Here is a 106,259-nt window from a genome sequence, read left to right as displayed (position 1 = left end):
TTAATTTGGAGTGTGGCAATTATCCCCTGCTCAGCCAAGGAAACTGCACCTCATGCAGTTTGAATCTTTTCTTTCTGTGGTACATACAGGGAGGAGCAGCATGGCAGGAATGTCCACACCAGATCAAGTCTGACTTGAACTGGATGGGTTGAATGATCTGTTTGCCCACTGTGTATCAGGGAAGGGAGTCCTGAACCCACAGTTTTTATCGGTTGTTCAGTAGGTGGGTGTAGTCATGTATGGTTGTTTGGTGCAAAGTATGGTATTCTCAAAGATTTGGTGAAGGGGGTGGTTTTAGCATGCAGACTTTAGTAACTGTGTTGATAATTGTGTTCAAGTTGTTGTTTAAATTATAGAGAATGAAGTATAGCTAAGACTAAAAGTAAACACTCTTTATAGCACCTTTCTTGTCTTTTCAACCACTCAAAGCGCTTTTAGGGGCAATTCGGGGTTCAGTATCTTGCCCAAGGACACTTTGACATGGGAGAGCCAGGGATTGAACCACCGACCTTCGATTAACAGCCAACCTGCTCTATCTCTTGAGCCACAGCCGACTAGGATAAGTTCACATTTTTTTTCAAATCTATTTTAAAACAACACTCACACCCACACAAATATATAGGTTGAGAGAATTAGTGGTCAGTGCAATCATTCCAGCCCTCCAGTCCTGAAGAAATTCCAATGCAAGATTCCACTGTCCTCTATCTAGAAAAGAGGATGTAGCTGAATTATAAATTGATTTGTTTGAGTTCATTTGTTATTTGTGCATGTGTCTTGGAGAAGAAAGAGATGTGGTTGGTCTGTAAAAGTTCAGCTGTAATATATTCTGTTTGTGTTGTAGCCAGGATCCTGATGAAAGATCCAGCTCTAATGTGGATTGCGTAGCTCCGCTTCAGTTTTGCTTGGAAATTAGAAGACTGGATGATATGCTGGAAACATGTAGTCAGTTAAAAGCACAGTTCAAGCCATAATTAAAATATCATTGGAGTACTCAGTCCTATGTTTTACAGACATCCAAACAAACAGACACAGTGCCAAACCACTTTACTTAATGAAACATACTTTTACAGCTTCAAGAAACATAAAATGTCAATGAGATAGATTTCACCAAACTGCTTGGGCGGCATTAATCCAAGTTTCTGTAGCCAAACAATTTCCTCCAATATGCCACGTCTTTTATCTCAGATAATTTCCCACTATCCCTTTCTGGTTGCAGCCTTCAGTAGCAAGCAACCTCAGTGAGGGAAATATAGTAGGTTATCAGAAATCTTTTTATTTTTGGCTGTGAATTGTGCTAAGTAAGGGTAAAAAAAAATCTTGGCATGATGCTGTCCCTTTGGATAGGCAGATAACATGTCAGTGGCATGTGAGGAAGGCCTGACTGCTCACATCTGTGTGGCCTGTCAGCACTGTTACAGCATCGAGACAATTCCAACACTTCCTGCACTGTGACCTTTGACCTAAAGTGCTTATCATTCTCTGGTTGAAAACAATCCTGAGCATGAGATGTTAAATTTTTCTTTAAGAGCTTTGTTTTCCCAACACTCAGCAACAACTTGTCTTTCTTACTCAGTTATCTGAGACTCAGGCATGAGTGAGTGGAGGACACTCCTGCTCTTTGATAAACACGGCTTCTGGCAACCAAAGCTATGTTAACAGGAGATAACATGCATCTCCAGCCAGTCTGTGAGTACTGTTTTCAGGGAGTCATACGAGGTCACCACTGCGGTTTAGATTCTTACAGTTGACGTTAAGTGCATCTTAACCTTGAACCACACTTGACACATTGCCGGAGAGATGGCCAGTGGGTGAGAAATAGAGATAGAGACGGGAGCAGCTCAGACTCTCCTCAGGACAAGGATACACACATTAATGAATCTGTCTTTGCTAGATAAACTTGAAATGTCCAGTAATGTCCCCTTTCACTTAACAAAACAAGTTGTGCATTAAGCTGGAAGACTGTCCTCTGGTTTTCTTTAAAGCTATTTTGCATTTCTTTGGCAAGTTGTGCTCATTTGCTTTCTTGCCAAGAGATAAGATGAGACATCAATACCCCTCTTATGTCTTTGCAGTAAATATGGAGTTGCAGCTAGCAGCCGGTTAGCGTAGCTTAGCATAAAGACTGGAAGCGGGGAAACAGTTTGGCTGGCTCTGTCAGAAGGTAACAACATCTGCCTACCAGCACCTCTATAGGTAAATGAACATGCAATGTTTGTCCGCACTATAACATTTTGGGTTGTACACAAGCGGTCTGTGCAGACATGGGCAGATGATGAAATTCAAGCTCACTAATTAATGTCATATGGTTGCCTGGCAACTCCACGGTGACAACAAAACACCAGAATAGTTACTGCACCCGGCTAAGAAATAGTCCAGCACATAATACCCTGTATGTTTGATTTCATCCGTCGTCAACCGCTTATCCTGCATACAGGGTTGCGGGGGGGCTGGAGCCAATCCCAGCTGACATCGGGCGCAATGCGGGGTACACCCTGGACAGGTTGCCAGTCCATCGCAGGGCTGGCATACCTGGAGAGAACCCACGCAGACACGGGGAGAACATGCAACCTCCACACAGAAAGGCCGGGGCAACTAGGGTTTGAACCCATGACCTTCTTGCTGTGAGGCGACAGTGCTAACCACCGCACCACCGTGCCGCCCGTATGTTTGATTTAGCATGGATTAAATAAACAAAGATATAACATCTTAATTAATGAGCTTTAGAGGTGCTAGGTGTTAGGTGGCTTTTGTTGGGTTTGGACAGAGTCAGGCTAACTGTCTCTCCCTATTCCCAATATTTTTTAAGCTAACCAGCTGCTAACTGTGGCTACATAGGTGGACAGACACCAAGATCAGTCTTGGCAAGACCGCGAATAATAATAATTAGGGCTGACCCCAAATAATCGAAGGTTCAATGTTTTGACGGGCAGAGCCTGATTCGACTGTCAGTCTCACAGTGGAAGCTTCGCAGTGAAACGGGGATCATGCCATTTTGGCAATATGGGGGTGCTCAACGTCCGAGACTTGACAATTCTGATTCGACTATGTAAATTCTTAGTCGGGGACAGCCCTAATAATAATATTGTACTGTTCCATTAAAAATCAGGATTAAGATCTCCACGAAATGCAGACAATACATGAGCAAGCCAGATTTTTTCAGGCCTGCAATGAAATTTTTTTTTCATTATTGATTAAGCTACTGATTATTTTCTTCATTATTTTGTAAATAAAATATCAAAAAATAGTGAAATGGTAATGCCATTTTAAGGCACCTTCAAAATCATTGTTTTATCTGACCATCAGTATAAAACCCAAACATTTTCAGGTTACCATCATAGCAAAGACAATCAGCAAATTCTCATATTTGTGAAGCTGGAGTCTTCACTGAAATGATGAATCAATTATCAAAATAGCTGCTTATTAATTTCTGTCAAATGACCTACTATTGAATTGTTGCTGCTCTAGATTTATTTAATTCAAATAGTTTATAGAAAATAGCATCTGAACCTTAAACTAATCATTTGTTTATTGGCTCATGGCCTACAAGTCTGTTTTTTTTTTGTTGTTGTTGTTGTTGTTTTTTTTTACCTCTGACAGACCCAAAGGGTCAAAGTATATAAAATTCCCAATTTAGAAAGCTCACTTTAATCCAGAGATACACTCTTGTTGGAATGATGATTTTCCAACATGCACAAAAAGCAGCATAGGCAGGAAGAAATGTGAGATATATGAGGCAAGTATAGAGCCACACTTGGTTTGCAGACTTTTACAGATAATATTTAAAGTGTGTTGCAAATGCTATTTTAGTAATATGTCACCATCTTAAGTTTTTTCCTTTTTGTCACCTTTTTTTTCTAGAAATCAGTCACTGATTCTGTCTTATTAACATCTGCAGCCCGATCCGTGCACAAAGCAACTCTCTGCAGGATGCACCAGCCATGTGACTTCCTGTAGACTAACCAACAGACAGGAAGTGGTCTGAAGGCCTCTTGCACATCACTGCTCTTCATGGGGTTATTCCAGCAGTCGACTTCCCTTCAGCTCAGGTGAAGCATAGCAGATGACAGCGCTTCATTAAGCAGGCATTGGACTCATTAGTTTTATTCCCCAAAGTGAATGCTTACAGAGTCACAGCAGTGTTATAATATGATACTGTCACTCCAAATACCTGCACGAGTGTAACTAATGCAGGTGTATGTACACAGATACACAGACTTCCTTATCTCATGTATCTCACTGCTGTAATTGGAGCCCCTCTATTTCCGCACACACAAATGTAATGTGGCAAAAGACTGTGTATACAGTAAACTGCTGTGATTCCTGATTTGTAACTAATGTGTTTTTACCCATAACACTGAAGGAATGCTATGTCTCCTGCAATAAAATAAAAATGATTGTATTGTATTGCAAGTTCACTTCAAAAAGGCAATAATGTATCCAACAACATTAAATGGCTACCCCAGCAATTTAATATTTATTTTTTTATAAAAGTTGGGGGGCTTGTGAGAGACAGATAAAAAAAAAAAAAAAAAAAGAAGAATTAAAATCAAAGCAGCAGATGCTGAGATATGCTCATCCCTTGTACGGGTGAAGCACCAAAAACTTTTGATTCTATTCTACATTTTCCATAATGCATCTTGACTGTGAGTTACTGTTTGAGCCCCAACTGTATGTAGGTAGGTAGATGTATTTGGCACAATAAACAGGTTAGAGAGTGAAATTGAGTTTGTAACTCCCTTCTGCTACATAGCAGACAATTTACCGTAATATAGAAGCAATTATCCAAATGGTAAACAGAAATAAACTATATTCAGTGGAGTAGTGCTTGGGATTAATTTGAGTTTTGAAAGTCTGATAGCTTGGGGGGAAAGCTGCTCTGCAGTCTGGTGGTGTGGCAGCAGAAATTTCTATATCTCTTCCCAGAAGGCAGCAGGGTGAACAGGCTGTGGCTGGGTGGGTACTGTCCTTTAGCATCCTTTGGGCTCTGAAGGCACCTCACCTCACCGATATCACTGATGCTCGGGAGATGGGTACCAATGATCTTCTGAGCAGTTTTAATCACCCGGTGCAGAGCCCTCCGGTCCTGGGCCGTGCACATCCCATGCCAGTTAGTGATGTTTCCAGTCAGCATGCTTTCTGTTGCTCCTCTGTAAAAGCTGACAAGAACTTGGCACAGGAATTGTATCATTCTTGCAGTCAAGTGGTGCTATAGTATACAGTATACTATTAACACTATGTTGAGAGACATTCCCACTGTTGAAGTGTCCTTAGGCTAGGCACTGAATCCCACTAAATGGCCAGAAGTATGTGGACACCCATTTTATTCCAAACCCATGGCCATTAATGTGCAGATGTAATACCAGATTTTGGAACCTGACTGCAGAGATTTGCTCCCATTCAGCCACAGGAGAATTAGTGAGATCCAAGTGATGTTGATATGGTCTGACTCATAGTGAGCATTCTAGTTAATCTCAAATGTTGGATGGGGTTGAGGTCAGGGCGCTGTGCAAGCTTGTCGAGTTCTCCCACACCAAACTGGGAAAAGTTTTTCTTTATGGACCAGGCTTTGTGCATGGTGTCATTATCGTTATGTATGCACACCCAACCATGCAGCTACTCTAACAGAAACAAAGGCTGTTACAAACAAAGTAAAAAGAAACAAAACAAAGACAAGCACCATAACTAAACGAAAAATGGCACCAAAGAAAGCCAGTAATGCAGTTGGGGAAGAGTTGAAGGAGATGAGAAACTTTCCAAACATCCTGTCGAATGACAACAAACTATGTAACTAGATTTGATGGCTGAAGATCCTTGTTAAAGAAAATTGATGGGCTATAGCAAAGAATTTATGACTTGAAACAATACTCAAGAATTGAGAATATAATCAGAGATTACCACATACTGAACTTATGCTGAGACTACGGCCAAAGGTGAAGACAGCGGGGACGCCACCGACAGAGGAACTACAAATGTTGGAAAGCTGGAAAGTCATAAAGTTCTATGAAAGTATGAGCATTCAGAGTAACAACGTCGTGGCTTGTCATAGCAAAACAAAACCTGCCAAAATAGTTTGGTTTGTGTATCGAAGAAGCAGAAGTCTAAGCTACGTATGCAGACAAAGAGGCCGAAGATTTCAGGGGTGTACTTGAATGAGCATCTGACAAAAAAGAACGCTGACATTGCCAGAAAAACACGCAACCTATAAGGAAACAAGATACAAGCAACATGGATGAGAAACTGATGTGATGATAAGACTAAATGGAACACCCAATAATGCAGAAGTAGTTACGATAAGAGAACTTAAAGACTTGGGACAATACAGATAAGGAACTATAAACACTTGCTTGCTTGTGCTGATACCATTGAATATTTCCGTCTGGAGATGTTGATGGCTATGGATTTTTTGGTTATTGGTTTGGACTGTGAGGAGGAGCATTTGCATGGACTATTATAAAAATCTATGACAGATCTTGATGAGGACTAGTCGATCCCGTTCAGAGAGACACTGATGAAGGGGAGTTACACATAGGCAAGGCCTGCGTGGGTGATCATTTACACAGTATATAACAAGAAGGAACACAACACAACAACTGAGTAGAAAGCCTCTGTAGAAACTCTAAAAAAAAAGGATTATGTGTCAATTCAATAATTTTTTAATCTAATGTATCTAAGATTCGACTTGATAATGAGAAGCTTTATGATGTGGAACTGGATAGATATGAGTTGTTACGATTAATAGGATCAATAACAAAGGGGGAGGAGTTGCCCTGTATGTTGATACAGCTTTAAAGGTGCAGTAAGCGGTTCTAGAGAAACTACCGATATGACAAATACCATGATATAGAGCGAACAGCGCAGCAAGTAATGTAGTGTTGGCTAAGTTGTGGGTTAGTAAACCGTCATTACGGTTGCTGCTGCGAAGCTAACTTGCAGAGAGGACGAGACGGTCTGTGAGCCAGCACACCAGCTCCAGACAGGATACTCACAACTCTCCTCTGCTACAGCTAACATCACAACAACAGCATGTCTTGGTGAACTAGAAAATAAGCTGAATGTCTGAAGGAAAGTCATCTAACGCTACCTGACACACACATGGTGGCTGGAATGGCTGGAATAGTGTTGTGTGTAGGGATGGGTATTGAGTGGCGATACCTTTAAGGTATCGACCGAAACAGCCCAGTATCGAGTAGTATCGAAACATCTCCAGTCAAGCCAGTACTTCATTCAATACTATTTGTAAACAGATCGGGGCAAAAAAATCACTATTTGTATGGTTTTGCTTGCAGCCAAACACGCAAGCAACACACTGAAATAAAGAGAAGAGCATGGATCTTTTTTTTCCTTTTGTGCCTGCATCTGCTGGCACAAAAAGTCCATGTGTGAGTTTAACAGCCGCTCACCTTCAGCTGCGGTCTCAGGCATGTTCGTCACTGTTGAAAGTTTGTCTACAAGCTTATTGTTTCCGTTGGTTTCATCTTCTGGTATCATTTAACACTACTCTGTACATTTTTATTTGCTGTTCACATCACTTGTCACCGATTGAACAGGTTTTTGTAAAAAGAAATAAATCTCCTTGGGTAACAACAAACAAATAGCAAGGTATCGAATTAAGTACTCTACATCGGTATAACTTATAACGGGGTACTAGTTTTGGTATTTTCCGCCTTTAATATGCAGTATAAATATATGTCAAACAAAATATTTTGGAATGTTTAAAGGGATAGATGGCGGTCAGCGTGTCCCCAGTTTGGAGAAACAGAGAGTTGTACCGGCACGGAAGTTAAGCAATGTGCTGCTGTGGACAGGGTCAGCACCAAACCATATTTTATCCACCTAAAATTAGTTAAAGGGGACACTATATTTGGAAAATTTGTAGCTCTTTACCTTTCCATTAGACAGCCATTTCCTTTGGAACTACGTTGTCTTAACCGTAGAACTTCCATATTCCTACTCATATGCGCCACTTGGCTGCACACTGTATAAAGGAAATGGCTGTCTGACACACGGTAAAGCACTGAGAACACTCTCTATGTATATAGTACTTATATTAAACTTGTGGAATTGTTGTGACAAGAAATTAAGAATGTGTTGTTCACTTCGCAAATTGAAACATTTTTAAAATTAAGGAGGCAATCAAATATAAAACTGAGGTATGATCATTGTAATTTGGACTTTTTGTATGTGTATAGCTTAAACCTAGTAGTGAAAGGACTGCCTGTCAGAATGTGTTGTGTAAAAATGCTAGGCGTAATAAGCTAAAGCTATTTATTCATTTCTATGTCCATTCATTTTGGAAAATTTGGCACAAATGTGGAAGCTCGGTTTTCTTCATTAGACACAATGATTTCCAGGGAGCTCCTCTGTTATCAGTCACTTCTGTCCGTCACCATCATCTTTCCCACACTGAAATCCAATCCTCATTTGTCCCGAAAACTGGCAGGACTCTGTCCCCTCTGCTCCCTCCTCCGAGGCCTCCACCCACACACACACACACACTGGTGAGCAGCCATGTCAAACAAATAGAGGGCTCGGACAGAGACAACAAGCCGTTCAAACAAACTCGGTTGCGCACCATCTCAAACAAGCAATGTAAACAAAATTTACTGAAGCAGCCAAGAGGATGCTAAAAGCTGGACAGTGGGAAAATGTCTCCAAACTGATTCTTCTTAGGGTGACTTGTGAAACAGTTATTTTAAAATGATAGACAGCGCCCTTGTGTGTTTGTTTTTGTTATACTGATCAATTATATTGTTTTGTATTTGGGAGGTTAACTCAGGCCAGTCCTCATGGGAAGCATCATAACTGATTAACTCTCATCCGGAGCAGCTGCACAGTGTATTCTGTTGATGTAACATGATGTTCACTAGGGGGCAGCAATCATTAGACTACCATGTGGCACTTAATGGAATACACCTCACTCAGTTATTTAACTCTTAAAGGGAAATCAAAACAACATACATATTGACTCAGAAATTCTGGTCACATCAGAAAAGATGCATTTTTATGTCAGTTATCTCTGACTGTGACACTTATTTGCGCAAGTGGAAGGGTGATCCTAAGGTGTGGTCTTGCTAAAATGTTAGAAATATGAATGTAAAAGGTGTTTTTAATAGTCAGCAAGGGAGTAAGAAACAGTACAGGACAGAAAGCTCTGTTAAGATGCTGGCAATGCAACACTCTAGTATCACTAGCCATGAGACCTGAGCAAACATTCACTTTTCAGCCAGATCAAGTGCTGCGAGGAAGGAAAAATATGCAGTCAGGACGAGCTGTTGTTTAGATACATAAGCTGGTAGCTTCCTCAAAAACAGTGCTCCTCAAACCCCCAGGTGTTCTGTGTTTGTATATGAGTCCTTCAGCTCAGCCACTGAAGATCACATTAGCTCTGCTGGGATGATTAATTTGTTGTGTATCATAAACCAGCTCTATTCTGAGCCAGGACACTTCAGCATCAAGCTGAAAAACAACAAAACACAAAGCACAAATGTCCACACATGCTGAACCTGTAAAAACGAGAGGGTTGGTTCTCTGAAATTGTGAAAACAAAAATAGTGGCATCTAACCATGCGGATAGTTTTGGTTTCATCAGTCCAGTTGTTGAGATTTGTGTCTCTGAGATTTCTGTTTCCGCCCCTACACAACTGAGGTTTAATTTGTGGGGCTCATAGCAGTGACAAACACAGCAGAAATATTCAACCGCAACATCTTTTTTCTGGAAAAAGTGTGCAGATTACTCTGGATAATCCACAGAAGCTATCAACAGTTTGACCAAAAGAAAATCAAGGCATCCTTCCCAGTGTTTTTCCTTAGTGAATAGACTTGGCTTAGTTGTCAACATGAAACTGAAATTCCATATTTAGTACCAAGTTTTTTTTATTCCAACACTATCCATACGATTCCATGGAAATATTTAGAAAAGGCCGTTGAGTGAACCTTGAGTTAAGATTTTTTTCAATACTGAAGCTCTCAGCGGTTACCGTAGGAACTCAATTCTAAATTCCATACATCTCAGTCAGACATAAATCTCAGAGAAACATATTGCAAAACCTGGACGAGTTAAACCGAAACTATCTGCATGGGTAGATGCCAATTCATCCTTAGTGAGACAATTGTCTTTTTTTGTAACTTAGCCATATAAGCCCTGTTAAGCTACTAAGCAACTTCAATGGAACCATGGAAAGACCAAACAAAACAGTGAATGCACCCTATTAACATGTGTTGTGTATCCACAGCTTGATACGTCTTCTTCCTCTGTGCCAGAGAGCTCCATTCTTGTCTAAAAATTATTAAAAACACATCTGTGGGCCATGCTGTTTCACTGGGTGATATGTTCCTTCACTGTCATCAACACAACATGCACTGTACTTTACGTTGACTTAATTCCACATATGCAGCACTCACTATCAAATGTGTATTAATCCACCGCTGAAAATAGTTCCAAACAAATGCACGTTTCTTCCTGTTTGAGTTAGGTTTGTTCAAAACTACAGTGCCCAGGTGTTTTAGGAAATTACTGGGATGTTTTTTTTGTAAAATAAACAATATCTTTATGATTTGTTTTCTCAGCAGCTCTTTTGGCTTCATGGATACCTGTTATGTTATGTGAGATGCTGACTTAAGACTGACAGCTCATCATTCAAATGACAAGCTCAGAAGCGGAAACTTGACCAACAGCATGAACAGCAACATGCAACATGCTGTACTTTCCTGTGGTCAGTGGATGCCTTTATCATGCCCAATGAGGCGACACTGCTTATGTGCAACCTTTAAAGCAGGCTCATCAATCAGCATGTCCCAGTCTCCCATTCAAAGATTCACATTATCAAAGACAAGACAGAGAACACAGCACAAAGGTCCCTCTGCTCTTTGATCAGTTGACTACGTCCCCCAAACCTTTCCTTTTCGGGCGAATATCAAAGCCTCAGATGGAGGCTAGTTTAAAACTGTCCTGTGCCAGCTCTACAGAGTGCGTACTCATGTTCACTAATTGCCGCCTAAAACAAAAGTAAAACCAGTGCACGAATGAGAGATCAAACTCGCCGGCGAGGTTCAGAGCCCAGCGGGAACCGATTCACTGGCTGCCGCCACATGCCAGAGAACTCTTACATAAACTGCTGAGAATCAGCGAAGAAGTGACCTGTTTCCACAGCCAAGTCTGAGTGATAAATGAGTTACTATCAGCTGTTCTGTTTTGTGGAAATGTTTCATGAATCACAGTGTCATCACAGCCAAATCAATAGTGACCGCTTTGGGCTGTGGGTGAAGGTCAACATGCAATATTTACTATGAATGAATCAACTCTAACTTAAGGCAGAGAGTCAAAGGTCAGAACAAAACTCACACTGTGATCATCACGGTGTAAACTTAATTTTTAACAACACAAAAAGGAAGGTGATGGCTTGGTAACATAACCCAAATTGTTTTGTGAAACTGAAGCCAAACCAATGACTAGAAGGATTCTTTTGTTAAATCCAAACCTGGATTAGCATGTCACCCGCCGCTCATGCTGTAGCACTAACTCTGATGGTATTATAACGAGTGAGAAACTACACGAGACGATCAAAGAAAGGCCCAATCAGAGCCGAGCTGTAAGTTGATAGCGGGAGGTGAGAAGTTGGCAACTATCACTGACAAATCTGTCTGAGCGAATATCTCTCACGCAACAATTCACAGGCAGGGATCACGTAGCGCTAAAATCCTAGGTTGGCAATAAGTATACAGTAAAGTACACAGAACTGTGAGGAATTCATAATACTCCTAGCATCATCTCACTGTTGAACATCATGGATTTGTGATGTTTATTGCTTTAGAGTAGTTAAATGACTGACCGGCAGGTGTGGAGACTGAGCTTTGTGCCTTTGCTTTGATTGATTTCTTCTTGCTGAAGGTTATCACAAAGTTTCTGGACAGCAGGACTGACACAAAAGCTGATAGTTGGGTTGACAATTTAGTTCACTGTCCATTTACTGATTTCAAATTCCTTCTCTAGCTTCTGTATATAGAGATTACATGATGCAATTAACAATTACCTCGTTAATACATAGGAAGAAAAAAAACAAACCTTAAACAATGCACAAGCAAGAGCTCTTTTAGCAAGTTCTTTTTGAAAACCACCCAAACCTTACTGCTGTTCTGAAGATATTTCCAGGAAAATCCAAAGCCTTTCTAACCAAAGATGACAAAAAAGAAAAAAAGTTTTACCTATCTCCCAAATTGCAGATGTATTTTCTAATACAGGTAGCCAGGCATGGCATATGTCCTCACTCTCTTTATAAGACACCAACAAAATCTTAACTCACTATTTTGAATACCAGAAATGACAATGAAAGTCCTTGCTCAACTTGTACAACATTCATTTGTAAATGTTGACGTTATTTTCTAATATTTGATCATTTCATACAAAATAATAATATGTTATAAATGTGGTTGTGTTTTACAAAGACAGCTAGGACAAACAGTATGTCATTTCCATTTGCCTAGTAACTTGAGATAACAGGTTAAAAATATTTTTGCTATCATGCGACAGACAGAACATTTTTACCAGATGGTTAGAAGTGTTTTTGAGAATTCTGGAAGTGGCTTCAGAATGGTTAGAGGTGCAGCTGAATGACCTCCTGGTGCTTAGCATGAGCTACTCAAATGTAATGATAAAAGATATACATAATAATATGTAAGAGGCCCAAACTGGGGCTACATTGAAAATCACGCTTTAACATCTAGCACATGTGCAGTTTTTTTCTGTGGCAGGCCTGCTGTTTATTTAAATGTACAACTTGCACCAGCAAAAAGACGAATAACAGACATCACATCCTTACGTTCCCCATGGAGTCTCTGTTTTGCTTGTCCTACCTCTGTTTTTGTTTCTCTCATACATGGATGGATGCACAGTGTCTTTCCAGTACCGGGAAAGGCGTCCACTCAACACTCCACTCGGCATGCTTTCTTGGAAATGAATGTTGCATAACCGCATTTGAGGCAGGATCAGGTGTATGTATTAAGTGGTGGGTTGCTGCATCGGTCAGTTGAGTTAGAAAGGAAGGAGGGACCTTCTGTACAAAGATCCTCTCTAATGAGGTGAAATAAGCTGCGTGGGCTTCATCTGAGTTGAAAGATGCATGTTCAGGCCAGTGTTCAATCTGCCCATATCTGTAAGAGATTTCAAAACGCACCTGTAGCGATGGAGTCACTGGAGTAATGATTTACATTTTTTCATACTTTTACAATTTACAGCTCCCTGATAATGAGTCATTGACATGCTAGTCTGTTTCCTTCCGGGAGCTTTTAAGTAAGTGGTAATATTTGGCACAGGATGTCAGTGATGCTTGAGGTGTGACTTGATGAAAAATTCTGGGGACTCTGCGAAGATTCCTGGACTTGTTCCTATCTGTCTTACACACTTGGCTGACAGCAATGATAAGAGATACGAGGAAGGGTTTGGTCAGGAAGACAAACTGCTGAAGAAATTCATGAAAATGTGGGCTTTTTTTCCCGGAGTATGTATGTGGTGGATTAAGATAGCGTGAAATACTTTGTGTTGAGTAGTAAGTTCATACTGACGAGCATCCTTAGCATCCTGGGCTCAGCAATGTTCTTGTAGGGACTTGTTGTAATGGGACCTATGATGCTGTGCTGCTTAAAAGTGATTTTACAGTCATCTTAATGCTACATTACTTAAGTTGCAAAGATGTCACTCCAATGATTTAATAATGCTCCTTATACTTTAAACTGCTTCATACTTATTTAATAATAAACCTAACATACTTTTTATATAAGCAACTTCAGCAGCATCTTGGGGTTTGTAGATTTTCTGTGATAAAGTGTAGCTATTAATAGAATGGAAGATCCCATAGTCCTTTTTTTCATGGGTATATATGAGCCTAATTTGCCATATACACAAGCAACTGCACGTAACACCCACATCAAAGCAGAATATCCCGCATTGGAGATGATAATGTTACAGCACCTTTGCCTTCAAAATTGAGTCAGTGAACTCCGCCCACTCAGTATTTAAACCCACAATGTTACCAGGCGCTCAGCTTCACACTGGAGAACTTGATCTTGACCAACACGTTTGGTTTCATGGGAAAAAAACCCCAGCACAACTAAGTAAGCACAGATTCTGCGCCAAAAATACCAAGAAGGTAAGACTTCTCTTTACTTATGTTATGACTAGGTTTATTCATAAAATGTAACAGCTTATAAAAGTATTTGCATAATGGATTGAGGTTGCATACTTTGGCATTTTCTTTAGAAGAATGTAAAGTCTTCCTCTGGTGCATACTTTTAGTGTTATAAAGCTTATAAAGAGGTTTATAAGCAGACGTTTTGATGAAGATGATGAAGCTGGGGATATTTTAATCCATAAAGTGTGGTTGGGAAGTTTCTCATCAAGTGAAGGGTCTAAATGAATGAAATGAGAGTAAAATCATGAGACGCACTTTCACCGGCTCTCTTTTCTGTTAGTTTGATCCATTGATCATTTAGTATTACTTTTGCTTTCTCCAAAGGTTTATCTACACTCCCCACTGCCAAGCTTGGATATCTGAAGCCAACATCCAGCTTTTGGGAGCATTTTTTCAGTTTTTCCTTAATATTTATTTTTTATTTTTGCCTATTTATTTTTTTCCCACCCTTGGGATTTAAACTTTGCCCGGTCCGTGTGGTCGCGCCCTCCTTCCCAGAGAGGGCGTAAAGTGAAAGTTGACCCGGAGATGAGGTCCCTTCTCCCGCTCACTGTGTATTGCATCAGCCTGGTTTCCCTCCAGCAGCTGCTGGCTTTACCGGCTGAGGAGCGTCCCAGCAGCAGCAGCAGCAGGTAGGACACGCGAATTATTTGGTTCCTCCTTTATCAAGCAGAAATACCTCTAGGCTTCTGATTGGCTGAATCGCACTTTTAAAGCATATCACGCACCTGGAGCCGCATTACAGTTAATTAATATATTATTGCGTCTGGTTTGCGCCATGCACCTGACCAGTTTGCCCTGCTTGGTTCGGGGTGAAAGCGCAATGTTATATTCATTAGCAAATGTAAATTAGCTATAATGACGCCATTAGATGTTAAATGATGTGTTGAATGTGTTTTTTAAAAATGACAACAGCCTATTAAAACACTACAAAGCGTTTGTTAATTAAGTTAACATATCCTTTTTCATATATTTCGCATTTTCCAGTGGACGCAGAACTAACGACTGAAAACAAATGAAGCCTGACAATAGCATTCCTAAAGGTGCCACTTTCCTCTAACTTATTGTTTGAGATTATTATTTGTTCACTTTATTCAGCTGCTGGAACTGCAACTGGCAGGCTGGATCATTTGGCCCGTAGCCTGTGTAATAAACCCCACCAGGTTTACTGCGTGTAAAAGGGAAAGTGTTGTATTGTTGTGTCGCGCAGATAGTGCACACCAGAATGCAAGGTCTCTGCCGTGAACACTTTCTCTCTCCTTGAGATAAGCCCTGCGGGAGAGCAGATCAGCTGTTGAACATGTGGCAGTGTGAGGCATTTCAAATTCAAAGAAATCAGAACTTTTTAAAACATTAAAAAGTTGTGAAACAGACCAAAATCCATTTGATTTATATAACATTATAACAGCCTTTGTGTAACAGTGGCAAGTTTGGTGACTTTAATGTTTTATAGTTGTATTTCCTATGGTAGGTTATCGCTCTTGTTAGTAAAGTAGGCTGTTAGTAAATGACCATGATGTGAGTTAAAACCATAGACTGTATATAAAAACGTTAAAAGGCGTAATTTGCCCTGCATTCCACATCTAACTGTAGATCTAGGTAGGTAGGTTTATTGTCACAATATAACAAGCTATAGAGTGAAATTGAGTTTTGTATCTCTGCCCTGAACCTTTGTAGATCTACAGTTGATGTGACTGTGCAAGTCAGTTTATTGACATCACTGTTGATCAGTTAATCTGCATTCTCTGTGTTAGTTTTCTTATTCTCAGAAGGATGAGTCTGTGCTTCTTGTCTGCTTCTTCTTCTTCTTCTTCTTTCTCCACCACTTGATCCCAACAGCCCTCATGAGTAACTATTTTCAGTAGAAGCTTTGTTTGGTTTAATCTCCCTGTGATTCTGTATGGAAAACTCTTATGTCTGAGGTGTGAAACCCAGTTTCTCTCTGTGAATAGCGCGGCCAGAAATACCAGCATGGACCATTGTAAGATCTTGTTAGGCACTGCGTGGCACCTGTACTTTTCCACCTCTTAAGTGGCAGAACTTTTAATCGCAAAAGCCCCACAAAAACCATTAGGCGACAGTACAACAACAAGCAGTTTGATTACTTACAGTCCAACACACATACAGTGCAGTCTACTCATTTTGATGTGTGAGGGAGGCCTGCCAATGAGGCAATACTTGTATGGAGTTGTGTTGTTGAGGAGCAGTGACAAATGTGGAATCGGTGTGTGAATGCCCCCTCCTGGTGGATTGTGGATCCACAGCTGCTGACCCAATGTCAACACTGGGAGGGAGGAGCCTCAATGATGGGATGTGGAGGGCCTGAATAAAGGCAATGGCATGGGGTCCCTGAAGACCTATATGAATTTCAGCAATCTGCTAATGTCGACCTGTAGGAATAGAAATGGAAATTGTATCCATAATTTGCAAGTGACAGTCACAGTGAACCGGGACACTGGCACCATTTGTGATCTGCATGCAGGCAGAGCTCGCAAATTGCTTTTGTGACATGGGTCCCAGGGACATTGTGGTGGTCAGGGACGGACTGGCACATAATTCAGGCCGGGGATATGACTCCACCCCCAGGCCACCCGCAAACCACCAGACCGCTAATTTTGTGGACCAACCCTATTTGTTGACGTAACGGGTACCGAACCAGGTATAGTCTTTGCCACTATGTTCATCTGCAGACATTTGGTACCATTTGTGATTTGGGATCATTAAAGTAGCCTAGGTGAACACTAAGTTTACAAGGTAGCCTGTGATATGGCTATGGGTGCACCCTCAAAACTCCAGAGAAATAGGCCACACTAATCCTAGCACACACAAATGTACAAGGCTAGACACAAAAAAAATAAGCCTCGGCTTCACTTTTAAAGAATAGAATGAGATAAAGGCCTACAGAGTTTGTTCAAATGTTGAAACTTTATCTTTATTACAAGCATCAATCATATCAAAAGTATCAAAAAACCTCACACACAGTGTAACACAAATGCTAAAACACGTGTACAGTGAATATAGAAACATATATGACATACAATAAGGGTCCCGGGAGTCACATAACCATTATGTGGTATGCATCTTGACCATTAGGCTACTGACTGAGGCTCCCCTCTTGTTGGTGTTTCTGATGATAAAAGTGTGAAATATTTTCAGTAGCTCTGCTTGATAACACAGTAGTAAAGGAATATAATTTAATTAATTTGATGTGGCAGGAGGAGAGGTTTGTCAATAAGAAAACACATTCCAAATGAATGAAAAAAAATCTTACGGATTTCTTAATGATTCTCTTTCTCCTCAATAAAACCATCATTCACAATCATCAGGTGAAATACAAAAAAAAATTACCCACGTTCAGTGAAGTGTCAGATGCTACAGCGAGGCAGGAGTGAAGGGGGTTGAAAGAAAAGCAAGGAAGCACTTAACATCTAATACTGGTAATGTAACAGTGTAAGAAGATCTGGGAGTGACATTTTCCTTCCGCCATCTCTTGCTTGTGTGTGTGTCAAAGTGTGTGAATGGTGAACACCTGCTGTTGAAGCCGGACTGAAATAAAGGGAGGCGAGGCTCCTGTATCCTCTGTGTGTGTGTGTGTGTGTGTGTGTGTGTGGTGCTCCGGCCTCCTTCACTGCACCTGCCCAGCGCTGTAAACCCCTGTAAACCCCGCAGTAAAATGTAATCTAATGCAGAGTAATGTTCAAAATGACGAGAATTGCAATGCCTTTATCTGCCCATCTTCATTAGAGTAGGGTAATTTGATGTTGATGATCACAGGCTATACAAATATATTTCACTCTGACAAGATAGTGATGGATTTCCCTTCCCCGTCAATTTTCCTACAGCTGTGGCTTAGAGGTAGAACGGGTGGCCCGCTAATTGGAAGATCTAGCTTCCCCCCGGCTGGGAGAAGCCAGGGATCAGCCAGAGATTAGCTTCTGAAACCCAAATGGCTCTCAAAGGTTGTGCCATCGGTGTGTGAATGATTAGTTTCTTTCTGATGAGCAGTTGGCAACCTACATGGAAGCACCTGCCATCGCTTGAATGGGGTGAATGTTACATGTAGTTCCATTTACCATTTCACACTTCTCCAGTAAATGTCCTGTCTGTCTTTTACTAGGCAGTTATTTCTCCCTCTTCTCTTAACAACGTAGAGCACATCCTGTTCTGTTACCATCAAATGCTGACAGCATGATAATAACAGACTACTCCCACTTGGACGCTATAACAATGCCTGACGGGCGCTTTCTAAACAAGGAGAAATTGCATGTTCTTGAGATCACACGCAACACATACCCTGTATTGTCGTTTTACATAACGTCTTGTGTAAGGAAAAATAGCCAGCGTTCTACAGCCAAACAACAAGTTAAATATGGCCTTGGCATCGAAGCGGCTTAGCAGTACAGATTCCAGAAGTGGGAAATAGCTCAGTGCTGCGAGACGGAGGACATGCCAAGCTGATTTGCGGTTTCTTACATCAGCACATTCTGCCTCTGCTCCAGTTGGACCGGGGTACGATGACACGACAAATCGGTCTCTTATGGACGCAAGTTTGTCCAAACTTTTTCAAGGCCAAATAAAGTCATGTTTTCCCCCAAACGATTTGTAAATTCATTGTCAGCATACATTTGAGCATCGAGGGGTTCAGACGTCCAACATAGATACTCTTAACATAATATTTACCTGAGAAACGGACTGAATTCATCTCACATAGGGTGGCTTCCTGCCTTGTTGATGTTTGTTGAACTTCATGGCACATGCGGTCGGCTTTGGTTCCTTCCTCTTGATTTGCAATCTAAATTCTGACATGTTTATGCCTTATCAAGGGACAGCAAAACATTACTCTCTGTATAGCTATCTCAGAAAACTACTTTTATGCTTGTAGAATGATTGAAACCAGGATTGCCTCTGCTGTAAATCATCTCAAGAGAAGCCCCTTCTCATATGTCTTCTTTAATTCATAGCATGTTGTGAACTGGAATTTTGGCTAGAGATGTACGGTTTAAATATCAGTGTATGGCTCCATGGGGGTCAGTCTGACCAATCCCAGGCCATGAATTGAATAGAGTGAGGAGGAACTGCAACCAGGCAGGCAAGGAATTCCACTGTGGATTAATGGCTAAGACCTAAATTCCACCCTCCACATCCTTAAAGAGCAGGTTTCTACTAAACACAGAAAGCCACGCCATTGCGGAGGCATTAATGTATACTACACATACACACACACACACACATACATATGTATATATATAACAAAGGCGGCTTCTAAGCAGAGAGAAAACCTGCTGGGATGTTGTGACTGCAGATGTTTTGTCTACTCGCATCGCAATGATGTGGTTTCAGAGCAGACATATATTTTTTAACTTGGCATCCTGTCCATCTGTGTAATTTACTGGCTGTACTGCAAGCTTGATGTCCAGTTCAGTTCGGATGAAGTAAGTCACATCCCACTAAGGAGGTTATGAAAGCAGAACTGCTCCTGAACAAGTAGGACCAGTGTTTCCTGTGACATGATCACCTTTCCTTTATTTTTGTCCCGCTTCTTATTACTACAATCTCCCAGTGTTACCTAGTTGGAGATGACAAATTAATGTTCCCGCCCACTTCATGCAGTGATCATTTCTCTCACTTTCCATGTCCACAACAGAGCGCAACACTGTGAAAGCCTTCCAGGAGAGACTTCTGAAAATACGAGCCAATATGCCCGTCTTCAAACTTTTACCGCAAAAAAGACTCCAGCTTTGTTTCCTCGCCTCGTCAGCAATGCTGTGAAGTTAATACAGAAGAAAAACCAAACAAGGCAGCACAAGGAATCGGTTTGGCCTTTTGTCGAACTGTATAATCCTTAAAAAAAATCATCTTTAGTCAAAAGGAATTTTAGATTTAAAGCTCTTACGCTGAGACCATGCAAGGCATCGAAAGCACATCGGGCTGACGAATTAAAGACAAAGTAGCTCAGTCGAGCTGTGGGATTACGCTCCGAATAGCCAAATTAGCATGTCTTGTGAGATCAAATGTGACAAAGTGAAAGAGTTCTACAAGATTCTTTTGACGTCTGGAAGAAAAAGCATGGCAGTTCAAAGTCTTGAAGAGGATGCACCTTGAGCTGCTTCTTGGGCAGGCTGACTCAGGGCTTGGCCTTGGCTTTGTCCTCCATTATGCATACTTCACACAGCCATTAACATAAAATATGATATGATAGATGATGTCTTTACTCGCCATTTGGTTTCCAGTGAATTGGAGGACAAAATGTAGACCTGCAAAATCCAATACTGCACGGGGGTTGAAAGGTTTGTGTTAGAATGGTGTAAAATAGTTGTTAGGGAGAACAAGCATTGAGATGAAGCTTATTCTCAGCAGCTCTCCAGAGTGATGGTGAGCTGAACAAAACGCAGACCTCATTCCTGTGCACTTATGTGTTAGTCTTCTTCTCAAACAAAACAATTAGCTAAGTGCACCATGTTTACCAGGTACTCAGGTACTCTAACCAGTCTGTTTTCTACAGGCTTTAAAACTAATCTCATATGCTGTATAAACAAAGCTAGATTACCAAAAGTGGGCAAATGACCCAGGGTTCCAGACCCTGTGGGGCCCAAAGGCTCCAGCTTTGTTGTCTGGCAATTTGTGTGTGGTCATTTATTTCATTCCAGATTTGATTGTTAATACTGAATGCTCCTCAAAGCACCTTATAAACTGAAATGAAAGAGGCCATTCTCTTTACAGGGACACAGTACTTTAGACAGGATCACTTTTGTTCTTACTTTCAACTTTTGACCTCCAGGATCCAAAATGCAACAAAGGAGGAGTCATCAACACCACAGATTACAGTTCTGTCTTGTGTAGAAGAATAAAGTCAGAATAGGAATCACACAAAGCCACCAACTTTAAATCGTCTAAGTTTAAAAACTGTGAAAACACTATGCAAATACAATAAATATACATACAGTATACAGTTTGTTGCTTATCTTGTTACAACAACTGTAACAAAGAAGGAAGAATTTGGTGCTGAGCCACCGCTGCTGCCTTGTGACTTATGTGAATAGCTGTCCTGTGCGGTCAAATGCAGCTTTACTCTGCAGACCAGGTGGGTGTAACTTGGTGATGTGGCACCATGGCACACCGAGGCTGTCCTAGAAATAGGGCTCGCCTCCGTCTGTGGCTTGGTGTACTATTTATTCAGCCACTGCCACTGTTAGACAGCAGGTCGACTGCAGGCTAAGACTTGCCAGCAGAGAGTCAGCAGCTGAACTGGTTGAATTAACCGAAAGCTTCACTTTTCACAGGGGAATCTCAAACCCACCGCAACACAGACTGTAAGAGCAGCATTCTGCTGTGATGTCTCACATCTCAACCTCTCACCCTGAGTAAGCACCCAGTGTTCTCGGTGCAATAACACAAGTCAGCATTTCACAAGTGGAACGCACTTTTTATAATTAGATCAACCCTGGCTTCTGCCTCTCAAACATAGGAGATAGTGCCAAACCTGATTCAGTGGAAGATTTTTTCCTTTGACTCAGAAAAGCAAATGGAAGATATATTTGGTTAAACCTCATTAAAAGCTATTGCGAACACTGAACATTTTCATCCTATTTATCCACCGGCTGCCAGGTGCAACAGCACTGTCCTATTTACTTCTCCTCGACCTTCGCCGGTGGTGATGGGTTAACACACTGTGCTGTACAAACACAGTGATGACAGTTCAGTTAGGAGCTGCAGGTTCAAGTTGTGAGAAGTGACTGTCTTTGTCAAACAATGAACAGATGGCGAGTGTTTGCCGAACGGCCTGTACCCACTGGTCCACCACACTGCAGACGCTGTCCATCTTAACTTATCTTCTCATTTAGTCTGACATGCAGTCTCAGAGAGTTTTTTGTAAAACTCTAGTTAAGGGATAGTTTTGCTAGTCAGGTTTTAAGATGATTTGAGAAGTCTTTGACTTCTCTACCCCTGTGCAATAGAGGTAAATGGATTTTCAGATGTGATGTAATCTAACTAATCAGTTTTGTTTCTCAACTGAGATTTGAATGAGCCCATCAGCAGCAGTGAGACATGGCTGGCCAGGCTAAATCTCCCAAAGCTACCGCTGACACCCAGCTGGGTGTTAAAATGCAGCAAGGTTTTGATTGTATAATGTAATAAGCGAGGCAGGCTCAGAGCACATGTTGTTTTAGGCAGTGCATTAAGAGATGAGCAAGGTGTACACATGGGTGGTTGCCATGCTGTGTCCAGACAGGCAAAAAAGATTTGTTTACTAAAGCTGCTTTGTACGAATAATCAGATTTCTGCATTACCTGTGCCCTTACAACATTAGTTGTTATAGTAACAATGCTGGCGCATGCATGACTAAAGTTTTTTTTTTAACTAAATGTTTTGGGTTAGATAGGAATGGCAAAGTTGGTTGGCCAATCCACCACTTTGGTCCAGACTGAAATATCTAAACAACTACTGAATGGCCATGGAATTTTGTACCGACTCATGGTCCTCAAAGGATGAATTGTACTGACTTTGCTGATTCTCCTTCTTTTCCTCTCTGTTGTTTCTGTTGAAACATGTTACACGAAATACTGTATATATATCAATATTTCAGTCAGACATGTAGTTTTGACGTGGTTTCAGTCCCAATGAATCTATGATACTCACACACCAAGTTTTCACCTAATTTCTCTTTTCTCCTCAGGTTGGACCTCCTCAACAAACTCATCCACCAGAGAGAGGATAAAACCTCAGCGCTAGGAAGCCAGACACATGTCGTCCCCTTTTCAGCCCTAAGCCAATCCCCAAAATGGCTGAGACATCAACCAGCTTCAGGAGTGAGAATGGCCTCGCCAAGCCTGGCGTGGGCACGACCCACTGAGGCTTCGCAGATCGAGCAGAGGGTGCTGAGAACTCGGCGCCATGCCCACTCGGGGTCGCGAAATGGTCACCACTACCCCCACCATGCCCAGCTGATGAGAGTGGGTTGTGTCCTGGGAACCTGCCAAGTCCAGAATCTCAGCCACCGGCTCTATCAGCTCATTGGTCAGAGCGGCAGAGAGGACTCATCCCCCATCAACCCCAGGAGCCCCTATAGTTATGGATGAGTTATTTGAAACCCCCAAACACCTACAGCAAGTCTGTTTATATCTCCATCTATTTATCTCTTAATCTATTACTGGTAGTTTTTGCATTAGAGTTTGATGTAGTCCATAACTTTTGTTTATCTATCTCAAAATGACAATTATACTCCTCATAAATGACTGCTGTTCCTCTATTTTTTGTGCTGATTGATGGATTTGAGGTTTCAGATTAAATATCATGACTGACCGAATCGTCTTTGAAACCCCCAATTCTCCCACCATTCTTTTGCCTTTTGAAGTCCGTTCAAGTCTTGTCAAAGTCTTTTTTGCTACGCCCTCCTGAATTCTCAGAAGAAGCCAGGAGGCTTCAGTCTGACATCTTAATCCTGTTAATGTAAGAATGAATGCTTGTCCTCAACACCATCCGGTGGCCTAGTCCTGTCTGCCAAATGACCTCCCCACTGGTGGCTATCCCGGGGCTCATTGATCAAACACTTAAAGCTCCTAATGTGGATTTCAACCTGCACCCAGAGCCGGAGCCCTGTCAAAACCAATGTCTTCCCAAAGACCTTGTAAATGACCCAACAAACCCTTTTACCTTTTTTTTTATCCCCCCTTTTGTCAACTTTGGAACTCCCAGGTCATTTCACATCTGCATATGCAATTTCAATATGAAGACTAACATCTCCGGAGTATTCCATGAGCTTTCAGTTGAACTGGGAATACGTCACTCAGCAGGACTTTGTGTTACAGGACCACAGATTACTTTTGAAACCAGCCACAGAACTTGGGTTACACCAGAGTTTAAGAGCATTCCAGGTTAGGACTTAACCACATGAACTCCACGCTTAAAATGAAAAAGAAGAGGGTCAGTATCTAGTGCCTTTGAAGGAATCTGCACAGAAACTGACTTCCCGAAGGATCAGTTTCAATGTTGCATTATAGTGGCCTGTGCACAGTAGGTGGTAAAGTGAACCTTGGAGCCAGGATCAAAGCTCCGTCACACCACTGCTGGCATTTTCCCCACCAGAGGCCAAGTCTGAAATATTAGCCCTTTCACGTGATTCATAAGTTCCCCTTGCAAGTCAGGACTTTGGGTTGACAGCGGTTTAATAAACCTGACCTAATCACTTCAGTCATATGCACTGCCACAGCAGGGGAGGGGGGGCCCTGAGCCTCCCATGGTCTGCACACTCAACAATAAATATAAAGAGCATGTGGCTTCCACACATATTCACACATGCAGCCTTGAAGTTTGCAGATATTAAAGGGGACAGTTCAACACGGATGCACCCCCAACAATTTTCCTTACTTATTGCAGCATATTTTAGGCATTTTCCAGAGTAAACCAAATTGTTATTCCTGGAAAGAAATGTGGCAGTGGAATTATATTAATATATAAAAAATAAAAATTCCAATTACATCTTACACGTTGGCAAATTCATTGGCGTCTGTTGGCAGCATAGACTGTATATAAAGATGGACGACATGACAGCTCCTAAAATGAAGCCAAACCTCCTGATAGCTGGCTGCAGTACACGTCAACCCAAATACATTTTCCCCAAAGATGGTTTTTGTCATTTTAGGTAGTTCTTATCATGCTGTTGTTTGCGGTACTTTTTTTTGTTAAGTTTGGTTTGAATTAGAACTGTGATTCAATAAAAAGGGGTATTTAGGTCATGACAACTAAACCCTGTTCACGAGTCGGCCGGGTAGATGGACCTTGTTACCGCACCTCCGACCCTGATCTCTAATGCGCAGACTCTAGCTCCAAATTATGTCACCAGTGCAAGATGGCAGCGCCTGCATCCGGGGTATTTTGGCTTCATTTTTTTTTTTTTACAGTGCGAAGAAATGGAGACGTGGATCTTTATATACAATCCATGGTTGGCAGTCACTGGCAACTTGTTCACATGTAGTTTTTTGAACGGGTTTAAATTAGTCCCGAGACGATGTCTAAACGCTCTACTGTTACATTGTGGCTTTCTAATGAGAGACCATAGCAACCAAAATGTTAGGTGTATGAGTGCCCAATTTTAAATATGTACACAAAATAGAGTAGCACCATCAAAATACATGCCCTGACGGGTTTTTTCTCTCTATATATGTCCGTCTCTGAAATGGTGGGCGGATGATGGTCTGAGAATAAATGAGGTCAAGCTAAACTGGTCAAGCATGCAACAATGACAGGCCTTAGCGTTTCCAAAAAATGCAACTATACCTATAAAACCCACATTTTTGTCAGAAACACCCAACACTATGAAACACCCAACCGCTGCAGACAGTGATTTGAAAAACATGAAAGTTTGGTATTCCTAAGAGCATTAGTTTAAACTCACCAAACGCCTGGCAATACTTGACAAATCGAATGACTTTACAGTGTGTGATCTACATCATCTAATAATGTTTTCTTTTATATCTTCATCTGTGCCTTCTGATATTACTTTGTATCTTAGGGTTAATTCTTTTTCATCAACACTCTCATCCCAAATCTGGCTCCCTTTTTGTCTGTAATCATGGGAGCCTGGAGGTCACAGGGTAATAATGAGTGATTCTTTAGTCTTAAATCTAATCTGTTCAAAGGCTTGCTGAGGTCAAACATGCCATTCTCTCTGCTGTAATGGAGCTAATCAATGTCTCGTGACAGATCATTAAAAGGCTTTTGAAATGCTCTAACACCCTCGTGGATTTCTCTACTTTTTAAAATGTAGTAGTTCACACACACACACACACACACACACACACGATATGTACGTGTGCGCGCATGTTTGAGCTGCTGTACGTAGCCTTTCAGGACAACTATCTCCTATGTTTGATCTGTGCTCTGGAGCATTGTGCTCCCAGTCTGTTTTTCTGCAGTGTGTTTTTGTGACGTCAGACGTTGCATCATGTTGAGTTGTGTGAGCAAACTGTGCACGACCAGTAATACCTCCCCACGGAAACATCTAGAGCTTTCATGCCACTCTATTGCAAAGAAGAATACAGAGTTAGTGTGTAAAACATTTCTGTTGGTTTTGTTAGAAAACAGTCGATCCAGGTAGATCAGTTTGTAGGTTTGTTCCATTTGAAGATCACGTGATCTCCTTTAGGGTCACAGGAAAGCACTTTAATGCGAACACGTTTGTCGATAGTTTCTTGAATTTCACTCATTGTGATGAACTTGTGAAAGTTGGACGAGGTTCCTCTTGTAAATGTTGCATTTGAAATTGTCTGGGAATGAGTTTGAAGATGTCAATACACGCCATGTGGCGTCAGGATGAATGTGAACGTCGTGTCTGCCTGTGAATATATATATATATATATTTAGACAAACTATTTAAAAAAAGTTATGTATTTAAGTTATCTTTGTATGTTAATATATGTATGTCACCAAAGACTGTCTCATCCTTTTCACTGCTTCTTTAACATGACCTTAGGAAAGGAGAGTCTTAACTGTAGTTAAAATGTTACTATTTGACAATGTCCTTCCCTCTGTAAAATAAAGAACTATACTGTAGAGTGATGGAGTATGGAGTATGATTTAAGAGTGTGTATGTGTGCATTCCCAAAGGACATAAAGGCCTACACAATAGAATCACATGCATTGGTGTCATTTACACTGGGCTCCCCACCACCTTTTGAAATGGCTGATGTTGTACCCATGCCTTTTGGAAAGCAATTGTTAAAAATGTTCTAGAAAAAAACTTGAACCAAGAAATGTTAAATGACAAATGAAAATGCTTTGAGAAAGGTTTGTTTACTCAGTAGGAAAACCTGCAATGCAATGTAAATATAGGAGAAACATCTGTGTAACTTAAGCTAAAAAAAGCTACTGATTACTACATTATATTCTAATCTATATTTTTTTCTGAATTCTCACCTGCCACCTTAATTTCATGTTTCCCTCAATATAAATAAAGACATTTCCTCCATAAATTGGTAGAAAATGTCTCCAGAATGCAGGAAATGAAGTGTTTAATGCTTAAAATTTTGCTTTTTTCCCCCTAAACGGTATTCAAATATGTTTGTCTTGTTGTCATGATCCCAATCTTGTGCAGTGTCACATCTCGTGGACTAAGTGTTTCAACACCCCTAATCCGAGCCCTTAAATGTCCCCACCACTTTTCAGCACAAAGTGATCACATGACAGTTTGAAAACTTGGAATGCCCCTGGGAATGGTTAAAAATATTCACCAAAAAATTCCAAAATATGTTCTTCAGTATATTATGTTTAAACTCTTTCAAATCACTTCCATCCTCCTTCATGTTATTATGCCCTCGGCCAAACTGTTCTGACCCAATAATCCCCAAAGAAAAAGAAAAGTCAATGATTACAAGTAATGGCATTATAGACTCTTATGGGGGTCAGGGGACAATGTGAATGAAACATCGGAAAAAATAATCAGGACATGAGCTGACAGCAGCTACGTTAGAGATAAAGTTCATATAATTGGAGTTAATAAGTGACAGGATTTTTGGTCAACAGCAGACAAGCTACTGGTTCATTTCACATCTGGTAGAGAGGATAGAAGGAGAGATGGAGGACAAGGGGAGAAAGGAGGAGAAAGGATTTAAGAACTCATGTTTTCACTTGCTCATTTTTACAACCTAAAATAACAGCAAAGAGAATTTTGAACACATTTCTTGGAGGCAAAAACACGATGGGAGCAGAAGCTTGAGCTGCCCATTGAAATCCACATGTCACCATTAAGTTCTCCTTAAGAGGCTTCAACATTAACAGTAGCTAACTCATATTTTCCACAGTGACTGACTTCATCACATGCCAGTGCTCTGTTTGTTCCAGTACTTCACTTAAACTATACAGGTGACAAATGAAAGGAAAAACCAGCAAACATCACATTAAAAAAATCTACATGTCCTGTGTATAATTTTCCTTAAAATTCAGCCTGACGTACAGTGTTTTGGAAACTCAGGGATCGTGCCGGGTATATAAAAATAAAGTCGTGTAGGTTCGACTTTATACCGTGAGCTTGGTAAAAAACATTAAAGCTTGGTGTTTTGACCCAGACAGCCATACTTTTGGCTCAGTATGTGTGGGTACATGGTGGCATTGCGCATGCTCCTCCACTGAACATGGAGACAGGAACTGATGTCAACCATCCATCACACTCCAGGTACGACAGTCAGCAAGCCAAAAATGTCGAAGTAAGAGAGCAATGCTGGGATTAGTAACTCCAATGTACTGAATTTTTAATTGTAATGCCTTACACTACTTGTTACTGAAAATAGTAATGATATTACTCTAGCAGGCCCAACTGTAAGTTAGTTAGCTTACAAGATGTCCAAATTCAAACTTCAAAAGTATAAAGACCGGATAATAATGTTGAGGCACACAGATGTCTATTAGTGTAAAAACACCATGTGTATCTTCTGTACTGTACACATTGATTCATCTCCTTTAAATGAGACCTATTATACAGCTTTACCAGTCCTATATTATAGTTCTTTAACACCTTTTGCTCAGCTTTGCATGATTCAAAGTTCAATAAATCATTCTGTCTTATACTGACTCATGAAGGTCTTCATTTCAGCCTCTGTCTGAAACAAGCTGTAGATGCTCCTGTCTCTTTATAGTGAGGTTCAGCTCATTGTTCGGCCCACAACTTCACTGTTTTGGTAAACGCTTACCGCTCTCATGGCGTTGTTTTTGGCCGCAGCATGCAGTTGTTTTTAGTGAAAAACTGTACTGTACGTTACATTTACATTACATTTAGTCATTACGCAGACGCTTTTATCCAAAGCGACTTACAATTGCTATACATGTCAGATGTCGCATGCCTCTGGAGCAACTAGGGGTGAAGTATCTTGCTCAGGGACACATTGGTGGATGTGTCACAGTGGGGAGTTCCTCAGCACATTACCTGCTCAACACTAAACAGCAGATAGACACCAGCTCTGGCTATCTCAGGCTCCAGTGACTACATTATGAGCATAGTTTTTATTTCGTCTTTGATGTCCCCCAACTTTATGGAAGTGCATTTCTAGGGGGCAGAGAAATTTTATCTGAACCACAATACTGCCTTTTGCACCCTCAAGATGGTTTTATGTATATATATGTTCTCAAGTTTTTAAAACTTACCTGCACAAATTAGAAACACACATTTCTTGTCTGTGTTTAAATCCGTCCCGAGCCTTTCTGTTATCACTTCGCTCTCACGTTTTATCACTGAGTAAATAACAAATTCCAAAAAGTCCACCAGCATGACTTATGTCATATCATCCTGTCTACATCGAAGTTGGGAGAAGTTTGCCCTCAGGGATTTCTGCCAGGAGGGCTTTCTGCCAGGAAGTCTTTCTGCCAGGAAGCCTTTCTGCCAGGAGGCCTTTCTGCCAGGAAGTCTTTCTGCCAGGAGGCCTTTCTGCCAGGAAGCCTTTCTACCTGAAATCCATACTACTTGGTTAAGTTTAGGCACCAAAACTACTTAGTTACACTGAAAACCACTAACTACAGCATTGATCAAATCAAGTGAGGAGAGAGATGACTTAATGCAGTGAAGTGATTTCTAACTTAGTAGAAACAACATTCAGTGCAATGCAATCCTGCAGACACAGTATGTATTCAGTGTAAATAAGATATCTGACACAAACAGGGAAAGTACAAACTCTGCAACCACTTCTTCAGGTACACCTAGTGCAAGTTGGGAAATCTCTATCTTTTAGATCAGTCAGAATTCCTCTTAACATGGATTGATAAGGCTCTGGACAGTTTCCATAGAGGTCTTGACATGTGCTGTTTAAAAAGCTCCAAGGAGAGTTTCCAGTAGATGGCTGCTGCAAACAAAATTCATCCAGGGCATTGCTTGCTCTTATCCAAAAAACAAGATGTGTCCCAATTCCAATACATATTGTACAAAAATGCGACTGTTTTTTAGGGCTGTCCCCGATTTGATAGGAGGAGTCTGTCTCGACTCCCGATCTCACAGTTGATTCTTCTTAAAAAGTAATGGCGACTAACTAGTGAAGCTAGTGGAGCATTTAGTAGCTTAAGACCCAGAAATGTTTTTAGGAAGTGGTGGAGCCCAAAACAGAGTTAAAGGTAGTGGGAATATTGGACACAAACACGACTCCAAATGAAAGCTAATGTGTCGGCTGGATGTGTAAATAGGCAACTGTTTGCTGACATGTTAGCCATAGCTAATTAATAAGGTGATAATATGTCAGTGGTGTGTTTACACTACAACTCGTTTTACTGCCACAAGTGACCAAAACCACTAATACATTATCACTTAAAATGTTAGCTTGTGATAGCTTATGTTAGCACATTCACATGGACATGGAGTAACATTAGCATCAATTTCGAGTCCTGGTTTTGTACATTTGAAGACTTTCAGTTTTCAGGAGAGGGAAAATGTTAAAGTCCAATTTACATTCTCCTCCTTTAGCTCTGGTTAGGGTTCCACTAACTCCTAAGAAAGATATTTGGGTTTTCACCAGCTAGATGCCCGTGTTCTCCAGATCCACATTCTTCCACAAGATGGAAGGCAGACAATGTCCTCACCTCAGGCACCTGTCTGCAGAGGCCTCTGGATCCACACTGACCCCCTTTCACTGTCATAACATTTACATTCCAACACAAGACACGGATCAGGCCCAACTTTTATGTGACTAACACAAGCACATGGGCTGAAACACCTGTTAAGCTCAAAGGCACATGTATGTAATATGTACATTTAACATTGTTGGAATGCAGCTGATATTCATATTGAGTGTGACTTGCAAGAAGTGACTGCTTTGTCAGCTACACCATGCATGCAACAAGCATCATCATAGATACCATGTGAAAATGATCAACTGAGGAAGTGTGGAAGAAGGTAGCTAGGCTAGTAAGAAATGTATTTTCACATGACTCTCACAAAGTTGGGAGATGTGTTTTCCTTTATCTGAAATGAAAGGAATCCACCACATAACCTCATCACCTGCTGCTGATCCATACATTCAGTATGCTCCAAACTAATACTCTACTTGATGATGAGTATTCAGAACCATCACTTAAAAACATGTTTTCTTCTTGTTCCTACAGTTTAATGTTTGCCCTTCACTGTATAGAATGATGTATGCACAGAGTTTGACACTAGAAGGATGTTTTCAGAGTCAACTGCTGAACGTGAGAAAAAGAAACATAATCCCATTTTCAGGGGGCGGGCCTACAAGCATGATTTGTGGCATCAAAAATAGTTTATGAAACCGAGTTAGTCTAATATTCAACGTGCTACATGTATAGCAATTGTAAGTCGCTTTGGATAAAAGTGTCAGCTAAATGAATAAATGTAACTGTAAATGTAAATGAAGCCTCTGGCACACTGAGAATGGACTTTACAGTGAAGGACGAGACACCTTTTGTCCACCAGTTCAACTTCTATTTAGAGATTCTGGATTTTTAATGAAGGACAAGGAGTAGATGGCTTTTTAAAAAGATTTTAACAAGTTAACTGAACTTTTTTTGTGAAAAAAAAAAAAAATCAGACACAAATGATTTGTGTAATTAGAGCAATTTAAATATGTGTGAAATATTCTCTCCATGTCTGGAGAGAATATTTAAGTGACCTTGATGTTGTAGTTTATCAATGTGTGGCTAATTCTATTTGCTTTATATCCTTTTTGGTAGTTTAATCTACACCAAGGCATCATACTTTATAGACTATTTGTTTGGTATAAAAAACATTAATCTGAAAGTAACCAGTGACTATAAAACTGTAAAAAGTGCAATGTTACAAATACAAGTATTGGGATATAAGTATAATCTGAAAAATGTACTTAAAGGATCAGTGGCCCGCTGCCTCGGTGAAGTCTTTGATTTTTATTTTTGGTATGAATGCTGGATACTTGTAGTGTTTTGGTATTGTCTGTCTGTTTTGTGTTCTCTGTCTCTCTCCTGGCAGCAGAGTTATGGGTGTGCCGCTGCTCCCGGAGTTGGCACTTTGACACACCTGCTGATCATTCGAAATCACTCACCTGAGACTACCTCCCATATTGAAGACTGAGCCTGACTTCCAGTCCCAGCCGGATCACTGAGTCATCTACTGTATGTCTCTAGATACTCCAGCCTACCAGTACCAGTTTTTGAGAAACCTGATTTTGTTAACCTACTTGTTTTTACCTGTTTGCCTGCTCTGCATGTTGCCTTGCTCATTCACTCTGTTCTCTGCCTCAGGGAACAATCATTCACTCACTTGCTATCATCTCTCCGTCATCTTACCATCTCTCTGTGGAACCCCTCTGCCTGCTGAGCTCTGCCCGTGCCATTCTTCTGCCATCCCCAACCCCTGCACATTCCTTAATTGTGTTCTATAAGACTTGTATAAGACATTTTAAATACATTCTTTAAACACATATTGCCTAAATAATAAGTATGACCACCTGTAACAGATTTCAATGGTTTTGTCACATAGATTTAAAAAAGACAAAGACCTTAAGCCAGCATTGTTTGAAATTCCAATTGTTTTAGACTTCACTATTTATAGTATCATATATACAGGCCCTTTAACCTTCACCCTGCATCTACTGTATACATACTAATTATCCAGGAAATTCTATCTTGAATGCAATACCCAACCTAGCTTAGTGTAGCACATTTTGGAACTCAACAAAACGAATTTGCTCTGACTTCAAAAAACTGAAATGAGAACAATAGTTATTTTAAAGAACTCCTGCGAGATGGTATGGTGAATCCAGCACAATGTGTGACTTTTACAATAGCTAGGCCAGCCCGGATAAGAGTTTAAATTAGGCAGCTAGCAGCAATCTGTTTTGACTATAACTGATTGATCAAAATGGAAAAAGACTGTAGCTTGTCAGTCAGTCAGCAATGGTTTGATGCGTTGTCTGTCTAAATAATCTGTAACTTGCCCAGTGTAGATATACAGAACAGTATACATAGTGGGTATCTGTTGTTGACAGTTAAGGCTATGACACTGAGATAATAAAGGACTAGATAATGAAGAACTAGAGATTGGTTTCAAGGCCTTTGGGTTGCTGTGCTGGCATTGTTTGATATTTTATTTAGTTTCTTGGTAATCGGCGTCACAGAGAACCTATCACGGTCATCACACATCTCCATCTTGGTCAAAAAAGCTCAGGAACTGCTGTATTTAGTTGCCCAAAGGATAAAAAGACAGAACCCCTGCCAGCCACAGCCTGTTCACACTGCTGCCATCTGGCAAAAGAAACACAAGTATTTAATGTTGCACCACCAGACTTCTGAGCAGCTTCTTTCCTCAGGCTGCGAGACTCCTCAACTCCACTTCATCCTCCACACTCGAACATCAATAAATGGCATGGTTATTTTTATTCTATTCTAATTTTAAACAGTTATATATGTTCTGTGTGTGTGTAGCGTGAAGGGTGTCACAACTTTCTTTTCATTGTGCAACTCTGCTGTAAAATGACAAATAAATGAACCTTGATCAACAAACTTTCTCTCAACCTGCCTTATCTACTTCCACTTCAGTCAGCTGAAGTACAGTAACACAAAACGAGGCCAGAATCCCAAACATAACATTGCCAATAAGTGGGTTTTACCCTCACCATGGTTTCAGTTTTTGTTTTACTACATCTGCCTCCACCCTTCACAGCTCACAACACTGAAAAAGAAAATGATCATCAACATCTCTTCCCAGAATTAGTGTCCCTGTTAAGACCCCGTAACATAGTGAGCAAGTTTTAGAGCGATTCATTTGCATGTCAATCAAAAATTTATCACTAAATGAAACAATACAAAGTGATATTTTACTCTACAGAAATGCTGCATATATTTGATTCGCTGCGAGGTCGTCTGTGAGAAGGAAAGAAACTTCACTAGCTACACAGCAATAGTAACAACAAAGGTGGATCGGCTTATTCTTTACGTTCTGCAGCAGCCAGAATTATCTGATAAAGCCCAGAGCTCAGTTTTCAAATGTAGGGTTTGCATTTTCAAGATGTAATAAAACTGTTTTGCCCTCCTCTGGGCCTTTCATGGTGCAGAACTTTACAGAAATTACAGAGTAAAATGTCTTAAAGGATTTTAACTAACAAGTTTTCTTGCCAAGAGTTATATGAAAAGAATTATACCACTCTCATATGTGTGAGCTGAGTACAGCAGAAGATGATGAGGTTTTCAGAAAGACTGAAAGCAGGAGAAAATAGCTAGCATGGCTAATTATTTCTACATTTCTGTTTGTGTACTGATTCAATTAAAGAGATAAAATGTCCTAATTGATGGTTTATTGATTATTTAATGGCCTATTTTTTTAAATTCTGGACAGAGCCAGGCTAACTGTTTCCCACTGCTTCCAGTCTTTATGCTAAAATAAGATGATCGCCTCCAAGCAAATCCAAAAATAAACACAGTCAACAGCAGTCAGATGGAATTGTCTTTGGTAGAAGGTGGAAAATGTGTTTTTCTTTTTTTAATAGAAGCAACCCTTTAAACAGTGTAATAAATTAAGGGTATTTTGTTTAGTGGAACAACAGTGCGGTAACACAAAATGGCTAAAGGTTTTTTGGACCATGGACTTAAACCATGGACAATGGGAAATACACTTATTTATGCAAAGTGATATGTCAATAACTAAAATTTAGAGTTGCTGGTGGGCTAACACTTTTTAAGATACCAGGCTAGCTGCCCTCCCCCTTTTTCCAGTTTTTATGCTAACCACAGCTAAGCACCCACTGGCTCTATCTTCATATTTAGCATCCAGACATGAGAGTGGTAATCCTCAAAAAGTGTAATTCCCAAAATGTCAAACACTTATTTAAGATATTCTTTATTTAAAAGCATACTGTATGCTGCTTGCTGCCACACTGTTTTCCCACTGTTCATACCAGTAAGCAGTGGCATAAGAGAAAAATACCTACAGTGATTCTTCTTTGTCCCCAACACAAACATTGTCCTACTTTCTTTATCATTTGTTGAATTTGTTTTACTGGAGTGGTTCATGTAGAACACTTCATGATAATATCAATATTTTCTGCTGCTTCAGTTTGCATACTTGGTCGACTAAATAATAACTCAACTAAATGTGAACGGGGAAGTCAAACAAGTACTCCTCAACATTACTTTATTGTAACTATCAGGAGCCTTTTTTCCCCTTTGGCCCAGTTAAATTCTCATTCTGCTTTCAGGAATCCCATTCTGTAGTTATCTGGTGTGAGGTGGTTTTTGCTGAAACAGGAATATGGCAGTGAGTCACTGGCTTGAGCAACAACATTTTACTGTACCTGAGCAGAGGAGTCAGGGCAGGGGTTTGAAAGGAGAAAGAGGTTAGTGTCCTGGCTTCCCCCCACAGTGCAATTATACTGATCCATGCAAAGCCTCACACCAACAAAAAAATTACTGAAGAAAGGTGGCTGCATGTAGACAATACAAGCAAAAGTACACACAGACAGGAACACACAAGAATTGCTGTTGAGAGAACAGAATGTGGTTGTCATAATATTCCAGAACACTGGCTTCTGTAAGCTTCATTTACCTCCAGCGATCACTTTCATCATAATACTTTCACCTCCTTATTTGAAGCTTTGGTCATGTTTAGCATGACAATCTGACATTGTAACATTACAGATATGTCAGAAAATATGAAAATGCATAATAGGTCCCCTTTAAAACTGCTTAGAAGATCATTGATACCCATCCACCAAGCATGAGTGAAATCTGTGAGGTGAGGTGCCTGCGCAGAGCCCAAAGGACAAAAAAGTCAGCACCCACCCAGCCACAGCTACAACTTAACTTATGTTGTACCTTGTACCTAGTTAGGGAAAACTAGACATGACACTGCAATCACATATTGTGTCAAACATAGTCTGCATGTTCTGAGCGGCTGGGGGATGTAACTGCCTGCCCCGAATTGCTGCAGCTGTACAATGATTGACCGTAATCGTGTGGTGTAAATTTAGACATTCTGTAGGTTCGCAGTCTTTCAAGGTCAGCTGGTTCACAGCATCGTAAGGTTGGTATATTGCAGGCTGCCAAAACAGCTTTATTGCATAACACATAATAGGGAAGCCACAAGTGAATGTATACTGTGGGGGAAAGACAAGGGAATATATGGAAGAACATCAAGTTTTGATTTGGAGCTGTTTGAAGCCAGCTCCTTTTCCACGCATCACTTTTAAAGAATGATGCATGAGGTGTTACTCTATACGTGTAAATTCATCTATCAATAGTTTCTGATTTTCCACACTTGTCTGTGGCACCCATTGGTACCCATTTCGTTTTAACTGAAACTAAGGAAAGAATTAGCATTTACTTAGCAGTCCAGTATTTGTTAGCTTAGCAAAGTGTGAAGATTACATAACATCCACATATGTTCGAGGGGCACTCTGGAACTAGTACAGTGGTATTCCATTTATTTCATGGCCCCTATCCACCAATCAATAAAGTCATTATTAACACATACAGTGACAGTTATACAGCTGGCACATTGATTTGCCAGTCAGTCCCATCATTCTACACTGCAAGAGTGTTCACTCTTTATTAACGCTGTCTGTGCTTAAAGGGTTCAGTCCAAGCAAAGTCTCATACAGTGACACATTACCTATTTTATCAATATATTGAGTAAACATTGGTAATAAACGCAATCTGCCAGTAGCTCCCAGAGATTCTCTCGATTTTCTTTCTACTGCTCTGTCTCTTCTGTGGAGTTCTTGGTGAACAAGCTTGTGGCCCTCAGCCAAGAACATACAGATAAAACTGACCAAGACAATATAGACATAAAGGCAATAATTTAACAACTTGAGGTCATTCATATCCAACTGCATAGGTATAAGAAACAGGTCTGTGAAGATACCCAAGCTACTGTGAAAGTGGCAAAAGTGGCCACTGAGCAAGATAACACTTTGGAACAAGAAATTCAGGAGCTAAAGAACAAGCTGAGGTAATTTGTACTGCAATGACGGAGGCAATGAAGGCCTTGAGGCTCCAAAACATGCCATGCAAGAGGAACTCCAAGAGCTCAAGAAAATGCGTAAAAATACAAAATCTTTGGATGAAATCCGTGATGCAGCGAAAGCAGAGAAATAGGAGATTAGCCAACAAAATGATGCTGGGAGAAAGGGGATTCAGGAGATGTACAAAGAGCTCCAGAATAAAAAGGCTTTGCAGGAAATGAATGAGAGAATAAAAGTGTCAGACCTGGCCACCAGCCAGCAAAACCAAACACTGCGACAACAACTCCAGGAGCTCCACAAAGATTACAAAAATCAAAACATTTTTGGCGTCATGAGACGATGAACCATATGTAATTAAAGCACACACATGATAATATGCAAAAACAAGTTTAAAAAAACATTAATGACAAATATAACGTTTTGTTAGCAAAACTCACTGAAATAACACCCTGAAAAACAAAATTCAGGAGGTGGAGAAATGGCTCGTAAAGGAACAAGCTTTGGAAGACAGGAATGATGTCATAAAAGCCTTGATTTAACAAAATCGCACATTACAAATTGAGGTTCAGGAGCTCTATGACAGACTGCAAAGTGAAAAAGTATTGGACGTATACAGCCGGGGTAATGACACACCCTGACGAGAAGTCCAGGAGCTCAATAAAACGTTGAAAAACGGCTTTAGAATGTAAGTGCAACGCGGTGAAGGCTGAGAAGAGAATCAGAGAGCATGACTCACTACAACAAGAAATTCAAGACCTGGACAGGGTCACAGGGTTTGTTTGAAACTCCGGCCTCACACAAGAAGTTGCTGGTTCAATTCTTGGGCTTCACCCTTTCTGTGTGGAGTTCTATTTTCTCCCCTCTTTGACGTAGGTTTACTCCGGGAGCTCAGTTTCCTCCCACACTCTAAAACATGGGTCTAATATGTAGATTATTAAATTATAAATTGACCACAAAAAAAAAAAAATTGGTTATTGATTGATTAATAGTTGAGGTAAGTGTTTAAATGTAAGTGTTCTGATATTGTCTTTAAGAGACATGGTTTACACACAGTTGTAAGAGAGAAGTCCATGTTGTAAATCTCTTGAATGAACTGTGTGAGCTCATTATCCTATAAGTCATCTAGCTCAGCGAGCTAATGGTTTGCTAACTGACTGGCACTTTTCCATTACCAGTACCAGCTCAAGTCGCCTTGACTTGACTCAGTTTGGCAGTGCTCTGTTTTCCATTGCAGATAATACCCAGAGACAGCAGACCTCAATGTAGCTGGTCATCACCTCATGCTGCTGGCGTGAGCCACGGCACTCCCATTGCTATGAATTGTATAAGCCAGCGAGACTGTGCAGTGAGTAAACTCAGCAGCATATACTCACTTTAATCTTCTTTTCAACTTTGTTTGTTGACTCCATCTTATTAGCGTTACTACGGGATGCGCAGTACACCGCCCGCTCCCGCGCAATTTGTGATCCCAATGCAGCTTTTTACTTCGGTGCACACAGGCCCTTAGGAAAACACCCTGTAAGTCATGTAAGTAACCAACGAAAGGTAACTTAAGACTTTAAATACAGTAAGTCAACTTTGACTTTGAATTTGTTCACTATAAAAAAAATATAGAAAAGTAGCATCAGTCGTGTGTGTGTGTGTGTGTGTGTGTGTGTGTGTGTGTGTGTGTGTGTGTGTGTGTGTGTGTGTGTGTGTCTCTGAACTTCACACTGGACAATTTGGCACAGCAGGCAAAACTACTAAAAGTACCACAAAACTAACTATGGAAAACCTGTCAGGCGGGCAGTGATGTTATACAGTCAGCAGTCTGCATAGCACAAAGATTCATGTGACTCCACACTATACTGCACACACAAGTGTATCTAACCCACCTACGCACGCACACACACACACACACACACACACAAAATACACAGATCTTCAAAACTTAAACGTGACACTATTATCTATAACCTCCAACGGCAACAAATGTATCACCTACACAGAGTCTTTCTTCCACACACACACACACACACACACACACACACACACAGAGCCTCTGCTCCTCCTGCCAGCATACGTGCAGTCTCACACATCCTCACAGGCCACAGCCTCTTTCTCACACTGGTTATTAACTTAAGACCTGGATGACTGGATTCTCTGCTATGTCTCTATGGCAACGTGTAAAATACAAATATTATTTTATTACCATCGATTCAGTGAAATTCTGTTTCTTTATTGTTTAAACACAAGTGCAAAGTTGTCAACTTTTTTTCCTTTACTCAGTTTTTTCCTGGTTTTCTCTCTTTCCTTCTCTTTTGTTTCTTTCTTTAACTGCAAACCTGCAGTACTCCTTGCAAAAAAAAAGTGCAGGGGCAACCACCAAACTCTCCATTCTAGTCATGGTGTATTCAGTGCAACATGATATCACTGCTCTGTCAGGTGTGGTTAAATGTTTAGCAGAGCCATTGAGTACACTTGTCACTGACCACACCCACCAGTGATTGTGGGTGCAGTCACATGATTACGTCAATCTGCTTGTATAGCCAGCTCACCCAAACAATAAATCACATGACAGCAATGTATAGGACACAGTCGCTTTGTAGTCCACCACCATAGTAATAATTAATTACATAGACAGAGTAGGCTACTTTGTTTATCCCAGAGGGCTGCAGTGCAGTGTTATAGCAGCCATGTCACAGATAAGAGTCCCAAAACATATAAATCCTACACACAACACACAGTAAGAACACTTAAATTGGGCATACACTGTAGATTTGAGCCTGTTTCTGACCTGACTTGTTTTAGTGTCGGATAGAAATTCAGCTTCAAGTGTTGTTTGTTGTGCAGTGAACAGGGGAGTGCAAAGACTGGCGTTCACAGCCTTTTTTTTCTCACTGAACCTCTGGCAAACTGTGTCTGAAGGTGCAGTGACAACACAAGGCTAGCTATACAGTAAAACTAAAATCTTAATCAGAAGCTGAAACAAAATTAAAAACTAAGAGCTCTAAATGCATGCAATGATAGTGCCTGGTAATATGCTATACATGGTTAGTGCACGTCTATGTAGCCATAAGTTGTCTGTCTGTCTGTCCCCTCAAGATAACACATCACACAGTCATTAATGTCTAGTGAGTACACCACTAACTGAAAATGTCCAAATTGGGCCCAATTAGCCATTTTTCCTCCCCGGTGTCATGTGACTTGTTAGTATTACAAGGTCTCAGGTGTGAGCAGGTGTGTGTCATCGCTCTCACACTCCCTCATACTTGTCACTGGAAGTTCAAAGAACTCTCTGAGGATCTGAAAAAAAGAATTGGTGCTCTACATATAGATGGCCTGGGCTATAAGAGGATTGCCAAGACCCTGAAACGGAGCTGCAGCACGGTGGCCAAGAACATACAGCGGTTCAACAGGACAGGTTCCACTCAGAACAGGCATCGCCGTGGTCGACCAAAGGTGCACGTGCTCAGCGTCATATCCAGAGGATGTCTTTGGGAAATAGACGTATGAGTGCTGCCAGCATTGATGCAGAGGTTGAGGGGGGGATAAGCCTGTCAGTGCTCAGACCATCATCTCTCTCTAATTGAGGGGAATCTCTAATTCCCTCAACAAAGGTTTAAATGCTCTGCTGAGCCAATATCCAACCACAAGCCTCGCATTAAAAATGTCTTACACAACAATTCGGACTGGTCATAATAACATTTACGTCAATGGTTACTTCTGTAACTATCATTTACAGTAGTCAGAATTGAATACAGATATCTGCAGTTGTCCTTTAGGAGTGTCATTTTCAGTGACATCCCTGCTGATATCTATAATTCAGAATTGACTAGTCAAAACTGAATTACAGATACACTCCATAAACCAACTCCATAAAAGTAATGTCTAGGTGTCCCAGTACTTTTGTCCATATGGTGTATCTCTGTCGTTTTGACTAGTCAGAATATCGTTACAGGTCTCAGATCACTTCTGTTCTCAAATCATCAGACATGATCACAAGTTTTACACTGAACAAAATTATAAACGCAACGCTTTTGTTTTTGCCCCCATCATCATGAGCTGAGCTGAAAGATCTAATGAATTACAAAGGACTTTAAAACTTAAACATAACACCCAACTGGTGAATATTGACTGCTGTTTGTGTGTGATAGGAAATGCAGCGTGTCTTATCTCTTTATGTTTTTCTGCTATACCCAGGTCTACGTCAGGAGCTGGTGAAGCAAACATGGTGTCAGTGGTATTGATTAGTCCTATCAACAGATATACAGCAGTCATATCATCAGCAGTCATTTTGTGCTATAAGACACTACATGCGTTGTTAATATGTATCTTTTCATAACCCCAGTGCAGATGGTTAGCTTCCTTTAGGATGCTACATAACATTCATACCGTTCAGGCTCTGGCACTCTTACCAACATGGTGTGTAAGCATCCAACAACTCCACAACAACTTGAACCTGAACACTGACGTCCTGATGACGTGAAATAGCACACACCACCACCTCTGATGCATTCAATGCCGCCCCCCCAACATCGAAAAAACCTTCATCTGATTCCAAGAGGGGTCAAGAGGAGTGATAAACTCCCCCCCCTCTCTCTCTTTGCACACACACACCTACATACACAGACCTGTGACCTTAAACCTAGTTTGACTATGAGGCAAAAACATCATTCCTGAAATGGTAATCATAATGACCAAACAAGAGACAACGTGCACTTCTATGTCTAGGAGTGCTACAGTATTTCCCTCTCAAATACATATAATACAGATAATTTACATACATATAATTTGTAGCTCAGAGAACAAAGCATATTTGATAAGGAATTACAATTAGGGAAATTTATCATCTCAGGAAAGAAAGCACAACACTAAAATGAATCCTAGGCTGAGATTTAACACCGTAATCTGTAATGTCAGACAGAAAGAATTTCTTGAACTGACAGAAAGTAGCCAGGTGACAACAGACTCCCACAGGTTTGTTTGAGTTTTAAAAGTATTTCCCTGTAATTAAAATTCAAACAAACTGTTCTCAAACACAAATCTCCACATGCTATTGCGCACAATAAGGTTCAAGTTGGCAAGAGAAAATTCCTCAAATATCTCCACTGATGAAGAATAAGATAATGATTTAATATAGTCACACAGTGTGTTTGACAGTTGACATCATACAATGATTGGCTGAGGCTCAAGAGGTAGAGCGGGTTGGCCGTTAATCAGAAGGTCGGCGGTTCAATCCCTGGCTCCCCCTGGTTGCGTGTCGAAGTGTCCTTGGGCAAGATACCAGTGTATTTCAGAGTGAGTGTGAATGTTAGTTCCCCTTCGAGGGAACTCGAACTGCGTCGGTTACAACACTATGGGAACGCCTCTAGGCGAAGCAGGTCTGAACGTGAATGAAATCACTCCAATCCTATTGGCTTGTTGCTAGAACGGTAAGGTGTGACGGAATAACCGGAGGAGTATAAAGCACACCTGTACACACTCATCATTAGCTTTTTTCTATTCAGCAGGTGCTCTGTATGTTGTTTGAAGAAAGCTCCAGTCCTACAAGTAGTATGTCTTACCTGAAGAAGAAGTCTACCAGCATGTCCGGCAACCAGATGTACAGAAGGTGTGTTTTTTTTCTTGCCCTCGGTACATCACGGATGGAGATTCTCATGAGATGTGTGTCTCATGTTTGGGGATGGAGCACGCCCGGCAGCTCTCGAGGGGGCTGCCTTCGCCCGTTGCGAAGCCCTTTCCGTGCGGGTACTGAGGATGGCCGGATGTGTTTTCCCCGTGCTGTGGGCCCTGCGGCCGCTGAGGCGGCCCGGCGGCTTCACGCATGGGTTCACAGCGTGATCTGTCGGAGGATTTCGGGACGGCTGAGGCTTTCTCCCGACCGCTGGCTCCGACACTTCCTTTCCTCGTTCGGGAGCCCGTTCTCGGCTTCTCCCGCTTGCGGTTTAGATTGCTCCATGGCGGTGCTTCAAGCCTACCAAGCCAACCTGCTACAGGAGATGGTTCAGAGGGGGGGTCCCTCTGAGGAAGATCTGGTGGAGCTTCGCAGAACCACGGAGCGTTAGACGCAGGGCGAAGCATTCCGCCAGTACCTCCCTCGCCGGTCTGGACCCAAGGCAGCTGAGGCTGCCAAGCGTAGGTCCCTTCCCTTTACGAGCTCCTACGGAGAGGAGAGGAAGCAGAGTGTCGCTTTTCGGGGCCCCCCCGAGGAGCTGGGGCAGCGAGACTGTGCTCTCACCCTCAGCCTTCTGAGAGACGCGATCTGAGGACCGTCATCCAGTCCCGACGGAGTTCAGGGAAGACCGGGGTAGGGGAGTCTTTTTCCCTCCCGGTACATTCGTGGCCGAGGCTACGTCTGTACGCTTTTCCCCCAGTCGCTCTGCTCCCGGGGGGTTCTGGAGCGGGTCCGCCAAGACAATGTCGGCCTACTGCTCGTGGCCCCGTTCTGGCCAACCCGGGTGTGGTTCTTGGACATCATGTCGCTCCTGGACGGCCCGCCGTGGCGGGTCCCTCTGAGGAGACCTGCTGTCCCAGGTGCAGGGCCGGGTTCTTCACCCTTGCCCCGCCATATGGCGACTGTGGGTCTGGCCCCTGAGGGGACACAGTACCTAGAGGCGGGTCTAACAGCCGGAACAGTCGAGACCCTCTTGAGCTCCAGGGCCCCGTCCACACGGAGGATGTACGGCCTGAAGTGGAGCGTTTTCTCCACTTAGTGTAGGGAGCGGTCGGTGGACCCTGTTACCTGCCCGGTGGTTCAGGTACTTGAGTTCCTCCAGGACCGTGGCAGCTATTTTGTCTTTCCACACCCTCTGAGGGAGGGGTCCTTGGGGAAACTTCCCTTGGTTGTATGTTTCCTCCGTGGCGCCCAGAGGATGAGACCTGCGACTCGGTCCAAGGTTCCCACTTGGGATCTGGCAGTGGTTCTTGGGGCGTTGGCTGAGGCCCCCTTCGAACCCCTGGAGTCAGCTGAGGCTAAGCACTTGACCCTCAAGATGGCCTTTCTCCTTGCTATCACCTCTCTGAGGAGGGTGGGGGATCTCCAAGCGCTTTCGGTTTCCCCGCAAAGCCTGGTGTTTGCCCCGGGGAATATTAGGGCTATCCTGCACCCTCGTCCAGGATACATCCCTAAAGTGCCTTCTTGTGCGGCAGGGTCCACAGTGCTGCAGGCATTTCATCCTCCACCTCATGTGACGGCGGAGGACGGGAGACTTCATCTGCTCTGCCCTGTCAGAGCACTGAGTATTTACACTCTGAGGTCCTCCCGTTGGAGGAAGGCTGACCAGCTGCTGGTGTGTTTTGGGTCTCCCAGGGCCGGGCTCCCTGCATCCAAACATACTATTAGCAACTGGATTGTTCAGACTATTTCCCTGGCCTATCAGGTGCGCGGTTTGCCTTCACCTGTGGCTATGAGGGCTCATTCTACCAGAGGCATGGCGGCCTCTCGAGCCCTCCTTTCCTCCGGCCTCTTTGCAGGATGTTTGTTTAGCGGCTGGCTGGGCCACTCCGCACACACTCATTCAGTTTACAGTCTTGACCTTCCTTCGGCACCTGGCACTCGTGCGCTCTCCTCTTAGTCGTGCCACTTTACTGCACACTGGGGCAGGCGGGGTTTTCGGCACGGTTTAGTGGGTATCTCGTTCCCATAGTGTCGTAACCGACACAGTTCGAGTTCACTCGAAGGGGAACGTCTCGGGTTACGTATGTAACCCTGGTTCCCCGAGAAGGGGAACGAGACACTGCGTCGGCCCGCCGCACCTCTCTCCCCGCCTGAAGCGCCTGCTTCATAGTTTAAGCTAATGATGAGTGTGTACAGGTGTGCTTTATACTCCTCCGGTTATTCCGTCACACCTTACTGTTCTATGAGAAAGCCAATAGGATTGGAGTGATTTAATTCACGTTCAGACCTGCTTCGCCTAGAGGCGTTCCCATAGTGTCGTAACCGACGCAGTGTCTCGTTCCCCTTCTCGGGGAACCAGGGTTACATACGTAACCCGAGACGTTTCCGTTTGAGCACTTAGGCTCAGTGTATGAATGTGTGTGACTGGTGAATGCAGATGTAGTGTAAAAGCGCTTTGAGTGGTCGAAAAGACTAGAAAGGCGCTATACAAGTACGGAGCATTTACATTTATCATGTATTACACATATGTATTGTAATTCTGACCCAAATTTAGTTGTGGTCCCAAACAGACTGAGTTACCCAACCAGAACTACAAAATGTTATGTACAGTTTCCAATTCTGAATAGGGAAAAGAGATGTCTACATTTTAACTTCATGTAAATTAAGTCAAAACAAAATGTTAAATTCTTTGGAAAGGGAACTGATTTTGTAACTCCCAAACTCTGAAACCACACAGGCTCTGTTGAGCTGTGTAAGTGTACTAACCCTTGGAAGACAGATTTTCTCTTTAGGGATTATGTAACGCATTTGAATTTACAGTTTACAAGAATGCAATGTTTTCCTTGACTTCTCAAATTACAAATGGCTGTTTTTCCTGCAGTAAAGAGGAACATAAACTAGACATCATCTTGGAATGGGACCACACCAGACACAACGGCAAATCGGTGTGTACGGTGCAATGGACCACATGACATGAGAGAAGTGAGAATCTGTTTTAGATCACAATGACTGACTTCTTTCCATCATCAGACATGAAGAGTTTAGGATATGCTGAAAATGCTGAAATAACAGACAATATTACAATATCAGCAAACGTCAAAATCAGTGTGGTATGTTGCACATCACTGAAACATTTAAAGTTGGATGGGTCAGTGGTTTTGGATTATTGTATTGAATTTGAAGACCACAGATCAGAGGTAAATGAACTGCACTTCCAAAGCGCCTTTCCACTCTTCTGCTCATCAGAAGGAGACTAACACACACAGCAAGTCGGGATTCAGTATCTTGCCCAAAGACACTTCGACACGGAGACTGGAGCAGACAGGGATCAAACCTCCTGAGCCACAGCCGCCCCGTCATAGCAATATAGCCTACTGTGTCCTGGAAGACAACCAATGTAGGACGCCAGTTTAGGATACCTCACAATACCCTAACTAGTGTGTACCGAAGTCTTTTTCTAGCATTGTTTTCCTTGAGTAAGTATATCCTCTTACCTGTTAATTCCGATTTCTATTGTTTATTGTTTAAAACAGAAGGACTAGTATCAACTGTACTTGCTTGTACTTGCAACTTCAGTCCTTCAGAGGCCTGAAGGACTGAAGTTGTTTTTTGACAGAGAAAGGGACTTGTCTCTGCTAAAGTGGTGCTGTCTCTGAGTGACTTTCTGTTTAGTTTATTGTAAAGCATGTGACTGTGAAACACACCTCTTCCCAGTTCTGATCCACCTCTTCGTGCAGGTCAGCTGGTAATCTGTTGTTACTTCTTGCTGGTATAGTGAATTTGACAAGATGAACAGATTTTGTTTCACACTGAAATTACAGTAAGCAAAACTTATTTTCACACGAGTCACATTCAATTCAACTGTCTGTCTAGTGGTTAGAGCTAGAAAAGAGAGCAAACTCTGTGGAGAAAACACAAACAAAACACGTATAAGAGATTTAAAAAACATTACATTATCAGTTCAGTATTATTTTTACAGCAGATGTATGGCTGATTGTGGACTTTCAAGGAGTATGCCACTTATAACTAGTAAACTAGCAGTAAAGAAAAATATTTTTAGAACTCTGAAGGATCTCAATTGACCATCCCAGTGTTTTGGCAAGTTTAAGTATCTTTTTACAAACTGTATGTTGTAGACCTGAAACTTGCTTGTTTAAAAAAAAAAAAAATCCATCTCAATGAACATCAGTGTAGTTTAAGTCAAAAACTGATTTAAAAGGCTCATAGTGCATTTTGTCAAGATGTAATATTACAACGCAGATTGGACGTTTACTCAAGCGAGTTTCAAGAATGCTTTTAAAAATTAAATACTTTATGATGCATGAATGAAAACCAACAGCTGAATGGAAAGTAGGAAAATGCCTAAAAAAGATGTGCAACACTACAGCATGGTCAGTATTGTAAAGTGTTTGCAGTAGATGAGCAAAAACTCCTAAATCACAGTAAGAAGTTCAACGTAAATATATTTTTTGAAAATGCAAATTGGTACTTATAGTGTATGTTTTCCTCAGTTATGTATTAGGACAGAGTGTGTTGCGAGTTGCTGAGCTCACCCAGACATGATGCAGAAGAGTTCTGTGGCAAGCAGCTCATCAGATCCTTTAGAGGGGACTTCCAGAACTATCACGGCCTCTGGTGGCGATGTTGGGGACTCTCAGCTCATGTCAACTATAGCCCGTTGTGAAAGAAGAATCCAGATCCCTTACTTAAGTAAAAGTATACCTAAATATTAAAAATTATACATTAAAAGAAAAAGTCCTTTGTTACCCTGTTAAAAACATCAAGTATTTAGACCTATAATAATAACAATAATCTTAATCCGCAGTGGAGTAATTCCAGCTGTCAGGTTACTGTTGTGGAGTAAAAACAACAATAGTAGCTTCTGAAATATAGTAGAGTAGAAGTATAATGTCGCATAAAGTCACAATGCTCAAGTGAAAGCGTTACTTTCCAGCACTGACAGTGTCTGAGAACAACTGATTGCATTTCTATTAATGCAACCTGATCGTCTCATCAGTGTGGAATAGACATGCTTCAGTGTGCTCAAACTGACCATAAGGATAATTGTTGAATAGCTAGCTTAATTAGGAAAATGACTCACATGTTTATTAGAATTATGTTTAAAGTGTTTATTGAAGGATACACTGGCCTTTGAGGTGCAGTTCACTCACTCAACCCTATTACTCTCTCATTCTGCGGCCTAGGAAGACACAGACCATAGACTTCACAAGAACACACACGCCCTTAACATTTCCCAAAAGCTCCTACACCCAGCCAGTAAAACACTGTTGCTAATTGGCCGGAGGGGAAGTTTGGGTGACGGCCATGATTCCAAATGAATTAGATATCCAAACGAGAGACAATGAGGACTTGTTGGATTCTCACATAAAGTTGATAGCACCTGGAGCCACGCTCGATAGGAGTAAACTAAGATTTATAAACACAGGAGGCCTGGGTAAGGGGGGCCTGATAAGGGAAGAAGACTTGATTTGTGAACACAAAGGAGACCTTGCGAGGAGGTTGCAACACTGAAGGTCAACATGTGATGTCACACACAGCACATTTGTATTTGTTTTATTTGTTTGAAATTGAAAAGAAAATTGAAATTTTGTCTCATTGAAAAGAATACCATTTATATTAAAAGAACTACAACTCATCTAAGTCTAAGTTACAGTTACATTCAAGAGAACTGAGTGTGAGAGAGAAGGCCCATAAGGGCTCAGTCTGAGGGTTTTTATCTCCCACAATATGTAATGTTCAGCAATGTTGACATTATGTACAAAAACACATCTGATATACACTCATACAAGTGTTTCCCATTTACTCTTCCTATAGTCCAGCCAGTTTTATCTGACTTCGGTTCAGTCCGAAGTCAGTGCACACAGTTTATAAAGAATTTTTCATGTGAAAATCTCTATATTTCTCTATCATCATGGATCCATGCGTAAAACAGGAGCATCAGACTTCATCCAGCCAGAGGGAGTGATCACCGACTGTCTGCAGCGGGCCGGTCGCTCCGTGATCTCCTGTCCCTGTTCCGCCCCAGTAGTACGACCGACGCACTGTGAACAGTTCGTGAACCCTCGTTGCGGGAAAAAAAGGGGAGCTCCCCCGAAAGCTATGGTATAGTTCGCACACTGGTCACCAAACTAGACGCATCTGTTCAGATGCTCAGTCTGAGCTTCGCTAAGCTGTCCTGGGATATTCTTCCACTAGGGGGCACTACACTTGAAAAAAGTTTATACCTCGTAATTCGCTGCATGGATTCGTACAAAATTCGGTCTGTACAGTCTCGGGTCACTACTCAGTTGATGCATAAAATTTGGTAATGATTGCTCAAAGTGGGCGTGGCTTATTACAAGAAATGTAAATTTCTAGACATTTCTCATTTCAAACTTCAAAAAATCTAAGAAAATCACCCGTACATCCTCGAGAGCTGGAAATGTTGCCTCACTGCAACCTATGGTCAATTCAGAAGTCAGTCACTCTATATTTTTCAGAATATGCTAATAAAATTAACATCTATATCTCAAGTCTTTCTTCAAACGCTACCAAAATCAACACAGACAATCTCTAGATGGCCGATTTCAAGTGTTTCAAAGTGTTTTCAGATCGGTCAAACGGTGAGTCTGCAGTGATATTCAGTATCTTGCTCTAACTTGTACAGTATGCACAGCATTTTCTTTTTGCTCAGTGTTGTATACAATGCAACCAAAATAATTGACAACACACCCAAAACCGGCAGAATGATGTGTGATGTTTTTCAGAATTTTCTCACCAACGATTTGACAGTTGTAAGCGTTCTAAGTTTAAACTAACAAAACTATCCAGGTCTGGCAAATGTGACGTCTCTACCTCAATATGTAAGAAGGTGTGTTGAAACAGCCTCTCACCAGTAGCTCAGCTGGTAAGTCATCTACTCTGGAGATCTGGAGTTCCAGGGTTTAAAAGACTTGCTGACAATGGGGTTGTTCAGATCATAGTAAGTCTAAAGTCTCTATTTCATTTGGATCCTGTGATACTTTCTTCCTATTTTGTGCAGCTTAAACTTTAAATCTTGGAAACACAAAATGTCAATGTGGGTTGAACATTTCACCCAGAAGTCAGGTACATAAGATGACACTCTCTGATCTCATGGTAATGTTGTAAAAATCAAGTTTGCATTTCCGCAATAATCTTGTAGCACACCTAAAAATTTTAGTTATGCATTTTAATAAATTTATGAGAATTGATACCCAATTATGAATTAATATTCATAAAATCAGAATTTCCTCGTTAAGGGCACCACCGGAGTTGTTATAATCCTAGAGTCTCAGGACCTCTAGGTAGTTTGAATAATTATACAATTATTACTAGTGATCAGTTAGTTAATAATCGCTCAATTATCTTAAATCAGTCAGTCAGTCTCATATCTAAAGGGTCAATTCTCTTGGCAGGAACTAGAAATAGGCAACACACACAGCTCTTGATTATATTACAGTGAATTTATTCTCTAACTAAAGGTGATAAAAAGATGGTTGGATACAGGGAACATAAACATTTGCTGAACAACGAGCCTGGAGGTTCGATTGTGGGAAGCATTTGACTCATATTGTCGACAGCCTGCTTTTGGCCTGTTGCACGGGTCCCACGCTAGCTGCCGATCCTGGCTTTTTGCTAGGGATTCTCCGGGGTTCTCCGTGTCTGATTGAAAACGCCTCCTCCGATGTCGCGGCACTTCAGGTGTGTAGCTTCAGGCGAACAAAAGGCCTGTCTCGCTGGCCGAGTCTGGGCGTTGCCTGGCGAGGCGCGCCGACGCGTGCCGAAGCGTCCAGCGAGCAGAGCAGAGTGGAAGAGCCAACAGCGAAGAGAAGAGCGAGAGGTCGCGTGTCGCTCTTTTGTTGCCTGGGGCGCGTCCCAGGGGGCGTCTCAGGTTTCCCATGGGACTGCCATTCTAAACTTAAGGTATAAAAAGAAAAGAAATCTATTTGCACGTATTATAATCAAATATTTTCCACAATCGAACCTCAATGGTCGAACGGTTGTACTGTTCTAAGCATTTGGTAACAGGAAACAATTGTCACATTATTGGTCAGGATATTTATACATTTAACGGCATTTCCGACGAGGGCATGTAATACTTATTTCGCCCACTTGGGGGAGCTCAGGTTACATGAGGAAAGCTTGGATTAAATCAAAGATCGTCTCTCTTTAGGAACTGGGAATATTGTTGATTCATCCTTAAATTCAAGCTGGCGATTAAGAGTATAGTAAAACATTCCTTTGTCATCATTTCTAAAGAAATTTTGTAGGAAAGTATTATGAACAAGCATTGATTACATCAGATGAAGGAGTGTCTTGCTGAAAATAAAAACATTGCACAAGTAACTTTCTTTTCAGCACTAATATCAACAACAGACAGCAACAACAGTTAACATAACTACTCAAATAGAGGCAAATAGAGGGAAATGCCAATGGCTGGTTCCTGTCCCTTTGTCAGTTTAACAGTCAGCTTCGGAATCAAAAAGGTGCCAGTTTTATGGTCGGGCTAGCACTTAGAGAAAGCAACTTTGACCCCTCCCCATCTTCTCTGGGTAGGAGAAAGGAATTTAGGGTAGCTCCAAATTTATTCAATGTAAAATGCACAAATCCACACCGTTGTTCACTACAATCTCAACGTCCAAATTCTTTCATAAACTTTAATCTCTCAAGTCGTCTTCGGCTGTTCTTCTCCTCTGAAAATGTCAAATGTTGCATTTACTTGGATCCCGATCATTGGCGCTCGCGGCTATATTTTAAAATGAGACTGTGACTTCTAGCAGAGATTTTTCTTTGACAATCACTTGTACTTGAGTATGAGTTGTGTACTCCATGGCCTCCAGGGAGTCAGTAAAATGCACACTGATCAGTACACTGATCCACTTGCAGTGGTGCACTTATCCACGGCACTTACTCCACTGCGTTATGGTTTAAGGGAATATTACAGTAGGTACACATATGTAAGAGGACTGTATGGATTGTGTACTGGTGAGGTGTGTCTGACTGTTGCCGACCGACTGTAGTGGGCCACCTGGGCAAAAAGTACCAGGGCCAATTTTTTGTCCCAGTCCAGCCCTGAGCAGGAATACTGTTTACCACGTCCAACATCTTAGTTCAGTGTTAGTACGCTTACACTGTATAATTATTGCTAAACATAAACTGCAGTTGAGGCTGATGGGATTGTTTAGGGATTAGTTTGCAGGTATTTTGCAAAGTACTGAAATTGATCTTATGTTGGTGATAGCAAAATGATCACCAAAGTTATTACAATTCATCCTGAGAGAAACAAATGTTTATACCGAATGACAATCTATCCAATAGCTGTTGAGATGTTTCACTCAAAACTACAAATGTCAACATCATGATGGCGCTAGAGGAAATGTCAGTAACACAACACTGTATTCTGTTACTTAAAGATTTCAACTCCATATTTAAAGCACTACCAGTATGTACCAGTAAAGATGAGAGAATGTGAAAATTGGAGTTCTGAAACTTTATTTCAGACTGGCACAAAAGCAAAGTTCCTTATGCTTAACACAATTCACAAAGACACACAGCTTGTCTTGACTTTGGAGACATTCCAACAGGTAATATTCTCTTTACAGGTATCTGTCATTGTAGACAGATTAGTCACATTTTATGTTTGAATATATAGAGCACTCACTCACTCCACCACTGTTTTAGTGTTTGAGCAGCACTGTTAATTTTCAAGAACATTCTCCAGTCCTAAATTCACTGTACATTGTCCTATTACACCTTCCACCAATGTTCAAGTAAGTCCTGAACTTCACATGCTTCGGGTCCCCCTGTGGCTCAGACATGGTATGTTCTACAGACATCAGCTGTCACTCTCTGGGCGTACCAAGGAGAACCTTCCGGAAGGGTCTGGGATAAACCACTTCTCCCAAAGATCCAAATGAACAGCAGGGTAATTCCACGGTTTAAATGGGCCGTTCCAGTGCAGCAGGTGCGCCTCTTGTAGGAAGCTCTCTAAATACCGGGCATCTGGACTCCAGCCTGGGCACAAAGGAAAGCTATTTTGTAGCTCTACAATATTTTAGGTTTCTTTATGTCTGCAGAATTCACATCACTTGCCATTACCATAAGTGAAATGCATCATTAGTTACTTCTCTATTTTTAATTTGTTAACTACCATTTTAATTTAATTAACCTTGTTTATAATGTATCATTGTTAGTTTACTACTGACACTGGCATGTTGTATGTAGCATAAGTGTCTGCATAGGGGGTTGATCTGTAATAAGCTCTGCTAACTTTATTTTTATTGGAGCCAAAAGTGATGGTATGTGCCTCAGTTATGCCACACCACAAGAGAGAGTGTACTTGTGTATTGTTTCTCCGTTATGGCATTTTACAGGCCCACTTAAGGGACAGCAGTTTAGGTATGTTTTCAGTTTGGTAATTAAACATAAACTTTCGATAAAATAACACCACAAATCTAATTATGTACATTTACAAAGCCAACATCTAATGTATGTCTTTATTTCACAAAATTATGAAATTGTTTTGTTTGTTTAACATTATAATGACCTAATTGTCATTCTAGACAGTATTATGCCATTTAGGAACTAATACTGAAATGATTCTGCATGGAGTGGAGGAGTGATGATCTTACCCAGGTGTCTTACGTGCCACAGTGGGTCCAGTGTTGTGTATTTGTCATGAAACACTATTAGCATGGGTGGAGTCGCAACGCCTCCCGCCATGGCACTGCTGTAAATGTTCTGTCTGGTGGAGAGGAGGAAGACAGTTTCTGATCATGCAGATGCTTTCAATGCTCCATAATTATGCTAAAAAAATATACATACAAAAATGCATATTTATGTTACAGCTGCATACATGAAATGCGGTTCAAAGTGCAATAAGATGAGATACAATAATTTAAATAATATAAATAACATTACAATAAATTAATGAAAGAAGTAAATGGTACATGCTAAAAAGAAAAATATAAAGTGGTGCAAATAGGCTGGGTTGGAGTAGACTTTTATCAAGTTTCCTTTTGGGTGTATTGTGATCATATCACAAGCCAACAAAAAGAACCTGAAAGCAAGTGGACATCCAGAAAATCTGTAGTACAGGCCACTAATACATGACAGGGCCTCCTGTACAATTCAATCAATTAACATATACATAAAATCTACGTGAAGCTAAACGGTTTGTTATGGTCTTTAAAAATAGGCGACACTGATGTTAGATTCTTGTTGGTTACACTGGACTCCAATGTTAACACGTAAAACAAAGTCATGTTTGTGAGTATATGTACATCTCTTTTAGCTAAAGTTAAAGTAAAACCATTTAAATCTTTGTTTGGTTGAAATTAATAATATGTTATTTAAGAGCAGACAAACACAAAGTCAGGAAGCATAAGCCACTACAGATTTGTGTATGAACAGAAATGTATAACCATGTAGCATCAGCATAGCTGTTAAGGTTAACAAAATGTTAAAATGTCGGATGAAATAACCACTAGGGAAGCATGTATTTAAAAAGCAGGGGAGAAGAATGTAAAATCTTCTGACACATAATCTCTAAGATTAAAGTAGATAATCCCCCCTTTTTCTGATTTGAATTGTCTGGAATCTGGAGAAGGTCACTGGTCACTGTACGTACCTGAAGTTCTCCTCCATCCATTTCTCCAGCTGTTTGGTGATCTTCTGTGTCTTCCATTCGCTCATATCGGCCACAAACACTCCAGGGTTGAAAGAGCAGTCTCTGGGGTGGATGCCCAGATCTTTAACTTCCTGTTTCCTAAAGTCCAGGAAGCCCATGTAGGTTGTCTACGGGAAGAGCTCAGAGGAGAGGACGCCATATTTCAATTACCAAATCAGTCTTTTCAAAGGTTATCAAAATTCACCTGAGAAAATTACTCTTCAGGAATTTTACATTCAGTATCAATTCCTATAATGCTCTAAAGTGTTTACAGCTAATTTAATTTAATTATAATATACAAAAGCAAAATGTGCTGTACACTTTTATTTACTGACGCTAACAAAAAGCGAATCAATCGACATTTATTTTCCATTAGTTTCCATTAGATCCATTACTCCAGGTTAGATTTTTCAGACAAATGCAGTGCACACCTGTTTCTACTTTCCCTCATCAACCCTGCTATATTAAAGCCCATTTCCACTCACTCCTTGCCAGATCGTCAAAGTTGTTATTGTTGTTTCATGCCTTTGCTTATGGACAACGTGTACCTGCAACTAACCAACAACCTTTAAGGTTCAGTGTTTAAGATTTAGTGGCATGTGGTGGTGAGGTTGAGGTGTAGTGCTGTTTGTCCTTTTTGAGCTACTGTAGAGGTCAATGGAAGGGGGGACCCGCGGTGTATGTAGAAATGGCTCATTCTAAGATAATAAAAACATGACGGTTCATTATGTACGGTCTTAATACACCATTGAAAACATAGCTATGGATCTTATATTGCATTTCTTCAGTCAGTAGATCCTCAGAGATATTACACACTGGACCTTTAACTCTCTCCCTCCCTCTCTCTCTCTCCCTCTCTCTCCTTCACCCCAACCGGTCGAGGCAGATGGCCGCCCACCCTGAGTCATGGTTCTGCTCGAGGTTTCTGCCTCTTAAAAGGAAGTTTTTCCTTGTCTCTGTCTCCTAGTGCTGCTCTTGGTGGGAACTGTTGGGCTTCTGTAAATATCATCACAGAGTACGGTCTAGACCTGCTCTTTTATGAAAAGCGCTCTGACAACTGTTGTTGTGATTTGGCGCTATATAAATAAAATTCATTTGAATTGAATTGAATTAACCCTAGAACTTGTACCTATACCTCCCTGCCTGCCTGCAAGTTTCTGTATGTTCACTTTTGTCGATAAATCTCTGAACTCTTCCTGCTTGCCTGGACTGTCTGGCGTTTTAGTCCTTCAGCCTTTGTTGCTGGAAATCACCGGCCATTATAAAAATACATAGAAATCCACCTGCATGCCGATGCTGCGGACCATCTCATGTGTGGAGGGCAGGTCGCAGTCAGTGGCGAAAGCAGCAGCATGACCCGGCTTCAGTTTGATATTAAACAGATCCTTGATGTCGCCTAAAAAGCATGAAAAGCATTTAAGTGGTACAGTATATACATAGATATACATAATTAATACAAAATCAATGTATCAAAAAAACAACAACCTTGAAACAGTGTGTGAATTTGATGTTAATGAATGTGGATGAGAGCTTAGTGGCTTAGAGGTGGAGTGAGTCGCTCACTAATCAGACCATTTACCATAACCATTTGGATGTTTGTGATGACCATTATAATGTTTATCCTTAAAAAAAAGCATGTATTCATAGCTTAAGTTACCACCAAATGTAATTTAAACTTGTTTTAAAAAATATTCTGCATGGTGATCTGGTGATCAAATCCAACTGTAGCACCACACGTCTGTTAAGTTTGGGGTTAATCATTGAAAAAGGCAGTTTTATCAATTAACAAACCTTAAATTTAATCTTTAGGATACACAGTATGGAATATATTTTCACAGGGATTCCTTCCTACCTTGATCATATACATACCCTGCACAATGACATCATCATCTAAGTATATCACCCTCTTATGGTTGATTTCGAGCAGAGGTATGTAAAAGCGCACGAAGTTGAGCTGCAAAACAAAAGCAAAGTTATTTCAGAGTTATACATTTAGATTGTGAGGTAGCACACAGCGTCTGTGCATGTAAGGTTTGTATCGATACGGGAACAAAGGCAAACCAGAACTCACTGGATGTAAGAGCTCAGGTCGAGAGGAATCTGGCTTCACCTTTCCTTTCAGAACCATGGGGTTAAATTCCAAAATCTTATATTTGATGCCTTTCAGTTTAGTCTTCTCTATGTACTGCCTGGGAAGATGCAAAGAACGGATGATTAGGCAAATAAACGTGGAAGTCATCGTAATAAGCAATAATACTGGGATGTCAGGTCGCCCAACCAAACCCCAGCCACATATCTTCTCCACATGTGGAACAACTACAGATTCAGTACATTTACGGTATAAGAGTACAAATCACTTCTTGCACCTTTAAAGATTAATGTTTAAAGTGGCACACCTTGTTAGTTTCACGGCATCCCGAAGGGTAACTATATAGAAAAACACACTGGCGTCTGTGTTGCTATAGACGCTGTTGATGGTTGCCATGGTCGCACCCATTCGCTCCTCCGATGCACAGATGATAATGGGGACGACATTATCCGCCTCTGACACTCTCACTGCAGGAACTCGCGCTGCTCTTCCGAGGCTCTTCCGGTGATCTAAGAGGTCATTAGGGAGGGGAGGTCGAGATTGCTTTGTGCCATTTCGGATGGTGTGGCATAAAAAAAAACATGCGTCCACTGCCATGACTGTCAAACAACTGCGTGCTTTAAGATGACCGTGGATCAAAGTCGAGAAGGCTGGCATTGTTCTTTTTTTTTTCTTATTGTCAACAAATCTCATGAAAAGACCCAAACCAACAATGTCTAAGTCCATTTCTTAATATTTTCTGACTGCCCTGCTGTATCTGTGGTTCTCTGTCTCAAGCCAATAAGTCAGTACTAAACACTTAACTAAAAACACCTCACAAATACATAGATTCATCTTTAAAAGAAAGCACAGCTGAGCACTTTAAGTTTTAGCGAACGTTTCTCAAAGAAGAGTAAATTGTAGTAAATGCATTTGTGGGGAACTATTTTTAGCGGTGGATTAATCCACATTTAGTGGTCTTGTTAGTAATAAGGGTAGCAGGATGGTGCATGTGAGACTAAATAAACTACAGTGTGTGCATTAATGGTAATATGAATGAGAAGGATGGACGGAAGGAAGAAAAGTGTGGCTGACTGGTGTGTTTTTACTAGTTTTTGAACAACAGTGGAGCTCTATGGCCGAAAAGAAGAAGATATACCCGATGTTGGAGCTACACACGCATTACTTGTGAGCAGGATCGATTCAATGTTGGTTTGGGTCTTTTCATTGGTTTTGTTGACAATAAGCAAAATAGAAAACATTGCCAGATTTACTCTTTAATGTGATGACATGATTAAATTTGCTCTATAAAGGTTTAAAGGTATAAAGGCTTACCTGAGAGTTTGGGCCGAGTGGAGACTCTGAGCAGTATACTGTGCAGGAGGAGACACACCATCAGCACCAGCAGCACCAGCAAGACTTGGTTAACTGAAACGCAGGAAGAGGCAGGAGTCGGCGTCTACTCGTCTTACTCTGTTTACCATGTTTCCAAAGAATATACCCCACAAAACATCAGAGGGCCACACATAATAATAGATTTTATTATGGATTCATCTCTTTTTTTCAATAGTTTTATCTAGAGAATGTTGCATAAAAATGAAATTGCCCATCACAGGGGCACACAGCCCTAAGTCACATCTTCATATTGCTTGTTTTGTCTGACCAACAGTCCTAAACCCACAGACATTCAATTTACAACGATCTTAAACAGAGAAAAGCAGCAAATGCTCACTTTTTAGCATCTGGAACCAGAGACTGTTTTGCATTACTGCAGGTTAAATGGCTTTAAGGGCTATTTGACATTTTGTGGAAAAATCCTTTTTTGCTTTCTTTAAACTGTTTGTCGAGTAATGTCACGTAACTCCACGGAAATCAAATAAATTGTTCTTCTATTCGAGTACAAATAAAATAAATGATTATATGTTTATGAGCGATTTTACATGTTCTGATAGGTGTATTGTTTTTACTTAACAAACAACCACGAGACTGTTTTCGATCTTCTCAAACTCACAGCAAGAAAACTAATATGTCAAATTATTCACTTAAAGAGGTCATATTATGCTTTTTGCCTTTTCCCCTCTCCTTTATTGAGTTATATCTCTTTTTTGTGCATGATATAGGTTTGCAAAGTGAAAAAGCCCAAAGTCCACCCCATCTCCCACAGAAAACTGCTCTGAACTGCCTGAAAACAGCTCGTTTGTAGACAGAATCACGCGTCATAATGCTCGCCTAGCGGCTAGTCCGACACGCCCTCAAAAACAGCAGTGAGCTGCAGCACACAGCTCTCCTCTCCCTTCCAAACACTAGCTACCCTCCAGGCAGTCAGGTGACATAAAGTTGTTACTGTGATGTAGAGACAGAGCTCGGTTAAAACTTTATGGATGAAAGATAGTTGATAGTAGATGAAAGAAAGTCACAGATTTAGGGCCTGTGTCCACCAAAGCGTTTTTTGCCAGCTGAAAATGCCAGCTGCTCTTCTGAAAACGCCCAGCAGGGAGCGCTGACAGGCGTTTTTGAGGCACAGCGTTTTTTCCGACTGTTCTACCCAACTTTACTGTATGTAAAATGTCAACACAGAGTAGAGTACTTGCTCTGGCTCTGTATGAAGAGAAGGCTGAAGCAGGTAGAGAGAGAGGACGGACTCGCCGTATGTGGGTTCATGAGATTTAGTGGGCGAGGAAACATCTCAGCGAGTACCCCCGTTTAGTCCAAGAGCTGAGGTTCAACGAAGTCCAGTTCCAGGATAGTAACCGTTGCTACGGTGTGGTGTTTGTCCTCCTCTACTGTGATTGGACAGCTGACTAAAAAGTGAAAGTGACGAGCGCAGCGTTTTTCCCAAAGTTGAACATTTTTCAACTCTCGGCGACCGAAAAAAAACCTCTCAGCTCTCAGTGCATTCCCATTGGAATGAATTGAAAAAAGACGCTGGCGTCAGAAGAAAACGCTTTGTTGGACACGGGCCCTGAGAATTCCCCACTCTGAAACTCTTGCTCCAGTCCGTGTTGCTAAGCTGGTAAGGGGATATACAGCTGAACTGAAGCCATGTTTACCAGCTTTTCAGGGCCCGCCCTACTCTGCTTTTGATAGGCTAGTAATCTTGTAGAGGTGAGATGTATCACTCCATAGCTAAAACGAAGCATTCAACACACAGGGTGAAAAGAAGAGCTGCAGCAATGTGCAGTGTGACAAAAATATTGTGTTTTTTGAAAATTAAACCATGTAAAGCTGTTCTGGTACAACCCCTAAATAAGGTTTTGAATCTGAAAATGAGCATAATGTGACCTCTTTAATGAACTTTAAAGTTATTACCAAAATTGTTGTTTATAATTTTACAAAATTGTAGTTAATCATTTTCATTTGTTCTAGCGCTAACCATCAGAATAAAAAGCTGTGCACATTGAGCTGAAGTTTTACTGTAATGTTGTTATCTCATACCAGTAGAAACACACATTGTGTTTGACTCGTTCCACTCGTTCAGTCAGGCAGACCAGAGAGGAGGAAGGAGGATCAAAATACCCATCTGCAACCATTTACAAGACACTTTCATCATCATTTCTGGCAGCTCATTCATGAGCCATAACTTATTCTGCACAATATGCTACCTGAGGAGCAGCTTTACACTGAAACATTCAGAACTTACTGTTTTCAGATATTTTAAACTGAACAAAATTATAAATGCAACACTTTTGTTTTTGCCCCCATTCATCATGAGCTGAACTCAAAGATCAAAGACTTTCTCCATGTACACAAAAGGCCTATTTCTCTCTAATATTGTTCACAAATCTGTCAAAATCTGTGTCAGTGAGCACTTCACTCACAGGTGTGGCATATCAAGATGCTGATCAGACAGCATGGGGATTGCACAGGTGTGCCACACAGCTCTGTAGCGCTGTTTGTTCATGTTGGCTATGGTAGAAACATGACGACAAAATACGGCAAACTCCATAGAAGGGGGTGTCTGCGGTTTTGTAGATATAAATGTCTCATTCTAAGGTAATAAAAACATAACGGTTCATTATGTAAGGTCTTTATACACCACTGAAAACATAGTTATGGATTTTAGATTGCATTTCTGTCAATAGATCCTCAGAGATATTACACACTGAACCTTTAAAACATTAATCTACACGGTTTTAACTTGAAAACAGCAGCAGTTGTTACAGTTTTTGTATTAACACATTTAAAGCATGCTTACATTTTTGTATAGTAAAGTTTTGTTTTGGAATTTGCAAACACCTCTCAAAGTATCTTGCAATTCACTCTGCTGTTTTCACACACGATAGAATCATAACATTTACTCCTTTACAGCCCGTCATCTGGTTACCCCATCATACCCTCCCTCAGAAACACACCCACATTGGGTGCATGCGCATGCAGATGTTCCCATCCCTGGTGAGAAATGTGGGGGTTCCTTTACTGGCAATTGCTGCTCCAGCTATAGCAAGCCTATTGTCGATAGGAGTGTTAAACCACAAGCTGTTTGTGACACTGCCCATCAACAGGAACACAAGACAATCACTGAAATTTCTACTTTGTTTCATGTAAATGCATATAACCAGAGCATAAATCAGTCATATTACATTTGTCTTACATTTTTTTTTCACTTACTTTTTCTCAGAAGAGCCATATTTCATGTTTGCTTCCAGCAACACCTGCAAACACACACACACACACACACACACACACACACACAGAAGGAGAAATAGAGGGCTATCAAGTCACTCATGAGAAGTTGTAGAGAAACAAAGGATGAAAGATCCCTTGGCCTTAATGTTGTATGGAGGGTTGGGGGATTTGGCCGTTTCCTCAGTGAAGTATTAACACAGCTGAAAGTGAGTTTGATATTTATTAAGATGACAGGCCTCATCTGTTTTTGCAGGAAAAAACTTTCACGAAACACGGGTCAGGGTAAACATGGCTAAAGAATCAGGTTTTTCCTGGAGAGATCTAACTGGGTCAGCCAGGTTTTTCTTAGCCCCTTAACCTGAAAAGTGACATCATTACAGTGAATGCCTGAAATCATCAGATGACTGTGAATGTTGCAAATGTTGTACCTCTTGGCTGTGAGTGGTTTGAAGGTACAGTCGTACAACTTGAGCACTCATAAGATCCCGTGGAGCTTTAACTTAACGGCCACATAGAACATGTTTATACTCCAAGTGTCAAAATGGGAAACCTGCAAAAGTTCTAAATCAAACGCTTCCAATGCTGTGTTTTGAAGATAAAGACAGGATGTTTGAAGTTCTCCTTCTGATCTAAACCTCCAACAGTTTTCTGTAGCAGTGTGACTGAGAGAAATACATTTTGTGACATATAATTTTGCATAATATGACCAGACCAGCAGTAAACTCACTGAGGCTCGAATGCCAAGAGACACTGGACAACACGTGGCTGTATTTTGTTCAAAACCTTCCACCACTTCCTTCCTTCCTGGTGCCAGGGATTCATCAAGGGATCTGTTTGCCTCCCAGCCTTTTAAACTTTTATATAACTGCAAGAGAAATGCTTACACAATGAATGAGTAAACGCATATCTCAACAGTCTCACAGCTTCAAAATATTTAGCTCCTCTGAGAATCAGTGTGTTTCACTGACCTCATTGTGTGTGCAATCAGTGTAAAGTGGTGGAACCTCAGCAGGAAGCAGCGCACTTTAAGTTGCTCATAAGTTAAACGTATCACACTTACGGTGGCCTGTCTGCTTTTCATGTTTCACGCTTCCTCTGAAACCTGCAGACTCTAACTGAACCTCAGCAGGCGGATGACATGAAACAGAACATTCAGTCTGTGTCGTGCATTTGTTTCAGGTTTGTTTGTCCCTGTTAGAGCAGCCCTAAACATCTGGAGCTGATTAGCTTAAGATACACTCCTTCCACGAGGCAGGACTGCCTAACACGCTGTCTCTGGCCTGCATTTGAACAATCAGCAATCCACTCACTCCAAATTACAACGTGTTCTCCAATCTCAATGCATTCATAATCACATTGTCAATGTTTTTTGCAGAATTATACCACCAGATTTGAACTCACATGATTTTATGGCAGCAGAATTTGTCAAATATTTTTTACTAATGTTTAAAAAACATTTTAAAACAGATTTTTTTAGGATGGCATTTTTATAATGTCTCAACACCTCGCTCTCACATCTCTCCATACACTAATGTGTCCACATGTTTATGTGCATATGTGTGGTGAAGCATGTGTACAAGGTTTTGCCACTTTACCATTTTACAATTATATTTGTTAGTGACTGCTTGAGCTGCTCTGTTTTAATAGTTATTTTATTACTTTTGCTTGTCTTACTCTCTGTCTTATATGGCTTCTTTAAGACATCACCGAGGAACTACATGACTATATATTGATTATGTAGCAACTATAGTTACTGGCTAGGAAAAAACGAACAGAAGTTCCAAAGAGTTTGCACATAACTGTGTGTGTGTGTGTGTGTGTGTGTGTGTGTGTGTGTGTGTGTGTGTGTGGATGGGGGTTGTTGGTCCACACCAAACCACAAAAGTCATCACACTGCAAAAAATTCCAAACCGGGATAGAGTTGCTACCTTTTTCAGGACTACATTTCAGTACAATAGAAAAGGTCTGTAAAATTTCACTAATTTGCAAGGGAGTTCAGTTGTTTTAGGGATTTTTTTAGGGAATAAATAAGCTAAAGGTAGGCAAATCACTTCCCTTATGGGCTATGGTATTAAAAGACAACCAAACAAACATGACCCTTAATTCCACACAAGTATTGAATGGCATTGAAGCGGCATATAACTCTGTCATGCATCATGCGTACAGATTTCCACTTATTCTTAAGGATAAATGTTAAAAAGACTCATTTTAGTCTACAGCCTAAAGATCTACATTTTTTTCAGTGTACCAGTACAAAAAGTTCCCTTGTCTAGCAATAAAACAGGGTTGCTTATAAAGCACAAAATACAAGATTCATACAGTATTTCACAAAATATAATAGACATATAGAAGCAAAACTCATAAAGTATGCACTTTAGAAAACAGAGATAAAGTAAGGAGGCCTGTCCCTGTTGGGTTTATATGTCTCAGTCATCACAGTGTAGCACAATTTAAAGCACATTTAAAACGTCAGAAACGTATGTACTCACAAGAGAACGAGGGTGGCGTTGTTTATGGTCAACCTCAGTCCTGGTGTTCATGGTCCATGTTGTAAAACCTCTGAGGACTGAGACTCACCCTCACCAACAATCTCACTTTTCTCCTCTCCCACCTCCTTTTCTCTTTCTTCTCTCCAGATGTGAGTCATCTTGCTCACCAGCGCTCTGATGCCTCACTGTCCTTCAGCCAGCAATAGATTAGCTCACCCCATTTCTCATATTCATATCTGTGATACTAAAAAAAAGTAAAAAGTAAAAAAAAAAAAGGCTTTGAAAGCAGTAATTTACGGAGCCCGGGAGGTCTGAAATGTTTTTTGAGAATAACACGGACCACACTCTGTTGGCTGCGAAATATAATTAAAGGGTATTTATTATGCCAGTAGGCTACTGGCCAAATTACTTAGGAGTTACAAAGTTATAATGAAAACAGTTCTGGGGTCGAGCCAAATCGCACGTCATCTTAAAAACTACATTTCCCATAATGGCCGGGGTGTCGCTCTGCTGGAAAGGACGACTAAAGTTTATCCCTTAAACTACAGAGTGGGTCGTCATATTTGTCAGGTGTGTCATGTGAGTTAGGCTGGTGGATGTATCTGATGTTGATCTACAAATGATTTTCTGCTCATTAATAATGTTTGAATTGATCAAAATCAATGATCAAATACGTACATTTTTACGTGTGTTTATCTTGATTTTTCCACCTAGAGCACATTGTAACTTTGAGGGTTGCTATGTAAAACATTTTGATTTGCAATTCATACGTGCCGTGCTTATATATTTAAAATTGCAACAAACAACAATCTAGTAACATTTATTAAAGTTATTAAGCCTTGAAGACGGAAATATGCCACAAATGTTTTCTTTTTGTTTTTATTTTTATAATCGGTTTTCTATGTAAAATGCGTACCTGTGAATATTCCAAACAACATCATATTTATTATATTATCTAGTAATTGTAAGAATAATAACGTTTGTTTGTACATTTTTGTATTGCTTTATGTATGGGAAGATAAGTAATATAACATTAACAGTGTAAGGTTATGGTTGGCCACTTAATTCCGCTACTCTGCGTAGTAAACACTTCTCTCCAGCAAGTCTTCAAGCAGTTGAACTTAGAACTGAGTTAAAGTAGTTTTTCATTTTTGCCCCTAGGTTATTTTGTGTTCATGCAGCAGTCTTTCACCTCCACCCAGCATGGAGGAGAACACTTTAAAGCTGCTGGTGAAGCTCACTCAGGAGGGACAGTTAAGCTCTCTGGAGGAACGGATATCCTCGGGCGGCTCGGCGGCGGTACAAACCGTCCGGAGCAAACACTTCGGTCGGTCAGGAGACACCCTGCTGCACTACGCGGCCCGGCAGGGACACCTGGACATTGTGCGGTATCTAATAAAGCGGGTAGGCATGGATGTGGAGACGTACAATAACGACTACAAGAGGCCGCTGCACGAAGCTGCGTCCATGAGCCACCTGGCATGTGTCAGCTACCTGCTGCAGGAGGGAGCCAAGGTGGACAGTCTGAAGAAGGCGGACTGGTGAGCATGAGTACAGAAAGCTGCTCGGAATGAGTTCGGAAGAAATAAAAAAACAAACAAAAAAAACAACCAACAACGTGACAACCCTATGATGGAGACATGTGGTGCCCCCTGTTGATTTTAAAAAGCAACTGTCACGCTAAGGATGCTAGCTCCCTTCGATAGCTCAGTTGGTAGAGCGGAGGACTGTAGAGGCTTGATGCTGAAATCCTTAGGTCGCTGGTTCGAATCCGGCTCGAAGGAGCACCGTTTTGATTGCAAATCGTTTATTTCACGAAACTTTTGTTCAAGAGTCAAACATTTGAAGAAAACAAAGAAATAAAGAAGAACACCAATCTGTCGCAGCCCAGTTTGTTGTTATATTTGACTCACAGAGCCAAACGTCTGTCGTTGTTGTTATTGTTTTTATTGTTATTGTTTTTTTGCTTGACGATGGTGACCATCTTTCAGAAACCCAAACGGTCTGTTTAAAACATAGGTTTAAAAGGGATTTCCAGAAGCGTCAAACACAGCTGCCCATCTAAATCTAAAAGTATTCCCTTGCCTGGATCAAGATACAATGCCTTAACCAAATAAAGTTAGATGATTATATACAAAAAATATATGCATTACATATACATTAATGTTGTTTTCTATTCTTTTGTATGTGTAATGTATTTATAATGTAGTTTAATCTTTATACATGAGGGACACAAGCAGTGTCTAATCTCTCATTATTAGAGCTAACACAGAATTTAATGATTTCATAATTTCAAAACTGAAGGAAAATGTCACAACTAATTTTACAGTTTATTGGACGATGTCTATTCTAAGTTTAACTAAAGATTTGATCATTTACTGTGGAATGTTTAACACTTATATTTTCTGATCCATCCCACTGTGTGTTAGCTTGGAAGCTGGTGATGGGACTGCCACTTTATTTACATTTCACTTGGTTAGAGTAGTTTGTCAGTGTTGCCTTCTCTCTCTCTCTCTCAGGACTCCACTGATGATGGCCTGCACTCGGAGAAACCTCAACGTGATCCAGGAGCTGCTGCACCATGGCGCTGACCCTGCACTGAGAAACAAGGACGGCTGGAACTCGTTCCACATCGCCTGCAGGGAGGGCGATCCTCTGGTCGTACAGCACCTGCTCCTCGTCACGCCGGACGTCTGGAGGACGGAGAGCAAGACGCGCAGGACACCACTGCACACTGCAGGTAAAGCGTCCTTAGATTGCTGGTTCTAGTGTATGGATATGTCATGTGATGGCAACATCTGGCACACACACTCAACAATTTCCAGAATCGTTAATCTCTTAGATATTCTGTTGTGGCCAGATCTCCAAGTGCGTGTTCGGTGAAAAAAAAAACAATCTTTTTACCCTGTTTTGTGAGGGACCTTTTGCGTTCATTGTCAGATTATAACTAAGTTTCTCTCTCTCTCCCATCATTCAGCAATGCACGGCTGTGAGGAGATTGTTAGGATCTTGCTGGAGAGGTAGGTTGAAATTTTCTTTGGGGAATACTTCCTTAAAAAAAATGTGTGAAATGTTTCAGTTTTGGTGTGTGTATCCCCAGAACTTTTTCTCAGAATTTCCAGCTCAAAATGCCGTAAAATGATAAATAAAGACCAACACTTACGAACATAAGATTGTTGGCTCGATCCCTAGTTTGGCAGGATGAATCTGGGTGGCGGAGAGTGAACTGGCAGCACGTACTCCTCACTCATAACCACTGCAGAAGTGCCCTTGAGCAAGGCCCTTGACCCCTAACTGCATCAGTGGAGCTGCTGAGTGTCCACCTGATCAGATGGCAGCTTACAGGTGTTATCCTGAATAAATGAAACCTGCAACCTTTCTTTGGCCACATGGGGGCAGCAGAAACAAGCTATAAACACAGTGACACCTCTTAAGTTGAAATGACCAATTTGTGAGCAGATGATTTTGCTCTCCACTGTCCAGCTCTTTAGCTGCTAAATACTCCACTGTGTTCACCAGCTAGCTGCTAACTTTAATATAATATTAAAATAGAGCGCGCAAACACAATCTATGTTTGACAAACAATAACAGTACACGGTCCACTTACTTAAAATTTGGAGCTTTCAGCTGCATTTGAAAAATTCAATTCAAACCAGCTTTATTGGCATTCATGTATAAAAACAGTATGCCAAAGCTACATATAAATTAAATAACAATTCATTTCATACATTTCATTAAATAAGTAAATAAAACAGTAAAAGTTGTTTGTGTGTGGGTTAATAAAAATAAAATACTACTACTAATAATAAATATATACAATATAAAAATTAATTCCATAAATATAAATATATATATTAAAATAAAATAAAAAATAAAACTGTAAACTTGTGCGTGTATATTAAAAGACAAAAAATAAAATAAAAATTTATTAATAAAAAAATAACAAACAAATAACTAAAACAATCAGTATCAAATGTGAAATTTAAAAACAAAACAATTACTAAAGTATAAAAAAAATGCACGTAAAATAAAGTGAGGTAAAGTAAACACAAGTAAACCTTGTGGAAGGTCAGTAATCAACCTTTAAGGTCATTAATCTGTGTCCTATAGTGTATATATGACTGCAGAGGTTACATTCCTGTTTGTAGATTGCCATTGAAAATGTCTAGTACTCTGTTTTGGGGGGAAATATAGCTCCATACTTTTGAGCTTGATTATGATTTGCAGTTCACAGATAACTGACCACTTCTTCTTCTTCTTCTTCCAGATGTGGCTACACCCCAGACTGCGCTGACAGTTGTGGAGTCACTCCTTTCATGGACGCCGTCAGGAACGGACACCTTTCTGTGGCAAGGCTGCTTTTAGAAAAGCACCAGGTACACAAAGCATTTCAAGTCAGTCATGTCTCCGCTTTTGTAGAAACAGTACTGCACTGTCATGTCCTGACTTGTGTGTACTGTAGGCGTCTCCACAAGCAACGGACATGCTTGGGACTCAGCCGGTGCACCAGGTTGCTGTTACTGGCCAGGAGGAGGCGCTGTGGTTCCTGGTGCGGGACCTAAATGTAGACGTGAACCAGAAGGCGACAGACATGCAGCTCACTGCTCTGCATTACGCTGCAAAGGTTAGATCACAGATTTTTGACAAGATTCCATCTTTTCTGTTCCTAAGCCCTCAAAGGTTAGTCATTTCTCTTAGATTAAATGAAGTAGTGAAATCATTATAACTTGTTAAAATCTATTGTATTACATCCTAAATTGAGTGGTATTATTAAGTATTCACAATAGATAATGCTAACAACAACTAGGATGGTTTGTATTGGCCTCTTGTTTAGATATACATACTTACAATGCTGTTTCACTTCTTTATTCAGTCTGACGTCTTGTTTGAGTCATTCTCTGTTTGGAAGCGGTTGTTTTTTTTGTGCTGATCTAACTGTAGTGAGCGATGTATCCTGTTGGCATTATTTTCAGTCGACAGGGAAGCTGCGGTAGTACAGTAGCCAGTCTGTCGCCATCATTCTGGCTCTGGCACAGGAAGATAACGACCCCATTCTCAATCCTCCCTCTAAAGCTCTGAATGTCTCGGCTGTTTTCGAACCAGGGAAACAGCCATCAAGAAACACCAGACCTTTTTATTGCTGAAAAAAATCAGAGATGTGGGCAATTCAGATTTTAACTCTGGCTCATGATTATAGTTGAACTGTTACTGAGTATTAGGATCACACAGAAGAACAGCCAGTCCCACAACACATCTATATGGTGATTTACATTCCACTGTGTGTGTGTAGTAACACACACCTAAAGGCTTACTAGCAGTGAACATTAATTAAAATAAAGGCTGAAAAGGACAGTCATTTACACATTTCCTTCTGCTTCAAATACAGTATTATCTATCTAATTCTAAAACTGAAACTAAATTTGTATCAGTAATTCACAAATTGTATTCAAATGTCTTCAAGTCAGAATCACAAATTTGTCCCAGAGGGCTTTGCAATCTGAAGAACATGCAACCCTCTCTATCCCCACCCCCTTAACTCAGGGAAAAACTCCACACAAAAAAACAAAAAAGGAGTGAGTCCTCTTCCAAGATGCACAGACTAGGTGTTGTTTCTACAGAGTAGACAGTCACAAAATCACTGTATTGAAATTTCACTAATCTGGTAAATTACAGCGTGCAAATAAACTCTCCTTCCTCGTTTTAAATCTGTGTTTTTTAGGAGGGCCACACGTCCACTATAAAAACACTTCTTGAGCTGGGGGCAGATCTTTATGTTCGGGACAAAAAGGGAAGAACTGGTAAGCAGTGTATCACTTTTACATAATTAAAGTAAAATCTTAAGGATTTCTCTATAACATTAATAGTCATGGCTAAATAAAGGTTTGTTAACAAAAATGTGCTTAGGTGTTGTTCATTAAGAGTTTAACAGTCAAAACTCAGTTAATCTTATAACCAGTGAGACAATAAAGGTTTGATCATGTATGTAGTGGTTTAATATCAAAATAAAATGGAATGTGAGAGGAATAGATAATAATGACTCTCACATAGGGCCTATTTAATTTCACTTCATATCACATGTTATCACTTTACCATTTAAACATTCAAACCAGCAGTGTTATTTGTGCTCACCTAGTTGACATAAATATTCCATACTGCACCTTTTAGTTGTGGAAATAAAATAAGTGCCAACTCAGATTTTAAATCAATGTCCGCTAAATATTTCATCAGCCTCCCCGGAGCGCAGAGGAGAGGGCCGGAGTGTAGCCACGGACACTCATGGTCAGTTGTGGACCAGCCAGCCTAAAGCCAGGATAATGTCAGCTGGCAGGATGCAGGCTGCTTTTTGTCCTTTTCATACTTTAACTTGGCTGATGGAATTATCATCATCATAAAAATCCAAGATATCAAATTAAAGCATTAAAGAATTGCAGAAGACAGCCGTCAGTAGTTTTTGATCATATTTAGTTTTCGTGTATAAACATGCTGCAATGAACAGACGCAGCTGCACCGAGACGCCGCAATGGCGCACAAACAGATCTGCATTCTCACCTCAACTCACCCTGCACTTTTTCACCACCTGCACATATGGACTGTGTAAATTAAAAATATCTGGAAATAAAGCCTCACACAATCGCTACACTCCATCCTCACCATCGGTCATCATGATGCAGGCCAAACATAACAAAACCGACATTAAAAAAAAAATGTGTTCACCTGTCTAACCTCCATCCTCAAATGATCTCCCAGAGTGGGGGGGATCACTGACTGAAGCCATCATTTTGGCGAGGTGTGAAGTACTTACTCTGACTACTGTAAACATATAAATACTGCGTGACACTCGTGCGGAATGCTGCATGGCTGCTCTCTGGCTCTGCAGAGGACAACACCAAGGGAAGGATTAGAGAGTCTCCATTAAGATTTCCTGGTCCGCGAGGGTGACTGGCTAATACTTCAATTTAGATTCCCTAGAGTTGTGCTCTTGGATCTGTGCACTGAACTGGGTCCAGCATTAGACAGATCCACCTGGCGGAGCCGAGCCATCCTGGTACAAATACAAGTAAGCTAGATACGCACTCTTTCTGGCAGTCGGCTGTTAGCTGCAGGAGCCGATAGGTGATCAACAATATATAATGTTTACCATTAGAAAACTTATTTTCTTTACTTCAGCCATTACGAGTCCCTGAGCCGGCTGCATTGACTGTTATTGTAACACTTGGCCACTCCGTCGTTTTGTGTTTGTTGCTGATCAAAGAGTTCAAACCATCAAATAAAAGATTTCTTCTCGCCTCCACTTCAGTGATCAGCGCCTTGATCTTGCACTTAGTGAAATTTCTCTTTCTCACGTGTTTTGCAGCAGGATTGGCTGCTGTTATTAGGACCTTAGAGGTGATGCTGGCGTATTTCTGGTAATTTGCATAGTACTTTATGGGAGTAGCCAAGGCGGAGTATGTGGTTCGTGCATGTGCGCTCAATTTCACGTTGATTGGGATGTATAAAGGAAAGGTGCGTAGGACATGGCGTACGCCTGGTTTTAAACATATGGATATTTCTGTGTGTAAGTACTTTTTAAATGAGTACGCCATCTTTCAGTATGAAAGCTGCGCTGTCGTTTATACATGAGGCCCCAGGTGTTTAATAGTTGTGGTTATGCTATTGTTTTGTAATAACCCAGATGAAAAGCAGACTGATTTTAAAATCGTTGAGGCTCATGCATTTAAGGTTAGATTTTAGAGTTGGCTGCTCAACAGCATTTTATTCAAGTGCAGTGTTCTCTAAAAATCTAATCCAGAAGAAATTATGAATAAATGTGAAAGCTATGAAAAATATTTCTCACATTTTGGAAGCGAAAGTAAATACAGGCTACTAATACAGGGTAATGATGCATTCTGTGTTATCTGACACGTGGAAAAGTTAAAAAGTAGTTATTACAGTAGTGACAGCAAATTGGGATCTACATCAAATAAAAAACAGTTAGGAAGTGGCTGCCTGGAAGGTCGCAAAGTAAGCAGAAAACATAAGGTATGCTTTGTCAATGGTCTAATACACCAGTATGATCCCTTACACCCTCTTATTTTGTCTAATCTGCCCAGCTCTTCATATGGCCTGCATTGGACAGCATGCAGATGTGGCCAGGATACTCCTGCAGCTTGGACTCAAAGACTCAGAGGACGCGTCTGGCACAACAGCACGGCAGCTTGCCAAGAAACCAGACATAGTGCGAGCGTTTGAATGTGGCGTACCAGACACATCATAAATGATACCACAGTGGTAAAGAACACAGATTTGCAATATGATCTGTATATTTAATTTAAGTTAAAAAAAACTGAAACAACCTGAAAATGTGATTTATGTGATAGAAGTTAATCAGTTAATTTAGACTGTGAGGATTACAATAAATCTTAACGTGTCTGGTGTTGTGTTGAGTATTCTTGAGTGATAGACTTTGGGGACATAAATCACATAACTTAAATTTAAGTCTTGCTTTAGTCTATATGTTTACATCGGACCTGACTTCGATGCGAGTGACTTGAGATTGAGATGGTGTTTGTCACTCTGGTGCATGGGAATATGTATCTTGTTTGGCTATACAGTGAGGTTTAGACATAATTGGACACGCTACAGATAAGTTCATCCGCCTGTGTATGATTGTGTCTGATGGTATTTTGTAAGTCACTGTGAACCTGTAGCTGGCCAGCGCAGTTTCTGGGATATCAGACACAAAACAAAACCTAAGCTTTAAACATCTGTAACCCCCTCTTATAATTCCATTGTTTTTTTGGCTGGCTGGTGTGAAAGTACAGTTTGTAAAAACTAGTGTGTGCATGTAAATGTGTATGAAATTTTCAGGTTTTGTCTATGTTAATGAGTTTCGTCTCATGAAAAAAAGATGTCCTTATGGCCCATAACTAATCCTTTACACTCTGGCAACACAGTGAAGTGAGACTACATTGTAATTTTTTTCAGAAGCCTGTATGTCTCTAACTAATTCAAGGCAGCTGTTAAATGTTATTTACTAAATACATTATCTGAATCTTAAGAAAATGCACAGAACATTAAACATACAGTACAACAAGAGGCTTATATGGGAACTAATGGTAATGTCACAACAAGTGATCATTATTATACCATGTCAATTTGTAGAGCCAGGTCTCTCTTGCATGTCTTTGTATTTCCACTCAGACACTTTAGCCGTCTTCTTACAAGTGATTGACAGCTGAGAAGCCACGCCCTCCGAGGCGCCTGACGCTGAACCGCAGCCCCTCTCATTTCCAGCCCCGCAGATCTCCATTTTCTTCTTTCCCGATATTCAGGAGCAGAAGAGTAAAGATTTGAAAAAATGAATGAAGAATACGACGTTATCGTTCTGGGCACCGGACTTACGGTGAGGAAAAAAAAGCTAACGACACGATTCACGCAACGTGGAAGTGATTTGCAACCTGTTACCAACGCAGTTAGCCTCTTGGTAGTTTGGCTTTGAGCTAACTGGGCCTAATCAGAAGGGCTAGCGCTAAATAGCTAGCTTAGCCTCTAACCGAGAGTGAGCGACTAACTAACCTACTGTTAATGGAAACTGTGAGCTAATGCTAAGTGTTAGCACTATGCTATCTGCAACTGGCTAGAAAGATTAACGATATCTATAGGTAGCTAACGTAACGTTAACTCACACAACCCTACCTTCAAACTCCCAGTCGGGCGCTGTGGTTAGTAATTGTTGTTCTGTCGAGGGAACTTGGTTCCACTCCAGTTTGTTAGCCGCTTGTTTGGAAGTTGGGCGGCAGTTCAGTCAGCTTTTCTCACTCAAGTTAAGATTATACGCGGATGACTGGTATGCTAACGTTAGCCGACCTTAATTAAGCTAAGTAATTAGCCTGCTAACGCCAGAATAAATACGTGTCACCGGTTAATCTTTCGTTCACGGTGCACGTTGAATCGGCTGTTTGACTTTATCTCAGTCTTAATGTAACATTACCAAAGCTAGTGATTACTTATCTGATGAAAGCAGACACAACTGCAAGTTGCTAAATAAGTAACTTCTAGATGTCCTAAATTTCCGCTTTGCTTGCGGTGGACTCAACAGGATGGAGTACGTAAAGTTAACGTTACAATTATATCGTCTTCTTGCTTAACGTTAAGAAAGCAAATTGTGGCAAAGTTAAAGAAGCCTCAGCACTTTTAATGCCTCTAACGAGAATACCTTTGGAGGAAAGAACGGACTGGCTGATTATGCAAAATCGCTGGATTACTTTGGACTGTGTCGCTGTCAGTCAGAAACTTTAGCAATAGGTTGTTAATCTGTAACTTAACTTGCGCACTAAAAGGCTGATCAAGCATAATGTTAATAAGATGTTCTTGTAACTTTGTCTGGGTTTGTTTATCCGGAAATTAACTTTTTCAGCATTAACCATGCCATATCCTGATATACAAAAGTATACTTCCTGACAGGCCTCCTGAGTTGCCGTCGATTTTTATGACATGGAAGTAACGTTACCGTGCTGATTTCGTTGCAGACCACTGATCAGCTTCCTTTCCAAGGCGCTAAATTCATTGCACTTGCTGAACTGTTCTCAGTCTGGAGAACCTTAGCACACAGTTTTAATGCAGAAGGTTAAGAAGTTGAGTTACAAAGTGTTTTGCTTCAGGATCAGAGCAGGCAGAGGGAGCAGGGCTTAAGCAGCCAAGCAGAAAGGGGGTCCGTTATATTTTGCTGGGCAGGGTGTGGATTTAACTCACATTTGGGTGTGGTTCCTCCTAGACTGAGGAACTGAAAGTACACTACAAGTACTCCTGAATATAGCCCAGTTAAATGAGATCCAGGCTGCCTAAAAAGCCCTGCATACTGCTTGCCACACAATGTAGTTTCACATGGTTGTAGTTCCGTTGTGCAAATGAGTATTTTAATGTTTGTATATCTGACAACTTCCCCCTTTATACTACACACTGACATTAGTACTGCTATGACTACTAACTCAAGTTACATAGCTTTTTAATAGGCCTATAATCAATATAGTAAACAGTGTTATTTTACTCAGCTTAGATCATGTCACTAGAGAATGCGGCTTATCTTTTAAGAAGTTAACTCCCACTATAAATACAACTGCTAGTTCAGATTCTTAAATAGAATATTATCTGCCACCAATGGCAGCCTTTTATAACATTTTTAAAATATCACATTCATATATCCTGCTTCTGTGCGTCTAGAACGGAGATGATTAGTCGGCCCTTTGTTTGTTTGTATTCTGTTTTTAATGGGTTGGATGGCTGGGGATGGGGTTACCCATCTGTCCACTGCTAATGACACATAAGGGGGGTGGCTTGGCGCAAGATATCAAACTGTACTTAAATGCAGTCTGATTCACTTGATGATACTCTAGGTGATCCCAAGTAAGCAACTTGTTGCCGGAAGATGAGAAAAGTCGATAAGAAGGCATTTCAGTGGTTGAGGAAAATAGAAAGGCTGCAGTGATGGATTCACATCAGTCACTAGACTGATGAAAAACAACCAGTGGTGGTGGGGAATATATTAGTGCTCTACAAATCTTTTATCTGCCCAAGGGAAAACTAGCAAGTGCAGTTGAATATTATTCTACCAAAAGTATAAGTTCTCTCTCTAGATTGAGCTACAACAATTAGTCGATAGATAGAAACTACTTTTTGGGAACTACTTTAATGATCAATTAAGTCAGTTTTCAAGCAAAAATCCTGAACGTTCTCTGATTCCAGCTTCATACACATGAAGATTTGTTGCATTTCTTTTTCTTATGTAAACGGAATGTGTTTGGGTTTTGGACTGTTGGTCAGACAAAACAGACATTTGAAGGTCTCACATCTGGCCATTTTCTGCCAATTTATTCAACAAACAATGACTTGGGGGGGGGGATTGTCAGTTGCTACCTTAAAGTGAATATAAAGTAAAATGAAGTGTTTTGTTGACAGTTTTACTGGAGAGAAGTATACATTTGCTGCCATCATTATGCCCATCAAATAGAGGAAATGGTGGTAAAACAGTGGAAATGGAACCAGTGCTTGCTTTCGCTCACAAAATAATGAGTAAAGGTCAGCACATGTAGATGTTTCAGGCATTGCCAATCAAGTGATGATTAAGCGACCTCTAGAAATGTAGAAGATTACTAACTTTATAATAATAATAATAATAATAACCAAATATTACTGGAAGACACATTAGGAAAGTGTTTAGGCTACTGAGGTAATAATTAGGTAGAATAATGGAGCCGGACTTCTTTTTGCAACCAGCGGACTCGCCCCCTCTGGCTATTGGAGAGAATGCAGATTAAAATCCGTGTGCATGGTTTCACTTTTCAGACCCAGAGGTTGCCGATTGATTGAGATTAGAGAAATAACATTTGACAACCACTCATCACAACACTACAACTCTTGATCGGCCAATAGTGCGCGCCAAGAGCTGCAAAACACCTGCAGGATGTTGAGTTTGTAATGCAATTTTTTTGTTGTTTTTTTTAAATGGGCCTACGGGCCATCAGGCCACCGTTATTGTCGATCCCTGCAGTTTAATAAAAGTAACAAGCATTGCAACTTCAAGACTCAGCGATAGATAGTACTTAGTTACGGTTGCAACTAATAGTTATTTATCATTATCAATTAATATTAATGTCTTTGATTAATCAACTAATCGTGTATTTATAGAAGGTCAAAAAATATTGAAACAATTTTCCGGAGAAAACAGGAAAGCATCAGAGAATCTGGAAACTGAATGCTAAACCTTTTGCTTGATGACTGCTGATCGATTCATTGATTTTATATTGCTCAGCTCTACTTAGTTGCTTCCCACCTATGAGAAAACCTTTAGAGTGGTGATTTTATGTAATTTCCCTGCTCTGTTGATCCTGCGAGCCTGTTGATTAAAGGTGAACAGCGTCTTTTGACTTGAAACACGGAGCAGTGTGTTAATGTAGTAAAATCAAAGCTGGTATCGTCATGCTGTGAGTGCGATGTTCAATTTCACCCTCTCTTTGATTTTTATGGCCTTTGATTTTCTTATTGTGTGTTGAACTTGGACTGAACCAGCGTGTTTTCCTGTCTGTAAGCATGGCCGCTGCTATCTGGCAGTGGTAGTGATGACTAGGCTGCCTCCGGCTCTGTGTCAAAGCCTGTGTTTATATAAGCGGCAGCAGGTCGGCTTCAGTCACGTGTTACCTGGAGGAAGTGACAGTTACACATCAGACCTGCTCTGTCTTCCCCAGAGATGTGTAGCATGTAGCCAGTACTGAATGGCCCTCAAACAAATCACATTGCAAGATCTTACAGCAGATGAAACCCAGGCATTTACAGATGGGCATGATCGGATTTCACTGCGGCATGTTATTTTTGGGAATGCACCTATGTAGAAGCTAGCTTGGACGTTGCAGGATGTCTGAGAAGTAGGTATGTAACTGAGGTTTTGAAGGGGATGATTAGAAGCGTAGTTAAATTTACATTGACCACATGCACAGTACCCAACAGTTGCAGTGTTTTCATGTCACCACTCATGTTCACACAGGAAAAACTAAAAAAGCATTGCATTTGGCTTTGATAGCAGAAGTATGTGCAGGCCCGCCAGCTTAACTAAAAAAATGTTACCCACATTGAAAATTAGATTCATATCCATTAGTCGTCTGTCTTACAAGTTCATTGCATGTTACACTGAGCAAGATGGGTCCAATAAAGTCTTGCATGCAATCTGTTGGGCTGCTGGACTTTATTGTGGCTTTTCTGCTGTTGTATTGGACTGTAACTGGGTGGGCACTGTGGTTAATACATTTTTCTAGGGCTGCAACAGTCAGTCCATTAATCAAAAGTATTTTGATTAATTTAAGTCATTTTTAAAAACTTGTCTCATTCTCTGGTTGCGGTTTCTTCAGTGTGAGGATTTGCTTCTTTTCTTTAGTTTTATTGCTGTAAACTGAATATGTTTGAGTTTTGGATAAAAACTGCTGGTCAGACAAAACAAGGCTTCACCCAGGGCTTTAGGAGTTTTTTGACATTGTGTTGAGCAAACAAATGAATCTATTAGGCCGTAGCAACAGTCAGAATTTGTCTTAAGTCGCCAAACCTCTAAACTGACTGTTTGAGCACTTGCCTCATAGTACAATCTAGTTTGTAATTAATGACCAAAGATTTCACCACGTTTCTCTCACAATTGTCAGGACATCCCAAAATGGCAGTTAGAGCATTTGTCTTTTAAGTCACAACCCCATGTGGATAAAGCATATGGAAATGAGAGCATTGATTGAGACCGCATGTTGACTGTATCCTGTCAAGATTGTATTATCTTTAATACGAGAGCTCTACAGTGCGAGTATTTCAATCACATATGCCCATAAAAATGTGAACCGTAATTATGTGATTTATGCGCACAGTGTGCATGTAATCATAACTGCACATAAGGACAAGGTGTGCACACACAGTACCAATATGTTATAAATAGATAGTTAATTAACTCTGGTACTTGGAACATTTTTCACTGTGCTCCTAAATGTCTTTGTGTACATGTGCTCCTTAATGAAAACATTTAGGAGCACTTCCTTGTGAAAAAGGTTCACCTGGAGCCCTGAAAACATATATTTTTTGCAGCACAGGTTTGATTTTCTGCATGTCTTTGCATTCATCAAAGGCACATTTTCATTTTATAACTCAGATAATAGAGGTCAGATAGTAATATTTATATGAATGATGACTAGGAGGAGGCTGAAATAAGGGATGAGGACAGCACACAGACGGAGAGGGAGAGCGACAGTGTGGAGGCAGAGAGGGAGGGCAGCTCAGCCTCTTCAGGTAGCCGCGCTGACAAAGCTTCCTCCAGTGGAGAGAAGCGAGGGAGGAAATGAGATAGAGAGCGACATCAGCGTCAGGAGCTGCTGACAGATGAGGTGTCCACAAAAGCATCCTCACTGCTTGACGACTCCATTTTGTCTCCTATTGTGAATTTTAGCAAGCAATAGAATAATAAAATGCATCGGACTCAATGTGCAAAAACAAAAATGCATATGAAAATACAGTCTTTGTGTGCAAAGGCTGTAGGTGACATCACCCAGTGAAGTTATGATGCGTGGTTGTGTTTTGTCATGTGATAAACAAGTGACACTGCCTGAGTGTTTGCTGTCATTCAGTAGTAAAACATGTTTTGGAGTCCACACAGTCACATGATGCACACAGCGTTTGCTTGAATCTACAGACCCGCTGCTTTAATCGTATTAAGGCCTTTGGCCTGTGGGAATTCCTGGCTCTGACATGCATGCACACTTTCCCCCATCATTACCAAGCCCAGTGAAAGCTGTAATCATCCTCCAGGCTCCACAGAAGCATGTTGGATAATATGTTGGTAATGGGTGTGTCAGAACTGAATTCGTGGATACACCAGTGTGTGGTCGCAAATTGTTTCTTATACTGTCCCTTCAGGCTTTTGTGTCCAAAGCCATTTTTAATATTTACTCAAAAAAGAACTAGTCAAACATCAATTCATATTTTAATTACAGTGTGAATATCTGAATAAGCGTCACAGAACTGAGAATGTAAATGTAATTGTAGTTATAGTTTAAGTTAAAGCCATATAAAATGAGGGAAACTTTAGCAGGATATATAGCTGTACATCAAGTTATATAAAAACATGCAGAACCCATCTGTCACTCTAGATTACAAAGTGATGAAGAGAATGTTAACAGTTACTGAATGTATTTGAAGCACAAATGGCCCATTCATGTGACACATCAGTGTAGCGTTGCTGTGGTGCTAATCCGATCCTACGATTATAGCTATGTACAGTGGAGCCTTTATTAATCCTTTGTGTCGAGTATAAATCCAACGTTTGTGGTGGACAGTGTGACTAGCATAATGAGAAGCGTCTGTTTTTGTCTAATTCATCAAATTTAAATACCTCACAAACCAGGGTACATCACATCAAATTAATAGTTTTTAAAAAATGTTTGCTTTATTTGACAATTCATAGTATAGAGTCTGTGCAATAAAGGTCCCCTGCTGGAACAGAACCAAGGATGCTATGGTTCTTTGGTATGCATCTTAACCACTCAACCAGCATGATGTTCCCATGTAAATCCAATATTTGTATTAGAATTATTAATGGATAACTCTGTTGGTGTAGCAGTATTGACGGACTTTTATCATCTCCCCTGTGTAAGTCACCTTTTACTGTAGATTTATATTTGATGCATTTTGCCTTTATTTGACAGAAGACAGTATGGCTGCTCGATTATGGCAAAAATCATAACCACGATTATTTTGCTCATAATTGAAATAATGATCATTAACACAATTTATTGATTGACATTTATTGAGCTTTTAAAGCTGTGAAGGAAATGGTGCGCTGGATTTATAACACAAGACAAAATGAGTGTCATTGTAAAACAGCATGGGCACAATCGTTTTAATTCAATTAACTTGTTTTCATAATCGTTGAAAGCAGAAATCGTGATGGGTCATTAATTGCGCAGCCCTAGTAGACAGTGTAGAGAGAACTGGAACTGAGCAAAAGACATTGTGGTTATGTGGTATGCACCTTAACCATCAGGCTACCAGGGCGCCCCTACTTATAGAACAACGCAACAGTAAGCCAGTTGTTGGTTTACTATGTTTCACTGTGCTGCTACAAGAATAATTTAATTTGTATTTTCCATTTACATTTAAGGGAGGAGAACATGAGTAATTCTGAAAATGTCCCTTCTGACAAACATATTTTGGTTTCCAGGGTGTAACCTCTAACAAGATGGTTTTCCGATATATTTTACCTGGCTATTTCGCTAAACCATGGTGGCTTAAGTTGTTGTCTTAATTAGATGTTGCTTACTACAACACCTAAGATGGGTCGCGGTACAAAAATCAAGAAATGTTGTCATCAAATGTAGCAGTTTCCCTGTATTTCCTTGTGGGGGTAAATACCCCAACAATGCAGTCAATGAAAACAACAACTGATCATGTACTACTCAATATAGGTATTCCCTAAATTGTCCATCTGTTAATCCTACAGTCTCCACTATTTGTTCCTGCTTGCTGGTCCAACTGGACAGGCATGCAGCCAAAACCTTTTATCCCCGCAGATCAGAGGATGAAAAGCCTCAGCCATGCCAGACAGAGACCGCATTCGTCTGTTTCTATGAAAAATGGTGGCAACACAGAGTGATTCCTCCTGTTAAATAAACGGGGGTGGTGTGACGGATGGGTTTAATATATTGTCATGGGAACAAAACACACACTGTTGAGAGCATTTCCCTCATTTAGTTGTTGATAAAAGCTGAGTGGAAGGTAGGCCATATTTAGGAAATCATGATGAAACGAGGCTTTCCTTGTCTGTGGAATTTCACAGCATCCTGTTGATCTTGATCTGATTCCTCTTCTGTTTTGTTTTCTCCCCGCAGGAATGCATTTTATCAGGCATCATGTCCGTGAAGGGGAAGAAGGTTCTGCACATGGACCGCAACTCCTACTACGGAGCCGAGAGTGCCTCCATCACGCCTCTTGAAGATGTGAGTTGATGTTTGACCCTGCTGGCACGACTTTGTGACAAACATCTAAATATTTACTTTGTATCTTAAGGCTGATATATGGGAACAGGTAAAGCTCTAATAAGGAAATGAACAGCTGGAACTGGTAAAAAGCTGGTTGTACAGACAGGGTTCTTCAGTGCCCACGTGTTCTACCTGTCTTAACCAAACATATCAGTGATGTCTTCTTCACAAAGTTACGCACAGCTAGTTACTGATGTCAAGTCTGGTTCTGTGTCTCCCTACAGCTCTACAAGCGCTTCAACCTTCCTGGCAAACCTCCTGAGTCGATGGGAAAAGGCCGAGATTGGAATGTGGACCTCATCCCTAAATTCCTTATGGCCAATGGTATACATCGATCACTCTCCCGTATATCATGTGCTGCTTTAGCTTGTGACTTTAACCTCTGACAGTTTCCCAGCAGAGCTGTTAGCTTCAACTTGTTAGTAGGGCTGTATGTTGAACATTTTGCCTTCCAACAAAAGAGTGTCATGGTTCAAACAATGTTTAATATTTGAAATATCTTAAGTAGCCGCAGGAACTAGAGACTGACCAATATGGGATTTTTAAGACACATACCGATTTTGAAATAGGATGATTTTAAAACTCTGATATTCAGTTTTTTTCTTCTTTTCCAAAGCACATAACATAAACAAAAAGTTATCCTTACATGTGTTACGCAGTGTTTCCCCTAGGATGGAGTTGTAGCAGCGGAGGTGAAGCATATAAGCATCTTTTTCTGAATATAAAACCCCAACACAACATGTCTCAGCAGCATTGCTCTTGCGTCCATGAGCACACGATGCACATTAGAATAGCTTACATTTTGTGTGTTGTCCCATAGTTTATGTTAGATTTAGCGTTAGATTAATGTTTTGGTGGTGGTCATGGTCAAGGGGGTTTGGGGGTCCTCCCCCAAGAAAATGTTATGTTTTCTGATGACAAATATGTAATTTCACATCACATTGGGCCATTATTTTTAACCATATCTCTGAGCAAATATCTGGAAAAGCTAGAGCAGATAATAAACCAACACCCAAAGACCAGCCTACTGGAGGAACTACAACCTTTAGATTTGGGGAAAGTAATTTGGTTCGTTCTGATGCTCTCCACAGTGATTAGACATTAATGGCACAGCATGTTTTGCGCATCACCCCCTAAAACCCTGTTTATATGACCTCAGAATCCTTATAGATACGATTGTTCATATGGCCTTTTGTGTCTTCATTTCACAGCTTTTGACATTTATCTGTAGACATTAGGGCTGAAGATAGATCCGAATAGTCGAAAATTTAATGCTTTGATGGGCGGAGCCTGATTTGACTGTCAATCTCACAGTGGGATTATGGCATTTTGGCGATATAGGGTTGCTCAACGTCTGATTTTACAGAGACGGGGCCCCAGCTTCACTGGAGTTGTGGCGAGTTGTCCCCACCTCGCGGAACTTTGGGATAATTTATCACCATTGCTGAGCCACACAAGGGGGGCAGTAGCTCAGTCTGTAAGGATTAGGCTGGGAACCGGAATGTGGCCGGTTCAAGTCCAGCTCGTAACTCCAGAGTTACGGAGTGTGGACTGGTAGCTGGAGAGGTGCCAGTTCACCTCCTGAGGGGCTCCTGCACTGAGTGGCAGCCCCCTCACTCTGACTCTTCATCTTGTTGCTGTTTGTGCATATGTATGTGTTTCAGACCTGTGTGTATTATACTAACAAAATTGTTTTGATAAATGAAATAGTTGCCTCATTTTGTGTTTTTTTTTTGCATCTCCTTCTCTCAGGTCAGCTTGTCCGCATGCTGCTGATCACACAAGTGACTCGCTACCTGGATTTCAAAGTGATTGAGGGCAGCTTTGTGTATAAAGCGAGCAAAATCCATAAAGTCCCCTCTACTGAGACTGAGGCTCTGGCATCTGGTAAGTTATTGGAGGATGCACAGGGTGAAACAGGGATTATAAAAAGAATGTGTGGACAGATTAAAACAATTAAAATTTTATTGATTTATTTTATGCAAATGAGAAAAAAAAATGTTGCCTTTCTCTTCAGCCCTTGATTTTAGTTATTAGTGATGTTTGGCTCTAAACTTTAACACTCTCATCTTCTGGTTGTGTGACATTAATGTTGTAAAGCTTGCCTGCCACTTACTCTACATTGCTTATGACATGGTACAATCCAAGTCTAAACTCTTGGTCTCCTAAAGGTCTGATGGGGTTGTTTGAGAAAAGGCGCTTCAGAAACTTCCTCATCTTTGTCTCCAACTTTGACGAGAACGACCCCAAAACCATGGAAGGCGTCGACCCCCAAAACACGACCATGAGGGACATTTTCAAAAAATTTAACCTGGGCCAGGACGTCATGGACTTCACCGGCCACTCCCTCGCCCTCTACCGCACAGATGAGTCAGTGGTCTTTCTAGTTGTTTGATAAATTTTGTTTTAATGATGGCTTGCCCAGGATTGTGATACCATGTCACCCAGCCTTGTTAAATTGTACAGTTGGTTGAGTTTTTCATGCTTTTCATCTCTCTCCACTCAGTTACCTGGATCAACCTTGCATTGAAACCATAAACAGGATAAAGCTTTACAGTGAGTCTCTGGCAAGATATGGCAAGAGCCCATACCTCTACCCACTGTACGGCCTGGGAGAACTGCCCCAAGGGTTTGCCAGGTAGGGCACTCTTCTTTAATACACCACAATCTTCCAGTAACTGTGGATGCAAAGGAACTAAACTAGGAGCCAAAGGGCCCTGTTTGTGTTTCCTCTGCATTATGTGTTTTTTCATGTTGATAAACAGTATAGAAATTGGCTGCTCCTTATCATAATGTTGATACTAGCAAAAAAATCCTTATTTTGTGAATAAAACTGTACACAAGTTATAGCAGCCACAGGTTCTGTGTTTGACCAATATGTAGGATCCCAATTAGTCATAGCAGAAAAAGCACATGTGTTACTAATAACATTAACATGCTATGTTCTATTCAAGTGTCCCAGTGAAAGTGAGCCAGCACACATAATACACGAACCCTGAAACTAAAGCAGCTATTACATATTCTTGTGCTTTTCCTACTGTCACATGTCATAAAGTCTTCTGTGATGTCTTCCTATTTCATGGCCCTTGTCTTGTGCATACTGGCTCACTGATATGGCGTACTAGCGAATTTAAGTCATTGTTATTAGTTACACCTGTGCTTTCCCTGCTAGAATCTGTCAAACTGTCCACTGTGATGAAGGTCTGTACCTGGGAAATGAACCTTGTGAGTAGAAGTGCTGAACGAACATCGAAAAAGAACTGTTTCCCCTTAAAGTGGAAAGTCAGGTTGTTTTATACAGATGATATATAAATACACTGCTTTTGAATGGAGTCCATAGTAACAGAATAGTGGAGATCTATATCAGTAGCCATGTTAAGGATTCAGTGTTTAACATAATCTTGTCACATTATTAAAATTGTTGTTTCATGTAGCTCACTACCATTCATTCATCCTTCTCACATCCTTTGATAATATTTTTTTCCCATTCCAGACTGAGTGCCATCTATGGTGGGACGTATATGTTGAACAAGCCCATAGATGAGATCGTGGTGGAGAATGGGAAGGTGGTGGGAGTCAAGTCTGAAGGAGAGGTGAGCATTTTGTTATCAGATGTGTTGGTTCAAAGTCTGTTGTTTGAGCGGCCTGTAAAGCTCATTGAGACATTGTGATGTTTGTGTGTAGGCACAGCCGTTTCTTATAAGCATCAGAGAGGAGCATTGGCCAAAACAACAAACAAATGTGATATAATATTAAACCCAAAGTTCCCTAAACAAAAAAACAATCAAAATTTAAAACAAATTACATGTCTGTAACTTAACTCCTAAACAGAACAAAACAACATGAACTGCTACTATAAGAGCTCCATAATTAGTGTGATGTTTAAAACAAACTATTTTACTAACCATAGACTGTAAAAAAGAAGTGGACAATAGTCACTGTGATACCACCCGTTGGTTTGTTAAATACCGTTCTGAAGCCTCGAGTTCGGCAATAATAAACCGGACGTGACCATATTTGGACGAAACTGTGGAGCTAGCTAGCTTGGTTAGCAAGGTGCATCTGTAATTCTCGTTAACCGTGATTTTAACTGGGATACTAATTTTGGCTAGCTAAAAAAAGGTTTTAAACAAATGGTACTCACCAGAGAAAATGAACAGCTGACTCCTAATAAGCTTTTTCAAAAGCGCTGGCTGCAGTGGGTACAAGTCATAGGCTGTGTTCGAAAAGTCCTTTTTACTTAGGAAGGTTCCTAACTGAGTGAAGTGAACTGGAAGTATTTCAGTGGCAGCCATGATAAGAGCTGTTCGAATTCTGTAAAAGCTAAGGAAAGATGCCTCTATGATTCCTTTCATATCTCCTTTAGCAGAGGGTACACCGGACCATCCTTTATGAAAGGAAAGGAGAGAATGCTGTCCAACAATTCCTTGCGGCGGCAACATTTAAAGCAGCGCACGTATTCAAACAATAAAATCCATCAACTATATTTAGCAAGATCCTTGCACTACAGACGCACATTATGATACTTTAATAAGACTCACAATTACCTTCTTTCTTTTGGTTTGTTTTCTTTTGGCTTTTTTGTAATCTAATGTTTCAACACTGTTTTATGTTTTGGGTTATTAAAATAAGCCATTAAGTGTTTTCCACAATAAAAGAAAATAAATCACCAACTAGGGCTGGGTATCGACGCTGCCACCAAGCTACTGAGAAATGTAGTTAAACTAGTAACGGTGCTACTTGTAGCGACGCTACTGCCCAACACTGCTCGTACGGTGGGCATGTTGAAGCAGCTGACGATGACTGCACCGGCTCTGTCTTGTTGCAGCAAAGACGGAGCAACTTTCTGCTCTTAAGTTTATTCCATGCGCAGTCAAGGGCTTCTCCAGGTTTGTCGTGTCGCTGCAGCAAATTCATTTTACTTCACTCACAGATGCTGACACCCTCGCCTTAATAAAGGCAAAGATCAGGCTGGGTACCCTCTACAGTAGGCGTTTCCCACACACTGATTTATTTGTGGCGGCCTGCCACATTATCAACGCTGATTTTCGATAGATTTTGTTACTATTTAAAATGGGTAAAATTGTATTTGATGACAGAGCTCCACGCAACGCATATATTCTCTCAGCATCTCCTCTTGCTCCGTCTGTCTGTTTAGCCTACATACATTTGGGATTCATATTGATAAATAGGCCTATGGGTGGGCAGGAGGGTGAGTGTGAGCAAACATTCTCAATGTGACAACCCTGTCCATTATTTAGTGACTGGTAGGCTGCCTTTTTGCTATCTTGGTTATTAAGTAATATATTCCACCATGTTGTCCACATTTAGACTTGTCCGCATTACAACAACATGGGGCGCAGTGTCAAAGATGCGCATGTAGTCCATCTTCAGAACATTATAGTTTTATCACGGCAGTAAAATTTGCCGTCACATAAATACGTCGCTTAGAAAAGAGCAGTCGGATGGGGGGTGATGGCGCAATGGATAAGACAGTGGCACTGTCGCCCATTATTATATTTCACTTCTTCAGGAATTAAACCTATCCCATAATCTCTGACCTTTGGCTCTGTTTGCCCACCACAGATTGCCAGGTGCAAGCAGCTGATCTGCGACCCCAGCTACGCTATGGATCGTGCCACCAAAGTGGGTCAGTGATCAGAGTCATCTGCATCATGAGTCACCCTATCGCAAACACTGGCAACGTCAACTCTTGCCAGATCATCATCCCCCAGAATCAAGTCAACAGGAAGCATGGTGAGTACGCAAAGGAAATGAGCAGATGACTAAGACAGTAGTATTTTATTTCTTTATCTTAAATCAAATACAAATGTAAGGAAAAAGCTACATGAGGTTTGGAATATAGGGATGAGGAATATAAAAGGGACTGATGTCTAATTATATCAGTAATATTGAAAATAAAGTATCTTTTTACGTCAGTAATATTTTTGTTAGAATGTCCAAAAGAAGCAAATCTCTGCATCATGTTGCTTTTTTTTGTTTCCACTATACAAATTGAACCTACAGAAGTGGTGGTAAATGTGTGCAATCCTGTGTGACACCTCTAGTTTTAACAGACTTAGAGAGAGCTATGAAAAACAGCTGACCAATCAGTCAGATAACATTACATAAAGATATTTTAACCTATCTACAGGAAAACCACCGGGCATTAACTTTAGTTTTTGTTTCCAGACATCTACGTTTGTATGATCTCCTCTGCCCACAATGTGGCAGCACAGGGTAAATATATCGCCATCGCCAGCACCACAGTGGAGACTAACGACCCTGAGAAAGAAGTCAAGCCGGCTCTGGACCTGCTGGAGCCCATCGAGCAGAAGTTTGTCAGCTATAGTGACCAGTATGCACCCACTGACATGGGCACTGACAGCCAGGTACGATACCTTAAATATAAAGAACCATAGCGCTGTTTACTGTATGTTTACTGTATGTTTTAGACCTCCCTTGTCATTTTAACAGGGCTTGTATTAAAACTAAATGTTCTCACCAGAGAAAGTGAAAGCCAACTCCTAATGCAACGGTGCCGTGGGTACGAGTCACTCTAGCCTGATTTACAGGTTGCCATGGACGACTTGTCAATAACGGATGATCCCGACCTGAAGCATACTCTGCTTTATGGTCTGTTTTCCTCTAAATAGGACCATAATTTACTAAATGAACATCGTGTTGTATTGAAGAAGACTTGAAACTAGAGATTGAGACCATAAACTCAATTAGGAAAGTGTTTACTGAGGTATAAATCAGCTGAGAAGTAGGGTCATTTTACCATTATTTCTAATGGAACTGGACTTCTTTTTACAACCAGAAGAGTCGCCCCTGCTGGCCGTTCAATAGAATGCAGGTTTAAAGGACTTCCGCGTTGGATTCACGTCTCAGACCGGAAGCTTCCCGCTTGTTTGTTACTGAAAGAAATGCCAGAAAGATTATACATTCTTTGCTGCCCCTTTATTTTCTTATCAAAATGATACAAAGTGGGAAGTCTGTCTGTGCAGAAGTGCCTGCAAATGTAATTTTCTGGCCCTGTACACTAATGGATCATAAATAATAGAATCTCTGTTATACTTTTAAACACATCACATCAATGTTTTAATTTCTGGATCTGTGGAGCATTCAAAGCCGAGCAGCATGTTCCGTCAGTCTGTGAAACTAAACACTAGCTAAATACAATGTCATTTTAAAAAGGGATGCACCGAATGTATAGGCACTGAAATTAATCAGCCGAAAATGGCTAAAATAGCACTTTCTGTGTTCGGCCTAATACGTCAAAAGACTGATTAAATTTTACCGAACAGTTACGTTGACATGTGGGCAGTGTGGGAGCATTTTAAAGTGTCCGAGAAAAATGCTAAAACGCTGTCTGGAGACACTGTTCTGCTGAACTGTCTCCTAGCACGTCTTAGAAAAGGCAACAAACGGTCTGAACCGCTTTTGAGTGTTTGTCACTTGTTTGTGAGAAGACGATTAAGCTAACTGTTCATGTAATGCGATACAAGAACCTCATACAACATATTTATCAAATTGGGTCAGACATGATGAATTTAGCACGAGGATACACATGTGACAACATCTGATTTTCAAAATAAGGTGTCTATACAGGATGAAAAAAATATTAATTGGATTATATTCTCAGAAAGTATTAAACATATTGCATGTGTCCATTAATAGTAAATGGACACATGTAATTTACTTTACCGGACCCTCTCAGGCCTCGGACCCACCCACTATAGTCTCTCCAAATCCTGTGGGAAAGCACATTTTGACTATTTAATTTATGCAGTGGTAAAAAAAGCAAAATAAATGTAAAAAATGTGAATGTACTTGTTCGGTGTTCGGCAGATTTTTCATTATATTCGGCTTCAGCTTCGGCCAACAATTTTCGTTTTGGTGTATCCCTAATTTTTAAATATAATGGTTAGAATAATACAACTTCACAAATTCACTTTGGACAGGGACCTTTGTTTCATGTAGTTCCCCATTTCACCACCAGAATACCAAAGCAGCATTTCAGAATACAAAAACCAAGCAAGAGTACACTGTTGCATAGCAATGTGCCAGACCACGCTGCACAATGAATGAATGAAAACAAAGATTTTGTATCCTAATGTGGGTATACATGAGCAAAACAGTCCGATGTGAGCCACTTTCCCCTGTAGTCTGAACGTAGTGTTGATGTAACGGATAATGTGCCTCAGCATGTTGCTGTTATGTATTAACTTGCTGTCTTTGCACTACTGTGACTTTTTGCTGCCATCATGTGAGGGCAGAGTTATGTCAGCAGAATGTCCGTCCTGCAAAGGAAGCCTTTTTAGTCTGTTTCCTTCCATCTGTTGCTATTCAATAGAGAATAACACATTTTTTGTATTTTAGTTTATCTTTCTATCTTCTGTTGGCTAATGGCCTCATCTTTGGCCGAAGACTGTATCCATCTAGCACAGACAGAATGCTTCTTGGACCGCTTTTTGACCTTGTTTTCTCCCCTCTAGATTTTCATCTCCCGTTCATATGACGCCACAACTCACTTTGAGACCACCTGCGACGACATCAAAGACATCTACCGGAGGATGACGGGCTCAGACTTTGACTTTGCCGAGATGGAGCGCAAGAAGCAGGACATCTTCGGTGACGCCGCTGAGTAGAGGCGAAGTGTGTCTGCAACACTCCTGGTTATCAAAGACAACGCTGCCGACAACTGAAATCTTACAAAAAAATAGAAAACCTACACAAAAATGTACACACCAATGGGCTGGTTGATTATCTAAGTATATGGTTTGCCCATTGAGGAAGTTCATGACATATAGAGAGATATGATATAGTATTGTTGGATAGGGTTCAGGGAGGGAGCTATGCTTTGCTTTTATGGATGTTGCACTAAACACTGGTTATGCCTAATATACAGTAATACCCTACATTCTTCTGCTTCATCATGTTAAGGTGATGCATAGTCCAAAGATGCCAAATCTATGTCATAATCAGTAATATCTTACAGAGTGGGGGGGGGGTCAGTTTTTTCCTGTCATTGTTTAAAAGGCATTTGGAAGATATATAATATCTACACATCCGCTATTTTGTCTCTGCAAGTATTTTTTCATGTCAGGGTGAGAGAGAAGTGGCTTGGCTTTGTAGGTCTTCATAAAATCATGCGAGTAGCTGAGTGTTTCCTGCAGCGGTGTGAGGTGGCACCTCAGCCGTCAGCTTGTGTCGTCAGGTTTTGTGAAATTAAAGTGGTTAATGGGTGTGGGCTTTAAATGTTTGTGTCTTTTTAACCCCTTTCTTGTCTAATCTCCAGTACAGCCAGACACATACTGTAAGCCAAGCCACAAGGGCGACTGTAGTCCAGCATAAACCACCTGAACCTGTTTTCAACAGTTTGAGTTACTATAACGCATCAGAGGAGATATATTAGTTCCTGTATTATGCAAAGTGATGGACGACCCCGAGCACTGACAGCAGATTAATGGGAAGTGTGGTTGACTGTAATTGCTTAAGAAGGACCAAATGTGTACTGAGGCAGTGCTGAATTGATGAGAGCCCTGTGATATCTTCTGTTTTAAACAACTTTAAAAAAACATCTTGGACTCAAATGATTTCTGTACTGCAAAGTAAAAACAACTGTCAAAAACCAAGCGTGTTTTTTGTTCTATTGTCATCTGTTCTATTACATTTCTGACTTTGCTTGGAGTGAGCAGTGACTGGTGAAAGTGTGCAACACATGTCTGCTTCTGACAGCAGCTTTTTACTGAGGCCGAAGATTAATCAACCCTGAACTGACTTTTAATAAAAATACTGGTTATTTAGTACCAATTGTATGCATTGTTGTTGTAGCCACAACCAAACCACCACAGAGAAGAAGGCGCCCTCAGAACAGTTGTTTTGTGATATTCAAATAATGAAGTTTAAGACTTAACTGTATGTCGGGCATTGAATTTAGGATTCAAAGCAGCATTTTATTTGCAGTTTGAGAATCATGCCTTACAAAAAAGTAAAGGTTTTAAAAATTAAAATGATGTTGCAGTCTGATTTATGTCCTGTGCTTTATAAATTTAAACAGCTAAGATTTTTGAAGTGGATCTTATTGAGGCATTCAATTATTTTAATAAAACATAAAATATTTAAGTCTGGCTATTACAACAAATGCATTATGGAATAGTTGAATGAATGGAATGAGTTGTCTCTTCATGTCTGAACTGGAGACCTCTGAAATACCTCAAGAATAAAGTCACAGGAAACGTAACACCTGTGAACTACGACTCCCACAATTCTCTGCTGCGTCTCTGGCAGGTCTCCCGATACTTGCTGCATTGGCTAATGTTTACAGTCCTATGGTTCGCCTGTAGTCCAGCACAAGGTGTTTGGAAACATGGAGGTGACAGCAGCACGCCGTTCGTTTCTTTGTGATATCGGTGAGAACTGTTTTCACAACAGCTTACACTGCAAATGTCAGCTGCCTCAATAATGTCTCGAATGGCAGTCGATTTTGTTGTTTGTTGACGTCTAATCATATCAACTCCGGCTCGTGCCCTGCTCGTGCAACTGTCACTTGCAGTCTCAAATCTAAAATTGAAGATTTCAGCCGGCACATTAATACGCTGTAATGTCACCCATGGCCGTAGGTAGCCTAATAAGCGAGTTCTGGCAGTTCCAGAACTGCTTCATGTAGGCCTGCTAACTGTTTAAAAATAGTTATTCAAAGTTACACAATTTCGTTAAAGAAACTACGTTAAGCCAAGACACACACACAGGGAATTTATTGTTTTGGTCGCACATATAGTCGTTAATTCAGCCACCAATAATAATTTACCCGTTTCTTTGATATATTACTGTTATTTATTACCTAGCATCCAGTCTGATTTTGCCTATAAGCCAAAACTAATAGTTTAATAGTTTTAAAGAGTAAAAGAATTTTTATGAACATGCATGATTTTGTCTACAGTGTAACTAAGGCTTGTTTGTAATGTTGTGGAAACAAATACAAAGAGGTAAGAGTTACAGTATTAGCTTTGTTAAAATATGTTTTAAAGTTGTGAGACTTACAAGTATTTGTAGGAAAATGTAAAATTTGAAAAAAGCTTTCATTGTTCCCAAGTGTTTGTAAAAGTACTGTTCATGTGTTACTGTCTGCATCAGGGTTCTGGGCAGACCGGACTGCCCTGCATGAAGCAGCGTCCCATGGCAGGGCCCTGCAGCTGAAACAGCTGATAGAAAGTGGAGCATCAGTCAACATGGTGACGGTGGACAACATCACTCCGCTCCATGAAGCCTGCATACAGGCTCATCCAAACTGTGCCCGGCTGCTGCTGGAGGCTGGAGCCCAGGTGGGATAAAACCAAAACTCCATGATGCTCCCTCTATAGTGGACCAAACTTAACTTTTATACATGAAATTAAAAGAAATTAGATTAAATCTTATCATGAACCTAATAAAATGGTGCAGGCTTAATTAATTAATAGTACATTTGTGAGGTTTGGGAAGCAACGAGAAAGTCTCCGTATTTACCGTGGACCTTTGGCAGTGCCCAGGTAGTGGACTTTCTGGCACCTCTCCAGCTAAAAGTCCGTATGACTGGTCCACGCTCCGGTTCCCAAGCCAAGTCCTCGCAGACTGAGCTGCAAATAAACTTTATTTATATCATCCACTTTTCACATTGTGATAGTTCCCAGTAAGCCTAGCATGTGCCGCTAAAATGTTGGTAACAATCTTACCCTGCTCTTCCAGGTGGATGTACGGACCATCCATGGCAGCACTCCTCTGTGTAACGCCTGTGCTTCTGGCAGCTTGGAGTGTGCCAAGCTGCTTTTGGAGTACAGAGCCAAAGTTAACCCATCCCTCACAGCTCTCACTGCCTCGCCACTCCACGAGGCCTGCATTCAAGGTAAATCTTAAGCAGCAATAAGACAGGGTTCAACCAGTCATACCCCATCAGACGTCTCCACTGTAAGTAAAACTTTACATTCCTCTCAGGTAATGTTGAAGTAGTGAGGCTGATGATAGCCAGCGGTGCCATGCTGGAGGCGTATGATGTCCATTTTGGTCCACCCCTTCACATCGCATGTGCTAAAGGACACGTGGACTGTGTCAAGGAGCTGCTTAATGCAGGTCAGCAAGACGACTGCAGTGTCAGAAAGAATGAATTGGTCCTTAAAACGGAAAGTGTTGAATGGTTGTGTCCTACATTTCTCTCAATGCCAAGGCCAGCAGGCTGTCACACTAGCTATGTGTAAGTTCAAAAGTAGCTTAGTTTGAAAGTAGTCAAAGAGTTACTCTCTACCTTTATACTAAGATATAACTTCAAATGTACACCTCCCCTGTGCAAGTGTAAGTCATTCCTTATTACGTGTTGTCATTGTGAATGGTTAGAAAGATGGAGAGAGCAAGAAGAAGTCTTTTCTGTAAGATGTAAGATGGACGTTTTCTGCAGACCTTTTGTTAATGTTTTTACGGCACAAAACATCAAAATACAAAAGAAGCAACTGGCAAATGATACCTGAATTATTAATGAGGTAACCGACAAACAGCTCACACATGAAAGCATACATTACTTTCACCTTTTTAATTAAACAGAAGTTAGGTGTCTTTCCCATTTTACATGAATGACGTTTTACTCCGCGATAATGTTTTCATTCAGTCAACTTAGTTAAAGGTTTCCTGTGTAGTTTTTGACCTCTACTACCTCTGTTGAACTGTTTTTATATGAGTGGGCCCCCATTTATTATTTTTGTTGTGCACGGGCTACGTAATACACAGCACTGCCAGTGGTTTCACACTATTCCACGGATTTAAAGCTGGATGTAATGCGCTAAGATATGCAGCAATGTCCCAGCAAAGACAGGAAGAAGAAGACTGCTAGCAAGTAAAAGTATGGATGTAACCAATGTTGGACTAAAAATACTTTTATTTTTGTACTTTCTATTATTTATTTAATAAAATTTAAAATCAGCTTGGCAGTTTTTTTATGAGGAAGGAAATGGACTAGACACTAGATTTGCTAGAGTTCAAGGATGCACACAATGCGTTTTGGCAAGTAACACCAAATGTAAACATGACTTTACTTTGTTTGGAAGAAAAGTCCACAGGGCACCTTTAAGTGAAAGCATAAGTAGGGGTGGTGCAACTGAACAAAGAGGTGAGTTTAGTGTGAAACTTATGTTGGACAACGTAGAGCTGAGTGTTGACTGTATGAACTTATGCTCAGCCGGTGCAAAAGTTTGCTGAGCTTGTTAGGGCTATCCCTTGTAATTTGATGATTTAGATGTGAGAGAGTCCCCAATTGATTATACAAGTCATCAAAAAAAAATTTGTAGGCAACAACCTCTTGCCAGTGTCGTTGCAGGCTGCCAGCCTGGTCTTGTTCATTGCACCTGGTTCAAGTCTTGCTTTAGTGATGTTTGGAGGCAAACTTCTGTCCCTTTCACCCTGAAATCAGTGATTTAACATTTAACCACAGCACCCCTCCGTGGTGATTTGTTTTCCATAGCACAAGCTGCAGCAGAATGAGATATATACAGAGTTTTATGCAAGAGCATTGCTTCTTCCATTTTGATTTGTTTTAAAAACGTAATATAAAAATGTAGTCAATGTGGTGAAACCTTATTAAAATGTACAATAAACAATGAAAATGAATTAATCTTGCTTCACCCATTTGCTAAAGGAACTGCTGGTTTACATATAATAAATGTCTCATAACAAGCGATCCGTACCAGTGTTCTACTGAAAGTGTAATATATATTTTATATATATAAAATTCTTATTTTTAAAAAACAAAAAAATGCAATAAAAGCATCTGCTGGACAGTTGTGGTATGCTCAACATCACAAGTTTTGGCTCTTGGTAATGTTAGTACATTATGAAATTCAACTTACAGAGACTTGAATCGCATTGAATTGCGTAAGATTAGTGTTGAATTCCGTCTGGAATATCTTTGAAAAAACCAACAGCAGCGAGCAACAGATCATTTCAGCTGTGATGAGTCCATAAATCTATACAAACAGGCTTAAGCTCGTCTTAACTTCCTCCAGGTGCCAACGTGAATTCTGTCACGTTCCACGAGACAGCTTTGCACCATGCAGCACGAGTCAACATGGTGGACATGATCGAGCTGTTGGTGGAGTTTGGAGCTAACGTGTACGCCAGCGACAACCTGGCAAGGAAGCCCATAGACTACACAACACCTGCCTCTCCTGCTTACGCCTGCCTCATGTTTTATGAAAGTAAGTTCATGCACTGCTCCAGAGAGGAGCTGTTAGCAGCCTTTTTTCTTTTCTCACTTTTGCTATTGACTCAGCATAGCATAAACCTCTTCTTCTCAACAGGTAATCCTCTGAGCCTGCAGCAGCTTTGTAGAATCGCCGTGAGGATGATGCTTGGTACCAGAGCCTTAGAGGTCATAGGTCAGCTGGACATTTCCCACCGCATCCACAGCTACCTCCAGTACTGTGATCATCCCACATCATTATGTGACACCTGAACTGATGTTCTAAACCTGTAAGAGAGACTGGTGATATTCTCTTAAAATGTCTCCACTCTAAAAAGAAGCATCATGGACAACATATCAGCTAATAAAATGTTAGGTTAGCCACCATATTTCTTTGATATGTCATGTGACTCAGGATTGATGTCATCATTGCTTCTTTAATTGTCCATCTCGTTGTATTGTAATATAATGTAGTGTATTATGCAGTATCTATCCTGACGTAGAATAAATTGTCGTTCTTCACAGATCATGAAATAACCTGTTTGGTGTAAACACTACATACCCCAGCATGGCTTGGAGTTCCGGGTATGTCACGTGGCTTCTGCCGCATGTAAATATTTACACGGACCCGGCTGATTACAAACATCTCGTGTCTCCGTTTCTGTGTTAACGTTGTTAATTTGGCGCGGAGAGGAAAGACAAAGGATGGAAATTGAAAGTGCTCGGCCGTATTTCTTTGGAGACATCGGTGAGTATGAAATAAAGACAACAGGACCGGTGAGAGTAACGTTATCGCTTTCTGGATCTCGACCCAGTTTGACATGTATGTTAGGACCATCAGCGGGCAAGCTAACATGCTAGCAAGCGGCAGTTCCTGGCACGTTTTACTGATTCTTTAGCCAGCCTTTTAACATTTGTGGCACTGCAGAAGGTGTGTATAAAAAGCCTTTGACGTATAGTATACTACACATTGACTATAGTAATGTGAGAAAATGGCATTGGAATTATGCGGTGCTGACAACAGGAAAGTACTCAGAGCTCTCAAGTCTTATTAAAAGTGAGATAAGGAGGAGTCACTCAGATATTTGCTGCAGCGGCCCCTCTGCCCCAGCCAAGTTTTTACTAGCAGTTAAATTTTACCTATAGTTCATAAGTAACTCGAACAAATAGAAAGTATAACAATAGGTAAATATGATAAGACACTATATATATACTTCAAAAATTCAAATGTATCAAAGTAAAAAGAAATTTGGCCCCAAAGGAGCCCACTGAACAAGCAGCGCTGTACACATAGGCCTACAGTAGAATGCCAAGCTGTGTGCCAAGATTATGAAGGGTGTTTTGTGTTGTAATTGTTTGTTGCACATTTTAATGCCTTGATAACAGGGGTAGGGGGCTCCCGCTTAAAGCACTGTGGCTCAAGGTCAGCTATTTACACCGTCATGATGGATGATAGCTTTCCATCCAGAGCCAAAATATAGAAAAACCTCTCTATTCCTTGCCTTAGTTTCAGGTAGCCGAAGCTAAGCCCAGTGGTGGACAGTAACAAAGTAGTACTCTAGTTAAGTACACATTAGAGGGATTTGTATTTTCTTTTCTAGCCACTTTCTACTTCTACTTCACCACATCTCAAAGGGAAATATTGTACTGTTTACTTTATCTGACAGCTTAATTACTAGTTACTTTAAAAATAAGCTTTTTGCACACAAAATGTATTTAGAGTTTAAAAAATAGGATGAAAGTTAAATTACTTAACAGTTTATAGAAGTCCAGTTAGTATCAGTTAATCAGTTAGTCAGCTAATTGACAGAAATTTAATTGGCAACTGTTTTGGTATTAGTCATGGTTCCAGCTTCACAAATGTGAAGATTTGCTGCTTTTACTTGATTATTTTAATGAATTTTAATCAGTTTTGGACTGACAAAACAAGCAGTATGAAGGTGTCACTTGGGTGCTGGATAACTTTGACAACATTTCTCACTATTTTCAGAATTTATTACAAATCATTTAATATACAGTTATGTACTATAGCAACCTTCACAATAATACAACAAGATTAAGATGCTTCTTTATTCACCATACTATAAGAACAACAATAGGTGATAATACTTGATTACTACCCATCTCTACACATGTTCTCTTGTGACCTGTTCCCCTGCAGGCTGCTGGTCAGAGAGAACAGACATGCACAAGGCAGCGTCCCTCGGCCAGGCCGTCCAGCTGCAGCACCTCATACAAAGCGGAGCCTCAGTCAACGTCGTGGCGGTGGACTCCATCACGCCGCTGCACGAGGCCTGCATCCGTGGACAGACCCAGTGTGTACGGCTGTTGCTGGATGCTGGAGCCCAGGTGAGGGCGACAGACAGATGCCTGTCTGCCATGTCATGGGGTGATTTTTGTAGAAAACGGCTATCGGTGTCTCCTTAAACCTAATCCCTAAACTATCCCACACATTTCCCACACAGCCATTAAATTCATAAACATGATATATATTGCAATGAACACAGAAAGATTCTGCCCAACAAAATATAATATAACTATAATATATATATATACTGTATCATCCTAAATCCCATGATGCATCTCAGGTGGACGCGAGGAACGTAGACGGGAGCACTCCGCTGTGTGATGCCTGTTCAGCTGGAAGTTTGGAGTGTGTAAGGCTCTTGCTGGAGCATGGTGCCAAAGTCAACCCTACCCTCACGTCCCGCACAGCCTCACCTCTCCATGAGGCCTGCATGGGAGGTGAGTGCCTCAGCTCAACTTACGTGCCTTTTGGCTTTCACACCTTCCCTTATTTAGTTTACCCCCTTGGTGCGCTTCATTTGGGCTGGTATGCCACTCAGGTGCGCACAACAACAAGCACAAGCGTACACAAGCAGACCTGGTGGTGGACTCGGCCCACTTTCAATAGAACTCTGGTACGGATCGCTTGTGATGAGAAAGCAAATAAACCAACCACAGGATTTATTGATAGCAGATCTGTGATCTGAGCATTATTTCTAAAGCTAATAAATCCATCTGCTGATTGTGAAATGTGTTCAGGAAGCAATCTTATAGTTGATCTTTATAAGCTATAATAATGCAAATCATTTGTTTACCACGTATACATGTCAGTGCAGGTATTTACCCTGATTATTAGGGTAAAAGCTGTAAAAAAAAAAAAAATGTCCCTGTACTCTGTGTACTTCAAAAAGTTTATAAAACATTTTTTGAAAGCGATCCCACAGTCATTAGCTCTGAATCGTTACTGTACAAGACGCCTGCTTTTGTCCTGAACTGCAGGTGTGAAAGCAGCCTTAGCTTCTGTGAAATCGAGTTACCCATCTGTTTAAGCATGACGGTAATCTTTATAAAACAGCGTATATGACACAATATTGTCCTATCATTTTTCAGGAAACTCAGAATGTGTGAAGCTCCTGATTAACATGGGGGCCTGTCTGGAGTCATATGACCTTTACTACGGGACCCCGCTGCACATGGCTTGTGCTAACAAACACACTGACTGTGTTAAAGTGCTACTCAATGCAGGTAAGCGTCATACTCCAATTATCAGTGTGGCCAAACATGCAGTTTGGCATGTTTTAGGCTATTAACTACAAATTGTATAAACTTTACTAATGACCATTTGACAAAGCAGTTTGTTTAGACTGATCCCCCCTCTTCCAGGTAGCCACTTTTTTCAGCACCCTGTGAAAATCAACATGCAGGTAGTTGAAACGTGAATAAGATAGGTAAAGTATCTGCCTAAAGTAAGCGTCATGATGCAGTTGCAAGTATGGACAAATCTGTAAACTCTTCCTTATTAGTGCTTTTTTACAAAAGCTCTGACATGCGAGCATTAGTTGCCAAACACCAAACACTCTTTATTGTTTGTGTAAGAGCTACATTACATTACAAATAACAGAGTTGAGTTTGTTAATAAATGCATTACATTGCATAGGAATATGAATTGAATTATTGTGAAAATGCAGTTTATTTTTGTAGAACATATAAAACACATAAGAACAGGGATATTTCCAAATGTTTTCCATTTTGAGAGAAGCTCTGTTGGGATTTACCTTGTGGATGGAAATTGAAAACTTGACTCCATATGGAGGATGTTAGTAAACCGTCACACCCATACGATTGGTCGTCCACCTTTTTTTAGAGTCAGATTGAGATAGACCAAGAGGATCTCCCAACACTGTGATTTCGCCCCTACACTTCGTCTTGCACATCAGATTTGACACCAGAACTTGTGGTTTAACAATATAGGCAGCTAAGCAACTGGCATTGAAGTAATTGTAAAATGTTTTCCATGGATTATGGTTGGCAGTAAAGTGATTTGTAGTGTTTGTAAGGTTTAAGCACAAGGCTCGTGATATTCTAGATTTTTTTCAAATCACATGAAAAGATCAAAACCAACAATAAATTTATTCTAATAACAATTGTGTGTGTATCCAACACCTGATACACTGTGTCTTCTTCCTCTGCGACATAGGGTTGATCTTTTGATGAGATTTGTTTGCGATAAGAAAAGGCAGCCTTATCCTTCAAGGGCAGACATTGATTAAGTTCAATTTCATTTATAAATTACATTAATGTCCTTTTCCTTTTAGGTGCTAAAGTGAATGCTGCCAGGCTACATGAGACTCCGCTGCACCACGCTGCTCAAAACATGCGAGTTGAAATGATAGAGATACTGGTGGAGTTCGGGGCCAACGTCTACGCCAGAGATCAGCACAACAGGAAACCTGTTGATTACACCACGCCAGGTTCTCCCTCTGCCTCCTACCTACAGTTTTATGAGAGTAAGTTATTCACGAAAGTCAGGGCTGCATAGAAAACAAATCTTTAGATCTCCCAGTTTGTGTAGTTGCCTTTATTCCTGGAGAGGTGTAGTGTCAACATAGCACCAGCTGATGGCAGGCAAGGATCGCTTTTCACTTCCATGAAGTCCCACACAGATGACACCTGTTGTGTACCACGATGCTCATATATACAGCTAGTCAGGTATAGGTTAGCTGGTATATGAGAAGGGGGTGATTTCCACTTCTTAATTCCAGGGACAGAGCTTTATTTAGAAGGTGCAGCACAGTGTGGAACAAGAAATGCACAGCAGTTTTTAGACTTTAAATACAAACAAATAAGACTAGAATTATCATACTTTCCATAGTTACATTTAGTTACAAATCTCACTGAAAATACTCATACATTCAGTTTTAGCTAATTGATATTGCAATCTGTTTACCAGTCCCATGGTGTTATTGTGACTTGATTTTTTTTGTATTTCTTTTTTTTTTTTCTGTCTGCAGCCACTCCTATGAGTCTCCAGCAGCTCAGCAGGTTGGCAGTGAGGAAGAGGCTGGGCACCAGAGCTCTGGAGGTCATAGTTCAACTGAACATACCAAAGCTCATCATAAGCTACCTCTGCTATCAGTGAGTGTCGTCTGGAGGAAAGACTGAAGACTCACAGAGCTGCCGCACAAGTCAGCAAAGCTGCCACCCCATTAGATATCATAATAGTAGACATACATTTTAGTGACAAGCACAGTGTTCTCCCATGCACCTCAAGTAAGAAATTTTCATTACTACAACTGGAATGCCTGTCAGTCTGTGGAATATATGCACCATATGCCTGGATCAGACTATAGGATATCAGTTCAGTTATGTGCTGAAAAGATTAATAATAATAATAATAATAATAATGGCCTGACCAGCCAGATTTGGGCATCTGGGAACAGAAATGAGCTCGTTTCATTCATGCCAGCTTCTATCATAAGGATTATATTGTTGGGGAAGTCGGCCCTTGGCATATCCTTCCAGATCAAGTGGAGAAAGACAGTGAGCTATCATTGGTGGGGACAGACGTGTCGCCTAATCTGACACAGTGACCTTTTTGCAAGGCAATAATATCAGTGCAGACTCGTCCCGGCATTACAGTGTGAAGATAATCTTCACTGTGCGAAGATTATTTTATAGTGAGGGTTAGTTGTTGCCAAGTATGCAGTCTTAACTATAAACTGCAGCTATAAAAGTCTTAAATAGCATTTAATGTTAGACATTTAAATAAATAGAAGTGTAACATGCACTGCAAGAGAAGAGAGTGCTTTTAATATTAGAGATCATTTTAGATGGGTAATTTATTTGAAGTAAGTGTCAGAGCTCAGGTAGAGGAAGAAGACAGATGGCATAGATGTTGGCAACAGAGGCAACATCATAAGTGTTTTTTTGACTGAATCCTGGATTTGCTGGGAAAATGCATGCAAATCTTTAAACTCGCAGGTGTACTGCAAACTGTTGCTGAGTAACATTGCGTGCATGCTCTGTCAACGTTCTCTGGAAAGGTTTTTTTAGAATCAAAACAACATCCAGAGGAATGCCAAGCAGTCTTGCTGTCACAGCGGCACTCAGTGTGACATTGACCAGGTGCTGCTTCACCTTCATCTCAGATTCCTGTGAATCACACCTCGCGCCTGGCAACAGCCTTTGTTTGATACAGACACTGAAGTCTCGAGGAAGCAGTGATCCTGGCTGCCTATTTATAGCTTTGTGTCTGTTGCTCCATTAAATGTGCTTATAGAGGACCCAGAGAGTTCAGCGCGGCCTTTTATCAGTATTTTTAGAAGGAGGTGCAGGAAGTTTGTAATGTCTTGCATAAAGTGTTTTAGTTTGCTTTATTGGCTCTCTTCTAAGTTGACCTTACCTATTTTGGAAGTTTTATAACTTGTATTTATCCGTGCTGGTTGAATCAGGCCTGGAAGATAAGTTGGAGACATGTGTAGCACATTACAAGATGACATTTGTTTGTGGGTACACAATGCTAGTTCAAAAGTCATGTATGTTTTAGTCCATGTGTGATCTCTGTTTCACCTCAGACCAAGACATAAATCAAATTGTTTGGCGCACACTGTCTTTAACAGTGAACTTTGTTTAAGTAATTCTGGAGACCAGGCCACCATTTTATATGAAAAATAATAAACATCTCATCAGCCTAAATCACAAAGTGGGCTTGCAGCAGAAGCTACAGTAATTGCAAACCACTGTTTGCACAAATTACGTTTTGTTGGCAGGTATGGACACCTCTTCACCCAAAAGAAGTAAACAATTCAAACTTAAAGGACAAAACCTTTGTTTTTGCCAATACATCTCAACCCAAGGGTAGCACACCACTGTTCATCTGACTTTAATACAGTCCTTATCCGAGTCTGATGACGAACAAAGTACAGCGCTGTGTAACTACAGAACCTTCATTTAGTCTGTGTTTTAACATGTTTTACCTCTTGAACTACATTGATACTTTTAACATTATAAAAAAGTACTAAACATGCGTTACATTTTTCAGAGCATACCATGTCTTTCTCTCTAGTTCTGCTCACATTTATTGCAGCATGCCGTGGTAATCAACCTGCAGAGTCTTGTTTGAGGATTATTCTGCTTCTCCAGACTTTCAAGGTTCTGTGAAAGTTAATTCAATTCACTTTTATTTATATAGTGTCGATTCATAACACAAGTTACCTTATTGCACTTTTCATATAGAGCAGGTCTAGACCGTACTCTTTGTAGTGTTATCTACAGAGGCCCAACTATTCCCATCATGAGCAAGCAGTTGGCGACAGTGGAAAGGAAAAAACCATGGGCAGAACCTAGATTACAAGTTACATTATCATTAGAACCCAACCTAAGCTAAGGGATTAAAAACATGGATTATTATATAGCCCCCCCCTCACCAGCACCATCAAGTTGAAGTTGAAAATAAACTTCTCAGTGCCCTGTGGTAGACAGACTACAGTATATAATGGAGACACTGTTTCTAAACTACTACAAACATATTTTTGGCACTTAGCTTGTTTCCTACTGGCCGACATACTGTACATACTGATAAAATCTGCCATGAACTAATGTCATCCCAGTCAGGATCTAGTTGTCTGGCTGAGTTGTTCACACTGTCCAGGTTGGTGCATTCATGTACCTTGTTATTTTCTCCTGTTGCCACTATACTGATGCACAAGAAGATTCTCAGTCATCCAGGTCATAGTTATCCCAGGAAGGTTAAATCAAAGGCAGCTGGACCTGGTTGAAGAGACATTTCACACCCAAGCACAAGAAAAGTGATGAAGTGTATGCCGTCCAATGCGGTGAGGAATGCGCAGACTTGTATATTGGGGAAACTAAACAACTGATGGCCCAACACAGAAGGGCCAATGCCTCAGGTCAAAACTCAGCAGTTTAGTTATTTTTGAAGGATAAGGGACACTTTTTCACGGACAACTATGTTTAAATTCTGGATGGAGAGGACAGATGCTTTGAAAGAGGACTGAAGGAAGCCATATACACCAAAGTGGAGGTCTGCAACACCACTTATGCCCCACCTACGATGTTGTCCATTCATTCCCGCCCAGGAGTATTCCCACATTTAACTGAAGTGCTTTTACATTTACAGTTCAGCTGCTAACCGCTGATGTTGAGTTCCCCAAGGTAATCAAAAGTATAATTGGTTGTCGCTCCCACACATCAGGGGACATTTGCATAAAGTTGAACTTTTCTGAACTGCTTATGGTCTTGAATCTGCTTGTCGGATGGTAAAATAGCTGTTGAACCCCCCCTCCCCCCACACCTTTCCGACCTCGTATTACAGGGGTTGTGTCCAACCACTTCTGTAACTTTCCAAAACTGACAATCTGGCATTATACCCACATCACCACCGTGTGTGGAGGTGAGAAAGGGGCCAGGGTTTGAACTTCTTTTGTTTTAAACCAGCTCTCTTGTTTCATTCTTCACACAACTATCTAACAACTAACAAGAGCAAAACTGAGGCCTTGTTCAAGTTTGTTCCTGGGAATGGAAGATTTCTTTACCTCACTACATATAGCACTGACTTTCCTGCATTGCCACTAAACATTGGCATGGACATAAATCTTGAGGTGCAAAATTGGCAAGATGGATGGAAATCTTTGGGCTACTGGGGAGGTTTACTAGGGTTCTTATTCTTGGGGCTATAACTCCTGCTTGGTAGAGGCACGTCTCGCCTTTATTGGATAGTCAGCAGTATAGAAATGAGAGATGGAGAATTACATGCAGCAAAAGGTCCCTGCAAACCAGGTAGGCTGTTGAAACTTTTTATGTTCATTTTCACAGCGAAATTAAAATCCGTGGAAAATATTGTCCCAACAAATCTTTTGGTGTGTTTTCAAAATATTTGGTAGCAGTGTACAGTGTTGTAGTAAAAGGCGGAAAACATGCAAAAGCACTGGTATAGTCATTTAGTCCTAGCCCTTAATCCGATTTACAAACATCTGGAGGTGCCAGCAGGCGCAGTTACCTTATGCAGCTTTAAAGAGCAAGAGGCCATCTGTCAGCTCTCGTGGAGGTCTGCACCTGTGTGTTTTACAGTTTGTCTGACAGATCTTTACAATGCATTCAAAAGCAATATCTCACGCTTTCAGACCCTGGTCCAAATCCTTCAACTCACTCCCCTCATTTGGCCCTCTCGCTAAACGTGCCCGGGCTGCACGATGCTGGCCTGAATGTGGAGCATGTCTGTTGCACTCCATAAATGTGCCAAGCTGCTGCCACTTGTTTAATGAAAATGTAAATTCCTAGAAACCAATCTTCCATCATTACAAGATATTTTGACAGTGTTTCAATGCTACAAAAATGCAGTCTGGTTTATTAAAATATTAGCCTGTAAATAAGCTTGAAGGACAGATCTGTCTTTCACATGGAGTGTTCCTTTTAAGACTTGTTCAAATATCTGACCCTGATACAGATGGGGTTTCTATTTATGGCTTGAAATAACCACTCCAAAACATGCTTGGTTTCTAAGCACTTGAAAGTTTGCTGAAGGGACTCAAAAAGCAGAGGAGGAGGGCAGACATGTAGGGAATGTCCAGTTATCTAAGATGAGAAATGGCCCTTGCTCCAAAATAGGAATGTTGAACTTCATGTTGATCGAATGAAAGCTTGGCTGGTTTGTTTTCAAACTTTCCTCCTGGTTTGTCACAGTAAATAGCACTGGCACTTCTCTCTTTTTAAGTGTTGTCTTATTAAAAGTGAATAAAGTCAGGTTTAATCTCATGTTCTGTTCCAGGTGTTAAAAAAAACTCAGGAGTCATCCCACAAAAATGTGTCAAATATTTATCTTATTAAACTGTACAGAAGTGTTACTCCGAATGTGTTGACTTATTTAATAAATTATAGTGTTGATTGTGTTTGTTGTCCTCCTGTTTTTGCATGAATGTAGCTTTCATACAAAGGGCCTCATGGTGGCTTCAGTCTGTCTGCTGCCAACTTATTCTGGTAAAAACAAACCAGAAACCACATGATTGATGCTTCATCCTGACAGTACAGCTTTGGTAGCACTGAGCTTCATATGCAGGATGCAGGGTGCTGTGTCCCAACCGTAGATTAGTTAAAGTAGAGCTAATGTTCAAGATGAATTCTTTAGCATAAAAAGTAAGTAGATAAAAAGCCAGAACTTTCCCTGCCTTCCCTCCTCCATCATTCATCCCAAGCATAAAGTGCAGTACAAAAATAGAAATTAGATTTAAAGCTGCGCTAAATTGGGTTTATTTTTTTGGTCACTTGGAGGCAGAGTAAACAAGCTTGTAAACACGTCACTGACAAATTATCACCTTTAAAGTTAATATGGCGAACATGTTTGGAGCTGGTTGCTTATTTAGCAACATTCGCATTTATTTGGAGTCATGTTTGTGTCCACTCGATCACATGTAAGTTCAATATTCACTCTCCATCAGCAGCTACAGCAAATGCTCAACTCTCTGTCTGTGTCTGTCTGCTGTTTGGTGCTGGGCAGCTAGTGTACAGAGGGATTATCAGAGCTTTTCACTGAAAACGCTGCTGCTGGTAACAGCTGATGAGAGCGGCGGGACTGAACCAAAACAGTAAAGGTGAGGGCAGCCCACAACAATGAGCTGAAACAGTTGACTGGAACTGCAGAGTTG

The 106,259-nt window shown here is 40.8% G+C and overlaps 6 protein-coding genes and 1 non-coding gene across 8 annotated transcripts; 6 read left to right on the top strand and 1 right to left on the bottom strand.

Annotated features, from left to right (window-relative positions):
• Positions 1-14,000: 14,000 nt before the first annotated feature.
• Positions 14,001-26,732, top strand: adm2a (adrenomedullin 2a). The gene is made up of 3 exons (XM_038738481.1): positions 14,001-14,141; positions 14,508-14,815; positions 22,858-26,732. The coding sequence occupies exons 2-3, from the start codon at positions 14,712-14,714 to the stop codon at positions 23,258-23,260; spliced, it is 507 nt and encodes a 168-aa protein (XP_038594409.1). The 5' UTR covers positions 14,001-14,141; positions 14,508-14,711; the 3' UTR covers positions 23,261-26,732.
• Positions 26,733-52,191: 25,459 nt separating this feature from the next.
• Positions 52,192-63,823, bottom strand: glt8d2 (glycosyltransferase 8 domain containing 2). The gene is made up of 10 exons (XM_038739200.1): positions 63,574-63,823; positions 61,067-61,110; positions 57,794-57,886; positions 56,787-56,988; positions 56,462-56,579; positions 56,260-56,344; positions 55,674-55,786; positions 54,352-54,518; positions 53,354-53,466; positions 52,192-52,736 (listed from the first exon to the last, which is right to left on the bottom strand). Exons 2-10 carry the CDS (start codon positions 61,083-61,085, stop codon positions 52,558-52,560), a joined length of 1,089 nt encoding a protein of 362 aa, XP_038595128.1. The 5' UTR covers positions 61,086-61,110; positions 63,574-63,823; the 3' UTR covers positions 52,192-52,557.
• An 816-nt stretch (positions 63,824-64,639) lies between these two features.
• On the top strand, positions 64,640-71,988 carry ankrd16 (ankyrin repeat domain 16). 2 transcript variants are annotated; one of them, XM_038739273.1, is made up of 7 exons: positions 64,641-65,114; positions 66,093-66,313; positions 66,551-66,593; positions 67,841-67,949; positions 68,036-68,197; positions 69,293-69,371; positions 71,664-71,988. In XM_038739273.1, the coding sequence occupies exons 1-7, from the start codon at positions 64,777-64,779 to the stop codon at positions 71,825-71,827; spliced, it is 1,116 nt and encodes a 371-aa protein (XP_038595201.1). In that variant the 5' UTR covers positions 64,641-64,776; the 3' UTR covers positions 71,828-71,988. The 2 variants fall into 2 exon arrangements, with proteins under 2 accessions (XP_038595202.1, XP_038595201.1); XM_038739274.1 differs by lacking the exon at positions 69,293-69,371 and having other exon boundaries at positions 64,640-65,114.
• On the top strand, positions 65,270-65,357 carry trnay-gua. The gene is given in 2 exon segments: positions 65,270-65,306; positions 65,322-65,357. It is a non-coding gene; the product is annotated as a tRNA-Tyr (tRNA).
• Positions 71,989-72,796: 808 nt separating the features above from the next.
• Positions 72,797-90,749, top strand: gdi2 (GDP dissociation inhibitor 2). The gene is given in 11 exon segments (XM_038739272.1): positions 72,797-72,955; positions 80,958-81,065; positions 81,332-81,431; positions 82,860-82,994; positions 83,279-83,477; positions 83,614-83,745; positions 84,601-84,700; positions 86,694-86,760; positions 86,763-86,864; positions 87,300-87,499; positions 89,609-90,749. Coding segments are annotated over 11 exon segments (1,341 nt in total). The 5' UTR covers positions 72,797-72,910; the 3' UTR covers positions 89,762-90,749.
• Positions 90,750-91,381: 632 nt separating this feature from the next.
• On the top strand, positions 91,382-95,837 carry asb13a.1 (ankyrin repeat and SOCS box containing 13a, tandem duplicate 1). Its single transcript, XM_038739275.1, has 6 exons — positions 91,382-91,525; positions 92,250-92,437; positions 92,838-92,994; positions 93,084-93,218; positions 95,138-95,329; positions 95,432-95,837. The coding sequence occupies exons 1-6, from the start codon at positions 91,483-91,485 to the stop codon at positions 95,584-95,586; spliced, it is 870 nt and encodes a 289-aa protein (XP_038595203.1). The 5' UTR covers positions 91,382-91,482; the 3' UTR covers positions 95,587-95,837.
• LOC119918498 (ankyrin repeat and SOCS box protein 13-like) lies at positions 95,556-105,506 on the top strand. Its single transcript, XM_038739277.1, has 7 exons — positions 95,556-95,689; positions 95,839-96,061; positions 97,475-97,662; positions 97,902-98,058; positions 98,710-98,844; positions 99,915-100,106; positions 100,611-105,506. Exons 2-7 carry the CDS (start codon positions 96,019-96,021, stop codon positions 100,736-100,738), a joined length of 843 nt encoding a protein of 280 aa, XP_038595205.1. The 5' UTR covers positions 95,556-95,689; positions 95,839-96,018; the 3' UTR covers positions 100,739-105,506.
• The last annotated feature ends 753 nt before the right edge of the window (positions 105,507-106,259 follow it).

This window comes from Micropterus salmoides, unplaced genomic scaffold, assembly GCF_014851395.1.
Source record: "Micropterus salmoides isolate LMB-PRFRI ecotype aquatic unplaced genomic scaffold, ASM1485139v1 Ms_hic_scaffold_23, whole genome shotgun sequence".
NCBI classification, from domain to species: domain Eukaryota; kingdom Metazoa; phylum Chordata; class Actinopteri; order Centrarchiformes; family Centrarchidae; genus Micropterus; species Micropterus salmoides.
The sequence above is the reverse complement of the archived record's forward strand: the minus strand, read 5'-3'. Positions and strand labels throughout refer to the sequence as shown.

What these genes read in the sequence shown, in the direction of transcription:
- adm2a (XM_038738481.1), top strand. Translation starts at nt 14,712, where the DNA reads ATGAGGTCCCTTCTCCCGCTCACTGTGTATTGCATCAGCCTGGTTTCC. An exon ending in CCCAGCAGCAGCAGCAGCAG is followed by an intron (nt 14,816 to 22,857) that starts GTAGGACACGCG and finishes TTTTCTCCTCAG; the next exon opens with GTTGGACCTCCTCAACAAAC.
- LOC119918498 (XM_038739277.1), top strand. Translation starts at nt 96,019, where the DNA reads ATGGAAATTGAAAGTGCTCGGCCGTATTTCTTTGGAGACATCG. An exon ending in TGCTGGATGCTGGAGCCCAG is followed by an intron (nt 97,663 to 97,901) that starts GTGAGGGCGACA and finishes GATGCATCTCAG; the next exon opens with GTGGACGCGAGGAACGTAGA. An exon ending in CCATGAGGCCTGCATGGGAG is followed by an intron (nt 98,059 to 98,709) that starts GTGAGTGCCTCA and finishes ATCATTTTTCAG; the next exon opens with GAAACTCAGAATGTGTGAAG.
- asb13a.1 (XM_038739275.1), top strand. Translation starts at nt 91,483, where the DNA reads ATGGAGGTGACAGCAGCACGCCGTTCGTTTCTTTGTGATATCG. An exon ending in TTCGTTTCTTTGTGATATCG is followed by an intron (nt 91,526 to 92,249) that starts GTGAGAACTGTT and finishes TGTCTGCATCAG; the next exon opens with GGTTCTGGGCAGACCGGACT. An exon ending in CTGCCTCATGTTTTATGAAA is followed by an intron (nt 95,330 to 95,431) that starts GTAAGTTCATGC and finishes TCTTCTCAACAG; the next exon opens with GTAATCCTCTGAGCCTGCAG.
- ankrd16 (XM_038739273.1), top strand. Translation starts at nt 64,777, where the DNA reads ATGGAGGAGAACACTTTAAAGCTGCTGGTGAAGCTCACTCAGGAGGGA. An exon ending in GACACCACTGCACACTGCAG is followed by an intron (nt 66,314 to 66,550) that starts GTAAAGCGTCCT and finishes CCCATCATTCAG; the next exon opens with CAATGCACGGCTGTGAGGAG. An exon ending in GTTAGGATCTTGCTGGAGAG is followed by an intron (nt 66,594 to 67,840) that starts GTAGGTTGAAAT and finishes TTCTTCTTCCAG; the next exon opens with ATGTGGCTACACCCCAGACT.
- glt8d2 (XM_038739200.1), bottom strand. An exon ending in TGATGATGTCATTGTGCAGG is followed by an intron (nt 55,787 to 56,259) that starts GTATGTATATGA and finishes CATGCTTTTTAG; the next exon opens with GCGACATCAAGGATCTGTTT. An exon ending in TCCGCAGCATCGGCATGCAG is followed by an intron (nt 54,519 to 55,673) that starts GTGGATTTCTAT and finishes CTCTTCCCGTAG; the next exon opens with ACAACCTACATGGGCTTCCT.